Source organism: Perognathus longimembris, chromosome 13 (assembly GCF_023159225.1).
Source record: "Perognathus longimembris pacificus isolate PPM17 chromosome 13, ASM2315922v1, whole genome shotgun sequence".
NCBI classification, from domain to species: Eukaryota; Metazoa; Chordata; class Mammalia; order Rodentia; family Heteromyidae; genus Perognathus; species Perognathus longimembris.
In genome coordinates this window covers 5,984,193-6,128,371 of record NC_063173.1, presented here as the reverse complement: position 1 = coordinate 6,128,371, position 144,179 = coordinate 5,984,193, and the positions used below count along the sequence as shown (strand labels likewise).

Sequence of the window (144,179 nt, the reverse complement as noted above, 5' to 3'; positions counted from 1 at the left end):
ACCACCTACAAATATTACCCCCCTCCCAATTCATTGTTCCACTTCTCCCTCTTTGCTCGTATTCATTTTTCCTTTTCTATTTAAAAATAAGCTTTGGTGACCTTTAGGAACAACCTTGAAGGACAAAGAAAAATTCACTAAAAGCAACACTTACCTGGAACTGAAGGTGAGAAAAGCAGAGAAGGAGAATGGAATTTATGTGTATTCAATCCTTCTCTATGTCGACAAATACGTATTATATTTATTAAGTACCTATGGTGATCAAGCTGCATTTCTACTGCTGCTAATCTATCAGATGTTCACCCCACTATTGCACAATGAGGACCCAGCAGAGCCTTAGAGAAGTTGAGTAATTTCCTCGAAGTCACATGACTGGCTGTTGACACAACCTGGCTTCAAACTCAGGTCAGTCTGCTCTCAGTCTATGCGAGTTCCAGTATAGCTTTCTGCTTTGCTCAGGTGATGCTGGGAAAGGAATTCTTGAGGATTCTCAGCTGATAAGCCAAGGGCGAAGTCCAAATGGATACACTCGCTGTCTGTCCCTTGTTCTTGAAAATTGGTTGACTCTCGAGAGTTTGGGAAACCAACAAAAAGTTGTCTTTCTTCTCCATTCAAGAAACCAGGCCTTGATTCTGGAAAAATCTCAGTAGTTTCAAAAAATACGTTTTACACATTGCTGCTTGTTTTGGAAAATGCTAAGTAACAGCGTTTTCTCAAGTGGAGGCTCGGTAGTTTGTAGTGTCCATCCATCTGGGAGGCATGTCACTGGAAAAGGTGGGGGCCAAGCTTCTTTGACAAGGGATGCAGGACGGACGGGAAGCAACTCCTGCTCAGAGCAGTCTAAACAGAGTCAGAACGAGGAGGTGTTTAGGAGGAGCTTTCCCACCAGAAATCACAGGTTTACGATCACATTTTCCTGGGTGAGCTAGGTGTGGAAGCAGGTACTCTTGTGTCTGTTTGTTTACTTCTGTGGTCCTGGGGATTCAACTCAGGGCTTTGAATTTACTAGGCAGATGTTCTAATGCTTGCCAAGGTTACCCAAACTGGCCTTAAACTTTCCATTCTCCCAAGTAGCTGGGATTAGAGATGTGCGCCATTAAGCCCGGTCGCAAATATTTTTAGAATGTTCTGAATTGTTCTCTGGTACACTGGAAAGCCAAACAACATCAAAGAAAACAGCTTGCTCTTGAATTCCATGGCCATTGCTCTTTCCATGGCCATCAGCTTTGTGCTCAACTTGCTTTACACAATGTCACAATTAAATGGTCTACTACTAAGAAAAGATGACAGGCTCTAGCACTTACATCTCAAATATCTAGTCTCTTAAAGAAAATACTCTAACTGTTGAGGTCTATGAACTTTACCAAACATTCATCATGTACTAGCCACTTTGATAGTGGATGGCGGCAAAGGACGACCCTGCCTTGGAGTTTGAAGTCTAGTAGGGAACTGGTACAGACACAGTGATTTCAGTGTAATGGGGTACGTTTACTACTGAGATACTTTCAAGGCAGGTTGCAGGAGAGCTGGGAACAGGCAGGATCTCAGCCCAGGCGTGCAAGCTCATCGAGCCTCAGTTTATCCCATCATGATAAACAATGCCACCTTGTAGGATCATTTTGAGATATGTCACAGGATGAGACTCATATCAAGAGGAGAGGCCAGAATTTTCTGGGTCAATTATTGCCTTCTGTTTTTATCAGTATTGAGTTTTCAACTCAGGGTCTCATACTTGCTAGGCAAGTGTTCGATCATGGGACCGTACATCTAGCTACTTTATTTATTTGAAAAATAATACATGTGGGGGCAATGATATAGCTCAGGGGTAGGGTGCTTGCCTAGGATGTACAGAGACCTGGGTTTGATTACCCAGAATTTTTATAATAATCAACAACAACCTTATAAGTACTCGGTGGGAAACAAACCAAAACAAACAAAACAAACTCTCCGGTTGCCAGGCACCAGTGACTTCACGCCTGTTATCCTAGCCACTCAGGAAGCGGAGATGTGAGGATCTCAGAACATGACAGAAGCGGAGCTGTGGCCTTGAGCAAAAACCACTCACGGACAGCACCCAGGCCCCGAGTTCAAGCCCCAGGACCCGTACAAACAAACAACTCTCCAACAATACTAAAGAGTGTAAGTCTCTCTACCAATGTATCACCTTGTCCCTGGTTTACCTCCTAAGAAGCAGTTATTCTTTTCAACCCCTCATATATCACTGCAGAGATATTTTCACATTTAGCATATATGTGCATACATCTCTAAGTTTTATGAAAATGATAGCATACTACACATACTGCTCTGTCCTTTGCTTTTTAACGTTATTTTTTGGTGATATTTTTATATCAATATAGATGACATCACCCATTTGTGTGTGTGTGTGTGTGTGTGTGTGTGTGTGTGTGTGTGTACACGTATTCCTGGGCTTGAACTCAAGGCCTAAGTGCTGTCCTTGAGCTTTTTTTTGCTTAAAGCTAGCACTATATTACTCAAGCCACCACCTCAGGCTTCTTTTGGTGCTTGGTTGTTTTTCCAGTCCTGGGGCTTGAACTCAGGGCCTGAGTATTGTCCCTGACCTTCTGCTCAAGGTTAGCACTCTACCACTTGAGCCACAGTGCCGCTTCTAACTATTTCTGTGTATGTGGTACTAAGGAATCAAACCCAGGACTTCATGCATGCAAGGCAAGAACTCTATCACTAAGCCACATTCCCAACCCTTGGTGGTTAATTGGAGATAAGAGTTTCATGGACTTCCTTGCCTGGGTTAGATTTGAACCTTGATCCTCAGATCCCAGCCTCCTGAGTAATTAGGATTACAGGTGTGAGCAACTAGTGTCTGGCTACATCATCTTTATTTTCTTCATTTCTTTATTGTCAGAGTGATGTACAGAGAGGGTTACAGCTTCATACATAGGGCAGTGTGTACATTTCTTTTTTTTGGCCAGTCCTGTGGGGCTTGGACTCAGGGCCTGAGCACTGTCCCTGGCTTCTTCTTGCTCAAGGCTAGCACTCTGCCACTTGAGTCACAGCGCCACTTCTGGCCATTTTCTGTATATGTGGTGCTGGGGAATCGAACCCAGGGCCTCATGTATATGAGGCAAGCACTCTTGCCACTAGTGTGTACATTTCTTATCCAACTTGTTACCTCCTCCCTCACTTCCCCCCTTCCCCCTCCCCATTCCCCTCCCCCCCCTTGAGTTGTGCAGTTGATTTACACCATAGAGTTTTGCAAGTATTGCTGTTTCCTTGGTTTGTCTTTTTAATCCTTTGTTTCTTGATTTGGGTATTCCCTTTTGCCTCCCTAGTTGCAATACACATATACACGACATTCAGAGTACCAAAATCAGTTACAGTGACATCAGGGGTTAAATCTAGGGAAAGAAAGACAAAAGAAAAAGAGCAAAATTCCACATGGCATGTTGAAAATAACAACAGTGTTAAACCACTTGATTCCATAACTTGGATTAATTGCACTTAGCATCATCTTATGTGTTCATATGTACATAGCTATTGAGATATTGTGTTCTTGTGCTAGGATAATACTAGCCGTGTGCTAATTATTACCAATGAGGGAGACCATAGAGTCCATGTTTCTTTGGGTCTGGCTCACTTCACTTAGTATAATTTTTTTCCAAGTCCTTCCATTTCCTTACGAATGGGGCAATATCATTCTTTCTGATAGAGGCATAGAATTCCATTGTGTATATGGACCACATTTTCTTGATCCACTCATCTACTGAGGGCCATCTGGGTTGGTTCCGTATTTTAGTGATGATGAATTGTGCTGCGATGAACACCGTTGTGCTGGTGATTTTGGTGTGGTCTTGCTTGTGATCTTTTGGGTAGATGCCCCAAAGTGCGCCTGGGTCATAGGGGAGCTCTATGTTTAGCTTTTTACGGAGACCCTACAAGTCTAACTGGCAGATACTTCAGTTATTCATCATCTTTGCTATTACAATGATGCAATGAATATTCTTTTCACATACATTTGAATACATATTTTTGTAAGATAAGTGAAACTACTGGAACAGTTATGATCATTTCTGATGAGCATTACCAGTTTTCCTAGAGCATTGTACAATGTAAACTCTCATCAACATTATTCGAGAAAGTTTCCCCACACCCTAGCCAACAGAACATATTGTCAAATTTTGACTTTGGCCAAATTGATGAAAAACAATATTTTACTTAGTTTTAATTTCAAGATTTTATTTTTAATTTTTAAATTGTTATGATAAAGGTTATGTACAGGGGGTTAAAATTACAGAAGTCAGATAAAGAGTACATTTGGGAGAGGACAATGTCACTTCTTCCCTTGCTCTCTCCCAGTTTTGCCCTACCATCCTTACCCACAAGTTGTATAGTTCATTTTCAAAAGATTTCTTTCTTTCTTTTTTTTTTGCCAGTCCTGGGGCTTAAACTTAGGGCCTGGGCACTCTCCATGAGCTTCTTTTGCTCAAGACTAGAGCTCTACCACTTGAGCCACACTACCACGTCTGGCTTTTTCTGTGTATGTGGTACTGAGGAATCAAACCTAGGGCTTCATGCAAGCTAGGCAAGCACTCTACCACTAAGCCACATTCTGAGCCCAAAGAGCTTTTGTTTTTTAAAGTAGGATCTCCCCGTGTAGCATAGCCTGGCTTCAAATGCTCCTACTTCAGCCTCCTGAATGCTAGGATTCCAGGTGTGTACCACCATACTTGGTTTCTATATTTAAAAGTTACTTTGGCTGGGAATATGGCCTAGTGGTAAAGTGCTTCACATACATGTAGCTATGGGTTCGATTCATCAGCACCACATTAAACAGAATAAAGCCAGAAGTGGTGCTGTGGCTCAAGAGGGAGAGAAGAGTGCTAGCCTGAGAAAAAAGAAGCCAGGGACAATGCTCAGGCCCTGAGTCTAAGCCCCAGAACCGGGAAAAAAAAAAAGTCACTGATGGATCATTTTGTTTAGAAATTTGCCATAACCTAACCTATTGTCAGAAAGTTAAAGAAACTAACAGAAGAAAGTAGTTAGCAGGTAACAACCTGGTGAGACATAGCATAGACACAATCCCTATAATAAACAGGAATGTTTAAAAATATTCAAGCAAGCCAAGTTAATTCATAATCTGTGTTTGGAGAAGCTCTGGAAAGTGTGGGAGATAAGTTGGAAATGGCAGAGCTATATGGAGGAAAACACAATTAGTTGCAAGGTTGTTGCAATCCTGAACAAAACTATTGCCAGATAGAGTGAAGATGATGAAACCAATCTGAAAGACATTTCATAATGAGAATCAGAAGCACTTCCTAGTTAGGCATGGTGGTGCAGATCTGTATTTCCCCCACTTGGGAGGCCAAGGCTATAGAGCATTCAAGGCCAGCCTGGGCTCCACTGTGAGGCTGAGACCAACCTGCACCGCAAGACCATGCCTCAAAAAACAAACAACTCAAATGGAAACAAGGTTTTTCCTCTTTGGTTGTTTTTCTTTGCTTTTTGTTTTATTTGCTCACCTCTTTATGGGAGGGCATGGGGGCACAGAAATGGAGGAGAAAAGAGTGAGGAAATGTAGCCCTGGTATTCATGAGACACATGTTGAAAAATGAACAATCCAACTTGAGGGTGGAAGGGAAAAACTGGCAGGAAGTGAAGGAAGAGGCGGGCAATGTTGTTCAAAAGGAAATGTGCTTGTCACCTGACTTATGTAACCTCTCTGTACATCACCTTTATCATAACAAGAAACAATTAAATAAAATTTGTTTTCAAAGATACTAAGCTAATGGCCAGGAATGTGGCTTAGTGGTAGAGTGCTTGCCTCACATGCACAAAGCACTGGGTTCGAGCCCTCAGCACCACATACACAGAAAAAGCCGGAAGTAGCGCTGTGGCTCAAGAGGTGGAGTGCCAGCCCTGAGCATCGAGACCTTAGGGACAAAGCCCAGGCTCAGAGTTCAAGCCCAGGACTGACAATAAATAAATAAATAAAAAGATGCTAAGTTATAACTATAATATCACTTGTCTCTGCAACTAATATGTTAGTTTGATAAACACTGGAAGAGAACCATGAAAAGGAATGACTAAATTAGAACTATTCCTCAGAGATGCAGTTTGTGTGAGTAACTGTTTGCTGCTCCTAGATACTTGGCAAATACCTTCTATAATCAGAAAATCAGAAATAAACACCCTGTGAAGACCCCCAAAATTAAAAAAAACAACAAGAAGCAAGCAAAGCAAGCAAGCAAAGGAACTTGATGACACAATAGATGTCATATCTAAGGAAAGAAAGACTTACTTTGTCAGAAAATGTGGTATCTGACATTACTAAGTCCTATTAAGTAAATGCATATATACATATTGTATTTGTTCAGCTTTTACAGAGTCCTTAATAGAGAAAGATTACAATAAATTTAAGTATTAAACAGGTACTGTCTGCTCACACCTGTAATCCTAGTTACTCAGGAGGCTGAGATATGAGGATCAAGGTTTGAAGCCAGCCTGGGCAGAAAAGTCCATGAGACTGTAACCTCCAATTAAACAGCAAAAAGTAAGAAGTGGAGCTGTTGCTCCATGCTAGAGCTCTAGCCTTGAGCCATAAAGCTAAGCCAGAGCATAAGGCCTTGAGTTCAAGCACTGGTGCGCGCGCGTGCGCGCGCGTGCACACACACACACACACACTCAAATATTTAAAAAAAAAAAAAAAAAGAACGAGGGCTGGGGATATGGCCTAGTGGCAAGAGTGCTTGCCTTGTATACATGAGGCCCTGGGTTCAATTCGCACATATACAGAAAATGGCCAGAAGTGGCGCTGTGGCTCAAGTGGCAGAGTGCTAGCCTTGAGCGGGAAGAAGCCAGGGACAGTGCTCAGGCCCTGAGTCCAAGGCCCAGGACTGGCAAAAAAAAAAAAAAAAAAAAAAAAAAAAAGAACAAATTAGGAAAGTGCCATGTACAAAACTAAAAATAAAAACTATTGCACTCCTCAGAAGGATTTATACTTGAATTTAGAGTTTGACACATAGGAGAACAAAACTCTTTACACTAGTCTAAACTACCTAGGCTTAAAGAAAACATTAAAGGGAGGGCTGGGGATATGGCCTAGTGGCAAGAGAGCTTGCCTCATATACATGAGGCCCTGGGTTCGGTTCCCCAGCACCACATATACAGAAAATGGGCAGAAGTGGCGCTGTGGCTCAAGTGGCAGAGTGCTTGCCTTGAGCAAGAAGAAGCCAGGGACAGTGCTCAGGCCCTGAGTCCAAGCCCCAGGACTGGCCAAAAAAAAAAAAAGAAAACATTCAAGGGAGAAAAATTGACTTTACATCATGCAAGGAAGCAAATTACCCATGTCACTTGCAAAGCACCAGGGATTTTCCCTGAGCTATCATGTCATCATTACAGTTTAAATATAACAATTCTCCAGAGATGCTCTTCTAATTCACAGTTCTCTCCATTCTACATCAACCAGAGTCACCTCTTTACAGTAAAGAAAACCCACAATGCCCAAAGAAAAATTCCACTGTTCTCTTTCTTCCTGTCTCTCATCTCCCCCTTTTCATTACACAGTAACTCATTTGGAAAAATCATGTCAAAATGACTTAAGACTTTTGATAAATATAGTGATATTCAAATATTGCCTAAAAGGTCTCACCAAAAAGATAACATCTTCATTAAATGTCTGGTGTTAAGTAGGATGGGGATTGTGAACATATATTAGCATACGGATTTTAAAAAGGTAACAGACTGGTGATAGAAGAAAAGTCTGATTATTTGGAACTGTAAAAGTAGACTGTATCATTGAGTATTTTGACGAATTCATATATTTTATATAACACTCTTCACACTTATTAACTTGCTACCTTCCTTTTATATATGTTGTTGGTTTTATTCGTAGCTTTTGAGTAGATAAATTCCTCCATTGTTGTAACTGGCTTGTGTTTGCTGAGCTTAACAAGATAATTATTTGCACGGCTGCTTACTATTTTGTTCCCAAAGCTAATTATTTACTTGATATTCCAATTCCCTAAAGAAGACAGGTCAAAAAAACCCCCACTAAATCAGAATGTAAATATTAACAAGAATATCTAACTATAAACAAAAATTAATTCTCCAGGAAGTGACTTACAATGTAAAGGCACAGAAGTGACAAAATAACTCTTTAGGAAAATAACACAGAGCTATAGTTTCAAGTTTGCCAAACTAGGATGAAGACAAGAGGGAACGTGAATAGAATGTAGTGGCATATTCCTATAATCCCAACGCTCAAGAGTACAGAAGCAGGAGAATCATAATGTGCACAGAGGCTGGGGCTTGATTTGAAGCCAGATCATATAAGCAAACAAGAAAGAAGGGATCAGAGTCCCGAAAGGCTCTTTCACCTCACGTGAAAACACCTGAGGAGTGAGGAGAAGATGAACGGAGAACAGATTTGTTCTATAAAAGAATCCAGACAGCTGGGAATGTGGCTTAGCGGTCCAGGGCTTGCCTAGAATGCATGAAGCCCTGGGTTCGATTCCCCAGCACCACATATATAGAAAATGGCCAGAAGTGGCACTGTGGCTCAAGTGGCAGAGTGCTAGCCTTGAGCACAAAGAAGCCAGGGACAGTGCTCAGGCCCTGCGTTCATGCCCCAGGACTGGCCAAAAAAAAAAAAAAAAGAAACCAGACAAAAGTCTAGAGTCTACCAGGAAAGAGACTTTCTAGGAGAGTTGTCTCTTGGTTTGAGCTCCCCCAGAGGTGTGGCTCTTAATTATGCATGTTTCCTAGAGCCTCTCACAGTACCTGACTGTAACGGGGTCCCAGGGGGATCCCAAGAGTCCACCACTCAGAGACAGTCTCAAGCAAAAAGATGGATTTATTTGGGGAAGCAAAAGTAAGCTGACTGGCCGGCCAGGGTCACGGCCCAGACTCGGAGCTGGGACCCCGCGCCCTGGGGCCACGCTTGGGGTCGGGTTATAAAGGCAAACACAGCATAGTCAGTGAGGTTGCAACACTTAGAGAGCATGCCAGGTCCCACGCAGGTGGCCAATGGAGTCACAGTCTGCCTCATAGCAACTGTTTGAACCAACCTATCATGTCAGTGAGGCTTGGCGCATGGATTTGGCGGGGCTCACATGATGCAGGTGGATTCGCCTACTCACGGGAGGGCACGGGTTTAACCTTGAACCTTCCACAACTCAGGTGGTCAAGCCGCTTACACAATCTTATCACAGCCAAGGGGAACTTCCCTGGGTAGGGCGGGGAGATTTTAGTGAAGATGGAGTCGGCTTCTGCTCTCTTTAATGTGACAGGGAGTCAATCTGTCACCCCTCCACAGCCAGTGATGGCCCTGGCCGGATCTGACCTCCGTATTACACGGCCCAAGAACAAGTTTTATGAAATGAGCTGAATAAATACAATAGGCTGTCCTGGCAGGTGTGAGTTTTCTGCCACTGACGGTACTTTGGAATTGGAGTTAGTTGACCTGGTAGAACATGAGTTCAAGTAGACAGTTAATTATTCTATTCTAAGATCTCCAAGAAGTTTTCAACCTGTCACCATAAGATCAGCCTGCTCTCAAATGTAATGGCATTCTGGGGGTGGGGGATCCCCCATCCCTCCAAGAGTCCACCACTCAGAGACAGTCTCAAGTAAAACGATGGATTTATTGGGGAAGTTCCAGATGGACCGGTCCCAGGTTTCAGAAAAACATAGAACACAGAACAGGACAGCGGCACAGAGACTTACTTCTGGAAGATTTCTAAGTACCAACAAGCCAGTTCAGCTGAACTGGGACACTGAATTGGGACGCCATGGAGATGAGACACCAGACTTGAACATGTGGCATGGCGTCATGGCGCCTGAGCTGGCCTGCCCCTAAATAGGGTCAGGTCAGGGGGCAGGGTCACAGGAAGCTCCCAGTCCCAAGCACTGGTCAGGTTCAGTAACCTATAGGCCGTGTGCCCGCCAGTCTCTTGGGATTTAGGAACACCCATTACCTGGGGATGGGACTTCCTTTCCTGTAGGAATCCAGGCCCTCATTTATAAAAATATACTGTACTTATAAATTGATACTGTGTGTTGAAACTCCTTTGAGTAGCTTAAAGATAATTAAAATAATAAAAAAAGAAAAAATAGAAGAATGAGAGAGAGAGAGAGAAAGAAAGAAAGAAAGAAAGAAAGAAGGAAGGAAGAAAGAACAGAAGGAAGGAAAAATAAGGGGCCAGGAGAGAGAATACATGCTTGCAATCTTAGCACTCATTTTTTAAAAGTCTAAAAAGAGTAGAAAACCAGCTTGGGCTACACAGCAAGACTGTCTTCAAACAAAACAGTGGAGGCGTGGCTCAAGTGATAGATGACAGTTTGGCAAGCAAGCTGGGTCTGACTCAAAGTACTGAGCTCAAATCCTAGTGCACCTGCTTCCTCCTCCTCTTCCTCCCTCCTCCTCCTCTTCCTCCTCCTCCTCCTCCTTTTCTTCCTCCTCCTCCTCCTTCATCTTGCTATATAGTCCTAGCTTCCAAGCCCTGGCTTGGAACAAATTATTTGTATGTCTCTCTCTCTGTCTGTCTGTCTCTATCTCTCTCTTTCTATAATAATACCTGGGTTTGTACTTACCATGCAGATGCTCTACCATTTGAGCCATGAGGTCAGCAAACCTGGCCTAAAACTCTCAATTCTCCTACCTCCGCCTCCCCAATTCTGGAATTCTATAGAGGAGCGTGTCACCACACCATTTTCCTGTGTATTTCCTTTATAGGACTTATCACAATTTACTTGCTTATTTATTTGGTGAAATGTTTTCTTGTCATCTTCTGTAAAATATAAACTTCTTGGGGGCAGGGGTTTAAGTGTATCCTTCTCACTGATATAGCCCCCAAGATCTAGCAAAGGCTTGGTCCATGTGTATTTCTTAATAACTGCTTTTTGAATATGCAAACACATACGGAATAAGTAAACAAAAAGAAAAGCAACTGTCTATATTAAGAGCAGGGTTCAAATATAGACAAAGAACCAATGGCATCCTTATCTGGAAGTTAAAAAGGGTATTTATCTTTGTGTATTAAGAACCTAAGAGGGCTGGGGATATAGCCTAGTGGCAAGAGTGCCTGCCTCGGATACACGAGGCCCTAGGTTCGATTCCCCAGCACCACATATACAGAAAATGGCCAGAAGCGGCGCTGTGGCTCAAGTAGCAGAGTGCTAGCCTTGAGCGGGAAGAAGCCAGGGACAGTGCTCAGGCCCTAAGTACAAGGCCCAGGACTGGCCAAAAAAAAAAAAAAGAAGAACCTAAGAATTGGGCTGGGGATATGGCCTAGTGGCAAGAGAGCTTGCCTCGTATACATGAGGCCCTGGGTTCAATTCCCCAGCACCACATATACAGAAAACGGCCAGAAGTGGCACTGTGGCTCAAGTGGCAGAGTGCTAGCCTTGAGCAAAAGGAAGCCAGGGACAGTGCTCAGGACCTGAGTTCAAGGCCCAGGACTGGCCAAAAAAAAATAGAAGAACCTAAGAATTGGGTTGGGAATATGGCCTAGTGGCAAGAGTGCTTGCCTCCTATACATGAAGCCCTGGGTTTGATTCCTCAGCACTACATACATAGAAAAAGCCAGTAGTGGTACTGTGGCTCAAGTGGCAGAGTGCTAGCCTTGAGCACAAAGAAGCCAGGGACAGTGCTCAGGCCCTGAGTTCAAGGCCCAGGACTGGCAAAACAACAACAACAACCACAAGTATAATAATAAAAAAGAACCTAAGAATGCAATATTCAGCATTCGGGTGTACCTTCACATCTACTTCCTTACAGTATCCTTTTTCTTTCCTGGGTAGTCTGACCAGTTACTGAAGAAAACAAGAGACAGGTGAAGGGCTGGGAATATGGCCTAGTGGTAGAGCACTCGCCTCGTATACATGAAGCCCTGGGTTCGATTCCCCAGCACCACATATATAGAAAACGGCCAGAAGTGGCGCTGTGGCTCAAGTGGTAGAGTGCTAGACTTGAGCAAAAAGAAGCCAGGGACAGTGCTCAGGCCCTGAGTTCAAGCCTCAGGACTGGCCAAAAAAAAAAAGAGAGACGTATGAAAATGGTCCACCTGCACCGAGTGTCATTCCTTTGATGTCCTAACCAGAGATGGCCTGAAGTGCCTGGGTAAGGGACATTCAGGATGCTTGACTTTTGAAACCCATCGTTGGAACCTGAAATCGTTCCAGCCATGTGGGAAGAGGAGTGATTGAGCAGCTTCCTCAGGGCAAAGCGAGCCATGTGTCCAACCCACATGTCCATTTACTTTATTATTATTAATAGCTATGTGGAAGCAGGTTTTACAGTAAAATAAGGTCAGGAGAGAATAAAAATACATATGCAGAACTTGGAAGTGAAGAACTTAATGAGGCAGAGGGCCATAAGTACCATGTACTTCAAATGTCCCTGAAGATTCTGCATCAAAGCATTGCCATTTCAGGGATGAGGGGAGGGAGGTGTGGCGGGACTGACTGGGCCCCCCTCCCCTCCCCCCCACCTCCTCACCCTCCCCCACCCCACCCCCGTGCTGGGGCCGGGCTCCTGGAGCACTTCCCACTGATGTCTGGAAAGCTCTGGGAACCAGGATGCATACCTTTCCTATTTTATCCAAACAACATTTATATATTGGTTTGTAGGTTGCTTCATGCAATCTTGAGCTAATATGGATAATAATTTTTTTTTTTTTTTTTGGCCAGTCCTGGGGCTGGGACTCAGGGCCTGAGCATTGTCCCTGGCTTCTTTTGTGCTCAAGGCTAGCACTCTGCCACTTGAGCCACAGCGCCACTTCTGGCCGTTTTCTGTATATGCGGTGCTGGGAAATTGAACCCAGGGCCTCATGTACATGAGGCAAGCACTCTTGCCACTAGGCCATATCCCCAGCCCTGGATAATAATTTTTTACTGTACATTAGGTGGTGATATCTGATCTAAACTACTGATCAGAGAACAATAACTATGCAGTAAACAACTCCTACAGCTCACCGACATAAGGCAGGAAGCGTTAACATCGACAGACGTCATGGGAGAGCAGGTTGGAGGGAGGCTGAGGAAGTGAGAGAACTTGAATAGTTCTGCTGCATCTTCTAGAAGATGAGGGAAAAGTGCGAGCATGGTGCAAAGGAATGTAAGTCAGACCTGGAGGCCCTGTGGCTCCCTGTGTCTAACTACAAGGGGAGGCTAGCAAATGCAGTCTTTTCATGTGGCTAAGGAAAAGGAAAATGTTTTGGTAAACTAGTTGATACCTGCCCACTGGTATTATTAACTACACAAGGCTTTGCTGGTTGCTGAGTCAATGTATGGAGAGAGTTTATTAAAAGAGCTTCTTAACAAAGTGGCACAGTGGAAGACGGTAGATACTTCTATTCGCAACCATCTTTACCCCTTGTCCTCTAGGAGAGTCATTTATGTGATTATTTAATGTGGATCCCAGACAGGTGAAAGCCTCAGTTGTCTACTTTTCAAGAAGTAGATTCGAGCCAGGTGCCAGGGGCACCTGTAATCCTAGCCAGTCAGGAAGCTGAGGTCTGAGGATCGCCATTTGAAGTTAGCGCAGGCAAAAAAGTCTTATCTCGAATTACACACACACACACACACACACACACACACACACACACACACATACACACACACCCAGGAAGTGGATCTGTAGCTCAAGTGGTAGGGTACTAGCCTTGAGTGAATGAGCTCAGGGACAGTGCCAAGGACCTGGTCTCAAGCTTCAGGACTGGCACACGCACACGAAAGTAGCCTGTCCGGAGTGTGGGCTGTGGACATCTTATCTCACTCTCTTAAGGAAGTGAGAGGCCATACAGAAATGATAGGATTCTGGGGCTGGGATGTAACTAAGTGCCTAGCAAGTGCAATGTCCTATGTTTGATCCCCAGTACCAAGAAATAAAAAGAAAAGACCAAAAAAAAAAAGGAGTGTATAAATGGTAGGATTCTACGTTGACTCCAGGAACTTGTGTCTGTTGTTTGTTGTGGCAAGCACTCTTCCAAGTGCGAGCTTCGAAATGTCTGACTAGGGAGTGTACGGGAAGGGAGTGTCTGTGTATTCCTCACTAACTTTAGTGGAGAGTTTATCTGTAACAGACAGACTCCAGTGGGCAACTAGTAAGAGAGCTGGCGGAGGAGAATCTTCTGAGAGGCAAGTTTTGAGGGTGTGTGTGTTCAGTACATTGAAGTGTTGTACTGAGTTCCTAAGTTTTATTTAGCTCAGCACCTCTATGCAAGTAGAAAGGGGTTGACATGGCCGCATTATAGTGTTCTCAGGGAGGTGGTTAGAGTATTAATCCTTCTCGTGTTGTAAGAAGTTGTTGGTTTCCCAGAGTTGCATAGCAAGCATTGGGATGAAATCTAAATCCACTTTATTAAAATACTAGAATACATTTCATTGAAGCACTTGACAAATGTGGGTTTTGCCATTATACAGACAGGTCCTAACTTTTCTCCTTTTCTTATTGGAATATTTTCATTTGTCAGTTATTTCTCAGGCTAGGAATAGTTATCCCCACTTTGTGGCTGCAGGTCCTGTCGCTTAGACTACTGATCTCCAAAGTGAAGTGTGCATGACAGCCCACAGAGGTGTGATAGGAATTTTATAACATCGACTTGTACTGTTATTCATTAAAAATAAAACAAATTCTGCTCTCACGTGGGCGCTGGTGGTGCATGTCTGCTCAGGAGGTAACCATCGCAGGAGGATCACAGCTGGAGGCTAGCCAGGCCAAAACGTTTTTGCGATCCCCATCTCAACAGAAAAAGCTGTTTGTGACGGAGTGTCGGTTACCCTAGCAGTGGCAGGAAGTGTAAGCAGGAGGAATGAGAGGCTAGCCTAGGTAAAAATTGTAACCAATTTCAGAAATAACCAGAGCCTCAATGGCTGGAAGTGTGGTACAAGGGGTAGCTGATCTCTCTAGCAAGTGTGAAGTCCTCAAACCTCAGGACTGCCAACGCACAAAGCACTTCAGTTCCATTAGCATGGGTGTGGGGTGGGTATCTTCGCACTCTCCTTTATTGGGTGCTCAGTCAAATGAAATATAGATAGAGGCTTTTTCTCTTTCAACATTTAGCTGTATGTTGCAATTCTGAAAGAGATGTAGGAGTTTTAAAAATGCAATTGGGCTGAATTAAAGTTCATAAAGTGAATAATTATTTAAAGCAATTGCTGGGAAAGACGCATAAATTAAAAGTAATATATGGTATAAAAGTATGGCAAAAGGGGGCTGGGGATATAGCCTAGTGGCAAGAGTGCCTGCCTCGGATACACGAGGCCCTAGGTTCGATTCCCCAGCACCACATATACAGAAAACGGCCAGAAGCGGCACTGTGGCTCAAGTGGCAGAGTGCTAGCCTTGAGCGGGAAGAAGCCAGGGACAGTGCTCAGGCCCTGAGTCCAAGGCCCAGGACTGGCCAAAAAAAAAAAAAAAAAAGTATGGCAAAAGGGACACTTGTACTTTCTATGACCTTCTTATCAATCATATTCAGAAGTTAAACACAATGATTAGGCCAGGTGTGGTGGTTCACACCTGTAATCCCAGCAGTCAAAGGTTAAGGCCAATAAGACACAGCAAGATACTATCACAAAACCCACCACAGCTGGGTGTCCGTGGCTCACACCTGTAATTTTAACGACTTGGGAGGCTGAAATCTGAAGACTGCAGTTCAAAGCCAGCCCAGGCCAGAAAGTCCACTGAGACTTTCCTCCAAATAATAACAGAAAAAGCCAGAAGTTCAATCCTCAGCACCACAGAAACAGAAAAAGCTGGAAGTGGCGCTGTGGCTCAAGTGGCAGAGTGCTAGCCTTGAGCAAAAAGAAGCCAGGGACAGTGCTCAGGCCCTGACAAACAAAACAAAACAACAAAAACAAACCATTGGAGCTGGGCGCTGGTGGCTCACGCCTGTAATCCTAGATATTCAGGAGGTTGAAATCTGAGAATCAGGTTTGAAAGTCAGCCCAGGCAGGAAAAGCCAGAGAGATCCCCATTCCAATTAACCACAAAAAGCTAGAAGTGAAGCTGTGGCCTCAGTGGTAGAATGCTAGCCGTTAGCAAAAGAGCTCAGGGACAGCGCTCAGGCCCCAAGTTCAAGCCCCAGGACTGGCACCAAAAAAACAAGCAAAGAAACAAACAAACAAACAAACAAACAAAAACAACCCACTGCAGCAACAAGAAGAACAAATAAGCTGGGTGCTGGTGGCTCATGCCTGTAATCCTAGCTACTCAGAAGGCTGAGGTCTGAGGATTTTGGTTCAAAGCCAGCCAGGGCAAGAAAGTCTGTTTGACTCTTATGCTGTGGCTCAAAGTGAAGGAGCATTAGCCTTAAGAAAAGCGCTCAGGGACCGCACCCAGGCTCCAAGACCAACAAAAACCAAAAACGATGGAGCAAATCTGATGGGATGACCAAAAACATTTAAAAATCACTAAAAAGTCTGCGTGAAATATGAATTTATATCAACGATTTCACAAAGTAGAAAAACCAAAGTATGATTTTCCATGGAATAAAATAACTTCAGTTTCACTCTACCTTTTCAAATTTTATGTCTACATTTCATTATGCATATCTTGGGCTCTTATAATACTGTTTATGTATAACTTGCAATGTAATGTACATATAGAGAACATGCTCAAATTAGATATATTTTGAGATTCTTGATTTAGAAAAGTTTATAATGTAGTCGAGTGGGTTGCTATAATTAATATCAGGCTCAGTTCCAATGTCCTAGGATGTACATATGATTCTGATGCAGTCCTCTCTCTCTTTCTCCTTTCTCCCCCACCCCATTACATATATATCCTAGTATTTTATCTCAAGTAACCAATATAATCTGGTCTCTCTAGACACAGTTTTATTGCTTGCAATTGATAAAATCTGCTGCAATTTTCTGCTAGCTTTAAAAGGCAGTTGCATCGACTTGCGGAACTCCAGAAGAGCCTCCTTCGTGTCTTTCCCTTTTAGTGTAACCTGGAGAAACCCAGAAGGAACTCCTTTAACGCCTCGTAAGGGCCTTCTCAACCGGAGCCACACTATGAGTCTAGTTCCCATGAAGATCACCTTCGGGACACCCTAGGGCCCACCTTTCCTCCCGGCTCCCAAGCACACAGTAAAGACCTCAGCAATGATGCTTTCAACATGGTTTTCTGTGTCTGGGGTCTGCTGGGTAACAGGCTCCAATGGAGACTAAGGCTACTCTATTTATAGGCTTTGGAGCTAGACATTGCTTCTATATGACCTTAGCCTTCAACTTCATCTATAAAGTGGAGAAATAACTTCCTAGGGCTGTTTTAAACACTTCATTAGTATAGCTTTTGAAAAATACTTAACTCATTGTAGTGCTCAAAGAAAGCTACTGCCATTTTCTTCCCTCCCCCCAACAGTACACTCTATAGCTGTTTGAATGTCTGCTGAGACAATGACGGTCCAATCATTTTAAGATGTAAGATGCTCTTATAAAACAGTTTTCAGCTGGACGCTGGAGGCTCACACTAGTAATCCTCGCTACGCAGGAGGCTGAGATCTGAGGATCCTGATTCAAAGTCAGCCAGGACAGGAAAGGCCATGAGACTCTTATCTCCAACTAATCACCAGGAAAACGGATGTGGTACTGTGTTTCAAGTGACAGAGCCACTAGCCTTGAGCTGAAGAGCTCAGGGACAAAGCCCAAGCCCCAAGGCAAAGAAAAACAAAAACATAGTTTTCATTGAATGGCAACTAACTTTTTTTTTTTGGCCAGTCCTGGGGTCTGAACTTAGGGCCTGGGTCCTGTCCCTGAGCTTCTTTTGGTCAAGGTGAGCACTCTACCACTTGAGCCACAGCTCCACTTCTGGCTTTTTTTTTTTTTTTTTTTGGCAGTTTATCAGGGATAAGTCTCACAGACTTAACTGCGTGGGCTAGCTTTCAACAGTGTTCCTCAGAGCTCAGCTTCCTGAGTAGCTGGGTTACAGGTGGGAGTCACTGGCGTGGGTTAATAAGTACTAAATGTTTAATGTGTCGAGCACCATGGTAAATGCTTTCCACTCACTTTTGTTTAGTTCTCACTGCCTCCTTATGAAGAGAGTAGTACCTCTAGGATCCCAAGTTCACACGTGAGGAGAGGCCTAATTGACCCATGGTTGAATAGTGAAAACAAGATTGGAAGTGGAACTTGGTAACTCTAGGACCAATATACTTTACTGAAGAATACTTAAGCTTAAATAAAAAACCGATTTTCTGCCTTGCTTAGAGCAGGCCCTGTTAGTTTTATTAACCAAACCTAGAACAAGCTATATATATTCAGACCTAATGCTTCCATAGGTTGTAACTACCTCATGGAGGCCCTCCTTTACCTCCCCCAACAAGCTGTGTTCTCTAAAAGGAATGTGTATGGCAGTGCCAGAAATCAGACCCTTTGAAGTATACAGCCCATGAAATGAACCTGCCCGGCCTCTGGTCCTTCTGAGTCAATGGCAGACAAGAGGTCAGAGGCTCAGACTCAATCAGTTCCTAAACAGGTCTAACCACAACACCCTCCACCCTCTTTAGTCTCTCTGATCCTTCCAATCCAATTTCACCACAAGAAACCTATAAGGGAATGTGTCACACAGCTCAAAATTAGCATCCTGATTCCCTCTAGTGCCTTCCTCAATGATTACACAAGGTCAGCAACGCTTCACAAGTGACCACAGAGATTACCAGTAATGCAAGAAGCTTAGGCAGGATATTAGAATGGAATGCACATTTTGGATCTGAATCAGCCAGGGTTCAAAGTCTCAGCTTTGCAACATTGCTACACTCATTAGCTGATCTCTTTAAGTTTCAGTTTTCGTGTTTAGAGATTTAGCATGACAATATTAACCAAATCTTATAGAGCTGTAAGATTAAACAGAAATCATGAATGCAGGAAATGCTATTAGAATAATGTCTTTGCTCACAGTGAACATTCATATATTAGCCATACTGTGTACTCTGGGGCAAGGGAACCAGAGATTTTCCTATGCTCTATCCAGAGAGTTTATGTGGAAATTTAAAAGCCCCTGGCTGATGGGTGCTGGTAGCTCATGCCTGTAATCCTAGTTACTTAGGAAGCTGAGATCTGAGGAACAGATCTCAGCCAACTGGAACAGGAAAGTCCATGATACTCTTATTTCCAATTAACCACCAGATAACTGTAAGTGGTCCTGTGGCTCAAAGTGGTAAGCAAGAACTCAGGGACAGCACCCTAGCTCTGAGTTCAAGCAAGAAAGAAATACTTCTACAAAGTATGAAAAAACAATCCCATTTTATCCACCAAATGCTACATACAGGCCATGTGCTGTTAGTGATTTTGTGGTGGAAAATGACCTGAAAAAACAAATGTCTGCATTTTTCTAATGATTTATGACATAAAAATTTTTTTCTCTTGGTTATCAACAAAGGCCAGTTGTGTCCCCTTTGAGAGTATCACTTCCTGTTCACTTCAATGACCTAAAGAAGATACCATGTGTATGGCCTCCTGTATAGGAGGCCGGCCATTGTTAATGTCTTACCCTTCACATGTCAGTTCAGTGCCACATATGTCTTCCCTGCTTCTTAGGTTCTCTAAGCCTTTTTGTGCTCCTCAGTGAAATGAGATCTTGCTGTCAGAATACGTTACTTAGGATTAGAATAGAAAGTATGACGTAATTTCCCCATGTTTGCACACCCATAAGGTATGCCAGCACTCTATAAATTTCTTAAATAATGTAAGTTAAATTCCAAAGTTGTTGCACATATAACAGGCACCGAGTGAATAGAAGTGAATAAAAATAAACAACAAAAATATCAAATCGGCAGAATAACAGCTTCAGACCTACAGGAAGTGAGAATAAATGGAACATTATCAAATTTTAATAGGTTCTATGAACTTCATAAACATGCTAACTATAAGGATCCATGCATTCCATACGCCGGAAGACTGTGGCTTTTTTTTTTTTTGGCTGGTCCTGGGCCTTGAACTCTGGGCTGGGGCACTGTCCCGGAGTTTCTTTTGCTCAAGGCTAGCACTCTACCACTTGACCTACAGCACTGCTTGTGGATGTTTCTGTGATTAACTGTAAATAAGAGTCTGGGTGCTAGAAAAAAAGGACTGGCTTTGAACTGTGACCCTGAGATTTCAGCCTCCTGAGCAGCTAGGATTACAAGTGTGAGCCATGGCACCCAGCAACTGTAGCTCTTTTTGACAGAAGCTACATTCCCTTAACTCAGTTCAGATCAGCCTTCACTTTGCTATACTGTTTCTGACATCAAACTACAGATAATTATTATAATGGTTTTATTGAATCTACAGATGTGTCTCTCCAGTTGAACGCAGAGGATGAAACATTAGAAAAGAAACGTACACACACCAGGCTTGTCTCTGGCTGAACACTAACATGGACCTTAGAAAAGCTTCACTTACAGATGAAATTGGGGGCCCACGAGGAAGTGACTTTTTCTTTTTTTTTTTGTTTGTTTTGGTTTTCTGCCACTCCTGGGCCTTGGACTCAGGGCCTGAGCACTCTTTCTGCTCAAGGCTAGCACTCTGCCACTTGAGCCACAGCGCCCCTTCTGGCCATTTTCTATATATGTGGTGCTGGGGAATTGAACCCAGGGCTTCATGTATAAGAGGCAAGCACTCTTGCCACTAGGCCATATTCCCAGCCCGGAAGTGACTTAAAAAAAAAAAAATTATTGGCATCCCATGTCTATACCTCCAGATTAAGACAGATGAAACTTTACACAAAGTCCATTCCTGTTTGTGACATTTTTTTTTCAGTAGTGCACCATATATTTGGGATTCAGGATTCTTCTATTACTAGAATTACACACCCACATCTATTTTTCCAGCCACACTGTTCCAGGCAGGCTGTAATCTCCTCCCCAACTCCGTGACTCTTATCCTCTAGCTGATCAAATACATATATACGTTATCAGCCCTTATTCTTACAGCTTAAATTACAAAGTTGCTGGCGACTAATAATGGTGGAATAATTTGCCTTTATCCTTGTATATATTTCCACAGAAAAGGCATTGTTGTCTTGCTAGACTGGCCTTGAACTCTTAATTTTCCTGCCTCAGCGTCCTCAGTGTTGGGATTACAGTTATATACCATCACACTTGGCTATACTTTTTGAAAAATGAAAGAATTGTTTTTAATTTAAAAAAAAACTATAAATGGAGTGGCACAAGAGATTTGGAGTAATGGAACTATTTTGTGTCTCATATATTGTCATATTTATATTCTTTTTTTTGTTTTGTTTTGTTTTTTTTTTTGGCCAGTCCTGGGCCTTGGACTCAGGGCCTGAGCACTGTCCCTGGCTTCTTCCCACTCAAGGCTAGCACTCTGCCACTTGAGCCACAGCGCCGCTTCTGGCCGTTTTCTGTATATGTGGTGCTGGGGAATCGAACCTAGGGCCTCGTGTATCCGAGGCAGGCACTCTTGCCACTAGGCTATATCCCCAGCCCGTTATATTTATATTCTTAAGCATCATATAACATATAACTTCTGGAAAGAAACTAACTACAAAGGCTGAGAATGTGGCTCAGTGGCAGAGTACTTGCCTAGCATGCAAGAAGCCCTGGGTTCAATTCCTCAGTACCACACATATAAAAAGCCAGAAGTGGCCCTGTGGCTCAAGTGGTAGAGTGCTAGCCTTGAGCAAAGGAAGCTCAGGGACAGTGCTCAGGCCCTGAGTTCAAGCCTCATGACTAGCAAAAAACAAAAACACACACCAAGAAACTGTAATCCCTTGGGACCCGATATAATCCTGAACTCGAGCCCAAAATGTCAATGAGGTACACCCATGGTGTTATTAAATGGCCCGGGGGGGGGGGGAGGAGTGGGTCTAGGCAGTGCACTGAGATCAGTTGCTGCCACAGAATGCCTAAAACCTGCTCTGGTGCTCTTTACTTTTGTTAGCATTCTTTTTTTTTTTTCTTTTGCCAGTCTTGGGCCTTGGACTCAGGGCCTGAGCACTGTCCCTGGCTTCTTTTTGCTTAAGGCTAGCACTCTACCACTTGAGCCACAGCGCCACTTCTGGCCATTTTCTACATATGTAGTGCTGGGGAATCAAACCCAGGACTTCATGTACACGAGGCAAGCACTCTTGCCACTAGGCCATATTCCCAGCCCTCGTTAGCATTCTTTTCAGTCCAGACAATATTTTTGTGTAAACTACATTCTTTTTTAAAGTTTCATTGGTACTCATTTATTTTATTTATGCTAGTCCTGGGCCTTGGACTCAGGGCCTGAGCACTGTCCCTGGCTTCTTTTTGCTCAAGGCTAGCACTCTACCACCTGAGCCACAGCACCACTTCTGGCCGTTTTCTATATATGGGGTGCTGGAGCATCAAACCCAGGGCTTCATGTATAGCAGGCAAGCACTCTTGCCACTAGGCCATATTCCCAGCCCTTGAACTATTTTTCTTGGACGGTAGAAGAGTTAAAAAAAAAAAAAGATGCTCACTACACTGCAAGACTAACAAAATATCATTGCAGTACAAACTGCATTGTAAATACAGGATTGGGACTTGAACCCAAGCCTTTGAGCTTGTGAGGTAGATCCACTACCACTTGAACCACACCACACCACACCTTATTACTTTGTATTTCAAATAAAGTCTTGGTTTTTATGCCCTAGCTATGCTTCCGGCATAGTTAACAGGTGTGCCCCTCAAAGCCCAGCTTTTGTTACTTGTAGGGTCTGAACTCAGGGCCTGGGCACTGTCTGAGCTCTATTGCTCATGGCTTGCGCTCTATCACTTTGAGGCATGGCACCACCTCCCATTTTTGAGTGTTTTCTGCCCAGGCTAGTTTTGAACTGGGGTCCCCAGATCTCAGCCTCCCAGGTTACAGGCATGAGTCACTGGGGCCCAGCCTTTTATTGGTTTTGATGGGGGTCTTACAAACCTGAGCTTCTCTGTGATCCTCCCCAAATAGCTACTATCACAGGTGAGCCATCAAGCTGGCTTATGTGTTTTTTTTTAAGGTTTTAAAGATGTGTTTCAATTTTTTTTTTGGCCAGTCCTGGGCATTGGACTCAGGGCCTGATCACCGTCCCTGGCTTCTTCCTGCTCAAGGCTAGCACTCTGCCACCTGAGCCACAGTGCCCCTTCTGGCCGTTTTCCATATATGTGGTGCTGGGGAATCGAACCGAGAGCTTCACGTGTAGGAGGCAAGCACTCCTGCCACTAGGCCATATTCTCAGCCCTGTTTCAATTATAGTTTTTCCATCAGGTGTTATTTGATGGTCCTGGGCCTTGAACTGGGAGCGTAGGCACTGTCCCTGAGCCTGTCTGTACTTAAGGGTAGCACTCTACTTGAGCCACGGCTCCACTTTCAACTTTTTTAAGTAACCTATTGGAGATGAGTCTCACAGGCTTTCCTGCATGGGCTGTCTTCTAACCGTGATCCTCAGATCTCAGCCTCCTGAGCAGTTAGGAAGACAAGAGTAAGCCACCATCATCCCAACTAAGTCTGAAAGTGTAGCTCCCATGGTGGATCAGCTGTGAAGAGAAAAAGTTGAACAAAGATATAAAGCCTCTTCAGGCCCCAATACCAGCATACACACATTTGTAGTCTTGGCTAAATGAAACTTTTCTTTTGTGTAAACAGAAAACAAACAGGTTAGAAAAAGTTTTTTCCTTTTTGTTTCCCTACTAGTAGCAGGTTTTGCTTAGTGATTTCTTTCCTTTGGTGGTACTGAGGTTTGAACTCAGGACATTATGCTCATTAAGCTGGCTCTCTACCACCTGAGCCATATCCCCAACCCTACCTTTTGCCAATTAGAATCTGGCAAACTTTTCTTCTGAGGCTGGTCTCACAAGTGTCTAGATCTTGGTCTCATGAGTGACTAGGACTGTGAGCCACCAGTGCCTGGCCATCTTGGTGAACTTTGTGGGCCAGTACAGGGGCATTAACTCAGGGCCTGTGCATTGTTCCTGATCTTTTTGCTCAAGGCTAATAATGCTCTATAATTTGAGCTGCAGCTTCACTTCTGGAGTATTTTGGTAGTGATATGGAGATAAGAGCCTCATAGACTAGCTTTGAAAATCCAGTTCTCAGATATCAGCCACCTGAGTAACCAGAATTCACACGTGAGGTGCTGGCATTAGGCTTGGCAACTTTAAACTTTAGCAAACCTGGATTTTACTATCAATTCGTCAGGATTTGTGCTTTAATGAAAATAAAATACCCTTCCTTGTTCACAGATTGAATGTCTATTAGAAAAAGCAATTTTAATTTTGACACGTGGAGGTAGATTAATGCTGAAATGTTGAGTACTCGGAAAGATCACCCTCAACTTGAGGCTGGCTAGATGAGGATTGACTAACTTCCTACTAGGCACTTGCCCAAACTTTTGGATTAAACAGACAAAAATTCCTTGTGCCATTAATTTATATCTACAATGGTTATCACTTGGGTTACAAATGACCTCTCCATTCTGGGAGCATTGCTCCATTTAACAAGCAGAGCATTGCTCTAAGTTATTCCATTTTTATGTTGTCCTTTGGTGACTTTAGTGCTTCTCTAATCTTCACTCTTTATTATTATAAAAGTAGCATACAGAAGAGCCAGTTATGTAAGTCACATAGATTTTTTTTCGCAATCATGGGGCACTGTCCTTGAGCTTTTTGCTCAAGGCTAGCATCTTGCCACTTGAGCCATCTCTGACCTTTTTTGTGGTACTGAGAAATCAAACCCAGGGCTTCATGCATGCTAGGCAAGCACTCTGCCACTAAACCACATCCATGGTCCAAAATTACTGTTTTCTGGCCAGTCCTGGGGCTTGAACTCAGGGCCTGGGCATTGTCCCTGAGCTTCTTTTGCTCAAGGCTGCATACATTTCTTTTGGGATAGGTCGCCCCTTAGTGTTCAAAATTTTTTTGGTGGTAGTTTTAATTCAAAGCCTCACACTTGTGAGGCTGGTTAATACCACTTAAGCCATGCCTCCAGCCCACATTTAATATATATTTTTTTCAGTCCTGGGGCTTGGACTCAGGGCCTCAGCACTGTTCCTGGCTTCTTTTTTGCTCAAAGCTAGCACTCTTCTATCACTTGAGCTGCAGCGCCACTTCTGGCCTTTTGTTTATGTAGTGCTGAGGAATTGAACCCAGGGCTTCATGCATGCTAGGCAAGCACTCTACCACTAAGCCATATTTCCAGCCCCACATTCAATATTTTCTAAAATCAGTGTTATTTCCTGATTCTTCTATTAAGTTCTTATTTAGTAGGTGCATACAGTCAAGCTTGGGTACACACAGAGTTGGTGTTAATTGCTAAATAATACCAGCAAGTGGGTTTTAAATGTTCATCTGCCTGAGCTGATATCATAGGTGCCGTGAGAAGGAATCAAGACTAGTGCTAACTCTAAAGCATGTTTCTCCCTCCAGCCCAATTCTTTAGTGATATTTTGGATTCAAATTTAAATTTGCTAGAAAGAGGCACTAACCTCTAGACATAAAATCAGGTTTTAGCTTAAGATTTAGGAAGTTACCATTTGTATAGGGTCTAGTCCCAATCATCATAGTTCAAATGTGTTAATTTATGTGTCATATTTACATTTTCTGCCCCTTCTGGAAAAACCTTATTCTTTATGGTTTATGCATCAAGTATAAACTAAACATCAGAACATACTGGGTAACAGTAATCTATAATCTCCTTGGAAGCACACTGACCCCTACTTGTCTTAGCTGCCTCTTCTTTTACCAAATAGTTTGTTTTTCTAGTTAAATTACTAGAGAAAAAGTACTTCATTTTAAGGGATCAGACTTACCTCAAATGATGGAAATTTTAGTTCCTACTAGAATTAAGACTTCTAAGTTTGGGCTGGGAATATGGCCTAGTGGCAAGAGTGCTTGCCTAGTATACATGAAGCCCTGGGTTCAATTCCTAGCACCACATATATAGAAAATGGCCAGAAGTGGCGCTGTGGCTCAAGAGGTAGAGTGCTAGCCTTGAGCAAAAAGAAGCCAGGGACAGTGCTCAGGCCCTGAGTCTAAGGCCCAGGACCGGGGGGGGGGGGGGGGGGGAGGCTTCTAAGTTTATGTAGAGGACCTTGTTGCTGTTTTTTTCTTTGTGTATTTTTGTATTTGCACAATTTTACAACCCTCATAATCTAGTGAACTCAACAACTCAGATTTTTCCTTCTGTACGTATTGATCTATGCCTACATCCAAATCAGGAGCAGATGAATAAGGAACACCAACTACTTCCTCCAACAGTGGCTGTGATAATCCATTTGGTTTGACACAATGATAATACTTGTGAAGAACAATCACCTTTTAGAATAAAATTAATTTCTTAAAACAATGAAGCTTATGGTCACTGCTATGGGCTTTGCTTTCTTTTGGAGGGAGAGTAGAATCATTTAATAATGCACTAAGTAAAAGTTTGGTTCAATATGCAGCCATGGAAGACCTGCAAAATGGAAACTATAAGAATCAAATACCAGGCTGGGAATGTGGCTGAGTGGTAGAGTGCTTGCTTTGCATGCATGGTGGCCTCTCACTGCTGTCTTTTTTCTTTTTTGCCAATTCTGGGGCTTGAACTCAAGGCCTGGGCACTGTCCCCAACTTTTTTTTGCTCAAGGGTAACACTCTACCACTTGAGCCACAGCACCACTTCCAGCCTTTTCTGTTTATGTGGTGCTGAGGAATCAAACCCAGGGCTTCATGCAGGCTAAGCAAGCACTCTACCACTAAGCCACATATCCCAGCCCCATCACTACTGTACTTTTTGCATCTGGAAAATGAGAAAGTCTACTAAATCCTTCACAGGGAAACACAATGAAAATTGTAAAGGTTCTCACAAACTGTCTCAAGAGCAGCAGGAAATAAGTCTGGTGTGGTGGCTCACTGCAGTCTGAGATTGGGAAGATTTCAGTTCCAAGCTAGCCCAGTGCAAAATGTCTGAGATCCCACCTCAAGAAAACAAAAGTTGAGTGTGGTGGTCACTCCAGTCTTCCCAGTTATGGTGGTAAACATACATAGGAGGATCTTGGTCCTGGCCATCCCAGCAAAAAGCAGGACCTTCTCTCAGCAAGTAACTATTGCAAAAAGGGTTGAGGACCTGGCCCAACATAGAAGCCTAGCAAGCATAAAGCCAAGTTTAAACCCCCACTCTTGCCAAAATACAACAAAATAGCAAGCAATAAAAAACAGCAAAATAAGGGCTGGGGATATGGCCTAGTGGCAAGAGTGCTTGCCTCGTATACATGAGGCCCTGGGTTCGATTCCCCAGCACCACATATACAGAAAATGGCCAGAAGGGGCACTGTGGCTCAAGTGGCAGAGTGCTAACCTTGAGCAAGAAGGCAGGGACAGTGCTCAGACCCTGAGTCCAAGCCCCAGGACTGGCCAAAACAAAACAACAAAAAAAAAAACCCAGCAAATTAATTTTAGAAAGACATTTGAGTACAAAAACCAGAAGTCATGGGATTGAAATTCAAGCACCACAATGTCCAACATATGGAGTACCGTAGAAATGTAGATACCTAAATTTAGATTGTCAAACGTAAAAAAATGTAGGCAATGCATTTTTAATACAGCCTAACTTTTGGATAAATGTACCAGATAACTCTTAGCAAAGGTTTTGCTAGTTCTGAGTAAGAGCCATTACATATATGGAGCATGCTCACCCCCCATACTCGTTGGGGGTACTGGGGACTGAACTCAGGGTCTTATGTTCTAGACTCATGACTCAAATTACTTGAGGCACACATCCACTTCCAGCACACTGCAGGCTATTAAGAGGTAAGAATCTTGGGAGGCTTCATGGGTTGGCTTTGAACCAAGATCCTCAGATCTCAACTGAGTAGCTGTAAATATGAGCTATTGGCTAGGACATGCTTCCAACTGCAGTATTACAATTCTAATGCAACTACTGTCAACATGAGCTACAACTGTATACTTAGGCTGGCTCTGAACCTAGGATCTTCCTGCTCCTTCCTATGCCTCTCTTGAGCTGCTTTTACTGTGGTCTGTCATGCCACCATACCCAGCAGAGGACAAATTCATACACACAGAATCCTTGAATTTCCTATTAAATTAAGACTTATGTATTAATTAAGATTACTTATATTGGACATCTGTTTGAAATTCTTTAAATGGCTGTATTCGTGAACACATGCCACTAATCTGCACATATTTTCGCAAAGTAAATATTTTCTATTGTACCTTCCATTATCAAAGCTTGGAAAAGAAAATCATGAAGATTGCTCACTTGTTAATCATTAACTATGTGTGAGCATTCATATTTTAAATTGTGACCTTAGTTACCAATGGCAATATATTAAGTTCAACAGCTAAACTGTACCAACTTGTTAAAACAATTAGATCACTAATCAAGACTAGAAAACACTTTTGCCTCTTGAATATCAACTCGAAGTAAAAATACAAGTATGAAGAACTATGTGGCTCACACCTGTAATTCTAGCTATTTAGGAGGCTATAATTTGAGGATCACAGTTCAAAGTCAGCCCTTTATTCTAGCAGGAAAGTTTCTGAGATTCTTATCCCCAATAACCAAAAAACCTGGAAGTGGTGGAAGTGGAGGGCTGGGAATATGACCTAGTGGTAAAGTGCTCGCCTGTATACATGAAGCCCCAGGTTCGATTCCTCAGCACCACATATATAGAAAAAGCCAGAAGTGGCTCAAGTGGTAGAGTGCTAGCCTTGAGCAAAAAAAAAAGGAAGGCAGGGACAGTGCTCAGGCTGAGTTCAAGGACTGGCAAAAAACAAAACAAAAACCTGGAAGTGGAGCTGTGGCTCAAGGCCTTGAGTACATGAACTCAGGGACAACACCCAGGCCCTGAGTTCAAGCACCAGGACAGCACACAGCTTTCTTGCTGGGTACATGTGACTCACACCTATAATCCTAGCTAGGAAGGAGATGAGCTCTAAGGACTACAGTTTGAAACCACTCCCACAGGAAAGTCTCTGAGATTCTCATCTCCTACCCCCCAAAGCTTGAGATGGGAGCTGTGGCACCAGTGGCAGAGTACCAGCCTTGAGCAAAAATGCTCAGGGACAACACCAAGGCCCTGTGTTCAAGACCCAGGACTGGCACACATACAAAAGTTTTCTTACTATCCGGAATAAAGATCTTCCCTTGATAAATTCCAGTTGCTAGACTCAAATGGTATGGTCAATCAAGTCCACTTATGGAAACAGACTATAAATAACATCTAACTCATTCTAGAGAGAGGTCTAAAAAGAATTCTGTTCACTTGTTTTTCTGCTTTATTGTCTCAACTATACGATCTCCTTTGGTTGCTGGTATTTCATTTTGGGGACTATTAAGAACATAGATTTTAGACTGGAGATACAGAAAGGAATATAAAGGATTATACTACCCCTCTGTAATGTACAAAACACTTTCCCACAAATTAGACAATCTTACCTGTTTCTTTTAGGTAACAAGTGACTCAACAAAAACAGGGTCTGCTTTTCAAAACCATCTATGGGCCTTTTTCAAGGTGTACAGGTACCTTGACAAAATCTTTTCGGAATTATTGATGTCGCAGCCAACCCAGGCATTATACCTTTATATACTCTTAGTAATACGATTCAGTAAAAAGCACACCTCTTCATGTGGTATGGGCTGAAGACTATTGTTTCCCTGTATCACCACTGTTTTGAAGGAACAGAACTGTACATTTTCTACAAACTTAAGGTGAAATACTTTCGAAGGTAATTTAGTCGGTCTTGCAGGCCCCGACCAAAAAAGCAAATCCTTTACACACATTCTCACCACCACTCCTACTAGAAAGTTGCGATTATCACTGAGGCTCAGCATGCTCTGAATTTTTGTGATATCAAGTAAACCTTTCAAAATAGACTTCAAAGGGTAGCAATAGGAATACAGGGTACTGACACTAATCAAAACATCAGACATCAGGTCAGTTTTGAGATAGAACTTTCCTAAGAGGGCCTCTTTCTTGTAAAGAAAGATCCATTAAATGTTTGAATTTTGGCTTAATAATTTCAGTTCCTTGTTCTCTTGGTTCTTATTCTCCAGCAGATAAAGACAGAATGGGATAGGGCTTTTAATAGACTAAAGAATTTGCAGGAGCCAGGAACAGAGCCTGCAGTCCCAAACTTGGGAAGCTGAGGCGGCATTGACCGAGCACAGGAGATTGAAGTCAGCCCGGGCAACAGTTATACTTCACCCAAACAAGATGGAGGCTGAGATCCAGATTGTGTTTCTGAGCCATCCTGGGTAGAATTGTTGAGACCTTTTTTTTGCCAGCTCTGGGGCTTGAACTCAGGGCATAGGCACCGTGCCCGAGCGTCTTTTTGCTCAAGGCTAGCACTCTACCACTTTTGGCCTTTTCTGTTTATGAGGTACTAAGGAACTGAATGAACCCAGGGCTTCATGTATGCCAGGCAAGCACTCTTCTACTAAGCCACATTCCCAGCCTGAGACTCTTATTTCTAGTTAATCAGCAAAAATGCAGAGTTGGAGGCTTGGAAAAGTGAGCAAGAGCTCAAGGCTAAGTTTAAATCCCAGTACCAGCATCCAAACCAACCAACCAAATAAAAAGTCAAAATAAATCTTAAAATACAAAGCATGTTTCTTGTGTATTTTTCCTGTGGAATTCCAAATTAAAATTAAGGAGAATGAATTCAATAATACAAAGAATTAAAACCTGAGTGGAAAGAAAGAGGGAAATAAAGCGAGTCTGGGGAAAGGGGTGAATGGCATGGAAGAAGGAAATCAAGAAGCACTGGACACATAAATGGACACCTTAAATTCTAACCCCATGGTATAATCATTTGACGTTTAAAAGCAAAACACAAACAGAAACCCAGATTATGAGGGAAAAAAAAATCCAAAGCTTAAATAGGGAAAGACTCAACTTGAAGAGGAATAATTTCCAGTCTTCGCGTTCCTTTTACTAATGTGTAGTGTGAGCACTAGAAAATTTTAATTATATTGTGTTTTTCTCCTTATATGAAAAAGACGAGATGATTTATACAATTTCTCAGTCCTGAAAAGGAGTATGTATACACGACTCAAAATGAGGTCTCTATGCATACATGACTCAAATGATGTCTCAAATATAAGATTAGTATCCATGACCCAAAACAAGATTTAAGGCAAGAAATAGAGTTATTAAAAACATTTTTTAAATCCCCAAAATATCACATAGCCTCTTTTGAGATACATTTCTTTCAATATGTGTGTGTGTATATATATTAGTCCTGGGGCTTGAACTCAGGCACAGTACCAGGCTTCCTTTTGCTCAAGGCTAGCACTCTACCACTTGAGGCACAGCACCACTTCTGACTTTTTCTGTTTATGTGGTGTGGAGGAATCCAACCCAGGGCTTCATGCATGCTAGGCAAGCACTCTACTGCTAAGCCACATACCCAGTCCCTCAAATTTTTGTACAATAACTTTAGTACTGCACTGCACTGAACTCTTATTGAGTCCCTCTTATTAGACTTCCCTCAGAAATATCCAGGTAATTCAGGATATAGGAACTCTTTAAGGTGATTTCTTTTCCCTACCTTCAACCAACCCTGCTCCCTATGTCATGTCTAAAATTGATGACCAAGGGAATTCCTCTAAACATTGTTAGAGTTCAATGGGTAAAATTAACAATAAATCTAGAATCTTTGGTCAAACCTTTTTTACTACTTGCACTACACATTAATAAAAACAAATATAAGAGGGAGATGACTCACTCATCCTCTGAAGATGCACATATAGCTTTAAAAAATACATAGTACTGATAGTTCAATTGATCTGTGGGAAACAATTACATAATTCTTAACCTTTATAGGCAGTCCTGACACTTATCCTTGTGGAAAATTCTTACTGCAACAGCAATTGACTATACTTTAGTAAGCTACCTATGACTGTAGTACAAATCAACTTTCTACTATATTTAAAAAATAATCTTGCTTTTTCTAAGGCATTTCTAATTGCATTTTAGAAATATTTTCTTAGGACTTGGGAATGTGGTTTGGTGGTACAGAGAAGCCCACTCTTCCTAAGGATCTATGATTGATCCTCCATACTGAAAAACAAAAAAAGTATTTCCCTAACCAGTATTTCTCCTGCAACACAGGTTTATTTCAGAAGTGGGCATCATCAACTTTGCAAATACTAATTTGTAAAGAGTACAGGATAGTTTTCTAAAAATTAAGAGTATGCACAAAATAAGCCAATCTCACACCTGTAATCCCAGCTACTCTTAAAGGTGGAGATTGGGAGGATAAAGGTTCAAGGTCAGTTTGGGCAAAAACTTAAAAGAGATTTTATCCCAACAGTACACAGAAAGGTAGTGTAAACACAGCTACAAAGGAAATCTAGTTAGGAGGATTATGACTTAAAAAAAAGTAACTGAATGCTGGGTAGCAGGGGCTCACATCTCTAATCTTAGCTACTCAGGAGGCTGAGATCTGAGGGATGTGGTTCATACCAACACCAGGCAGAAAAGTCTCTAGACTCTTATCTAAAATTAACAAGCAAAAGGCTTGAGGGTAGAGTGCTAAAAATAACTGAGACAGTACCCAGGTCCAGAGTTCAAGGCCCAGGCTCTGCATCTCTCTCTCTCTCTCTCTCACACACACACACACACACTCACACACACACTCTCTCTCACACACACATACACCTGAAAGCATAAAAATAAACATGTATTAAATAATGTCCCATGTATTATAGTATTGCTAAAAGGGATGTAAGACTAAAAAACCTGTTATTAAACACACGCTAAATTATAGAAAACATTACATTACAGAGGTCTCATTTTTTACATGTAAGATTTCTGGGCAATCTGTTAACTTTTTCCCTAGCTACATTTACCTTCCACACGTCAAAATGGTCATTGCTTAAAGAAATATAAAATGGATACTATTTGTTAGCTTGGAACATCTCTATAATTAAAGATAAAAAAACATTAGAAAATATTATACACATTGTCCCCTTTCTCAATACTTACCAATGTTACATGCAAAAGTGTTTCCGAATAATGAAAATATTTCTATGAGCCTTTCAAACGCTGAACTCGTAGGCAAAAGACACCGACACATGCCACCTTTCCCTTTTCCCTACGGACTAAATACAGTCATTCATCTTGTGGTGTGCTCCCAGAAACAAGCGACAGGTGACATCCACCTCATTTTTAAATCAGTCTGCCTGGCTGTCCTTGGAGAAGAGAATCTCTTAGTTGTAACTTCGAACAGAGATATATAGTGAACCACTTTTACCGGCTCAAAGATACCAGTTAATTTTTAAGAATAAGGTGCAGAAGGCGGGAGGGACAACATTAAAAAAAAAAAAAACACAAAACACAAAAACCCACATATAGATAGCGTCGTTTCTAACCCGCTGGGCACCCTCGGGAGGAAATGGAATTTCTCATCTATCCACAGTGTGGCCAGAATCTGAAAAAGAACACACGGGCGCCGATTTAGTCAAACAACTGGGAACGAGAAACTGGTCTGAAACACTGGACGGAATGACTTGAAAGCTCTTCTTAGGAGTAATCGTACTCTACAGAGTACCCCCAAACGAAACCCTTAGGTACACATTTCTACCATTAACCGGTGACGGGGAGGAGGGTAACGAGGCCCGTTTGGATGATACGGGTCGTAAAGCGCACGCGCGGGGATGCCACCAAGGAGCCCATTATGGTGCATCATCCCTCTCGGCGAACGCGAGTCATCTCAGAATCGAGGCGATCCCGCTCGTTTAAGTCTTTAGGGGTACCCGAGAACCGGGGCCGCCGGTCCTATCGCGAACCGCAGCTCCTTCCGGGGATCCCGGGGCTGGCTTTCCCCGGTGGGCGGGCGGCGAGCGTGTCGGCGGCCGCTCCGCGTCCGTCCCATTGGCGGGGCCCCAGGCCGCGTCCGCAAACCCCCCCCCCCCCCCCCGCAGCTCCAGGCGCCCCTCAGCCGAGACCACCCAGTCGCAGCGAGGCGAGGATTCCCGCCGCCAGGCCCGGTGGGGCGAGGGGACCCTGCGCGCCTCCCTCCCCCCCGCGCGGGACCCTCACGGAGGCCCAGGCCCGCCGGACGCCACCTCCACTCGGAACCACCCGGCCGGCGTCAGTCTCCCGCGATACCGCCACCCGGCCCCACGCGGGTGCCCAGAGTTCTCTCCGGCTGCCTCGTCCTCCACCTCACCGTCCCCACCGCACCCTCGTTCCGTTCCTCGGACCCCTGAAAAAAAAAAAACCTCCGCCAGCTCCGCGAGGCGTGCTCCCGGAGCTCCTAACATGGCGGCCTAGCGCTCCGCGGCTTGGCCCGGGGCGCCGGGCGCGCCCGGCCGCGGTGCATCTTGGGAATTGTAGTTCGGTGGTGGCTTGGGGCTGCTCCCTTTCCTCCCTTCCCGGATGGGAAAGGACTACGCTTCCCAGAATGCACGTCCCTCGAGCATGGTTATTGGGGCCGCTGGAGCCGAGGGATGATGTCATTGCAAAACCCCACTGCATTCATTGTGCTACGGTTAATCCGCCCCCCTCCTCCTCCTCCTCCCCTTCCCCTCCCCTGCTGCTGCCGCTGCCGCCGCCGCTGCCGCTGCTGCTGTGGGGCCGGCGCTTGCCGCTCGCTCGCTCGCTCGCTCCAAGCTGAGCTCGGAGTCGCAGCCGCCAACCCGGGGGGCCGGGCCAGCGGGCTGCCAGCCGTGGACTCGGGGCGCCCCCCGCGGCACCTTCCCTGGCGCGCGCGGCTCGGTTCCCCCACGTCGTTTACGGTGCATGCCCGGGGCGGGGAGACGCATCCCGAACCAGGTGAGTGCGAGGCATCCCTCCCTCCCTCCCTCCCTCCCTCCATCCTCGGGGCTCCGCCGAGTGCCCCGCGCGCCGACGACTTCTCCCGCCGGGCTTTCTTTGCAGGACACGGGGAGCCCGGGGGGTGGGGTGGGGAGGGAGGGAGGGACGGTGATGGAGTGTGTGTTGGGGGGGTCCCCGCAGGCTCCTCCGGTGCCGTGTGGGTCACTGCGAGGAACGACCCGCCCGCGGACGGGGCGCTCGCCGGGGTCCCCCTCATCGCGACTCCCTGCCGCCTTTTAGAACGTATTTGTTATATTGATCTGGAGGGGGCTGGGCCGGGGAGGGTGGGAAGGGAGCAGGGGGCGCGCGTCCGTCCGTCTGACCGTCTGTGGGGGGTGGGTGGGTGGGGGGGACGACGAAGGGGACGACGCCTGCGGTCCACGGCCCGGGAGCGGAGGTCGCCGTGGGAAGCGAGGGGGGGGGGTGGCGCGCGGGCGTCGGGGGGCGGGGGGGAAGAAAGGGAGACGGGGATTTAATGGGGTCGCGCTCCTTCCAAACAGTCCCGCGTGGCGTGGCGTGGCGTGGCGTGGCGCGGCGTGGACGCGCACGGGCTGGTTTATTTTCTCCAAGATGAGCACGGCGCCCTGTGAGCAGCTCAAGTTTCGCAGGTGTTTATGGCGCGCGCGTGTGCGCGCGTGTCGTGTGTCTGGCCTTTTCTGCTAATTGGAGGTGACAGTGTCCTTTGATGAAGCCCTGGGTGTCCCGTCCTCCCCCCCCCCCCCGTCCTCCCCCGGTCAGAAACATCCCACGTGTCCGGGAGAGAAGGATCTCCTAGGCGGCTGCGGCTGCTGGAAGCATCCTTTTCAGTTCGCGTTTTCGGACTGCGGGGATTCAGGATTGTTTGCCAAGGTGAGGGGGGGTGGTGGTGGGGGGGGAGGGGGCCGCCCACAGATCGGTGCTTGGGTGAAGCGTTGTGAATTGCAGTGGCCGCCGACGATGGTTCCCCCCCCCCCCCCCGGGTTCCCCCTCACGGATGTAACGGTTTGCACACAGGATGGATCAGGGGACCTGGGTTCCTTGGAACACACCCCGGGGTGGGGGGGGGAAGGGAAAGTTACCAGGGTTATCAACCTTTCCCGGGCCATCATTGAAAAGGGTACCCAGGAAAAAAAAAAAAAAGAGTGATCCCGCCTGGCCTAGGAAACCAAGGAGCATCGTAATGCGTCTTTTAAAATAAATAAATAAATAACGTACTGACATTTTTAATAGGGCACAAAACATTTTGGCTTGTGTGATGCTGGCTGTCCTTTTGAATACAAGTCACGGGGATGACCAGTGCAGCAACTATGTTACTTTGAGATAAACAGCTGACCCAATCCAGAACAGATGGGCCCCGTCTTCCCTGGGAGATCTACAACCTTGGAAATGAATAGATCTGGGGTCAACCACACCCCCTCTTGGAATGTCAAAAGGAGGGGAAAATGCCAGAGTATTTGCTTAACTTTAAAATGCTAAAAAAAAAAAAAAACACCAAAAAAAAAAAAAAAACCACTCTTTTCCTTAGCTGAGTCAGGCTTTGGGAGAAAGTCTTTACCAGCGGCCTCAGCTGCTGTAGAATCGATGGGGTTGGTTTTGAGTTCAGATGTTTAGGTCTTCAGCGTTACAGCTGGGTGAAACTTTGTTAATTGGGGCTTTTACCGAATACAAAGGGTGGTTCCCCTGTAAGGGCTTTGGGGTTGAGTGATTTATTGGGGTGCAAAGAGCAGCTTTTGGATTTGGGAAAAGACCAACTGTGGGCCCTTGCCTCTTGCTACATCTCTGTTTTGATTACTTTCCACTCTTCTAGATCCTCTCGACTTCTGCTTTATACCTTCCTTTCTTGCCCTACCTCACCACCCACATCTCTTGAAATTCTGTTTCTTTCCCTGTCTCTTCACTTACAGTTTACATGTTTCTTCTTTTAGGATCTCCCCATTACTAGCATATCACATCTCCCTTTTCTAAGTCTCTTTCCATCCTCTGGCTACTAACCCCGCCAGTCTCCCTTCCCTCACTTTTGAACCCCGGGGATGGAGGCTGTGTGAATGTTTATTGGGAGTCCGTGCGTGCGCGCGCATCTTTTGGAGACAGGATCTTGCTGTGTAGCCTTGAGCGTGCCATTCTTCTGCCTCTACCTTGCTGTACTTGCATGTGCACACCACCATGTCTCTCTGACTCAGTGCTCTTTGAAGAGGTTTTGTTTTTGCTTTGCCTTGGAGTCTGTGTTTGGCAGTATAAGCAGCAAGGAGTCTGTCTCTCAGCCCAGTGTGCAATTTGTGTGACAGACATAATCTGGCCTCAGCAGCACGAGAACAACTAGATGTTTTAGTTGAGCTCATGTCACTTTTCCTTTTGATGGGCACCTGTGAAGAACTTGCCAGTGGGTTAGCAAGGTTTTAAATGCTTTATATGAAATGTTCTCACAATTCCCAAAGAATAATTCCTCTTCGAATAGTTTCCGCATCATTTAATTCTTTTTTCCCCTTACTCTGCTCCTGGGAGTAGTGGGAAGAATACCTTTCTCCCTCACTTAGTGTATTCTGTTGATTGCTAAAGAGTTCAGATGCCCAAACTGTCCCCTTGTTTCTCTTCTTCTCTGTGGTGGTTGAATGGCTTTGCTTAGCAGCAGCACTCCTTCAGGCATGGCAGGTCTACCTGCTGTTGAGTGATGGGACAGGCAAATTCAAAAGCGGTCACCAAGACCTTCTGATTGTTAGTTTTCTTTGGAATACTTTGTTACACATCAAGAAATGTCATAGAGAGGAGAAACAAGCTGACGAGAGGGTTAGATTTGGCTCTATCATTGCTTTCCCTGTGATCATGAATAACTATGCAACACTTCTTTAGGCATATTGGCTTTTGGGAATTTTCTGAAGCGAGGAAGACAAACATAAACAACCATGTATGCAGAGCTATAACTGGAGCAGTAACTGGAGCCTAGCCCCATGGAAGAACTTTATACTTAGGTGATGGGGATGTCCAAAGTGTCAGGAAGGGGCTGGGACTATGGCCTAGTGGCCCAGTGCGTGCCTTGTATACTTGGAGCCCTGGGTTCGATTCCTCAGCATCACGTATATTAAAAAAAAAAAAAAAGCCAGAAGTGGTGCTGTGGCTCCAGTGGTAGAGTACTAGCCTTCAACAGAAAGAAGCCAGGGACAGTGCTCAGGCCCTGAGTTCAAGCCCCAGGATTGGCAAAACAAAACAAAACAAAAAAAAACACAAAAAAACAAACAAATAAAAAAAGAGTCAGGAGACTTGTGAGCCGAGACATGAAGGCAAAAACAGCTTTCATGGGTGGCTGTGATCCCAGGCAGCTAACAGTGCCTCACACAAATAGAGACTCTCAATTCGTGTTGAACTCACTAAACTAATGGAATTGTCTAAGGATCCATTGCAAAGCAGGAAGTACTAGGACAATGGGAAGAGGTAATTAGCAATAATGCTAATGTCAGACAAAAAAAAATCCACAAATCTATTCCTGAGACCTGTGATCTTTATGATATTTTGTAGATAACTTTTAGGGAAGTTCAAAAATATTTCAGTTCTGGTTTCTTTTGGGTTCTACTTCCTTGATTCTAATTGTATAGAGTTCCCCAAGTCATTGGGTCTCAGACTTTTGGATTTTTTAATAGAATAAAGTTGGGTGAGTTTTTGACAATAGTTATTATTCTATAGTAAAGTAATGCTTAAAAGTATCACCTCTCTCACTTTTATCTCACAGGATTATATTTAACTTGATGAGGAATTTTTACCCTGTTTTTGTTTTTCTTATTTTGTTGCATCAGAGGAAAATATAAGGTAACAAATAAAACATCACAATGTTGCAACAATTTTAGGGAATCATCTTATTATTTGCTTGGCTGTGGTACAAATGTGGCTTGTCTCCAAATAAGAACAAATGCTTCCAATTACAGAGGATTTTATATGACCTTCAGATAGATCACTTATTTGTAGTTCTTCTCCATAGGAATTCCAACTGTAAAGGCTTTCTCAAGATTAGTGTAGGTTTGGGAATGTGGCTTGGTGGTAGTGCTTGCCTAGCATGCATGAAGCCCGGTTTAGATTCCACAGTACCACATAAACAGAAAAAGCCAGAAGTGGTGCTGTGGCTCAAGTGGTAGTGTGCTAGCTTTGAGCATGAAGAGGTGCAGAGACAGTACCCAAACCCTGAGTTCAAGCCCCAGGACAGTTGAGGGAAATTTGAATGGTAACTGCATATTAGGTAATAGTAAAGATGTTGGAAATTTTGGAATGATAGTGCCCCTAACCCTTTATCTTGACATCTAATTTAGTGTGTCAAACAGTTGATATCTTCATATGTTGTCACCTCAAAGCCAGAAAAACATCTGTCCTTCTGTTTTTGTTGTTGTTGTTTGTTTGTTTGGTTTTATTTTTGTTGCCAGTCCTGGGCCTTAAACTCAGAGCCTGAGCACTGTCCCTGGCTTCTTTTTGCTCAAGGCTAGCACTCTACCACTTGAGCCACAGCGCCGCTTCCGGCTTTTTTTAATATATATGTGGTGCTGAGGAATCGAACCCAGGGCTTCGTGTATGCTAGGCAAGCACTCTACCACAAAGCCACATTCCCAGCCCAATACTGCTTTTTCTTTTCTTTTCTTTTTACTAGTAGTGTATGTCCCTTTTGTATCTTTCTGAACATAGTCTTGTCATTCTCCTATGAGAATGCACACATGCTATGGCTAGTGCTCTAACCTTGATATTGTTAATAGTAGTAATTCTGGTGGGACATAGTTATTTCCCCAGCCTGGACTCAACCTATGATCTTCCTCCTCTCATCCTCCTATGTAGTATGAGCTGCTGGCACTAGGCTTGCATTACCCCCCCCCCTTTTTTTTTGTGTGTGTGTGTGTACTGATACTGGCTGGGGCTTGAATTCAGTGCTTTGCCTTTTTTTTTTTTTTTTTTTTTTTTTGCTTTGTGTCACTCAAACTGGTATTCTATCACTTGAACCACACCTTCACCTTTAGCTTCTTGCTGGACTTTCTGCCCTGGCTGGTTTCAAACTACAACCCTCAGATCTCAGCCTCCTAAAAAGCTAGAATTACAACCATAAGCTCACCAGTGCATGGCTTACATTTTTGCTATTTTTTTCTATAGTTTTAAAAGTTTGGGGCTGGGAATGTGCCTTAGCGGTACAGTGCTTGCTTAGCATTCATGAAGCCCTGAGTTTGATTCCTCAATACCACATAAACAGAAAAAGCCAGAAGTAGCACTATGGCTCAAGTGGCAGAGTGCTAGACTTGAGCAAAAGGAAGCCAGGCCCTGAGTTCAAGCCCCAGGACTGGCAAAAAAAAGCACACCAAAAAACAAGTTTTCAGGGGGGTACCATGTTTGACAAGAAATCTACTCACTGCCTTATGTATGCAACTGTTACCCCTCTGTGTATCACCTTGACAATAAAATTAAATTAAAAAAAGAAAATGCTTTCTAAATAAGTTGAGAAAAAATCAAATAAAGCATATAAATTGACACCTGTTTGATTCCCAGTTGATGCTATAATTGAGTGTTTATCTATCTAACTAGGTCTACAGAAAAATCTCTTTGTGTGCTTGAAAATTAACACTATCAGTCAGTCCTGTCTTCAGGGGGCTCAGTATAGTTTTGGTTCCAGATAATAGGATCTACCAGCTGCATCTTTCCTTTTTTTTTTTTTTTTTGCGGGGAGGGGGGTTAGGTAGGAGACATTTAGGGGAAAGATAACTTCAAAAAAAAACAAGTTTCTTAGCCTTCTTGAGAATTGTTTCCTCAAATCTAAAAGGTGAAGCTTACTGCTCAGGATTAAGAGCATGAGATAGCATTCACAATATATCTTTGTAGAGAATCTTGTATTGAAGGCCAACAGAAACTCTGATTCCATTTTGCCCACATTTTGTGTACTCTTCATCCTCCTTCCCTTAGAGTTGTAGCCCGAGTGGCTAAGGATTTGGCAAAGGTATACAAAGCTAGAACTCTCAAATACTGCCGAGAAGAATTTAGATCAGGAGGAAATGAAAGGGAAAGTTTGTGCCCTTTGGCTCACAAGAAGAAAGTAACATGGCTCCAGCCTTTTTTCCACTTTCATTTCATTTCATTTCATTTTACTTTTTAAAATCAGTATCCTCAGTATAGAACATTGTATTTAACTTATGCATGCACACACTGGCTGAAGCAATAACTATAAGACCTGAGAGAGTTCCTAAACAAAACAAAACACCCAGAACAGCCTGTCTACAAATGCTGTAGAACACTCAGTGAGAGGGAGCAGTATATTAACAACAGCATATGCTTATGTGCACATACAATAGTTAAAGCTATTCCATACACATTGAGCCTCATGATAAAGCCTGTGTTACAGATAAAGAAACTGAGGGTTGGAATGGTAAGTTGCCCCAGTAAGGAGCAACCCAAATTCTCAGGCACAATGGAGAACAAGACAGAAAAAATAAATGACTGATGAACCTCAGGGTTTCTTTCCCAGAACCCCTGTTAGGGTAGAGCCAATCCTAACCTCATAACTGCTTTTCTACAGAAAAAGCCAGAACTCTTACCCTGCGATTCCTCGTATTGAAATTCAGCAGATAACTATTCAGCCAGTGTTCCAGTTTGTAAGTGGAGCTTGAATTCTTCCCACTTATTATTGCCATTATTCCTATCAGCTTATATTAGTAGTACAAGGAATGAGGTTTCATTGTGATAATTACACACACACACACACACACACACAAACACACACAGAGTGTTGTGAGAGCCCAACTAGTCAAGCTGTGAGACTGGAAAGTAAAAACTCTCAGAATGCTGAGAAGTTTTCCTGGAAAGGTCAATCAGTCTTGGCTTAACCGGAATTCAGATTTTTCTTTTCTTTTCTTTTTGCCTGGGGCTTGAACTCAGGGCCTGAGCACTGTCCCTGAGCTTCTTTTGCTCAAGTCTAGCACTCTACCACTTGAGTCACAGCGCCTCTTCCATTTTTTTCTGTGTATGTAGTTCTAAGGAATGGAACCCAGGGCTTCACGCATGCTGGGCAAGCGCTCTACCACTAAGCCACATTCCCAGCCCCATGGAATTCAGATTTCTATCTTGGGTGTAGGCGAATTGGATGGACCCTAAACTGGCTGGGGCCAGGGGGTGGGGGGGGGGTGGAGATTCATACAAATTGTAAACTGTTTAGCTCTAGTTCCCAAGATATGGAAGTCATCTACCCCTTGTACATGCTTGTCACATGTTGATGTTTATACCTTACTTTCTGCACATACTTCCCTATACAAAACGCAATGAAAACCTTGGGATCTGAGGCTGATGGAAGTCTACAGGTCCCCTGGTACCCCAAAACTTCAGTGCAGTCTGGCCTCCCTTACTGCCTTGTCTTGGATTGTATCCCCTCCAGCCTCACCCCCTTCATCAATCGTTCTCCTTTATCCCATGCCTCCTTCTTAAAACAATTTGAACAGGTTTCACTTCTATTTTCATACATGCAAATAAACTACATTTTCCATATTCATCCGTATTTACCTTCGTTCGCCTCCCTTTCCTCCATCCACACCTGCTGGTGCCAATCTAACCTGTAGAGCCTGTTACACTTTTCTGTCATTCGGTGTTTCTTAGTGTGTATTAATTATACTAAGGAGTTTCCCTAGGTTATTTCAAACATGCGTATATTGTATTTTGATCAGAGTAACTCTTGCTTTGTCTTTCCTTGCCTCCCTCCTATTGCTATGCAGCTTTCATGGAGATTCCTTATAGTGTCTTCATACAAAGTTGCAGTGAATTAAGTGCCCTCTTTCCGGTGGGCACTGAAATGCACAGGAAGAGGGCAGGACAAAGTTATTCTCATTTCAAGTTTAATGATGTCCGTATTTTAGTGCAGTTAACCATAACTCAAAAATTAAAAAGTCTTCACAGTTTTTGGAGAAAACTCTTAGCTGCCTCACTGTTTTGGCTTACTTTTTAAACAGCATGCAAGCAAGGACTATTTTACTTACCACTTTCATAGATTTCCATGTTAATTCACATATCAATTTTTAGCACAGCCTCACAGAACCCAGCAGAACTCAGAGTCATTTTTTGCCCATGTGTTGTGCACCCTTCCCAACTTCTCTCCTCTTAGTTAATGTAGCCTAAGAGCCTAAGACTTGGTGAAGGTACACAGAAATAGAATTCTTTAAAACTACTGAGGATTGAAATCAAGGGGTGATCAAACTTTATGCCCTTTGGCTTGAAAAGAGCATCATACAGAAGTATTTCCATGGGCTGGGAATTTGTTTAGTGGTAGATTTCTTGCCTAGCATGCATGAGGCCCTGGGTTTGATCCCTCAGTACCACATTAAAAACAACACAAAAAAGCAGAAGTGACACTGTGGCTCAAGTGCTAGAGTGCTAACCTTGAGTAGAAGAAACTCAGGGACAGGGCCCCGTCCCTGAGTTCAAGCTCCAGGACTGGCAAAAAAACTATTTCCACAACTTTATAACAAAATGATGTGCCTTCAGAGGTTCAGTATGACAGTTTCCAATAGTTATTAAAACAGATAAACATAAACTAGGGTAACTTGTAAACACAGAGGAAAAAGACTCCTCAAATGCTCAAAATACATCAAACAGAATAATACATACTTTAATTTTATTACTATATGCAGATAGGAAATGACTGAATGACACATCAAAATCTGAGTGTTGATTACCTTTATGGGATGGAATTAGAAAAGATTTTCCCTATGTAGTTCATTTGGGTATTTTTGTTTGTTTGTTTTTGGTTTTTTTGTTTGTTTGTTTTTGGTTTTTTTTGCCAGTCCTGGGGCTTGAACTCAGAGCCTGAGCACTATCCCTGGCTTCTTTTTGCTCAAGGCTAGCACTCTGCCACTTGAGCCACAGCGCCCCTTCTGGCCATTTTCTGTATATGTGGTGCTGGAGAATTGAACCCAGGGCCTCATGTATAGGAGGCAAGCACTCTTGCCACTAGGCCATATCCCCAGCCCCTCATTTGGGTATTTTTGTACTAAATAGGTTAGTCTCATATTATTTCTATAATAAAAAAATAGCACACCATCATTACTACTATTATGATTTCACAGTCAGAGTGCTAGATGTAGTCATTTATATTTTCCTAGTAGAATGACAAGATTGTGTTCAGAAGGGACATATAATTTAAAATATAGTATTCTAACTGACAGAGAAAGATAATGAAAATGTTAAAATATTAATATTTTGGCAATGCAGATGAAGGGCATAAACTCTCAGTAACTGTGGCATTTTTTCAGTCTGAAATTAATAGAGATAAAAATGATAAAGTTGGGCTGGGGATATGGCCTAGTGGCAAGAGAGCTTGCCTCGTATACATGAGGCCCTGGGTTCAATTCCCCAGCACCACATATACAGAAAACGGCCAGAAGTGGCGCTGTGGCTCAAGTGGCAGAGTGCTAGCCTTGAGCAAAAGGAAGCCAGGGACAGTGCTCAGGCCCTGAGTCCAAGGCCCAGGACTGGCCAAAAAAAAAAAAAAAGATAAAGTTGGGGCTAGGAATATGGCCTAGTGGTAGAGTGCTTGCCTCGTATACATGAAGCCCTGGGTTCGATTCCTCAGCACCACATATATAGAAAAAGCCATAAGTGGTGCTTGGCTCAAGTGGCAGAGTACTAGCCTTGAACAAAAAGAAGCCAGGAAGAGTGCTCAGGCCCTGAGTTCAAGCCCCAGGACTGGCAAAGAAAAAAAAAGATAAAATTGCAGGGAGTAGAGATGCCAATACTTAGAGCATAGGGTGGTTGTGAATATTGAACAATGCTCAGGTCTCGGTGTGGTGTCCATTATCTGAAACATTTTCTGATGTCATCAGATGATGGTGAGTCTGACAACAGCTTTTTTTCCCATTATTTAGATGTCAAATTAAAAGCAGCTAGTGGCAGATTATGGCAGTATTGTTCTGAATCCAAAATTAGAACTCTTGGCCTGACAAAAGATTTTCTCCTTCATTTGGAAATTCATTTAGTTGCAAAGCCCTACAAAAGTACGTATATCAAATCATATTTAATTTTCCATTTAAGAAGTTATTTTGCTATAATGTTAAATTTACATGTGGTTATGATATTCCTAGGAAAGCTAAGGGTAATGGTGTCTTTCCATTTGGACAGTACTAGCATTTGAACAACTCCCTCTTATCCCCCTACCTCCAAGTCTTTGATGTTGTCTTACAAAGTGGTTTTGGTTAGCCATGCCAAATTTTGATGGTTTTGGCAGACAAAGAACTTCAGTAGTCTTTTCCTTTCAAGATTCAAGAATTTTGCTTTCGAAGAGCCAGCTTTGGAAAGAATGCCTGTAGCTTGGAAAATTTAGGTAGTAACCTCAAAAGAATATATATGTCCTAGAGGAACTCTGAATAGGATGGGAACTCACTTCTTTTGAGAGGGACTGAAAGAAACACTTCTCGAAATATAATACAGATCGCACTCATTTTTTCATCTTTTTGTTAAAAGTCTCAGTAATGGAATAAGTAAACCCCAAATAGATTAAGCCAAAGCAGGGAAGGAAGGAAGGGAGGGAGGGAGGGAGAGAGAGAGGAACGAAGGAAAGGAAGAGAAGGGAAAGGGAAAGGAGGAGGGGGAGGGGAAGGGAGAGAGAGGGAGGGAAGGGAATTCTTTAAATCATCCTGATTAAAATGTATGGCGGGGGGTGGGTTTGCCGGCTGGGAATGTAGCTTAGCTGTAGAGTGCTTGCCAGTGGCTCACACTTGTAACCCATAGCTACTCAGGAGGCTGTGATCTGAGAATCATGGTTTGGAGCCAGCCTGGGCAGACAAATTCTAGGGCTCTTATCTCCAATATCTAGCAAATGGCCGTGAGTGGACTTGTGGCTCAAGGGGACTGAGTGCCAGCTATAATCAGAAAAAGCTGAGCAAGAGCCTCAGGCTCTGAGTCCAAACCCCAGTACTGGCACTCGCACGGGCGTGCATACACTCACACACGCGCGCGTGCTACTTTGCTTACATAATTTTTACTGTAGCATTTAAGCTTGCTTGCTTTGAAGTGACAAGATTTCCGGGCTGGGAATGTGGCTTAGTGGTAGAGTGCTTGCCTAGCATGCATGAAGCTCTGGGTTCGATTCCTCAGTACCACATAGACAGAAAAAGTTAGAAGTGGCGCTGTGGCTCAAGTGGTAGAGTGCTGGCCTTGAGCAGAAGGTAAGGGAACAGTGCTCAGGCCCTGAGTTCAAACTCCAGGTCTGGCAAACTAACAAATACCAATATTTGTAATTCCCGGAGCTACAGATTTAAAACTCTAAAGTTTATATTGAGTAACACCAACTTGGATTTGTTGTTACTGCTACAGGACAATCCTTTTGTTTTGACGGTTACCTGACATAAATTGATTGATCTTAGAATTCTACGCTTTTTTTTCTTTTCTTCTTCTTTTTTTTTTTTGCCAGTCCTGGGGATTGAACTCAGAGCCTGAGCACTGTCTCTGGTTTCCTTTTTGCTCAAGGCTAGCACTCTACCCCTTGAGCCATAATGTCACTTCCGGCTTTTTCTGTCTATGTGGTACTGAGGAATGGAACCCAGGGCTTCATGCATGCTAGGCAAGCACTGTACCACTAAGCCCCATTCCCAGCCCCCTACATTTTTTTTTTTTTTTTTGCAGTACCAGGGTTTGACCTCATGTTTTCACACTGGCTCGACTGGTGCTCTACCAAGTGAGCACTCTTCAAGTCTTACTTTCTGCTGGTTGTTTTGGAGATGGAGTCTAGTGAATTTTTTTGCATGGGCTGGCCTGGAACTACTATGCTCTAAATTTCAGCCACTTCAGTAGCTCGTGTTATAGACTTGAGGCACCTGGCTCACTTTTTGCTTTTAAAATTATGGATAAGATGTAAAGTGACAGTGTGTAGCTTTATGCTAGTCACATAGCCAACATTAAACAAAAGATATCCTAGGTACTCTTGACTGCTTTGCATAAATTATATCATTAATGGTTACAAAAAAAGATGGAACTAAATCTCTGACATTTTAAGTCACATTCCTCACATCAGTTGACTAGTACGAGTCAAGAGTGCTGCCTGGGTTTTCTGTCATGCATTTTACAACTGTGTGTCAAAGAGGCTGAGCATTTTACTCCATCATTGATGTGAGTCCTGTCTTTACTGAGTAGGTATTTGTCGTGTGCCCCTCATATGTCAAGTACCTTGAGAGTTATACAGATGTTTGAGGCCGACATAGTCTTTATCTTTAAGGAGTTCAAACTCCATTAGAAGAGATAAAAAAGGTATACTCCTGTATCTCTATGCTCATAATAAGATCATCACTGTAGTCAAAAGGGTGGAAGCACCCAAATGCCTGTTGATGGATAAATAGATAAGCGAATGTGATATATGCATCCAATAGAATACCACTCAGTCTTCCAAAGGAAGGTAGTTCTGATGTAATTTCTAATAAAGATGACCCTTGACGATACTAAGCTAGCTGAAATAATAAGCCCATCACAAGAGGATAAAAACGGTATGATTCTACTCCTTTGACGTATCCTGAGTAGTCAAACTAACAGAGTCAGAAAGTATAATGGAGGTTGTTGGTGGCTGGGGGGGGTGGGGAGGAAGAAATGGAAGATTAATGGGTACAGAATTTCATTTCTGCAAGATGATTGATTTCTAGAGATTGTATAAATTATTAAGATGATAAATATTATGTTCTGTATATTTTGCCATAATTTAAAAAATCAAGCAGATAAACCCTTTGCCATTTGTGCTGCCATAACAAAATACCTCAGCTTGGGTATTTTATAAACAATAAAGTTTTGTTCCATGCAGTTCTGCAGAGTGGGAAGTCCAAATTCAAGGTGGTGACAGACTCAGTGCATGTATGAACGACTCTGTCCCCAGACTCTGTCCCTTTGTTCTCACACCCTCAAGTAGTGATCTTGCCTTTTCAAGTACTTTTTTTAATTAATTTTTTTTTTTTTTTTTGCCATTCCTGAGGCTTGAACTCAGGGCCTGGGTGCTGTCCTTCAGCTTTTTTTCCACTGGAGTCTTGAGCTCTACTACCTTGAGCCCGTTACGGGGTTCGAGGGAGGGGATTGATTCCACGTCCCTCCAAGAGTCCACCACTCAGAGACAGTCTCAAGCAAAAAGATGGATTTATTGGGGAAGCAAAAAGTGAACTGATCGGCCAGGGACAGAGTGCAGACTCGGGAGCTGACACTGTGACCCTGAGCAGTCCTCAAATAGGGGTAAAAGCGTAGCACAGATGTAGGGGGTTGACGCAGGGGGTAGAGCAAGCCACAAACAAGTTAAGCAAGCCATGTACAGAAGAATTTTGGAGTCAGGTTGACCTAATATTTAACTTCATCTTCAAGATGGAGTCAGCTCTACTCCCCCCAACATTTACTACCTACAGCAGAGCCACAGTGCCACTTCCAGATTTTTCTGAGTAGTTTATTGGAGATAAGAGTTCAAGGACTTTCCGGCCCAGGCTGGCTTGGAACAGATTTCAGTCTCCTGAGTAGCTAGAATGACAGGCATGAACTCCAGGCGCCTGCTGTCAAGTGCTTTTGTAAGACACTGATGCGTTCATTCATGAGTACAGAGACCTCACCGGGAGTGGGGGGCCTTTCAGGTCCTTTAGATACTTATAATCCATGGGCCATCCAAAATTAATAATACAGCCATTGAGAAGCATACTTGCCTATCCGATACTGTACCAAAAGATAAAGCCCAAGGCCCATATCTTCCTTGTTCCTGACTCACATCTTAATAATCTATGTATCGAAATCTCCGAAAGGATGGCTCTATAGTTATGGGTAACCCAGTGACCTCCTAGGCTGGCAGAGACTTGAAAGCAGAGTCTGAACCAAGTTTCTGAAGTTGTGGTATGCCGACCAGGGACTCATTCATGATTCATTCAGTACACATTTATTTAGCACACACAGCTAGGTGCCATCCCAGGCATTTTCTATATGTTGGCAGGATTATTAATGCCAGCAACTCTGGAGTTATTCATAGCTCAGTTACCAGATGCACAAATTGTGACTCAGAGAGATGAAGTAACCTGACCAAAGTCACATGACTGGTAGATGACAGAGCAATACTTTACCTCGAGCCCGTGCAATATCCATTAAGCAGCACTGCCTCCCCTTGGGGGTGTGAAGTGATACTGCTTTGGAGCACCACTTGTCTTGCTGCTTTGTGAAGGTGGCTTGGCTGAGTGTTTGATCTTGGCTAATTGTCTCTTAAAAAATGGCTCATAAAAATTATTTGAGAGGCTGGGGATATGGCCTAGTGGCAAGAGTGCTTGCCTCGTATACATGAGGCCCTGGGTTCAATTCCCCAGCACCACATATACCGAAAATGGCCAGAAGTGGTGCTGTGGCTCAAGTGGCAGAGTGCTAGCCTTGAGCAAAAGGAAGCCAGGGACAGTGCTCAGGCCCTGAGTCCAAGCCCCAGGACTGGCCAAACAAACAAACAAAAAAACAAACAAACAAACAAAAATTATTTGAGATATTGCTGATAGAGGCTAGCTATTTAATCCTATCTCTCTTCCCAACAAAGAATAACTTCAGCTTGTCTCTGCAGATTCTGTTTTTGGGGCCCTGAGAGTCCTTGTCATCTGGTCCTCAGATGCCCAGACTCTTGGGATTTAGCCTGGATCGAAAGGGGTCTTGGCGGTGTTTCTAATCCTCTGCCTCAGGCTTCTTCAACCTTGCCCTCCCTCCTGCCCCCGCTGGTGCACAGGATTTCTTGTCAGGGAATGTTTTCTTAGCTGGCCTAGGAGGCAGGCAATTCATTTGTCGCAGACCTTTTAACCTTCTAGTAAGTTCCTCCCCACGGAGTTGTATGAAATGTGGAAAATTAACCTCTAAACATAGGTTGAATTAGGGGGCGGGGGGAGTCTTCTTCAAGTCTTTCTCTGCCCTGGCGTTCCATAGTTTGGGGTAAATAGGTAGACTATCAGAGTTGAGGAGATTGGAGCTTAGGTCCTGGTGCCGTTCACAAGTCTTGGGTTTGTGAGCGTTGCCCTGCCTGCTTGAGCCTGTTTCCCTAGCTGTAAATAAAGGGCTGATGACAGCCCATTCTGTTGTCCTGAGAGTCAGGGAACTCAGTGTGCAGTGCGAAAGGGCTTTCTAGCAAGCCTGTAGCGTGCACTATGTTGTATTACAAGGCTTGTTGTTACTGACCAAATTGGCTCCAGGAGGAACCTTTCTGGATATGGTTGCCCTGCTGGTTCTGCCGTCACTGGCTTTGGTTGCTGGAGAAGCTGTCATGGCGCAGGGAGGCTTTCGTAGCATCCCTCTCTCGTTTATTTCTGTAATCTTTCCTTTATGGTCTTGTAAATGCACCCAGAAGCTTTGATGATTATTGGGTACTCATCTTTGAAAACTCTAGCTGGGCTTGTATCCTCATACCCCAAACTATTTACCCTAGAATAATTATCTGAATTCTTGAAGCTGCGTGTGGATTCGTTCCAGTAACTTCAGGGCTAGGAGAGCAGACTGTTTAGGAGGACTGAAGTTTAGCTTTCTTGTTAGAATTCTGGATGATTAAGGACTCTTGAGGGGGTTTTAGTAGGTAGACTCTAAGGCAAGGCTGTTACAACTTCACACAGTCTGGAAGGAAAGGAAGGGGAAGACAGTAGCTTACTGTAAGTGGTGTATGCACTTAAAGCCCCTGGAAACTGGAAAGGGTCTTTGTGTCTTGTCATCAGTTTGAGAAATTTTTGAGGTGTTCCCTAGACACGTGGGGATTGTTGCATGTTTGCAGCTTCCTGGAGCCTCAAATGATTGCTGTTTATTCTTCCTGGCTGTTAATGAGAACTCGTTTACGTTTTAAATGAAAGAAATCCACCCCTCATTTGAGTCCAGAGAGAATCTGTGGGAAGAATCCTGATGTATTTTATGTAACCATGAGAAGACTCAAACTGGAGCAAGGTGGTATTAGAGCAGATCATTGCCCAACTAGCACCCCAAGTTTCAGTGGTTAAATACAAATGGTTTGTTTCTGCTCTCTCTCTCCCTCTTTCCCTCTCTTCCTCTCCTGTCCTTTTTGGTTTTACTGGCCTTGTACTTGCTAGTTAGATAGCCTATCATTGAGCCATGCCTCCAGTCCTTTTTTGCTTTTTTTTTTTTGCCATTCCTGGGGCTGGAACTCAGGGCCTGAGCACCGTCCCTGAGCTTCTTTTTTTTTTTTTTTTTTTTTTTTGGGCCAGTCCTGGGGCTTGGACTCAGGGCCTGAGCACTGTCCCTGGCTTCTTCCCGCTCAAGGCCAGCACTCTGCCACTTGAGCCACAGCGCCACTTCTGGCCATTTTCTGTATATGTGGTGCTGGGGAATCGAACCCAGGGCCTCATGTATATGAGGCAGGCACTCTTGCCACTAGGCCATATCCCCAGCCCCCCTGAGCTTCTTTTTGCTCAAGGCTAGTACTCTACCACTTGAGCCACAGCGCCACTCTGGCTGTTTTCTACATATGTGGTGCTGGGGAATCGAACCCAGGGCTTCATGTATATGAGGCAAGCACTCTTGCCAGTAGGCCATATTCCCAGCCTCTGCTTTCTTTTTTCTTTTTTAAAATTATTTTCTTTTGGAGGCACTGGGGTTTGAACTCAGAGCCTTATACTTGTTCATTTGGCTAGTGCTCTTCCACTTGAGCCAAACCACTAGTCCTTTTTCCCCCTTCCCTTCCCTTTGTTGTAGGGAGTACAGCTGACTCCATCTTGACTAGGGAAACATGGTAAGAAATCTTGGGGGGAGTAGATTAGGTCAATCTGACCCCAAAATTCTGCTTCTGTAAATGGCTTGCTTAACTTGTTTGTGGCTTGCTCTACCCCCTGTATCAGCCCCCTATATTTGTGCTACGCTTTTACCTTTATAAACCCAGCTCGAGGACTGACTGTTAGTTGTCACAGTGTCAAAGCCCGAGTCTGCACTGTGTCCCTGGCCGGTCAGCCAGCCTTTCACTGTCGCAGTTTCAGCTCCCTAATCAGTGCTGCATCCCTAGCCGGTCAGTTCACTTTTTGCTTCCCCAATAAATCTATCTTTGTGCTTGAGACTGTCTCTGAGTGGTGGACTCTCGGAGGGACCCTCGAACCCCGTAACAATACTTTCTGCATAGTTGGAATGACAGGCATATATCACCACACTCTGCTTTTTATTGATTGAAGTGGGATTTCATGAACTTTCTGCTCAGGCTGGCCTACAACCACAATTCTTCTAATGCCCTAGTCTGAAGTAGTTCAACATAGTTGTTCTGATAAGCCAGGATTCAGGCTGCTTCTGTCTTGTAGCTCCTTATTGTGAGTTTTCCCTTGCAACCTGGAGTTGGAGCAGAGATTGGAGGATAGAATATGGGAAGTTCCCCTGAGCTAGGCCTGAAAGTAGCTTAACCATAACAGTATTGGCCCCAACCTAACAACTACACAGAGTCTCAAAAACTAATAAAAGATTACCTTTGCATCTGTATTGTATGGCAAAGATCATGGCCACTGATTATTCCTGAACTCTTTTTTTTTTTTTTCCTTTGTGGCATTATTTCCAGATTTATTGACTCCATAGCCTAAGAGTTATATAGCCTTAACATGCATCCCCAAAATGAAGACAACAAAGATTCTGGAACAGCTTGCCCATTAGCTGGGCAGTGCAGATGAGCCCTGAGTCCCCTTCTGGGTGGGCTTGGCCAGTGGGCTCATTTGGCTGAGCCATGGCACACCTTGTCTAACAGTCATTTTGGCACTCACTGGCTAATGTGCTGATTTACAGTGCTCCTTTTATGTTCGCAATTTGGAGACCATGACTCTTTTGTGTGACTGGCTTTTCATTCATTAGATTCTTCAGGATTGCTAGTGAGAGTGGGAGAAAGGCTTTTGAATTACAACAGCTCAGCCTGTTTTCTGAGGGTATTCCTGAACTCTTAATCTCACTATACTTAACACTGGGGAAGAACTAACTTACACTCTAACTTACACTCTGTTTTTGTTTTTGTTTTTTGCCAGTCCTGGGGCTTGGGCTCAGGGCCTGAGCACTGTCTCTGGCTTCTTTTTGCTGTAACACTCTGCCACTTGAGCCACAGCGCCACTTCCAGTCTTTTATGTGGTGCTGAGGAATCGAACCCAGGGCTTCAGGCATGCAAGGCAAGCACTTAACCGCTCAGCCATATTCCCAGCCCTAACCTACACTCTTGACTAGCTAAGACATCTCAAGATAGATAAGACATCTCAGATAGTGAGGTTTCTGTTCGGGCCATGTGACCACCTGTGAACTAATCACTGGTGATTAGAAGGACAAAGTGATTTTGCATAGATAGAGTCACTTGCAGTGTATCTCAGCTACTCTTAGAGAAAGGGAATTAATGTGAGCTAAAAACTGTCACTGCTTTTGCCAGCCCACTAAAAAGATCTAAGCTCTTTCATTATTTCTATTCTTGTAGAAAATTCATGGCATTCTATTTTATTTGTGCCTGGCCTGGGCCTGGAACGCAGAGCCAGGACACTGTCTCTGTGCTTTTGTGCTCAAGACTAGTGCTCTAGCACTTTAACAACAGAACCATTTCTGGCTTTTTGGTGGGCGGGCTGGCTTTGAACTATGAGCCTCAGATCTCAGCCTCCTGGGTACCTAGGATCACAAGTGAGAGACACCAGCTTTCAGTGCAATTTTAGTCATCTTTCTAACCCTTTCTGCCATAACCACACCAAATGATTGTATTTTATTGTATTTCATTCTTTTATGTCACCATTCTAATATGTACATATATATATTTTCTATACCACTGAGAAAGAAAAGGTGAATCAGGTATCAAAGAAACTATAACATAATGTTAAGATATCATCCACTGTAAAAATGCATCCTAATTTCCAAGCTGTCAAAATGTAAGAAAAAATGCTTTTAGAACTGATGAAAGATGTATTACTTTATAACAAAACTCTATATTTTTATGCCTTGCTCTTCCTACTGATTTCATTTCTTCTGTGAATCCATTAAACCAAAAACCATCTATAGATCAGGTAACCACAAGGAAGATTTAACTTCCTCCTTACACTCTTAACTTCTTAGCCACATTTTAATCACTGTAGTGAGTGATCACCTTCTTGAGTCAGGTTACTTGTGGTGGATTAAAGGTTTATATAGCTCACAGTTCTGGAGGCCGAGAGTTGGTGTAGATGCTTGCTAGGTTGTTCCAAGGTTTACAGTGGGACACATGTTTGTAGGAAGAGATCACACATTGAGGCAGGTAGCCAGAGAGACTCAGGAGTTAGGTTCAGGCTTTTACAACTAGTAGCTCTTGGGCTGGGAATGTGGCCTAGTGGTAGAGTGCTTGCCTAGCATACATGAAGTCCTGGCTTAGATTCCTCAGTACCACATACACAGAAAAAGCCAGAAGTGGCGCTATGGCTCAAGTGGTAGAGTGCTAGCCTTGAGCAAAAAGAAGCCAGGGACAGTGCTCAGGCCCTGAGTCCAAGCCCCAGGACTGGCAAAAAAAATCCACAAAACAAACAAACAGACCCCAACTACTAGCTCTTGTGAGAGTTCACTCCAGGAGATCAGCTTTTCCTTCTGAGGACAGCAGTCTGGTTAATTAAGATACACACCACCTCCTAACACTATCAGCCTGGGACTAAGCCTCCAGTATAAGGGCCTTTAGGGGATGGACAAAGCAACATCTATAAATGGTAGCAGTCACCTATTCTCTCCTTCCCTTTTCTATCAGAAGTGTGTATCTGTGTGTTGGGAAATTTGCTGGGCACTGAGGGCTCAAGAAGGAATATGAAGGATCCGTGTGCTCAAGGGACTTACAGTGTTGGGTAGTAAGGATAGCTGGTATGGGAGACACTCATATAAACAGAGGGATCGATGAAGGTGTGTGGCTCTTGTTATTAAAGTCTATAGGGTACCTGGGGTCCCTAAAATGGGAAAAGTCAATTTTGCCTTGAGGAGTGAGAATGGACGGTGTATGGTTACTCTGTAAGAGAGGAAGCTATAGTTCTCTTTTGAGTGTTCTTATTTTCAGAGGTTGAATTTGGAGCCTTTATTGGAGTGCCGGTGGTCTGCAGACAGACTCCTGTCACAAAGATCTGCAGCCCAGCAAACACACTTCACACTGTTAGAAAACGGAGCCATGAGAGCCAGAGAGGAAGGAAAGAGCAGAAAACAACACAACAAATGAGATCAGCTTCAATGGAGAGCTGAAGTGGGACGCCATGGTGACCCGGAGGAGTGCCAGGAGACACAGAGACACGAACCCAGAGACAGGAGGCATAGAGTAATGGTGCCTGAGCCGGTATGACCCTAAAATAGAGTCAGGTTAGGGGACAGGGTCACAGGAAACTTGAGAGTCTCCCATGTTCAAAGCACAGGACAGGTCCAATAACCTATCATCCAAGTCCCTGCCCCTGTCTCCAGTTATTCAGGCACGCCCATCACCTGGGAGGTGGGACTTCCCCCTTCTTCCACCATGAAGACAAGATGGCGCCAGCTAAACCCAATTCCCTATCCACCATGTGGCCAAGATGGTGCTGGTTAGAGCCAGCTTCCCCATTTCACTTACGGAATTATTTCCATAGGTATCTGATAATAATCACTAAGGAGGCCACAGTGCTTTCTAAAGCCTATTTGAATCACCTCGGATTTTCTGTTGAGCTTCACCTCTGAGAGGCACATACGGTCTCCTTTCTTTGTGCAAACATTAACAAGTCTTTTATGGAGACAAGTGGAGATAATCAGGTATGTTTTTATTATGGAGACAGCCTGCATTTTTTTTTTACATTAATTACCCACCTTAAAAATGATTCTTTTTAACCTTGTGATTATCTTTCCAGCCCTCGTCAGTGCTACACATCCCATGTTCTAGCAGGCCAGAGGGAAGAAGCAGCCGGGAAGGGCTGTGATTTAGGGCTGTGCAGTGGGGATTATGGGAGGAAATCTGGAGAACATGTAGGTGAGGCTATTTGGGCCTGGGGATCAGGAAACAAAAATGCCATGGCAAAACCTCTCCTCAAACAGGGCCCAAACTCAGACATGGCGGGAGACTCACCTAAGCAAGGATATCAGCTAAGGTTGAACTCACTTTTTTTTTTTTTGTCAGTCCTGGCACTTGGACTCAGGGCCTGAGCACTGTCCCTGGTTTCTTTTTGCTCAAGGCTAGCACTCTGCCACTTGAGCCACAGCGCCACTTCTGGCCATTTTCTATATATGTGGTGCTGGGGAATCGAACCCAGGGCTTCATGTATTTGAGGCAAGCACTCTTGCCACTAGGCCATATTCCCAGCCCCTGAACTCAATTTTATTGGCTAAAAAAACCAACAAAAGCCTGTGTGCTGATGCGTGCTTATAACCCCAGCTATGAAGAAGAAATGGAAGGCTGCAGTTTCAGGCCAGCTTGGGCAACAAAAGTTAGCCACAGACCCTATCTTAATGACATGCTGGGCATGGTACTACTATAATCCCAGCTGCCTGGAGGGTGGAAATGGGGGGGAGGGGGAGGCTGGAGGATGGTTCCAAGACTAGCCCTGGAGAAAACCAAAAAAGATCTGGGAGCTTTCCTTGAAAGCATAAGGCCCTGAGTTCCTACTCCAGTGATGCAAAAGCAAAAAAAACCCAAAAAACAAAAAAACAAGGTAAAGAATCCCCAACACCCTCCAAACTACCACCCCCATAACAACAATAACAACAACAACAAAGGGACCCTCCCCCCCCCAAAAAAAGCCCAATATGATGGCAAATGCCCGTAATCCCAGTTGTTCCCGGTAGAGAGAGGAAGGGATCTGGAGTCTGAGGCCAGCTCTGTTAAAGTTATTAACACCTTCTTTCAAAACAAAAATGCAGGGGCTGGGGATATAGCCTAGTGGCAAGAGTGCCTGCCTCGGATACACGAGGCCCTAGGTTCGATTCCCCAGCACCACATATACAGAAAACGGCCAGAAGCGGCGCTGTGGCTCAAGTGGCAGAGTGCTAGCCTTGAGCGGAAAGAAGCCAGGGACAGTGCTCAGGCCCTGAGTCCAAGGCCCAGGACTGGCCAAAAAAAAAAACCAAAAATGCAGACAACAGGGCTCAGGTGGTAGAGTGAGCAGCTCACATATTTGAAGCCCTGGGTTCCGTCCCCAGTACTGAAAACAAACACAAAACACACACACAAACGAAACAACACTCTGGGGGAGGAAAGCGATTTATTTTTTGGAGGTTGATTGGGAGTCGTCACAGAGCGCCAATGTCCATCTGTTTGTCTGGTTATTAGAAAGAGCTTATCTTCCTAGTGAGACGGGGAAAAACCCAAATTGCAGTTATTCTCTCTTCTCTCTTCTGGTCTGTGATGAGCCCTGAGATCTTCAGGACTCCCCCCCCCCCCCCCCCCCGCCACCATGTTGTCCAGAGCAGGGCTCTTGACATCAGTTCTGGCTGGAGGGTGGGGGAGGAATGGAAATCTGTCTCATCCGTAAGCTGTGGGGAGACCGGAACTTCTCCCCGGGCTTCGAGCTGCATTAGAGGCAAAGAGAAAGGCAGAATGTGGGGTCGCTTCATGACTTGTATGTAACAGTGCGACGGTGGGCCCTGTGGTCATAGCTATCACACTGCTAGAAGGAAAAACTTAACTGAGCAGCACTGGGAATGCCCACCAGCCTTCTTCAGATCTCACTGTACGCATGCACAGGAATAGGAAGAGGAACAGGAGACAAAGCCATCCGTGGACTCCGCACACTTTCGTGCCTCGCTGTGATTTATCGGCATGCAGAGGAGGAACATTAAAAGAATAATTGTTGGCTGTTTATTTTGGAAAAGTATGTGTAGTATGACTCGAGGCGCAGAGGTTTATTTTCTCTTTTACCTTGCTCTCGCTTCCATTAATGTTAATAGGATCATATATTCTAGGCTCTCCTTGGCTTGCTGCCCCGACATAAATGTTTGAATTCCTGTTTAGTATTATGTATATATAACCTTAACAACATCGGGGAAAGAGAGACAGCATGTTATGAGCTAAATTATTCTCTGTGCTTTATTGTGGATACAATTTATTCTCTGGGGTCCATAACTATTAAGATTATCTGTTTGGATGATCTGTGTTTCTGATAGCCTCTACTAGATAGCTTTTTTTTTTTTTTTTTTGCCAGTCCTGGGGCTTGGACTCAGGGCCTGGCACTGTCCCTGGCTTCTTTTTGCTCAAGGCTAGCACTCTGCCACTTGAGCCACAGCACCACTTTTGGCCGTTTTCTATATATGTGGTGCTGGGGGATCGAACCCAGGGCGTCATGTATGAGAGGCAAGCACTCTACCACTAGGCCATATTCCCAGCCCCTACTAGATAGCTTTATAATGTACAGGAGAGGGTTGTTTGGGGAGGTGGTTATGGGTGCCTTTTATCTGGTGAAACAGGTGAGCCTTGACCTTATCTGAGCTCTAGTCCCTTACTTGTGTCCATGTCATCCCCGGAGCCAACAGAGTTGCATCTTCTTATTGTGGCATCTTACCAGGCAACCATTTGGTAGACATTGACCCAGTTTAGTGCCTTGATGAGGGATTTCGTTTTTAAGTGTTGCTACTGCAAAACCCAGTCAGTCAATTAAACAAACAGCAGCTGAGCTCCTGCAGTGTCTCGGTTCATGTCAAACTTGGGAATACTCAGAATCAGACTGTGATTCAAGGAAACCCAGCAGAATTTGAATGTTAAAATGGCAGGATTTGAAGTGATTTTAGAAATCATGGAATCTAGGAGTCAGTAGGCTTTTTCTGTAAAAGGCCAAGAAGTGGAATATACTAGGTGTTGAGGGTCCGATGTGGTCTCAGATGGGTATTATTTTCTGTTTGCTTGTGTCACAAATGTACAAATCCAGCTAGTCCTGAAGGCATAGGCTGGTTTGGGTTCATGAGCCTTATTTGCTCATCTCTTGGAGTCCCTTCATTTTATCAATTACGAAACTGAAGGGCCAAAAGAATAACAAGCTCCTGCTTCTCCACTTTCCCTAACCACATGGCTAGTTCTTAACATATCTGGATTGGAGACCCATGGTAAAGTATCCTGGAGTCAGTTCTCTGCCTCAAATAGCCTGGGCCTCCTGCAAATATATAGCTTATGGAAGTAGGAATCCTTTTGTTCCCCTTGCCCATCCTGGAGCTATAACTCAGGGCCTGGGTGCTGGTCCCTGAGCCTCTTTGTGCTCTAGGCTAGCACTCTACCACTTGAGCCACAGCTCCTTTTCTGAGTAGTTTTTTTGGTGATAAGAGTCTCACAGACTTTCCTGCTAGGCTGGCTTTGATCTGCGATCCTCAGATCTCAGCCTCCTGAGTAGCTAGGATTACAGGTGTGAGCCACTGGCACCTAGCCTGGAAGTATGACTCCTAATCAATTATTGAGTTGGAGTATATCCACCACATTTCCAGGCATTGTGTTTAGGATCAAGGATGAAGAGTTAAGTACAACAATGTTCCAATCTGCTCTGTAGTTGTCTCCCAATCGGCTTAGTGTTGGTGTAAACAGGCAAGATGACTTTGTGGTAAGTGTCATACACAGACAAGTAGAGTCCCAATAAGACACTCCTCACTCAGGAAGTTGTGAATGAATGAATCTACTTCCACTGCACTTAGAAACTACTGAGCTAGGAGTCCAGCTTTCTCTGCAGTTGCTTGTTTCTTTGAAGGCTGACCTGATGTACATTCACAGAACATGGGTAAGGTGATAAGGTTAAAGGAAGAGAAATGAAAGATTCAGGATGGGCACAGTGGCTCAAGCTTGTAACACTAGCTACTTTGTGGTTTAAGACTTGCATCTCACTCAATGTCTGCTCAAGGTGGCATGCCCCTGGTATTCCAGCTGCAGGGGAAGACACAGTGGTTGACTCAGTACCTCTCATCTCTACAGAAACAGACCCACCTGGGCATAAAGTGAGACCCTCCCTCAGAAATCATCCAAGGCCCAAAAGAGGCTTTAAAACCATGCAATAACCACCATAGAGCCTTTTTATTTCTTTCTTTTTTTTTTTTTTTTTTTGCCAGTCCTGGGGTTTGAACTCAGGGCTTGGGCACTGTCCCTGAGCTGCTTTTGCTCAAGGATAACACTCTACAACTTGAGCCACAGCTCCTCTTCTGGCTTTTTCTGTTTATGTGGTACTGAGGAATCAGACCCAGGGCTTCATACATGCTAGGCAAGCCCCATAGAGCCTTCTAATATCACAGACCTTGGAGGGTTTTAGGTTTTTTAAGCTTTAACCTCTCACTTAACAGATAAGGAACATTACCCAGAGATGTTTAGTTACTTACTCTGGATTACACAGATCATAAAATCTCAGGATATTTTTTTCATTCTACATCTCAAAAGATACACAGTATCTTTTTATACCCAGATAATAATGCAGATTAATTATTACAGGCAACATTTAGCTAAAGTTTATAATGATAAAATACTGATATATTATCTCATTTAAGTCTTATAATAACTCAATATAATAGATATGATTACTATCCTGATTTTATAACTATGAGAGATTAAGTAAAATCTGCCCACAGTCACTCAGCCAATTAGTGATCAAGTTAGGAATCAAGCCCAGTGCTTCAACATGTACTTTCTCAGCCCCTTGTATTCCAGCCTGGCTAAGTTCCTGAAATATGCATCGGATTTTGTGAGCTTCTGTGAACCAGGACCATAGCTCTGTCACGTGTTTCCCCACTGAGATGCTTGGCATATAAAACTGGCTCAATAACTGTTTGCAGAATGAATGGACTTCAGGGCTGGGAGTATGGCCTAGTGGCAAGAGTGCTTGCCTCCTGCACATGAAGCTCTCGGTTCGATTCCCCAGCACCACATATATGGAAAACGGCCAGAGGGGGCGCTGTGGCTCAAGTGGCAGAGTGCTAGCCTTGAGCAAGAAGAAGCCAGGGACAGTGCTCAGGCCCTGAGTCCAAGGCCCAGGACTGGCCAAAAAAAAAGAATGAATGGACTTCATTTTGCCAATACTGGGATTTGAACTCAGGGCACTGTGTTTGCGTGTCTTGCTTGCTCAGCTGGTACTCTACTGCCTGAGCCATACCTTCAGCCTTGATTTTTGTTGGTTACATTAAGATGGATTTTCATGGACTTTTCTGTCTAGGCTGGCTTTGAACCATGATCTTGTGGATCCTACCCTCCTAGTAGACAGGATTATAGGCAAGAGACAGTGACACCTGGCTTGTGACACTCTTAGTGTGAATGGGAACTCAGAGATTTAGCCAGTCTATGTCCAAGTCAGCTGATACCTAGTCCTTTCATGAGGCAGAGGCTAATATGCAGATATTCCTGGGAAGCCTATTGCTTTGCAGCTGTCTTTACTGTGTCTCTGAACACTTTTGAGAGTTAATACGTACAGCAGAATTCTCTTTGAACATTAAAAATTCCTTGAAGACATGACAGCCTGGTTGGTGGCTCTGAGTCGGATGAGGTTTGTGTAGGCAACGGGATGGTTTTCTCTGCATGTGGTAACTTCTACCTGCTGCACAATCATTTCAGTGTTTTGGTTTTAGATTATATTGTGAGGCCTGGGGTTTGTGGGCCAGAGAATTGAAGACTTCTGTAAGAGAACTTGGGCATAGATTTGGCTTTCCACAAAATAGTACCTGAAACAAATATCCTTGCTGCATTAATTTTTAGTTCTGACCTATGAGAACAACTGGCTCATTAAATGTACAATGCCTTGTGACTCAGCCCCCTCCACAATGGAAGGGCATTGGGTTGGGTTTTTTTTTTTTTAATTAAAGACTTTTAAAAAACAAGTTTGTAGGTATTGTTCTAAAAAGCAAACAAACAAAAGAACACCAGTCTTTCTTTTCTTTTTTTTTTGCCAGTCATGGAACTTGAACTTAGGGCCTGAGCACTGTCCCTGGCTTCTTCTTCTTTTTTTTTTTTTTTTTTTTTTGGCCAGTCCTGGGCCTTGGACTCAGGGCCTGAGCACTGTCCCTGGCTTCCTTTTGCTCAAGGCTAGCACTCTGCCACTTGAGCCACAGCGCCACTTCTGGCCATATTCTGTATATGTGGTGCTGGGGAATCGAACCCAGGGCCTCATGTATACGAGGCAAGCTCTCTTGCCACTAGGCCATATCCCCAGCCCCCTGGCTTCTTTTTGCTCAAGGCTAGCACTCTACCACTTGAACCACAGCACCACTTCTGGCTTTTTCCATATATGTGGTACTGAAGAATTGAAGCCAGGGCTTTGTGCATGCTAGGCAAGAACTCTACTGCTAAGTCACATTCCCAGCCCAGATGACTTGTTTTTGTATAAAGAATGGTGTGAGCTTTCTTTGTTATTCATTGTAGGCAGTTTCTCCATATGGCATTAGAAAGGCAAGGCTTGTGGATTTGAGTGTAGAAAGTGGTATCCTTTGATCTTAGGCCTATGGGCTTGTTCATAGAAGCCGGTACACAGCATTAATAATTGCTGCATATCACTTGGAGGGATCCAAATTAAATAAAGGAGGCTCTCACTATGCTGTGAAAATAGACTTGGGTTCTATTGGTAAGATTCTTCAGGGATTTTCGGGGGGGGGGCAGAGATACACGTCTCATTTGTAGGCATTTGAAAAATCCCTTACAATAGAAAACAAAGGGATATTTGTTTTCTAATATAAAACAGTTCAAAGACCTGCCTATATTTCTTGTTAGGTCTTTTTTTCCCCCCATCAAGTCCAGCCCTACACAAGCTTCCCATATCAGGAGGACAACCTCACTTAGGAATTGCTTGCTATGATTACCTACTTTTGAACATTCCTTAATTATTCATGAGTCCTATAACTGTATCAAGGTTCAGTCTGCTTTACTGCAGTGTATTATATTATATTCACTCATCTCTCCCTTCCGCAGCAGCAGTGTAGTTGCCACTAGGAAGAAAGCAGGGGAGCTGTCTAGGAAGAATGAGAAGGGTCTGTTCTTTATATGATAGCTTCCTATGTTGCCAGATAAAGAAAGATTTGGATGGGATTATTTTTGTTTAGCCCTTTTATTTGGCAAATTTTCCAACAGATATTGTGAAGAACCCTTAACATCCTTTTAGTAAGACTTGCTAATTGTTAACATTTGTCCACATTTGCATTATATTGCTCTACGCCTGCATGTAAACCAGGTAAACCTGGGTGGGAGACACCATGGCGCTCTCTTCTACAGTGTAACTTCAATATCATTTACAATGGTCTAGAACTTTAACATTGATTTTGTGATATTGTCTAATACACCAACTGGTCTGTATTTTACCTTCAGTCACTTAGATTTCCTGTGCAGCACATTATGCAAAAACTTAGTGGCTTAGAATGATTTACATGTATTGGTGCCTCTAATGTCGTGAGTCATTTGGGTGGTCTGACTAATGCAGGTCAGGGTCCTTGCTTGACAGGTCCTGGTCTGTCTTCAGTCAGCTGCTAGACACACTGAAGGATCTGGTCCTAATTGGCCTGTCTGGGTGACTTGGTATGTTAGAGTCCTGTCGTTCCATCACAGGGTAGGGTGGCTTATTCCAGGGCTAAGTGCCTGTTTCAGGGAAGAGGGGGCAAATGGAGGCCTCGTGGCACAGCATCACTTGCATTGCAGTCTTTTGGCCAAAGCAAGTCACAAGGTCCTTTAGATGAGATGAACTCCCAAGTCATTGCTCAGGGGCGTGGATTCAGTCATAGCCACAGCCATATACTTATAATCCAAATAATATTGATAATAGTGTTAATGTTAATAATTTAACTCTGGATACTATCAAGGATTACACGTGAAGCCAGGCGCCAGTGACTCACACCTATAATCCTAGCTACTCAGGAAACTGAGATCTGAGGATCTCTGTTCAAAGCCAGCCTGGGTGGGAAAAGTCCGTGAGACTCTTATCTCCAATTAACTACCAGAAAACTGGAAGTAATGCTGTGGCTCAAAGTGGTAGAGCGCTAGCCTTGAACTGAGGAGCTCAGGGACAGCGCCAGGCCCAGAGTTCAAGCCCCAGGACTGACAAAAAGAATTACACATTAAATTTATCTTAGCTTCTTAGCTTCCCCCGCCCCTCCCAGTTTTGGGGCTTGAACTCAGGGCCTGGTCACCATCCCTGAGATTCTTTTGCTCAAGGCTAGCATTCTACCTACCACTTGAGCCACAGTGACACTTCTGGCTTTTTCTGTGTATGTGGCACTGAGGAATTGAACCTCTGTGCATGCTACGCAAGCACCCTACCGCTAAGCCACGTTCCCAGCCCCAGCACTTCCCTTTTCTTTATGTCTACCTCCTCCTGTGGCTTCGGTTCCTGGTGTGCTCTTGGTTCTCTGCCTGGTCCTCTGGATTACTCTAGCGGTTTTGACTTCCTAGAGAGAGGACAATGGCAATTCGAGCTTCTCTTGGTTTGCATATGAGAATGGCATGTCTTAGAACCTTTTATCTTGGCAGTTTGTCCACATTTTGAAGATTGTAGTTTAATAGAAAACTCTCAAATTACTGTAAATTCTCTGTAACACTAGTATATTGATGCCGTGCCTGTTGGAACTCCATAAGTCCGTGTTGGAATCATTCACTTATTTAATTACTCATTTATATTTTCAATGAACATTAAATTTCTAGTCAATGACTTGCGTTTACTAAATTTAACAGTTGGTTGCTTTTCCCCTCAAATTATCTTAATATGTTTTTCTCTGGCCTTTTCTTTCAACCTTTGTTGAAGTTTGTTTGTCTCTACTTCGGGGAGTTGCTAGTTGTATGGCTTGTTAATCTCTAGCAATAATTCTAGCAGTTTTCCCAAGCAGGTACAATACTAATGGCGACCTTCTGTATGGTTGAAAGGATTTGAAGAAAATTATTGCACATAACTGACATCTACCATACAACTATAGATCTATAGGAATAGATGTTAACTATAATTATTTTTCCTAATAGAATGAGTCAGACATGAGGCTTTGGTCCTCACAGTGAACATCCTGAATTAGGTATTATTTCCCTCATGGTTCAAAGAGAGAAACCAACACTCAGAGGACTTAAATAGTTTGTCAGAGGATGTAGAGCTAATTTCACATCTGGAGTTTTCCGTTCCATCACTGCCTGCACCAAAATAACTTGAAGCACCTTGTATGCCACTTAGAAATGGACCCCTTCACTATTCACATATAATCTGTCATCAAGTCTTTTCAGTCTTATCCCAGAATGCAGAATCCATTTCTTTTTTTTTTTTTTTTTGGCCATTTTTTTGGCCAGTCCTGGGCCTTGAACTCAGGGTCCTGAGCACTGTCCCTGGCTTCCTTTTTTTGCTCAAGGCTAGCACTCTGCCACTTGAGCCACAGCGCCACTTCTGGCCATTTTCTATATATGTGGTGCTGGGGAATCGAACCCAGGGCTTCATGTACACAAGGTAAGCACTCTTGCCACTAGGCCATATTCCCAGCCGCAGAATCCATTTCTACTAACATCAAGGCATCATCATCGCTCCCCTGATCCTGAACTCATTTTCTTCCTACAGTCCCTCCTCCACACAGCAACCAGAATTATCCCTTGAAAGCACGAATCAGGTCATGTAATTTTCCTGATGAAAACTCGCTGCTTTCTTATGTTCAGAAGAACCAACTCCTGCCCATGGCCAGCATGGCTTTGCCTCATCCGAGCTGTTCTGTCCTCTTCCATGTTCCCTCAGCCCTACTCCTTGGCCTCCTTGCTGGTTCCTGGACATGCCAGGCCTTCACCTACAGCCAGCCCATGCCTTTCTGTTCTTTCTGCCCACATTTTTCTTTTCCGAGCTGTCTAAATGGCTGACTCATTTTGGCTTTTCAGGTCTCAGCTCCAATCCTACATCCTCAGAGAGGACTGCTATCATCACCCATCCCTGGCTCAAGCTCTTCATCCTGGAGAAAGTCTTCACATTTGTATAGCTGTATTTTGTTATCATGACTATATATATATGTATATAGCGACTGTACTCTATTGTTGCTAGCTAGGAAGAGATGATCAATCAATATCTGACGAATAAATGAACAAACTCCTAATTGACAGAATAAAAACATTGGAATCATATTGAAAAAAAAAGATTTGAATGTGAGCTTTGTAACTTGCTGTGTAATTTCTGGCAAATTTTCATTATCTTTAGTCTTCAGATGAGCATCTTCCTGCTAGCAAATGATCTACTTCATAGAATGGTGTGAAGGTTAAGATATCAGCTTTGGGGTTAATTAAAATATCAGCCATGGGGGCTGAAAATATGGCTTAGTGGTAGAGTGCTTGCCTAGCATGCATGAAGCCCTGGGTTTGATTCCTCAGTACCACATGCACAGAAAAAGCTGGAAGTGGCATTGTGACTCAAGGGATAGAGTGTTATCCTTGAGCGAAAGAAGCTCAGGGACAGTGCCCAGGCCCTGAGTCCAAGCTCCAGGGCTGTTATATATCAGCTATGGGCTGGAGGTGTGGTTTCAGTGGTAGAGCTCCTACCTACCAAATGTGAAGCCCTGGGTTCAAACCTCAGTCTACTAAAAGAAAAAAAAAGGCATCAGATGTGAAGGTGCTGTCACACTATCAGACAACTTTTAGGTGCTTTGTCTCCCTCAAGGACTGGCGCTTAATTCTGAACATGCCTAGAAAAAGTCTGTCAAGCTTCAGCCTGATGAATGGAACTGCTTTTTGTGTGTGTGTGTGTGTGTGTGTGTGTGTGTGTGTGTGTGTGTGTGTGTGTGTGTGTATAACATAAGCCTGGTGTAAGATACCTGTGATGCCCTTCAGGAAACATTTGCCTGGCTGGCTTCTAGACCAGAGTGTCAACTGTTACTGTGGGGCACGCTCAGTCTGATAATCCAGAGTCTTTACTGGGATGCAGAGTACAGACCTGTAGATCTATAGTTGTATGGTAGATGTAGGCTACGTGCAGTTATTTTCTTCAAATCCTTTCAACCATACAGAAGGTTGCCATTAGTACTGTACCTGCTTGGGAAAACTGCTAAAATTATTGCTAGAGATTAACAAGGCATACAGCTAGCAAACCTGACACTGTGTGGATTGGGATGTTCTGTCTAGACAGCCATCTCCCTTGAGAAATCACCGTTGCTCTAGGAGGAGGCACGTGGGCTCCTGTTGAGAATCCGAGATGGGCCTGTGGGCTGTTGGAGTGGGGGCTTGCTGTGAAGCGGGGTGGGCCCATGGATTGGAGTCTTGCAGAAAGCGCTTTCTGCCTTTAGGTTGTAAAGCACAGTGCTCTTCTACAGAGAGGTAATGGAGGCAGAGCTCAAGGAATATGGCAATGAGCTATCAGCCTTGCTAGGGCTGGTCGTTCGGTGCTCTGACTGAAGGGCGTAGGAACAACTGAAAGGTAAGCCTGGAGGGTGGGTCTCCTGCTAGAGAGGGGCAGAAACCTTTGCACAACTTAACTGCTTGGCACGATGGCCTGACTGGTTCGGCTCTGTGGGCTACGAGAGAGTTTTTTTTTTTTTTTTGGCCAGTCCTGGGCCTTGGACTCAGGGCCTGAGCACTGTCCCTGGCTTCTTCCCGCTCAAGGCTAGCACTCTGCCACCTGAGCCACAGCGCCCCTTCTGGCCGTTTTTTCTGTATATGTGGTGCTGGGGAATCGAACTTAGGGCCTCGTGTATCCGAGGCAGGCACTCTTGCCACTAGGCCATATCCCCAGCCCCTACGAGAGAGTTTTTAATCAAACATTCTAGACTTTGGTAGTTCTGGGTTCAGATCCCCAACTCAGTACCTGCCTTGGCTTTGGTCCATCCACTTCATGTCTAAGCTGTAGTTTGCTGAGGGTGAAGTGGGGATAAAAATAACTCCTATCTCAGCGGAAGCTGAAATGGCACGGCACATACGGAGCTGGGGATATGGCCTAGTGGCAAGAGTGCTTGCCTCGTATACATGAAACCCTGGGTTCGATTCCCCAGCACCACATATATAGAAAACGGAGTGCTTAGCTTAGTGACTGACACACACCAGGGACCCAGAAAATGCTTACTCTTTTTATTTTTTTGCCAGCCCTGAGGCTTGAACTGTGGGCCTGGGCACTGCCCCTGAGCTCCTATTTCTCAAGGCTAGCATCCTACCATTTGAGCTACAATGCCACTTCTGGCTTTTTCTGTGATTTAACTGGAGAAAAGAGTCTTCTGGGCTTTCTTGCCCCAGCTGGCTTTGAACTGCTATCCTGAGTAGCTAGGATTACAAGTATGAGCCACTGGCTCCTGACTTATGCTTATTCTTTTTTTAGGCAAGGCAAATCAGGGTTGTTTTTACTATTATTAACTGCTGGTACTGCGGTTTGAACTCTGGACCTGGGTGCTGTTCCTTGGCTTTTTTGCTTAAGGCCAGCATTAGACCATGTGAGCCCCACCTCTACTTCTGGCTTTTTTTTTTTTTTTTCTTCTTTTTTTTTTTGGGTACTGGGGATTGAACTCAGGACGTTGCACTTGCTAGGCAAGCGCTTTGCCACTGAGCTACATCCCAGCCCATATTTCTGGCTTTTTTGGTGATTAATTAGAGTCTCATGGACTTTCCTTTCTGGGATGGCTTCAAACTGTGATTCTCAGATCTCTGAGATCTCTGAATTGTTAGGATTTAAAGGTCAGCCACGTGCCCAGTGGTCAGGGTTTTTGTTGTTACTTTTATTTTTTTATTTTGGTTGTCCTGGGACTTAAATTCAGGGCATAGGCACTATTTCTGAGCTGCTTTTGCTCAAAGCTAGCACTCTACCACTTGAGCCATAGTGTTGTTGTTGTTGTTGTTTTTGTAATTTATTGCAGATAAGAGTCTTGTGGACTTTCCTACCCAGACTGGCTTGGAACAGTGATCTTGCGACCTCAGCCTCCTGAGTAGCTAGAATTATAGATGTGAGCCACCAGCGCCTGTCCTGTTATCTTTGCTGAGCTTCACTCATACTGAACTTTGAGTCTCACCTCTTCACTTTCAGAAGCAGTGCTGTTTTGGACAAGGTATCTAGCCTCTGTGAGTGAGCGTTATTACTTAGTTGCCCTTGGCAGTTCCCACCTCATGAAGGTCAAATGAGATCTGAGTGCTTGGTAACGTAGCAAGTGCTGGAAATGCTCACTTCTTCCCCCTTTGCCCCTCCCGTATTTGAAACACGGTCTCTTTAAGCTTGTTAAGATTCCCCACTAGCCCGCGTGCAGCTGTGGGTAGACAGTTTGGCAGAAGGCAAGGCTCTTTAAAAAAGAAATTTTAAAAGGCTGTTTCATAATGTGTTGGCGCGGCTCTGCGGCCGCACCCGGCGCTTCTCGGAGGCCCAGGGCTGGGGTAGTTAGCGTGTGCCTTGCTGTCACCTAAATAACCTTGGAAAGGGGCTGCGGGGAGAGGCGTGGCTGAATACAAAATTGATTTTCTTTCCTGCTCTTTGGGAGGAAGCGAGCTCGGGGATTCTTGGCTGCACAGGGAAGGGTTGGCAGGCCTGGACTGCACTTAGCAGCCAGGGGTTTTCTGGTTTTCATTAAAATTCTGTGGCCGTCTTTCCAGATTGTTCCATGGGATATGACTGTGCAGTGAAGCTGTTTATGCTGTTCTCTCAGGCACATGCCCTCACCAAATAACAGAGGTCAGAAAATGAAAGCTAAACAGCCTGACTGATGGGTTTTGTGAAGCCGTCTTTGTGACGAGGGACCCCCAAATATAACTGCAGAGCTCGACTTTGGCTAGGTCTTAAATACAGATGAAGAGGCAGACGAGGCTGAGCTGGAAATAGGTAGCAGAGAGAATCTGGTTACAGCTTGCTCTTGAGGATGGACAGCTCTTGACAGCAGAGAGTTTTCCTGGCAGCTACCATAGTGTTTATAAATGTTCCATGAAAGAAAATTGTCTGTCTCCATCATTTGGGGGGTAGATGCTGATACTTTGTATGCCCAGGTTTTCTTGACAGTGACAAACTGAAGTAAAGACAGTTCAGCTATAGTGTTAATTTCCGGTTCAGATTGAAACTTGAGTTGCAATCGGGATTCTACTATTAGCTTGCTTTATGACCTTAGACAAGTTAGATTCCTGGGCCTTGCCTTTGCAGTATGGTTGCAAGGACTACATGAGATAAATTATGTAAAGCTCTTTGGCATATCATATGTTCTCAACAAATGGTGGATGTTATTACGAATTAGGCTAGATTTGACCTGTCACTACAGCTTGCCTAGATTTATCCCAGTTCTGTCATCAAAAACATTTGTTCTTCATCCACCCAGCTTTGTATCACTTAAAGCTTGAGGAAAATCTATTCTCTGGGGCAAGCTAGAACTCCTCGCACTGAAAAATGATAACTATAGGGTTTCCCAGTGATAAGCCGAAGACGTCAGAAATTCCATCAGTAGGTTACTTAGTAGAAAGAAAGGATTTTCTCTGTCATTATTTTTTATTTTTATTTTTATTTTTTTTGCCAGTCCTGGGGCTTGGACTCAGGGCCTGAGCACTGTCCCTGGCTTCTTCCTGCTCAAGGCTAGTGCTCTGCCACTTGAGTCACAGCGCCACTTCTGGCCATTTTCTATATAGGGTGCTGAGGAATTGAACCCAGGGCCTCATGTATAGGAGACAAGCACTCTTGCCACTAGGCCATATCCCCAGCCCTCTCTGTCATTATTGATAGATAGATTGTGAGAAAGCATCTTAGTTGGTCCTAAGTTAAAGTCCCTTGATAATAATCCCAAGATGGCATTGTAGAAGCAGGATAGTTTAGTCCTATTTGGCTTTGAAGCAAACTCCATTCCTAGCCATTCTTGCCCTCACTGTCCTAGCTCCAATGAACTGCTCACAGAAAACAATGAACGCAAAATGTTTCATGCACACCAAGGAGTGACTGGCATATACATTTCCAGTTTGAGGAAGGATATTAGAATGAAAATTACCTATCTACCATCTAATTTGTTAAATTGAACATGATTGGTACTTTAGAAGTGGCTTGTGAACCCTCCTCCTGGGAGATGGTAATTATCCTGACTTGTGTTTATCATTCTCTTACTCTTCTTTATGGTTTACTCACCCATATTAATATTACTGAAATATATGTTGTTTGTTTATGTTTGTTTGGAGGTACTGGCCTTTGAACTCAGAGCCTCCTGCTTGCTAGGCTGGCACTCTATGGTTGAGCCATACTTTCAGTCCTCCCTGTGTTGTTTTTTAAAAACAGGAAGCAAGTACAATCTAGCAAGCTTTGTAAGAACAGGGCAACAGCATCTCTAACAGACGTAAACTGTGGATCATCGTCTAGCTTTCTTCCTGGGAGTCCAAAAGGCTCTAATGAAGAAGTGGGGTGTCAGGATTGTGATCCAGTCCAAGGAGATGTGTTTCATCACTGCTGGGGTGTCTGGTGGGGCTACAGTGTGAGCATGCGCTAGGCATCCTGTTGGAATAGGGTTAGAGTAGACTGCTCCAGTGTGTCTGCCTCTAGCCTCTCTCTGCCCTACCACGAGCTCTCAGGAAGTCGATCAAAGTGTCAGTTCTTGCAGACAGGCAGTAAGGAGGACGCAAGCACACTTGGGCAGCATGTGAGAAGACAAATGCAGTCAGAAGACAGTCTGGAGGGCTTACCTGTGCATTCTCGGTTAGATTAGATAATGACTGGGTTGTGCCACAGGTGGAATCGATTTACCTAAAACCTCACCTCTAAATCTAATCGTGCCAGTAGAGATCACTGATTTACTGTAAATACTGGGAAAAGAAGGAAGCAAACAGGTAAGTTCAGATTATAAAACATTCTATTCGGCAACTGATTTGGCGTCTGTAATAAATTAATGGCATGAAAAATAACAGAATGGTTTAAGAATTAAAATCTGGGATAATCACAGTATGTTCTGTCTGCGATCCCCAGTACTCAGAAGGCTGAGGCAGGAGCAGAGCCCAGGAGTTTGAGGCCAGCTTGGGCAACATAGTGAGACTCCATTTTTAAACATAAATTTATTTATTTATTAATGTACTCTGTTGTTGTTGTTGTTGTTGCTATTATTATTTCTTTTTTGCCAGTCCTAGGGCTTGAACTCAGGGCCTGGGCATTGTCCCTGAACTTCTTTTGCTCAAGGCTAACGCTCTACCACTTGAGCCACAGCGCCACTTCGAGCTTTTTCTGTGTGTATGTTTCTCTGTCTGCGTTTTCCATGAACGCTAGGCAAGCACTCTAACACTAAGCCACATTCCCAGCCAGAGACTCCATTTTTTTTTTTAAAAGACTATCTCACATGTAGTTACCTTGTTTTCACTTGGATAGTCTATGCGTTAGTTGTGGCAGCCGTCACTAAATACCACAGGCTGTGTAGCTTAAACACTGAAACTTTTCTCACAGTTCTGGAAGCCAGAGTTCCCAGGTCAGGTGCCAGTTTGGTTGATTTCTTCTGAGGCTTCTCTGTGTGGCTTGCCTATGGCTGTCCTTTCACGGTCTCTTCACCAGCATGAGTTCCTGGTGTCTGTGTCCCAATCTCCCCTTCACAGATATCCATCAGATTAGATCAAGGCCAGCCATCTTAATGGCCTCATTTAACACTGTTACTCCTGTAGCCTCCAAATATAGTCACATTATAAGATACTGGGAATTTGTTAGGACTGCAACGGGAGTGTTTTTGTGTTTGCTAACACTAGGACTTAAACTCAGGGCCCAAGTTCTGTCCCTTAGCTTTTCCCCTCAAGGCTGGCACTTTGCCATTTGAGCCACAGCCCCACTTCTGGCTTTTTGGTGGTTAATTGAAGATAATTTCATGGACTTTCCTGCTTGGCTTGACTTCAAACGACTATCTTCAGACCTCAGCCTCTTAAGTAGCTAGGATTACAGGCGTGACTTATCAGCTCCTGGCCCAAAATGAATTTTTTTTTTTTTTGGCCAGTCCTGGGCCTTGGACTCAGGGCCTGAGCACTGTCCCTGGCTTCTTCCCGCTCAAGGCTAGCACTCTGCCACTTGAGCCACAGCGCCGCTTCTGGCAGTTTTCTGTATATGTGGTGCTGGGGAATCAAACCGAGGGCCTCGTGTATCCGAGGCAGGCACTCTTGCCACTAGGCTATATCCCCAGCCCCCCAAAATGAATTTTTGATGGTTATTTTGGAGTTGGAGTCTCAGACTTTTCTTCTTCGGATGCTTTGGACCACAGTCCTCTAAATCTCATCCTCCTGAGTAGGGTCACAAATGAGAACCACTAGCTCCTGGCTGAATTTCTGAGATGCTGTGGATTGGAAAATGCCTTTAGTCTGTTCTCAGACTTGATTTACAATTTGCCTAGGTATTGCATTCTAGTTTGGAGATCATTTTCCTTTGCCTTTAGAGGGATTGCTTCATTGCTGTAGAGTTGAGAGGTTCTGCTTTCTTTATAGCTTGTTTGCCTTATTTCTCCTCGCTGACAGTTGATAGAATTCTCTTTTTGGCTTCGATTTTTTTTTCAAGTTTTATACAAATTCTATCCTGTGCTTGGTGTGCTGGTTCATCTCAACCTGGAAACTTGCACCCTTCAGTTATGATTTTTCTTTCATTTTTCTGTTTTCTCCCATTGGGAATTTATGTTATTCATATATAAGTCCCCTGTTGTAACTCTACAAGAATGTTCTTAACCACTCCTTTTTGTTTCCTACATTTTTGTTGTTTGACTTTATTCTCTAGAATAGCCATCAGTGTTATCTTTCTGTTCTTTCATTGAGTTTTTCTAGTTTTTACTATTACGTTGTCAATTTCTAAAAGCTCTTTTTGCTTTCAGAGTGTTTCCTTTTTGCAGTATCCTATTTCTGTTTCATGGATAGTTTTATTTTGTGAGAATGATACTTCCCACCCTGCATGGTATCTGTTCCTCCAAGTTGCTTGCTTGCATTTTAGTCTTTACCATAGTCTGTAACGCCAAATCTTTCCCAAGATGCCACTGAATGTGATACTTGGCTGTGTTGCTCTTGATTAAAAGAGGGAGGAAGCTTGGCCTGTTATTCTAACTACTCAGGAGACTAAGATCCGGATCGAGGTTCAAAGCTAAGCCCAGGCAGGAAAGTCCATGAGACTCCATCTCCAATTAACGACAAGAAAACTGGAAGTGGCACTGTAGCTTAAAATGGTAGAGCACTAGCCTTGAGCAAAAGGACTCAGGGGCAGCACCCAGACCCAGAGTTCAAGTTCCTTGACCGGCAAAAAAAAAAAAAAAGAAAAAATGGGAGGAAAAAGGCTGCTAAGACTTTGCTAGTCACTAGAGACCATATAGAGAATGATTTCATGTCTCTGAAATGTCCAGAATAGGCAAATCCACAGCCCCAGAAAGGTGCCAGGGGAATGGAATAAAAGCAAAATGACCGAGTATGTGAGAGGAGTTTTATTTATAGATGGAAAGACATGAGAGTATTATAAAAATTGATAACGATAATACGTATAATCCAACTCTTAGTATCCTGAACACATTGAACTGTGCTTTTAAAAGGGCAGTTAGTTGTATGTTGTGTGAATTATATTGCAGTAGTGCTCTCCCTCAATGCCGGCAGGAAATTCCGAATGCGGGAGGTGGCTGGTTAGCTTGGAGCCGGGAGCCGGGACGTCAGCCCCTTCACGTTTCTCTCAGTTGCACCCACTGAGCAGAGTTGGATTCGACCTGGCGAGGCTGTGGGGCTCCAGAAGGAGAGGGATCTGTGCGCTGCCTCTCCAGGGTTTGCTGTTTCTCTCCAGCCTTGCCGGGCTGCGCCTCCAGAATTCTGCCGGGGAGGTGGAGGACTGGAGGGAGCCGACTTCCTGCACAGCTTCCCCCCCCCCTTCTTCCTCCTCTGTCCCATGCTCTGCCCAGGGGGTACAAGGCACTGCCAGTTCCTGTGCTTTTGAAAGGGGTTCTGTTGTTCCAGTCAGCTGAGTTCTCAGCTTGCCGTGCATTTGGGTTAGGACTCCGATTTCTTGTCGGCTAAGTCATGGATTTGTTCATCTGCTTCTCAGCTTCCGGATTTTGACACCGCTCTCTCCTTTCATCTGTCTCTGTACTTGCCATGTTTCACTAGCGGGGCGAGGAAGCGGAGCGAAGAAGCGCTTCACTGAATTTTTATGAGATATTGAAATATGGGAAATTAAATGTACTTCTGTGTGCCGCCTTCTCCAGAAGTTTCTTAAAAAACCCTCACCTTATTCTATTCTATTTAGCCCTGTCTTATTTATCTATATATGTGTTTATTTGCTTAGGAGACTCTTTTTGGGGAGTGTGTGCCAATACTGGAGCTTGAACTTAGAGCCTAGGTGCTGTCCCATAGCTTTTTTGCTCAAGGCTGTTGCTCTTTTTTTTTTTTTTTTTTTTGCCAGTCCTGGGCCTTGGACTCAGGGCCTGAGCACTGTCCCTGGCTTCTTCCCGCTCAAGGCTAGCACTCTGCCACCTGAGCCACAGCGCCCCTTCTGGCCGTTTTCTGTATATGTGGTGCTGGGCAATCGAACCCAGGGCCTCATGTATACAAGGCAAGCACTCTTGTCACTAGGCCATATCCCCAGCCCCCTGTTGCTCTATTAGTTGAGCCTTTGGGTGGCAACTTGGAGATGAGTCTCACAGACTTTCCTGCCTTATCTGGCTTTGAAGCAGGATCCTGAGCTCTCTCTTCATCAGCCAAGCACAAAGAGGAATCTTAATTTTAACATATATGCCTCTTCTGAACTTAAACCCTGGCAAGAAGGAGTCTCTGCTTTTGTGCCTACCGGGCATTTTCTACCCACCTCCTCTTCTAGGATCATTTTCTTGCACTTGGCTGGGCACAGTGTGGGCTGTCGGGCTACCTCCGTGCCCCTTCACTGTGAGGAGCCGGGCTTGGGAGGACTGTGCGCTTGTTCTCTGTATCACAGTGCCTTGCTCTCGGTAAACACGGTTAACTCACAGACACGGGATAATTCAGTATTGTGCTTCCAGGGGTGGGGACAGATAACCTTCCAATGCCCCTTTCCTCCCAGTCTTTTAAAGGCATGACTGGTAACTGTTAAAGAGGAAAATATGCTGGGAGTCTTGTTGTTATGCAGTGCCGTTCCCTTTGCTTTCAAGCCTGTGCTTTTTACCTAGGTTGGAGAGGGAGTGGTGGCTACGTGAATGTAAACATCCTCACAAAGAAGACACAAACCCCATCAGACATGCATCCTTTCACTCCTCTGGTAGGGAGGCTGTTTGTCTACATTCTGCTTCACACTAGAGAAGGGAGAATGTCTTCTGTCTTGGCAGATACTTAGTTCCTCTTCTCTTTCCTTTTGGACAAAATGTCAGGAGAACTTCAGAAATTGCTGATTACATTCTTGAAAACTCTGTTACAGAAGTTTCCCTGGGGGCTGGGGCATGACCTAGCGGTAGAGTGCTTGCCTTGCATACATGAAGCCCTGGGTTCGATTCCTCAGCACCACATACACAGGAAAAGCCGGAAGGGGCGCTGTAGCTCGAGTAATAGAGTGTTAGCCTTGAGCAAAAAGGAGCTAGGGACAGTGTTCAGGCCTGAGTCCAAGCCCCAGGACAGGCCAAAAACAAAACAAAACAAAACAACAACAACTGTATTCCTGATGAAAGAAATCACGGTAGCATAGATACCACTTCAGATTCTAGTTAAAATGTTTTTTTTAATATTAAATAAAGCATACTTATATAAATCATTTAAACAGTACAAAAGAATATATAGGAGGTTGGGAATATGGTCTAGTGGTAGAGTGCTTGCCTCGTATACATGAAGCCCTGGGTTTAATTCCTCAGCACCACATACACAGAAAATGGCCAGAGGTGGTGCTGTGGCTCAAGTGGTAGAGTGCTAGCCTTGAGCGGGAAGAAGCCAGGGACAGTGCTCAGGCCCTGAGTCCAAGGCCCAGGACTGGCACACACAAAAAAGAATATATAGAAAAACATCCAAGTAGAAATTGAAAGCCTTTTCTCAGTGGACATTAGTGAAACACATTCTTAGTCAGAATATTTAGGAAAGGAATCTAGCAACCTTAATTTAATGAAACTCTTTGGATGAGTTTTAAGTAGTTTACCTGGAGCCAGCATTTTAGAAGTCCTTGTCTACCGCAAGGCCTACAGCTATTATTTTTACTTGAGCTCAAACAACATGATTTGTGATTAACTAATGCACAGTGTATTGAGCTGTGTGTCAGAGAGTGTGGACAATCTCATGAAATATGTAAAATATGAGGTATATCTTCTAGAACATCCTAATGGAGAAAGAAAAAGCTGATTTTCACCAAGTCATTAGGAGGGGAGGAATTAACATTTATGGAACTTTTACTATATGTAAGATGCAATGGTGGGTTCTTTATAAAAGTATCTCATTTGCATCTGAGCAGCTGTTGAGGTAAGTAATCTTATTTCCATTTTCTAGATTGGGAACCAAGGCTCGGAGAGTCACTTGCCCGAGGTCATTTAGCTTGTAAAAAGGTGAAACACAGACACATGTATCCTTCTGGATTTTTCTATTATTAGGCCCTTCCTTCCTTCCTTCCTTCCTTCCTTCCTTCCTTCCTTCCTTCCTTCCTTCCTTCCTTCCTTCCTTCCTTCCTTCCTCCCTCCCTCCCTCCCTCCCTCCCTCCCTCCCTCCCTCCCTCCCTCCCTCCCTGTGGGGCTTGAACTCCAGGCCTAGGCACTGTCCTTGAGCTCATCAGTTCAAGGCTAGCACTCTACTAGTCGAAGCCACAGCGCCACTTCTGGTTTTCTGGTGGTTAATTGGAGATAAGCATCTCACAGGCTTTCCTGCCCCAGATGGCTTTGAATGGCAATTCTCAGATGTCAGCCTCCTGAGTAGCTAGGAGTACAGGTGTGAGCCACCTGCCCGTGGCAAGAGTACATTTCTTTTTGGACAGTCTCACCCCTTCCCTCCTTTTCTCTCAGTTTTTCTGGCCCATATCTACCAACAAATTGTATAGTTCATTTTCAACGTAGCGTCCAATGAGTTCCACCACTGCATTTGTTCTCCAGTTCTGTGCCCTCCCTTACCTTCCCAAAGACAGATAAACACAACAAAAAGAAAAACAACAAAGAAAAAACCCCTCTTATTTTCATTTCCCAGAGTGCATGCTGATAAATATTATTTTATAAGATCAGATGCACATAGGCATTGTACCTTTGTCTCCCTCTCCTAAGAGTATCCGCCTTTGGTCTCACCCAGTGTGAATGCCTGGAGTCTTATTTACTTTATCATGTCCCAGTGTGTTCCAAATCTTCCCAGTCTCTTTATACTTGTAGCCATACCACAACACCTCCCACTGTAGGGACCAGAGAAATCTTTTTAAAATGTTCACTGTGTCACAATCCTAAACTGTCTGGCCAGATGGCCTCTTAATGCACGTCGAATGAAATATAAACTTCTTGCCCTGGCCTTCTCTGATCGGTGTGGTCTGCCCACCATTAGCTTCTCGGCCCTCATAACCCAAGGTAATGTCCTTGGCTTCACCGTTTCTTCTGTTTTCACAAATGTACCAAGCTGATTTTCCATGTAGGCGCCTTAGTGTTAGCTGATCTTTCAGCCAAAATGCTCTTCTTCTGATCTTTGGCTGTGTGGCTTGCTCTTATTCAAATCTCATCTACAGTATTTTAGCAAGGCCTTCTTTGACAGCTCAGACTAAACTACTCCCTTCAGTTCATTTTAATTCTCTGTCAGTAACTATCATGTATACTTATATGTATATACATATGTGTACATAATAAATCTATGCATTGTTCTGTTGTCCTTCTCTTCACTCTATCCCCTGTTCCAGCTCTGTGGTTGCATATAGTATGTGGTCAATCAAAAGACAAGGGATGACGGAGTGCGTTCTTCTCATCTGCAAAATAGAAAGGTTAACACTTAAATTTCGTGATTGTTGAAGACTTAGTTCATTTTGTTTTGTTTTGTTTTTTGGCCAGTCCTAGAGCTTGGACTCAGGGCCTGAGCACTGTCCCTGGCTTCTTTTGCTCAAGGCTAGCACTCTACCACTTGAGCCACAGCGCCACTTCTGGCCATTTTCTATATATGTGGTGCTGAGGAATCGAACCCAGGGCTTCATGTACACAAGGCAAGCACTTTACCACTAGGCCATATTCCCAGCCCCTGACTTAGTTCATTTTGAACATGTGCAAAATGCGAGTGTGTGTTTAGGTCTGTGTCTGTGTAGGTCATGGGATTGAACTCAGGGCTTGGGCACTATCCCTGGCTTCCTTTTGCTCAAAGTTAGCACTCTGCCACTTGAGTCACAGTGCTACTTCTGGCTTTTTCTGTGTATGTGGTGCTGAGGAATCGAACCCAGGGTTTCATACATGCAAGGCAAGCACTCTACCACTAAGCCACATTCCCAGCCCAAGGTTTTGTTTTTATTGGTCAGTTTTTTCTTTGCATTTATTTAGTAAACATTAGAATCAGATATGACAGCAGTAATTCAGGAGCCTGTCCCTGTATGGCCTAAGGAGAAAAACAAGATACAAAAACCAAGGGACATAGAGATTCGAGGGTGCCAGTGACATGCTCGGGTTTGTTTGCTGGAGTCCCTTTGCATCCTTGTACGGGGCTCATTTCTAAAAGCATTGAAGGCAGCAATGGCTGTATTCTGTTTCTTCTCAGCTCTAAGGGAGACTCTTCCTTAACGTCTCAGCCAGTCCAGTGAGACAGCTTTTTTCACAGAGGGCGGTACTCTTTAACAGACAAGCATTACCGACTGGGGGGAAGGGGGTCCCTATTGTTGAAAGCACAAAAGGTTCACTCCCAGCAAAAACTGAGCATCTCTGCGCATTCTCACTGTCACACTCAGAAGAGCTAGTGCATTGAGAAAAACCGTTAGGTCAGTGTGTGATGACCTACAGCGCCCAGGCTGCAGGAGGGAGGACCGCCTGCACCTTGGGAAACAGGAAGAGGCGGGACACAGCAGCTGCTGTCCAATAGGAGAGCTCGGCCTCAGTGAAGGCCAGAGCAGATGAGCAGCAGAATCAAGAGAGATTTGAAGGAGCTTCAATGATCTGCACCTAAGGACCAACTGGATTTGTTCCCTAACAGCCTTTTCTGATCTGAAAACTTAGCACATCACCATACCTTTCTGTTTTCAAAGACTAGTAAAGTCCCTCCTGATGTTCAGTGACATCAGCTTTTGTAACATCATACTTTCTAGCCTCTTGGCTTATGGTTATTGACATAGGAACTTAACATTAGTATAATGATCCATCTATTTTGTCACAATGATATTTCTTTGCTGAAAAACACATTCTATGGGGTCTTTCGGTAGATCTTCAACAAAATCAGCAGTGTGTTTTCACTTAGGACTCATGGGTAAAGTTCTGGGTTCTAACCATGGGAATGATTTTTATAATAACTTTTAAAAACTGACTTGATAACAGTGATGATTAAAAACAAGGCAAAACTACTCAATATGTAGGCAAATGAGTGATGCAGCACTCCAAAAACTGAAAGCCATGGAATCTCTATTGGCAATTTAATTTCTTCTCTTGTTCAGATTTTTTTAAAAAGTATAGTATATATAAAATGTTAAATTTAAAAAACTTAAAATATACAAGCTCTGTGGAATTCCCTAAATCCTAACATGGTTTTCCTTTTGAAATTCTTCTTCCCATACATGTTGATTTTTTTTTTTTAACTGCAGCAGTCCTAACAAATACAGTTTTGTTTGTTTGTTTTGGTTTGGTTTTAGCCAGTCCTGAGGGCTTGGAACTCAGGGCCTGAGTACTGTCCCTGGCTTCTTTTTGCTCAAGGCTAACACTCTACCTCTTGAGCCATAGCGCCACTTCTGGCTTTTTCTGTTTATGTGGTGCTGAGGAATCGAACCCAGGCCTTCATGCATGCTAGGCAAGCACTCTACCGCTAAGCCACACTTTCAGCCCATGAATACAGTTTTGTATATTCATTTCATGTTACGACTCATTGTCAACATTATTTCATATTTCTACATCGTTTTCACACTTGGCATTTCTAATGGCTGCCCTGCTGTGTAGATGTTCTACACCGAGCTATCCTTCTTTGGACACTGAATTCTTTTCATTTCTCTGCTGTTTTAGAGAAGATGTAGTAAGCATTTTGCTTGTTAGCACTTTGTTTTTTTCAGTTCTATCCTTAAAGTGTATTTCCAGCACTGAACTCATTGCGTACAAAGTCCAAACTTTGTCAGTGGCAATTGGTGAGATCAAGACAGAATTTCTAGAAAAGCCTCTTGGATGTGGACAGCTATCAGCACTGTACATGTGCACCCGGCCCTAGGATTCTTTCACCAATTCTTGTCCAGTCCCTTTGATACTTTAATCATAAAGTGAATTGTTTCTAGATAAGTCATGTTTATTGAAGAAGTCATGTGATTGGAGAAGACTTAGGAAAGATAAAAATGTATAAACAATAATCTATCCATAATCTCACCACCCAGAGGTAAGGATTTTAAAAATGTATGCCATCCCAAGTCCTCAGGGCAGAATGTTGCGTCAGGCGGCTGGATGAGAGTGTAACTTGTTCTCTGTTGGTACACAGATACTTTATGCCTCTGGACCTTTGGGGTCTAGTGTGATACTGAAATCAACTTTCTCATGAATAAATTAGTGGACATTGTTTTTTGAGAGAATTTGTAAAAGCAGAATCACTGAGTATGGGCCTTGTGAATGCTTTGGATGAATGTTGAAAACTGGTTATTAAGGGAAGCTGTGGTCTTTGTGCCTCACTTACTAACGTGTGGATCTCATTCCTGCCTTGGCTATTTACCTGTCTAACTTAAAATGGACTTGGATCTTACTTCTGGTCATTGGGCATGTTGTTCCTGAGATTAAAAACAAAACAAAAACAACGGCTTTTTATTTCAGATTTTCCTTGTTGATTCTTACTCACTTTCATCTTTCATCCAGCTCTTAAACTTATGCTGTTTATGTGAATTTTTTTTTTTTTTTTTTGCCAGTCCTGGGGCTTGAACTCTGGGCCATATTCCCAGCCCTTATGTGAATTCTTGATTTCCTAGGCTTTCCGAAATCTAGGAAAGGATCTTTGAAAGATCTTGCTTATTTTAGCTTAAAGATGTCTCCCAGGGCTGGGAATATGGCCTAGTGGCAAGAGTGTTTGCCTCGTATACATGAAGTCCTGGGTTCGATTCCCCAACACCACATATATAGAAAACGGCCAGAAGTGGCGCTGTGGCTCAAGTGGTAGAGTGCTAACCTTGAGCAAAAAGCCAGGGACAGTGCTCAGGCCCTGAGTCCAAGCCCCAGGACTGGCAAGAAAAAAAAAAAAGTCTTCTTTGGTAAATGCTTATTGAATTCTAGCCGGAGGAACTCAGAGTTTAAATAAGATGAATCATTACAATGTAACACTCACAAGTTCTGTGTTTTACTATTTATTATCATGTAACACTCACAAGTGCTGGGTCTTACTATTTACATAGGGCTTTGGGGAGGATAGGGAAAGATGACATTCATTCTCCGCGTGGGGTTTGGGAAGAAATTATAGATGAGGGGGCATCTGAGCTGCTTCTTGAAAGACAAGAAGGAATTCTTCAGTAGGAGAAAGGACATGCTAGGGAGGAAGAAGAATCCATGTGATGGCAAAACCGAAAAGGACATGCAGTGTTTGGAGAAGAGAAAAAAAACAAATCTAAGTTTTGGATTTTAACGTGTGCACGGTTTGTGTGGGTGTTGGGGGCGGGTTGAGAGGTGAATTCTGTTCTGATTATAAAGAGTCCTGTTACGCTCACCTAAGCAATTCAAACATCGTCATCAAGGTTGAGTGTTACCAGGCACTTTGGGGAAATACTTGGTAGACTGGCCACAAGCAAGCTGGCTGGAAGGCTGCCGTCGTCTGCTGGTGAGCGCCGACCAGGGCCTGAGCCCTGTTGGTAGATGGGGGACAAAAACGGAACAGAGGAGGCACTCACGTTACAGTTCTCACCAGATCTGCCGGCCTTGCTGACAGAGGGCATAGGGCATTCTCTCTCCGTCTCTCTCTCTCTCTCTTTCTCTCTCTCTCTCTCTCTCTCTCTCTGCTGTGGAATGTCGAGGGAGAACATATAGATAAGACGTGGAAAGCATGTCTGGACAGGCACTGCAGATGTCTCTGAAGTCCTGCCCGACAGGACCATTCCTGGATGAACCTGGCGGGTGTGGAACCCAGCTGTGCTCTGGGCACTGAGAGTCCTTTGAGGGAGACAAAGTTAGGATTGAGCTTATCCTCATACCATATTTTCTTTGGGTCCCAGAGTACACAGATTCCCACTTTCCTTTTACAATTTGTCCTTCCTCCAGCAAGCAGGGAAGTCTTGGCACCAGCCTGCCATCAAGGAAGGACATGCTGTCCTTGTGAGTCACAGAACTCTCAGGGGAACCCAGGAGCGCAGCCCTGGGCCTTGGCCCTGACCTCTGGCCTCGTGGCCTGCTTTGCATTGTCCTTGGCTCCTGGGGAGGAGCCTGGAGAGGCCGATAAGGAGGCGCTTCCCGTCCAGCCGCACAGACACAGGAAAGCCTCTGCAGAGGCGAGATTAGCCACGGGCCCTGATTCACAGAGCTGCAGGGCCCTGGGGCCAAACCCCAGAGCTCCCTGCCATGGTATTCATTGGTCCTTGTTGAAGGAGGATGGCAGACGGAGCTTGCCTGCTTGTGCCAAAGGTGGAAACAGCAAGTTGGGTCTGGATGGGCCTTTTTAGATCTGATCAACAAACTTGCTTTGCAGACAGAATCTCCCCATCCTAGGAGGGGATGAATGGAGGGATGGCGTCTTCTTTTCTTTCCCCAGGAAACAAAATAGCAGTAGACGCGCACCTGCTCCCAAGGCCTGCAGTTCAAAACTAGTGAGCTCTGCCCGGGGAGTTGGTGGAGTGGGAGCCTTTGTATCCCAAGCCGCGGCCCCTCCCTTCTCTTCCCTGCGGAAGGTGGAAAAGCACATCTGCCCACAGGGTGGGGTGCTTGGGACCGGTCCCCCAGGATGGCGGGCGAATCACCGAGAGAGAATTTCACTAATGTGAAACACTGTTTTGTGGACCCACGTTCTTCTTTTTGACACGTTGGGAATCTCAAATTGATTTTCTATTGCTAGGAAGTAGGAAAACAGAAAATGCAGTGTGTAAGGGATAACAATGAGTTGTCCTGATTTTTAAAAATAGTATTGTGGAGATCTCAGGCTTGCTTTTAGATTCTTACTTCTTTGCATTTCTGAAAAGCGAAACCATTTCTGGCAGCTCAAGCCTGTGCCCCTAGGTGTTATGGAGGCAGAGACCAGAGGTTACAGCCCCAGGCCAGCCTGGGAAAAACGAAGTTGGGGGACACCCCATCTCACCCAGTGGTTGGGGACAGCCGTGCTGGGCACAGGGCCACCTCCCTCACCCCCAGCACAATTAGAAGTATCCGGATCCAGGGCCAGCGTGAGCAATGCAGAAAGGAACTGGAGATGAGGTTCAGGTGGTAGAACGCCTGCCTAGCAAGCCCAAGGCCCTGAGTTCAATTCCCATTACTGCTGAAACCACCCAGTCGGCCATTGGAAGGGCTGCCTTTGAGGCGTCCTCCTTATCCCTCCTCTGAGCTGTGCATGAACTCATGCCAGCCGCCCTGGTGGGGACCCCCGTGGCCTTGGCCAGCAGGGATTTAGCTCACAGACCCCATTCGTCCTGGATTTACACAGGAGGCCTGTGTATTGTGGCTTACACGCTTGCTTATTTGCCTGTAACTTCTCGGTTTCAGATCTCATCTCTGTCAAGTGAGGAGGTAAATACTGGTTCTTCTGGAAGATTCTGTGTCAGTGCAGTGAGATTAATTTCTAAGCTATCCAAATGTGCGAGAATTTTGTTTTATATTGCCACACACAACCTGTTTTGGACCCACTGGTTTGGGCTTTCCTACAGCGGATACTTGGTGTTGGAGGATGTTGGTCTAAAGGAAGGGAAGCTTCCTCGCAAGGACTGGCGGGCGGCCGCATGGCTTGGCAGAGAACGCAACGCAACCGCGTGCCCCGTGACCTGCAAAAGGCAGCTGCTGTGTCTCTCAGCACGCCCTGCCTTTCTTCCTTGGATCCTGGTTCACGAAGGCACACCGCAGGGCGTGCTGAGAGACACAGCACAACAAACAGAGTGTTTTGGAAGCGGTCTTCTCATTGCAGTTGGAAAACTATGCATTTCCAGCCCTACTGGGGCTTGAAAGGGAAGGCAGAGTCGAGGCCATGTTCTTTCCTGCAAAGAGCCAGACCTCCCAGGCCCTGTGGGGCTGCCAGCTGCCGCCGACCCTTCTCCATCCTTCTCAGTGCGTTATGCACGTACAGACGCAGAACCATCCGCCCGCCCACCCTTCTCAAGTGCTATCCTCCATTCTCTACATGCTTCTTTCACCTCCTACATCTTGCAGATGCCTTTCGCAGCTGGGCGCTCTATTTGTATGCAGTTGCTGTAACCTATATAACTGGTTTTCTGCTGGTGGACTTTAAGTTTTTTTTTTTAATAACTGCTCTCATAAATATAGTATTGTTGTTATGAATATCCTATTACATGTGCCATTTTAGTGGGCCCAGTGTAAATTTATTACATGGATTCCTAAGAATACAGAGGGTTTGTAATAGTATTTAAAGTTTTAAATCAGTATTGTTTCTCTTAAAACCATTACTTAGACTTCCACTCAAAGCCATACTGTACTGTCTCTGATACAGGTGAACTGTGCCAATCTGCATTGACAAAAGTAACTCTCCGGGCTGGGAATATGGCCTAGTGGTAAACTGCTCGCCTCGTACACATGAAGCCCTGGGTTCGATTCCTCAGCACCACATAGATAGAAAACGGCCAGAAGTGGCACTGTGGCTCAAGTGGCAGAGTGCTAGCCTTGAGCAAAAAGAAGCCAGGGACGGTGCTCAAGCCCTGAGTTCAAGCCCCACGACTGGCAACAAAAAAAACAAATAAAAAAAGTGACTCTCTGTTACATATTTGATATAGTTTTACTTATTATTATAATTTACTTACAAATTATCATGAGTTTAAAATGTACTTTATTTTATTTCTTTTTTTTTTTTTGCTATTTTTATTTCCTTACTTTATTTTCTTGTTTGCTCATGTCCGTAGTCCATTTTTAAAATTTGGGCTGTTAGATTTCTTACTTATCTATAGGAATTCCTTTTTTGTTATTATTTTTAGAAGGAGGTCTTGCCTATATAGCCTAAGCTGGACTTGAACTTGCAGTCTCTTCAGTACTGGGCTTTCAAGGGTGTGTCTTATCACACCTGGCTTTTAGGAGTTCTTCATGCATCCAATGAAATTAGACTTTACTACTTGTATTGCATATGGATCTTCATTTTTATTTCAGCAGCGAGAATTTTTAAAGTAGTCAAATTTGTTTCTTTTTATTTTATAATGTAGCCTTGAATAATTCTTTTTTTTTTTTGGCCAGTCCTGGGCCTTGGACTCAGGGCCTGAGCACTGTCCCTGGCTTCTTCCCGCTCAAGGCTAGCACTCTGCCACTTGAGCCACAGCGCCGCTTCTGGCCGTTTTCTGTATATGTGGTGCTGGGGAATCGAACCTAGGGCCTCATGTATCCGAGGCAGGCACTCTTGCCACTAGGCTATATCCCCAGCCCTTGAATAATTCTTAAAGCTTACCTATTTAAGATTTTTCATATATACATACATATGTGCATACACACATATGTAATGCTTTTTAAAAATATTTTCTTGCTTAAAAAAATTCAAACCTTGAGGGGCTGGGACTATGGCCTAGTGGCAAGAGTGCTTGCATAGTATACATGAAGCCCTGGGTTTGATTCCCCCGCACCACATATACAGAAAATGGCCAGAAGTGGCGCTGTGGCTCAAGTGGCAGAGTGCTAGCCTTGAGCAAAAAGAAGCCAGGGACAGTGCTCAGGCCCTGAGTTCAAGCCCCAGGACTGGCACACATACAATTCAAACCTTGAATCCAGCTAGAATTTAGTGTATGGAGTTAAGACACAGTTCCAACAGAATTTCTGTCCAGGAAGACCTAGGTGTTATAAGTCAGGTGTGAATAACTCATGTTGTAACCCTAGCTACTCAGGAGGTTGAGATCTGAAGGATGACAGTGCATGGCCAGCCCAGGCAGCAGAGTTTGCTAGACATCCATCTCCAAATATAACCAGTAAGAAGCCCAGCTTAGTTGTGGCAAAGCCCTGGGTTCCGACTCCAGTAGTGTCCCCTTCACCCCTCTCCCTCCCCAAAAAAAGGAAAATGAAAAAGAAAGATCTATACTTGGAAGCCAGACACTTTTTCACTCATTACTTGATAATGAACAAGTTAGCCTCTCAGAGCCTCCACGTCCTTATCTGTGAAATGGAAATCATAGTCCCCATTGAATGGGCTCCTAAAAATGAAGATTACATATGGAAAACATTGAGCACCATTCCCCGCATACCGTGTGCTTAGATCATGATCCAGATACCGAGAAATCGGAGAAAACAAGAGTGTCCTCTGGCAAAGAGCACGTCTACGTGGCCACCATAGCCAGCCTACGAGTCATCGGCGTGTGACTGAGCGTGAGTCACTCGGTGACCTCGGCCTCGCCACCTGCACGGCAAACGACAGGAACTCCATCTTGAAGATGTTGGGAGGTCAAGATGACATCACTTGTGAAGTCATTTTTTATCAACTACAAATGGCCGTAGAACAAAGTTCTGCAGTTTATGTCCTGGTGAGTGAGGAGTAGCTCGGGCACAGGTGGGTGTGTGACATCCATGGCCAAGCGCAGTAATGAACTTGCAATAACGTGAGATGAGCGGCTGATGTAAAGCAAGCCGGCGTGCAGCAGTTGATTATAGTAATGGTTAGTCATTGCCTCTTAGTAATTAAGCGATAATGAGCTTCCTGGGACAGAGCCTTGTTAGAGTGAAAGATGGATCCAGAGCTTTCAAGTCAATGTAAACTAATTGAACGCAGCAGGGGGCTGGACGGAGAGGGGTGCGTTGTGGACGCGTGCTTAAGGAGAGTGGGGGGCCGCCACTGGGCATGGAGCGTGCAGCTGACGCACAAGAGGGAGGTAACTCGAGGAGGATCCCCAGTGCTCCAGGATTACTGAAGAACACAGCCTTGCCTGCCAAGCCTGGTCGCCAGCTTGACCTTGGCCCCTGGAGTCTGGCACAGAGTCTAAAGACCCACCCCACCCCACCCACCCCCCAAAAAAACAACCTAAAAACTGTCTTGAAATTTTAGTGTGGAACTTGTTAGCCCTCTCTTTGCCCCCCATTTTTAAAAGCCCCCCATTTTTAAAAATCAGAAGCCTTGCCTGGGACGCCCTCACCCAGCCTCCACATCTCGAAGAGGGCGTGTTTGTCTCGCTTCCTTATTCAGACCTAGGTAGAGAACACATTCGATTGTCAATTGACTTTGAATTGCAGATAGACATCAGATCATGTGTGTGTGTGTGTGTGTGTGTGTGTGTGTGTGATGTGGAGTACTTTTATTGACTATCCAAAGATTTCAAATACTTTTTTCTTTGTAGCAGGCAGTAGTTTTTATTTGCATTTCCTTTATGGCCGGGGATGTTGAGCATTTCCTCATGTGTTTCTTTGCCGTTTTTGTTTCTTCTTCTGAGAAGTGTCTATTTAGTTCCTTGGCTCATTTAGAGATGGGTTTACTAGGTTTGGAAGGGATTAGTTACTTGAGCTTTCTGTAGATGATGGATATTAGGCCTTTGTCTGTTGCCTTGCTGGTCAATATCTTTTCCAATTGGTTGGCTGTCTTTCTACTTTAGTATCTGTGTCTTTAGCTGTGCAGAGACTTTTTATTTTAATATAGTCCCATTTGTTGAGCCTCTCTCCAATCTGTTGTGCCCCTGGGACTCTGTTCAGGAAGTTCTTGTCTGTGCCTATAAGCTCTAGTGTCTCTCCTACTCTTTCCTGTAGTAGTTTCAGAGTTTCAGGCCTGATGTTGAGGTCTTTTAATCCATCTTGAGCTGATGTTAGTGCTTGGTGACAGGCTGGGATCCACTTTTAGTTTTCTGCATGTGGCTATCCAGTTCTCCCAGCACCAGTAGTCAAAGAGGTTATGCTTTTTCCACTGTATGTCTGTGGCTTCTTTGTCAAAAATCAGTTCACTGTAAGTATGCGCTTTTATTTCCGGGTCTTCCAATCTATCCCATTGATCTTTGGGTCTATTTTTGTGCCAATACCAGGCTGTTTTTGTTACGATGGCTCTGTAGTAGATCTTGAAATCTGGTATTGTGATACCGTCTGCATTGGTTCTTTTGCCTAGAATTGCTTTGGCTATTCTGGGTCTTTTGTTGTTCCATATGAATTTTTGGACTGTTTTCTCTAATTCGGTAAAGAATGTCATGGAGATTTTGATGGGGATTGTGTTGAATTTGTATATCATTTTTGGCAGTATGGCCATTTTTACAATATTGATTCTGCCTATCCATGAGGAATGTCTTTCCATTTCCTGGTGTCCTCTTTGATTTCTGTCTTTAGATTTTTATAGTTTTCACTAAATAGGTCCTTTACATCTTTGGTTAGGTTAATTCCTCAATATTTTATTCTTTTCGAGGTTACTGCAAATGGGGTTGTTTTCATGATTTCCCTTTCTGCTTGTACATCATCAAATAATTTTTAAGTATAAGTATGCCCATATGCTATTTAGGTCATATATACATTGAAATATTATTCATATTGGTGACCTGGATATAACTCAGAAACAGAATACTTGCCTAGCATGTATGAAGACACAAAAATATTCATTTGTCTCATGCAGGATTTGAAACAAAATTAAAATTTATTTCTTGTTATCTGAAATTGGACCATTGTGTCCAGTGGAACAAAGTTCCCCCCTTCCTCTCCTCCTCCTCCTCTTCTTTCATATCTGGCCATCCTACCTGGTCAGTTTTGACTTCAAAACCTATAAAATAGCATTGAGAACATGAATGTTACATGTAACTCCAGCAGTGAGGGAAGAAAGAATTGACAGCTACCGTCATGTTTGCTAAATTCTGGCTTCAACAGAGTTACCCAGATTTTGATCATTGGAATTTTTGGAACATTTTCGATCTCTAGGAATGGGTTGTAATAGTATTTCTCAAAGTCATCCTTTGCACATACTGTCCTCTCTTGAGTATTGAGATATTGGGAGCGAATATTACCGGTTTGTAGTAGCTGCCTCTATTTGAATAGTATGAGCTCTGATTTGAGGTTTTGGTAAAATACCACTCTAGAAAACAAAACAAATGAAAACAACTATGTAATGCTGCTGCTGTTTTAAAATTCATACATTTATAATAAAATATACACAGATATAATTGACTAGAAAGATGTTTTCCAGAATGTAAACTGTAATTATATCCAGGAGGAGGTGGGGGCCAGGAAAATGACTAGAGATGATGTTTTGTTTTCTTTTTTCTCTGTACTGCCTGCATTTGGCATATATAACTTGTCAAAATGATTTGAAATTTTCCATTTGATTATTATATTTTTAAAAGGCATACTTTACCACTTATTTACCTCTTAAACAACTCAGTGTAGATGTTCCAAAGTGACCCAATTTTATTGTTTAGGAAACTTTACACAGCTTTTCGCTTGAACTTAGGGCCTGGTCACTGTCCCTGAGCTTCTTTTGCTCAAGGCTAGTGCTCTGCAACTTGAGCTACAGCACCACTCCAACTTTTTCTATGTATTGTGGAATCAAATCTAGGGCTTCACGCATGCTAGGCAAGCACTGGACCACTGGACCACATTCCCAGTCCCTACCAGCTTTTTAACAGATGCAGGTCTTGACCTCATGACCTTGTACCACATGTTCCTTTGAGATGGGCCCTTGGCACTTACTCACCAACCTTCTCATTTACAAAGACGAGGCCCTGTGACAGAAAAGGACTCAAGACACAGTCCTACACAAGGACAAATATTTTTGGGCCAGAGCTGGAAGTCAAAGTAGAGGTAAGGATTTGTCTCTGGCTTTATCTATTAGACTGAGAAGGCTAGGGAAGTGAAGATAGTTGTTTATTTGTTTGTTTTTTAAGGCTACTTAAAATTATTTATATGCCAGGAGCCTGGTACCTCACACCTATCATCTTGACGACTCGGGAGTCTGAAGTCGGGAAGATCCTGACGTCAGGCGAGCCCGGGCAGAGGAGTGGGTTTGCACTGTGGGCGTGGCATCAAGGGATGGGGAGGGCTGAGTCTAGCTTTCAGAGGGAGGGGCTGCTTGTCACCGCATGACAAGTGATGTCTCACCCGGAATCAGTGTGTGGCGCCATGGCTGCGCTGTGGTATTTCACGTTATCACGGGCCCGGGATCCATTCACCCCCGGCCCTCGTGATGGACGCAGTGGCGCTGCCAGTCCTAAGACACGAAGCAGCGACTTTCCTTGTCCGAGGTAGTCTCGCTTTCAAGCCACAGGGAAGGGGGGTGTACCTTTCGTCTGAAGCCTAGCTCTTAGGACTTTAGGATGTATCTCCCTGTGCCTCGGTTTCCTCTTCCGTAAGTTAGGGATGAATAGTACAAGTACATCCGGGGCAGTGTGGGTAGTCAAGAAGTAGGTTCAAGTGAAGGAGAAGGTGGTACACGAACAGCTTGAAAGAGTGCCAGCTTTTGTTATTCCTGTGAATAACAGAATGGAGAAGCTCCCGAAGTGCTTGGCCCATACTGTACCTTTCAACATGGTTGTGTCACAGACAAGGGATAACTTTGGGACAGGCAGGGAGGACTTTTGGCCTCTGAATGGGTTTCCCTTTCCCGGGATACCTCCTTATCACACAGCAGTTGGTAAGATGTGGGCTCTTACACTATGGACCAAGCGGAAGGGCTTCCTCAAAGTGTGGTTTGCAGAGAATCCTGTGAGCTTCTCTGTCAGTAATGTGTTTTCTATTAGAAACAGAACAGAAACCACCGCAGATAACCCGGAGCTCACAGTCCCAGCCTTAGCCACAGAAAGCCTGCAGTTTTAAAGAGAACAGACACATTTTCCTCTGCAGGTCCATTTGCAAAGTACTCAGGGCTGAAAGGTGTTGCTTAGCGAGAGAGCAGGTACTTACCGTGAGGCCCTGGGTTCAGTTGGCACCAAAAAGAAATAAACTAAATAGAAACAGCAAAGCATTCAAGTAAATATTTTTTATTTTTATTTATTTATTGTGACTTTTCTCTTTTTTTTTATACTTTTTATTATCTTTAAGTAGGTGTACAGCAGAGTTGGCATTCAACAGTTTATGAATACAGTGCATCTTGGCCAGGGTTGCTCCTTACAACCTTGCAAGTGAATGTTCTGTAGAAAGAGGAGGAAGTGTCTTTTCTTCTGTGGCTGCTGCGGGTGGCGGCCACGCAAGACAGTGGTCCCCATGACAGAGACTCCCCAGTACTCCCCGGTACTCCCCACGACAGACTCCCTTTTCCTTTCTTTGAGAAAGGTACCTCCGTTGCGTGTTGATACCCTCCTCTTGGAGGCCTGAATCTCAGGCTGTTCTGTCAATTTACCTCCAGCTTTCTTGCTTTGAAACCTTGGCACCTGGCAAAGATGTTGAAATCAATGTGTCTGGCGTCGTCCAAGCCCCGGGGGACATGCGGCCCAGCCCTGCATTGCTGTTGTACCTGGCTCCTGAGAGGCCTCAGGCCCCATCCTCACCGCGGTCCTGCAGCCCGCCCTGGATTTCCTTTGCACATGGAGCCGGAAGTGTTGTCATACTGCGTCCCCGAGATTTACTAGGGGTCTGCCTTGAGTCCTACGTCCATTACTACAGATAGTATACTCAGATTTTGTCTCTGGAGGCAGAGGGAAGGCAAGTGAGGCGTCGCCTTTATCGAGCACACGCCCCTCCTTGATCCTGTCTTTCTTGTGCCCTCCCCAGTTACGTCTGGACAGTGATAGCTCAGGGCCCTGCGTGCAGGAGTCGGGGGCCTGGGTTTGAATCTCAGCTCCACTCGGGATGAGTGGTGGGACCGTCTCATTGAACTTGGCTTGGGTTTCAATATCCGCATTGCTCAAGTCAGGAACGCCCACAGTCTCCACCCCACATGGTTCTGCTGAGATTCCACCATTCGCTAACCTACCGTGAGAGGATGACGAGGGAGGGCTGGGGTCGGGGTTCACCTGTCTCCCTCCTGTGATGGGTGTGTGTGTGTGTGTGTGTGTGTGTGTGTGTGTGTGTGTGTGTAAAGGGTGTGGAGATGCAGAGGTGAGGCGGAGACAGGTATGAACCGGTTTAGGAATGCGTGTGGGTCTTGCTGAAGGAGAGGAGGGAGAGGAGGAGGAGGAGGGGGAAGGGGGGAGGGGGGAGGAGGAGGAAGAGGAGGAGGGGGAAGGGAGGAGGAGGAGGAGGGGGAAGGGGGGGAGAAGGAGGGGGAAGGGGGGAGGAGGAGGAGGGGGGAGGGGAAGGGGGGAGGAGGAGGAGGAGGAAGAGGGGGGAGGGAAGGGGAGGGGGAGGGGGGAAGAGGAGGAGGAGGAGGAGGAGGAGGAGGAGGAGGAGGAGGAGGAGGAGATGATGATTGTGGGAACACATATCCGAGGGGACCAAGCTCCGTTCTCAGGTCACATCCTAGAGCGCGTGCTGCTCTCGCCGAGGTGGAAAGGAGAAGCGAAAGCGGGCCGGGGTGGCGAGGGGAAGGGCCGGCCGTGTGCACGTGAATCGTTTCACGAACACAACCGTCTCGTGATGCTGAAGTAAACCAAGAGAACCAGTGGGGCTGGTGTGGGGGTGAGGGGGCGGAGAGCTATGATGTGGTCACTGGGCCGTCGGCTGGCGGGCTCCTTGTGATGTGAAGCAAGCGGGTCAGGTCATTAGGAGTCCGAGCACAAGCCGGGCGCCGGCGGCTCAGGAGGCTGAGACCTGAGGATCCCAGTTCAAAGCCAGCCCTGGCAGCAAAGTCTGCGAGACTCTCGTCTCCAATGAGCTGCTCAGAAAAAGCTTGCACTGGCACTGTAGCTCAAGTGGCAGAGTGCTAGCTTGGAGCACAAAGAAGCTCAGCGACCAGAGTTCAAACCCCAGGATGGACCAAAAAAAAAAAAAAAAAGTCTGCATGCTGCCCTCAAAGTTTCCGTGAAATTTTCAAGCATCACAATTCTGGGATAAAGTTGAGCCCCTTAAAAAGTCCTACCCGCCCAAAGGCACAGACTTAGAATGCAGACAGCCAGGATTGACACCTTGATCTCGTTGACTCTAAGGTTAGAGTTATTTATTTGTCTGTTTGTGCCAGATCATGAGTTTGAACTGTAGGCCTTGTGTTCTTGCTTACTCATAGCTGGTGATCTCCCACTTGAGTCATTGCTAACCCTGCTCTTTTGCTGATCAGTGGGAAACAGAATCTCACACACAGACTTTTCTGCCGTGGGTGCCTTTGAACCATGGTCTTCCCGATTCCATGTAAGAGTAACTGGCACCTGGCTATTAGAGTTCTTTTGATAAAATGTGTACTTTTTTTTTTGCCAGTCCTGGGACTTGAACTCAGGGCCTGAGCACTGTCCCTGGCTTCTTTTTGCTCAAGGCTAGCACTCTACCCCTTGAGCCTCAGTGCCACTTCTGGCTTTTTCTGTGAATGTGGTGCTGAGGAATCGAACCCAGGGCTTCCTGCATGCTAGGCAAGCCTCTACCGCTAAGCCACCTTCCCAGCCCTATAAAATGTATACTTTTAGAATTTGGAGCCTGGCTGTTTGCTTTTGGGCCACCTTGGTTTCCTTTAACTTCACTTTGCTTAGATAATACACGATATTAATAAGTACCAGCTTCACAGATGGTTGGAAACAAGTGGAAATAGATGAAAAGCACCAAATGTAGTACAGGACACATGGCCAACAGAACTGCCGTTCATGGACCCCATTCCTGCACAGAGAAATATTTCTGATATTGCCCGTGATCCACGACAGAAGCCCAGGAGCTGCTTGCTGCCTGCGTTGGCTTGACTGCCGGTCATCTCTCCAAGGGTCACTGGAATCCTTTCCACACAGCCTGACCCCGAGACAGGACAAGTTCCGAGCGCTGGGCTCTCCGCTCACAAGCCGGTGGCCGGTGAGCACCAGGTCTCTGTGGGGTGAGCTTCTCCCCCCGGCTCAGGGTCCTTTCCGTCTCCCTCCAGCGACGAATGCCTCCCATCTGTCCAAGACTCAGAAAGCACAGCTGCTGGCAAGGGCGGTTTTTGACGCTTTTTGCGGCTGTTTCCCTTGACTTGGCTCCTGTCGGTAGTAGGAGCCCATGGTGTCTCTAGGTGACGGGATACGGCGGCAGGCTCTCAGGCAAGGACTGCGAGTTTATATGGGTACCAGAACTATTGGGACGTTTTATTAAGAAATAGAATAGCTGGGCACTGGTGACCCGCGCCTGTAATACCGGCAACTCAGAAGGCTCAGAGATGAGGATGGTGTCTCAAGGCCAGCCTGGGTCGTAACGTCCAGGAGACTCTTGTCTCCAAAACAACCCACAGAAAGCTGGTGTGGGCTAGGCACTGGCTGCTGGGTCACGCCTGTCGTCCTAGCTATGCGGAGGCTGAGATCTGAGGATCACAGCGGGAAGCCAGCCCGGGCAGGGAGCACTGTGGGACTGTCATCTCCAATGAATCACCTCCCACCACAAGTGCTGCTGTGGCTCAGTGTGGTAGAGCAAAAACAAACAAAAACAAAGCTCAGAGGAGCTCAGGAGCCGGCCTTGAGGTCAAGTCCTATGAGCCCGGGGGTCGGGAGGAAGCTGGGCCAGCTGAGAGCCAGCCAGCTGAGGGAGCCCCCACCGCGGCCCCAGCAAAACAAACAAACAAACAAACCCTTAACCAGTCCTCCAAGGTAAACAGCATGTAGTATTCTCAGCACCACCGGGGAAAGGAGGCAAGTGTGCCCTAGTTTCTCTTCCTGCTGCAGAGTCGACATTTCCCGCGTGTAACTCTGCCCTAGAGTTTAGAAAAATAGAGGTGGAAGACGATCCCCTCCTCAGGGCTGAGGCAGACGCCCGCACAAATACCTCTGCATTGTAAGTGAAGTTAGGACACAGGAGTGGTGAACGCTTATCACTTTATTTGTGGAAGAACGGCGGGGGGAGGGAGGAAGGGGAGATAGAGTAAGAGAATGAAGGAGGGAGACGGAGGGAGGGAATGAGAGAGAGAAATAGAGGAAGGGCGGGGGGGTAGAGAGAAGGAAGAAGAGAAAAGGAACGCTAGAGGAGAGAGGGAATGAGGGAGAGAGAAATAGAGGAAGGGTGGGGGGGAGAGAGAAGGAAGAAGAGAGAAGGAAGGCTAGAGGAGAGAGGGAATGAGGGAGAGAGAAATAGAGGAAGGGTGGGGGGGAGAGAGAAGGAAGAAGAGAGAAGGAAGGCTAGAGGAGGGAGGGAATGAGGGAGAGAGAAACGTTGAGGGAGGGAAGGGAGGAGGGAGACAGCGAAGGCAGCCTTGAATTGGGGCTTGAAGAAAACGTGGGGAGGGGGCACCCCAGGTAGGGTCACACACATGCCGAGAGGCGGCCCTTGGGGCACCCTGTAGAATGGGGGTGCAGCGTGTGGTGGGAGAGGGCTGGGTGTGGAGGGCCGGGGCTTGGAGGAGGTGGGGGGGCTCAGCGGCCTTCCTCCCCTCCACAGCCCAGCCCCGGCTGCCCGGCGCCCCCAGCTGGGAAGGTGGGACTCGGGGCTTATCGCTGGAGGCGGGTGTCCTGGTGGCTTGGAGGGACAAAGGTTACTGGGGGAAAGGGACCTGTGTCATTTGCCGTTGGTGGCATGCAGCATCTGGAGGAGTAAAGTCCGTGGTGACCAGACACATGTGTGTCCCTTCCCCGCCAGCAGCGTCATTCGCGGGGACCCGGCGCCTCTCACTGTGGTCTGTGTTTGCTTTGCAGCTGTGTAAATGAGTATGGAAGATTATGACTTCCTGTTCAAAATTGTTTTAATTGGCAACGCCGGCGTGGGGAAGACGTGCCTGGTCCGCCGATTCACTCAGGTAAGGGAACGCGAGGCGGCTGCCTACGCCGGGGCGTCTGCTGTCTGCCCGCCTGCTTGCTGCAGGTGCTTTTCACATGGAGTCTTGTGCTTTCGTCAGGGGCTAGCCTCAGACTGCAGTCCTCTTACTTCTGGGGCTTGGGGTATCCACTACTGTGGCTGGCTTGAGTTTTGGGATGAGGTCTTGCTAAGTTTTTGTCTAAACTTGTCTAGAACTGCGGTACTTGTATCGCCACCCTCTGAGTGACTGGGGTTATAAGCGCAAGCTACTGCCCCGGTCCACTGGTGGCGCTGGGGTTTAAACTCAGGGCCTTGTGCTTGCTAGGCAGTGCTCTGTCATTAAGCCATGCCTCCGGTTCATCCCTCCTTTGATGGTGCAGGTATTTTTTTTTCTCTGCCAGTCCTGGGCCTTGGACTCAGGGCCTGAGCACTGTCCCTGGCTTCTTTTTGCTCAAGGCTAGCACTCTGCCACTTGAGCCACAGTGCTACGTCCAGGTTTTTCTATGTATGTGGTGCTGAGGAATGGAACCCAGGGCTTCATGCATGCTAGGCAAGCACTCTACCGCTAAGCCACACTCCCAGCCCCAGTGCTGGTCATTTTTGAGGTAGGGTCTCATTTCTTTTTTTTTGCCTGAGCCCCATTGGACCATGATCCTTTTTATGCTTTTCTCTGTAACTGGGCTGGTAGGTGGGGGCCACCGAACCTGGCCTTCTCTCTTGAGATAGTCGCTTATGCGCTTTATTGCCTCGGCTGGCTTGGGATTTCAGTTCTGATTCAGCTCCGTATGGAGCTGCCACAAAGCACAGCCCCTAGCCATTGTTTGACATGGGCTTTTGCACACTTTCTGCACAGGCTTGCCTGGAATTGTGGTCCTCTGATCGTCACCTCTTGAGTAGTTAGGATTACAGACGTGAGCCATTGTGCCTGGTAACGGTGGCTCCTCATGCCCTTTAAAAGCTGCATTGTCTGTGACCTAGGGTTTGTCGAAATCACCTAAAGGAACCCTAGCTCTGGGGATCACCCCAACTTCCCATGTCTCGTTTTTGCCCTCTTTTTATTAAAAGAACATGCCATTTTACTTTCAGTGTGCAGAATCAAAAATAAACTACTGGCCAGGTGGAGTGGCTGCCACCTATAATCAGGAGGCAGAGATGGGGGCAACCCTTGTTTGAGGCCGGTCTGAGCAAAATGCTCATGGCCCCACCTCAACTAATAGGAACCTGGACATCGTGGTGTTCTCGCCATCTCGCTTCAGAGGAGACTGCGATCGGCCCAGGCGGGCACGGGCAGAAACTTGAGACTCTATTCAAACAGTAACGAATGCAAAAAGGACCAGGGGCATGGCTCAATGGTAGAGCACCTAAAGGTAATAATAGTACCCTGGTGCCACCAGTGCATGCACTCGTGTGTGTGTGTGGATTAGTAAGTTCCAAAACTAGATTCATAGTTCATAATGATCCAAAAGGAGAAGCAGATGAAGTTGGACCTCAAGCTAAACCTAGTCATAAACAAATGAATACAAGTGAAGCCTCAACCCCCCTCCCCCCCGGCCTTTGCCCTCTCCCATCCGCCCAGCAAGCTGAGAGGATTGTTTTGGTATAGAACCAAATACACTTATTTTTTTTAAGTCTTCTACATATAAACAAAATGTGAAGATTGTAAAGGAAGACCTGCACTGGAGCCAGTGTCTTTTTATTGGCTTGAAACCTTATCGTAGGACCTAGGTTCAAGTCCCCTGTGGGGCTGCCCGCTTGAGGCTCACCGACAGGACTGCGAAGTCCTTCCAAGGCCGTGTGTCCCCTGAAAAATGAACGGTGCCCTTGTGTGGACCATCATGCCTCGCTTGTGCCTTCCTAACGAGCTCTCGGGGAGAGCTGGGACCGCCTCTTCCTCCCTCTCCTCCTCTGCGGTGTTTTTGTCTTTCTGGTGCTGGGCTTGAACTTAGGCTATTCATTCTTTTTTTTTTTTTTTTTTTTTTTTTTTTTTTGCCAGTCCTGGGCCTTGGACTCAGGGCCTGAGCACCGTCCCTGGGTTCTTCTCGCTCAGGGCAAGCACTCTGCCGCTTAAGCCACAGAACCGCTTCTGGCGGTTTTCTGTATATGTGGTGCTGGGGAATCGAACCTAGGGCCTCGTGTATCCGAGGCAGGCACTCTTGCCACTAGGCCATATCCCCAGCCCATAGGCTATTCATTCTTGCTAGGAAGGTCCTCTACCACTTGAACCATGCCTCCAGTTCCTTTTTGGTCTGGTTATTTTTGAGCTAGGGTTTTGCTCTTTTCTTGGACTGGTCTGGACTGCGATTCTCCTATTTCTGCTTCCCAACATAGCTGCTATGACGGTGTGTGATACCAAGCGCAGGTTTTCCTGTGGAGATGGGTCTCATAAACTGTTTTTTCAAGGCTGGTCTTGTACTGTAATCCTCACATTTCCAGTCTCTCAAGTAGCTTCAAGGATAGCTATAAGGCAGTGTGCCCAGTTGAGACAGGCCTTTCTAAGTCTGTGGCTCATCTGCCTGTGTTGCTAATTTTGTGTGGCCTGCGAATGATGTTATTTATTAATACACAAATGGTCTTTGGCAGAAACCAGGTTTCCATCCCTGGTACGGCTGCCAGTGTGGGAGAAAGAGCACTGGTTCAGGAGTCTTGGGTCCCCGTTGTGGTCCTGCCCCTGGCTTTCCCTGCGAGCCTGGGGGGGGGAGCCTCCCTGCCCTCCCCAGCCCTCCCCACAGTGCAGGAGCAGCCTGATGAGTTCCAAGGCCTGTCAGTGTGTGGGGTTGAAGCAGACTGAAGAGGCAGACTGGGTAACACAAGCAGCTTTAGGGCCCACAGTCGCGTCCCCATGGGAGGTGAGCGCACAAAGAACCCACGCGCTATAGGAAGTCTGCGGAAGCTGAGGATAAAGAGCCGTCAGGCATCAGGCTCTCCACCACTGGGCGGAGGGATACTGGAAATTCCAGTGGGCTTTACATCCACCCAGGGGCACTGATCCTCCCTGCTTTTGCCAGAAGGACCGGACTCAGAACTGTAGAGAAGTAAGGAAATTGGTGTCATTACCAAAAGGTCACTTGGAGAGTGTTCAGTGTTCTCTTGTTTTTCACCTGAAAAAACCGCCAGTGTTCAGGGGCTAAATGACGGGCGTGTGGTCTCGTACTGCGTCAGGGTCAGGCCGGGGATTCCAGCCCAGGTTCCTCGGCTGATAATTTCCCTCTCTCCTACGTTTGAACCTCTGACTCCACTCTGTAAAAGCCCAAACCCCGTCATTTAAGATGAAAATACTTCCTTTTTTCAACAGCATTGTTTGCCAAGGAGTAGATTCTACTTCTTCTTTTCCTTTGCTGTCTGCCTTTTATCCTTCTAGCTCAGTTCCCCACCCCAAATTCCTAGTTCCTAGACAGGATTATGTTTGTTTTTATTCACCAGTAAGCAGTTAAAATGGGTAGGATTCAAGTGTTTTTGAGGCACAAATGGCTGGGAAACAAAATAGTGAGGGACGAGGGAGGAGAACATTGGGAAGGATTTGTGTTCGATTTTGGCATTTGGTAGACTACAAAACAGCTGGAGCTATAGACTTGAAATTTGGCAGCCTGTGTTGGAGCCAAGTCAAAACAGAAGAACCTTGGTTCAATATTTGTAAGGAAAGTTATGAATGTTTATATTTACATTTTTTGCAGGCTTTTGGTGTCAAGTTCAGCCTTTCAGTTCAAACTTGAAGGAATTCTCTTGTCAGGGGTTGGACTCAATTGAAGATGCCCCGTTTCTTGGCTTCCAGAGCTAATGAGGGCCATTGTAGTGGAATTTCTGAAATAGGAGAGAAAAGGGAAGGGAGACTTGATAGAGTCCTTTCTTGGTAGAACTTCTTGCTACCATCAACTTCCTCCTGAAGCTTAAAGGAAATAAACATATAATTTTGCTAATATTCTATCTTTTTGGAAATGGCTATGTCTCCAGCTTATAAAAAGTTCTTTCCCCTCCGCCCCCTTCCCTCCTCCTTCACCCACCCCCTTCATCCTCGCCCTCCGTGCAGTGTTCATTTCCACATCACACCTGTTGGCCTGGGAGGGAGGTGCGGAGGGAAGATGGTGTTCTGAGACCACCAGAAATCTGGAGCCTTCTGCTTCCTGGTTGATTGCTGCTTCTCCTCCATGGTCTCCCTGAGCCATCGACCCAGTCAGTGATGGTGTTGTACCAGCCCAGCCCCAGGGTGGAGACAATCCCCGTCGTCATCTCTTGTGCTCATTGGCCGGCTCGGGTCTTGTTCGCTCCTTCGGATTGGCTGTTCACCCTGGTGGCTGACACCTTCAGCGTAACCAACTTGAAGCTTCCTTAGTTTGACCTCTGTAGAGAACCTCTCCATTTCCCTCACCCCAACTATCCTGCTCTCATTTCTGGGGCCCTCTGCTCCTCAATCTTACTACTCTGTGTCTGATTTTTGTTTCCCTAACCCTCTGGTTTTCTTTGTCCCCATTTCTGTGTTTGTTTTTTACAACAATCTCTCCCTTTCTGCGCATCCTGTCTTCTCCTCAAAACATGCCGCTTGCGTTCCACAGTGCCCCGCGACATCAAGCGGAGTTGTCTTTCCAGTCAGCTCAGCTGGGGGAAGGTGGGCAGTGGATGGCGGGCAGGGAAGTTTCATCTAATGGAAAGAGGCGCCTAACTATGATTTGCCATTATTTCCTCTCTAGGGTCTTTTTCCCCCAGGTCAAGGAGCTACAATTGGAGTTGATTTTATGATCAAGACAGTGGAGATCAATGGTGAAAAAGTAAAGGTAAGACATTTCATTGTCCACTAAGGCTTTCTTGTGCCCTGTGAGAGTTGAGATGAAACAGTGGGATCATATCTGCATCATATTTGTTAATTGTGTCTACGGAGCTCTATTCGGAGCCCAGTGTCAGTGGCTCATCCCTGGAATCCTAGCTACTCAGGAGGCTACTATCTGAGGATCAGGGTTCAAAGCCAGCCCAGGCAGGAGAGTCTGTAGGACTCTGATCTTCAATTAACCATGAAAAGTTGGAGGTGGAGCTTTGGCTTCAGTGATAGTGCCAGTCTTAAGTGACAAAAGCTCGGGTCAGAGCCCAGGCCCTGAATTCAAGCCCCAGTACTAGCACACATGAAGGAAGGGAGGGAGGAAGGGAGGACCGAAGGAAGGAAGGAAGGAAAGTCCACACTGGAATGCATACGCTCTGCTGTGATAGTTTCCTTCCAGTGCCTTTGTAGAGCAGGAAGGGATTGTGAATAACAACGCTTATATACTGGGAGACAGAAAGGAGGGCTAAATAGATTATCCTGTCTTCTGTCGTGTTTGATGATGTAAAACCAAGGAAGAAATTTCTTTTGGGATTTCCTGAGTTGACCCCGTAAACAATGCTATTTCCTCTAAACTGTCCCTAACTTGGTGGCTCCCCGATGGCTTGGTACCTGGAAGAGGTGGGGGTGTTTCCAGCACCCAGAGAGGGTACAGCATTCACCGAGTGCTGGCTGTGGTCAGGGCGGCTGCCAGGAGCTCTTACAGGTGGGTTTGGTTTATGGATTTGTTTGTTTTGTTTTCGTGCTTGTACTAGGGCTTGTATTCCGAGCCCGGGCTGTCCCTTAGCTTCTTTGCTCAAGGCTAGCATTCTACCATTGGAGGCACAGCTCCACTTCGGGCTTTTTTCTGGTTGATTGGAGGCAAGAGTCTCATGAACATTTCTGCCCAGGAGTGGCTTTGAACCGTGATCCTCAGACCTCAGCCTCCCGTGTAGCTAGGATTACAGGTGTGTGCCCAGCACCTGTGTTACTATAGTAGTAACCTTCACCCTCAGTATAAATCCAGGTGGCAGGTGGAGTGCCCCTCTTTTCCAGGCATCAGAAAGGTTGACTCGCTTATCCATGGCACTACAGCCAGCAAGGGAGATAGATAGGATCTGAACCACCTGTCCACTTCTGCGGGCTTTCCCCACTAGAGACAAGCGTGGAGTAGAGGAGACACCACAGGCCTGTCACCTTGTGGCAGGGGTGGGAGGAAAGGTGGAGCGGCAGGACACTGCATGGAAGGAGGGAAAGGCACTGATCCCGGTACTGTGTTCTGCCTGCCACTCCGTTCTTGATTTCCAGTCAGGTGCTTCAGAGCCAGTTCCCATGCAGAGAAGTGCTAATAAGGGCTGGGATGTAGCTCAGTGGCAAAGTGCTTGTAGTGCAAGTGCAATGTCCTGGGTTCGATCCCCAGTACCAAAAAAGAAAAGACCAAACAAACAAACGAACAAAAAAACCAGTGCTAATAACCCAGCCATCGGCCACATAGCAGAAATGAGCTTCAGATCCCGACAGCAGCATTCCACATGTGGTTGTTGATAGCTTCTTGTGTGTACCTGCACTCCTTTTTTGAATGCCCCGAGGCTTGGGACTCAGGGCCTGAGCACTGTCTCTGGCTTCCTTTTGGCTCAAGGCTAGCACTCTACCACTTGAGCCACAGCGCCATTTCTGGCTTTTGCTGTTTATGTGGTGCTAAGGAATTGAACCTGGGGCTGAAGCATGCTAGGCAAGCCCTCTACCACTAAGCCACATGCCCAGCCCCTCACATACTTTGCTGCACAGGCTGGCTTTGAACAATGATCTTCCAAATCTCCGCTTCCTGGGTATCTACGACTATAGGTGTGAGCTACTAGCGACTGGATAATGCGCTCACCTCTTTAAGGGACCTGCAGTATGAAAATGAGCTTAGGCAGAAAATATAATGAAACCATGTAGCCCACTGACTTGTATACTTAAAAATTGGTAAACGATGATACATTTTTTGTTATATGTATTTTAGCACAATAACATATCAGAAAAAGGCAGAATCTTTTCTAGATACTCACCCCCGGCCCCAGCTTCCTTGTTAAGATAGGGTCTCACTAACTTTTGTTGCTTGGGTTGGTCTGGAACGCTGACCTTCCCAATGATCACCTCCTGAATAGCTGGGGTTCTAGGTGTCTACTGCTGAGCCCCTGCTATCCATTGATGGTTAAATTTATCACCAGTTAATGAATAGTAAGCAAAGCTCTAAGACCAGTCTAACATTTTAATCAGAATTACAATACAGTTTACTGTTGTTTTTTTCTTACATGCCAGTACTGGGGCTTGAACTCCAGGCTCTTGCTCTATTTCTGCTGGCACTCTACCACGTGAGTCAATACCTCTACCTCTGGCCTTTTGCTGATTGATTGGAGATAAAGTGTCTCCAGGATTGTCTGCCAGGCTGGCATTGGATTCCCATTCTCAGATCTCAGCTTCCTGAGTAGCTTATAGGTGTGAGCCACTGGCACCTGGCTGTATTTTCTCTTTAGCCAGGTTTATGTTGCATGGATAGGCAAGTTATGAAAATAGGTACAAATATTTATTCCTTTGGCCATTTGCCCCTTCAGTCTGTATTGTAGCTGATGCTTTGTGCCAAGCCCAGTGGCAGGTAAAGCATCGTTTTCCCCTAGGAGCCCACTGTTACCTAGCTCTAATGACATTTTACCTGTGAAGCCTTTTACACTGTTACACTAATCTCTTTTTTTTTTTTTTTTTTTTTTGGCCAGTCCTGGGCCTTGGACTCAGGGCCTGAGCACTGTCCCTGGCTTCTTCCCGCTCAAGGCTAGCACTCTGCCACTTGAGCCACAGCGCCGCTTCTGGCCGTTTTCTGTATATGTGGTGCTGGGGAATCGAACCTAGGGCCTCGTGTATCCAAGGCAGGCACTCTTGCCACTAGGCTATATCCCCAGCCCCACTGTTACACTAATCTCTTAAGGCTAATGAATCTCTCTCTACTTTAGGATTCCACAATTTTGTGTCCTTTAATCATAATTCCAATGTGTCTACCACACACGGAGTGAGGCACTGAGGGTATGAGGAGGTCAAAGAGAACCAGGCCGCTCAGAATGTGGGCCAGCACACTGGAGACATTGTTGACATTGTTGCCAATAGCAACAATACATTGTAGTGAGAAGGCGGCTCAAGTGATTAAGTATTGGTGCAATCAAAGAGTGGTATCTCCATGTTGTAGGCAAGAGGCTAGAAAATTCATGGCTGCAGTTCTGAAAATATATATAATGACAGTCATGAGACTTAACCTTAGGAGACATACTGTCCTTTAAAAAAATTGTTTGTGGTTTTAGGTGGGGTCTTGCTATGTAACACAGGTTAGTCTCAAACTTGGGATTATCCTGCCTCTGCCTCCCAAATGCTGGGATTGTAGCAGTGGCCCTCTTGATGGAACGTTTCATGTTGTGCTGTAGTTACTTCCTGATGGATTTGAGTCTCACAGCCTTGGTCTTAGACAAGGGCCATGTTGTGTGCATCGTCCTCCCCGTGCCTTCTATAAATGCTGAGAAGAGGCAAAGAGATTGCAGAGAAAAGCGATGCCAAGCGGGCGACAAAGGCAGTAGAATGTCACCATCTTTAATAACCGGCCGTCAGGCGAAAGTCAGGCGGCTTCCTCAGGCAGAGCAGCGTCCATCCCGTCCAGGCTGTCGAATGCGCAGGGCAGCTGCTGACATGTGCTCGTCCCGAGCACACGGCATTCGAAAGGCCTGCAGCAGACCCCTGTGTTCCTCGGTTCGAAGCAGAGCTTTGAGTTCCAGCCCGAGCTGTGCCTCTGCATGTGTGCATTTTGCACACTTAGAGAGGGTGTGGCATGTAGGGTGGCAGGGGCCACCCTCAGTGACCCGCTAGGCTGGCACGAGCAGAGCGCAGAGCACTGACCGCCTCTGTCGACCCCACGGCCCCGTGAACGCGTCCTCAGTGGCAGAGGCGGCCGAGGAGCGAGGCCTCCCGGCCGCTCCGACGCCTGGAGTCCGATCGGCGGCTTCGTGAGGGACGGGGCAGGGGACAGCGTCTCCTCGGGCTCCAGGGACACTGGCAGTAAGCACCGCAGCATCTTCTCCTGGACAGAAACGGCATTTTGTGATGGAAACAGACGCTGCCCCCTCACCTTGAGGCCTTGAGCAAGCAGGGAACACAGCTCTTCCCAACACAGCCCAGGCGGGGCATCGAGTAGCATGACGCAAATGACACGAGCCCCCAGGCCCAGAGTTCAAGCCCCACGACACACACACACACACATGCACGCACACACACGCACACACACACACGGGAAGAGTTAGGTTTCTTTGGGCGGGTCCTGGGACCGAGCTCCCGCTGCTTTGTCTAGGGTCCCCTGAGCATGCGCCTCAGCGGCTCTGTGCCGTGGTCTCCTCACATGAGAAGCGGGTATCGCAGCACCTAACTCGTGCAGGTGTGCTGGGGATTCGCTCACTGCCTACAAGGCACCTGCTCCACTGCGTGTCAGCTTCTGGAGGGTTTTGGTTTTTTGGTGCTGGCCCTGGGGCTTGAACTTAGCACCCGGGTGCTGTCCCTTAGCTTGTCCCCTCAAGGCTGATGCTGTACCGCTTGAGTCACGTTTCCGCTTCCGGTTTTTGGTGGTTCATTGGGGATGAGAGTCTTGGACTTTTCTGCCTGAGCTGAAGCATTATTCTCAGGTCGCAGCCTCTTAAGTAGCACGTGTGAGCCACTGGCGCCCACCATAGCTTCTTAATACAACTTGAGACACAGTAAATGTACAGGAGGCAGCATTTTATTTTATTTTAAGAAAGAAGAAGGAATTCTTTTTCTTTGTTTTTTGGGGGGCTGGGGTCGGTCACAGGGCTTGAACCCTGGACCTGGGCGCTGTCCCTGGGCTCTTCAGCTCAAAGCGAGCGCTTCACCACTTGAGCCACAGCAAGCACCACTTCTGGTTTCTGATGGTTAATTGGAGATAAGAGTCTCATGGACTTTTCCTGCCCGGACTGGCTTTGAACCTCTATCCTCAGATCTCAGCCTCCTGAGTAGCTAGGATGAGAAGTGTGAGCCACTAGTGCCCAGCTAAGAAGGAATTCTTAAATAACCAAAGAGAAAAAAACAAACCCAAACCCCCCAAGTTTTCTTGATCCGAATACCGAACAACAAAATATCCTAAATGGCTCCAGGGAAGAACATAAGCATGAAATTGTTTGGGTGTAGGTATTCTCATTTCTAGGCTACAGCAAGGCATGCTCTCGGAATTTCCTGCTTCTCCAAGCTGACCCTGCTCTTCCACCCGTTCAGCTACAGATCTGGGACACTGCAGGGCAGGAGAGATTTCGCTCCATCACACAGAGCTACTACCGCAGCGCCAATGCCCTGATCCTCACCTACGACATTACCTGCGAGGAATCCTTCCGCTGCCTGCCCGAGTGGCTGCGGGAGATAGAGCAGTATGCCAGCAACAAGGTCATCACCGTGCTAGTGGGTGAGTGAGGGCCGAGGGGCAGGGCGGTGGGTGCGTGGACGTCAGAGCAGTCATCACCCAACACTTAGGCTTTGATACCTTGTAAGTCATGCGGTCAGCCTCCAGGTCTCCAACTGAAGACTCAATGAAGACGGCTCTGTCTCATGGCGATCATTTAGGGAAATAAACCGGAAGACATCACGCATTGATGTTTCTCTTACTGTTGGCTATCCATGAAAGTTAGGTGGGCAGCTCTATACAGTTTTTTAAAATTGAGTTAGAAGATGGCGGAAACTGCTGGTTGTGACAGGGAATTCATTATTTGAGCAATGTTCATTCCTTAAGAAATAGACTTCGTTTAATTTTTTTCAATTTGTAAATGCATGCTGATTTTGGGACACTGTGTTTCGGAAATAATCCATTAAGGAAATGCTGCCCTTTGTTTCATCTCCATATGTATGGAGGGGAGGGAACAAAAAACAACCCTGAGAAAAACACCCATTAAAAATGGAATTACAAGCTGGGTGCTGGTGGCTCCTGCCTGTCATCCTAGCTACTCAGGAAGCTGAGGTCTGAGGATCCCGGTTCAAAGCCAGCCCAGGCAGGAGGTCTGTGAGAGTTTTATCTCCAATGAACCACCAGAAAACCAGAAGTGGCGCTGTGGCTCAAAGTGCTAGGGTGATAGCCTTGAGCAGAAAAGCTCAGGAATAGCACCCAGGACCTGAGTTCAAGCCCCACGACTGACAAAAATAAATAAATCAGTAAATGAAAAATGGAATAACAGGGCTGGGATGTAGCTCCATGGCAAAGCGCTTGCCTAGCAATTGCAATATTCTAGTTTTGATGTCCTAGGTTTCAAAGTCCTTGGAATTGGGCTCCACCCCTTGTACCAAAAAAGAAAAGACAAAAGATAATATAGTTTTTAAAAAATCCCAAAATGACAATGAAAAGAGAGTAAAGTGTACCAAAGCATTAACAACTCCTCTAGTCAGATAGAAAAATACTAATAATGATTAACTTCTTAGAATATTTCCTTCTAGAAAGGAATTTTATTAATCTAGCAAGACGTATGTTTTGGAGAACCTCATAAACGTGGTTGAGTTATAAATTAAAGCTCATCGTAAGCTAAGTAAACATTTCATTGTAAGCATTACAAGTGGCGTATCAGAATTCATACTAAAAACTTTACGTCACCATCCCTGATTGACACTTGAGAGGCCACGCTCAGTAAACGTCTTGGCGCTCACACCATATATAAGATCAGCGTTCTATAGTTGTGTACCTTTAATGTGTTGCTATGGAAAAAAATTCTAGATTTTCCACTTTATGGGCTAAATCTGCCTTGTTAGGAGCTAGTGCCCAGGCCTGGTCTGGAACCCCCGTGCTTGGTGGTGAACTTGTGCTGTGAAGTGTCTGAAAGCCGACAGCTCTGGACTTAGGCTTTCTTTTTTTTTTTTTTTTTTTTTTTTTTTTGCCAGTCCTGGGCCTTGGACTCAGGGCCTGAGCACTGTCCCTGGCTTCTTTTTGCTCAAGGCTAGCACTCTGCCACTTGAGCCACAGCGCCACTTCTGGCCGTTTTCTATATATGTGGTACTGGGGAATCGAACCCAGGGCCTCATGTATGCGAGGCAAGCACTCTTGCCACTAGGCCATATTCCCAGCCCCTTTGCTGGTTAATTTTGAGATGAGACTCTCACCTCCTGCCTGGCTCTTTGCCTGGGGAGCTATCCTGTTTTTCACTTCTAACCATCTGGGGTGATAGGTATGCATCATCACACCCAAGTTCTCCCACGGGGATAACGTCTTACCTGAACCCCGAGTCCTCCTCTCGAGCTCAGCTCCGGGCAGCCAGGCTCAGGAAGCCGCCACGTGCACCCAAGTGTTGGCTGAGAAGGCGTCTTAGGATATGTTCTGCCTGGACAGACATTGTTCTGTGATTCTTTCCTGATCACAGCCTCCTAGCAGCTAGGATTACGGGCATCTGGAGAATCGTCACCTCCCCCATTTACCTGCAATACTTGTGAGCGGTGTTGCTACTGTATGATGGGCGTGTGCATTTCATTTTGCTTTTAGGGATTTCTTTTCAAATTTAATTTTGTATGCAATTCAAATGATAAGTTTTGAAGCCAAAACTATTAAAGTATATTCAGAGAAGTATGCTTCCTACTCTTACCCCCTTGATGTCTTTTTTCCCATAGGTAACTATTCTATTTTTTTGTTTGTTTTTTTGTTCAACAAAAAATTATTCAGATTCCCCCCCCCCCACCCTTTTTTTTGGTCAGTCATGGGGCTTGAACTCAGGGCCTGGGTGCTTGCTGTCTTTGAGTTTTGGTGCTCAAGGGTAGTTTTCTCCTATTTTAAGCCACAGCTCCATTTCTGGTTTTTTGGCGGTTAATTAGAACTGAGTCTCACGAAGACTTTCCTACCTAGAATGGCTTTGAACTGGGATCCTCACATCTCAGCCTCCCGAGTCACTAAGATTACAGTACAGGCGAGAGTCACCAGCATCCACATCAGACTTAAAAAAATAATAGTCCCCACATGGAAACGTTTCCAATCCAGTCATATAAACAGGTAAACAAATTGTAATATATCTATGCATTCTTAAGTAAATAGATTACCCATCAAAAATTCATGCAACTATTATATTTTAAATTAGACTTTAGGTTATTCTTTTCTTAAAAAGTAAATAAAATACAGAATATGTGCATATATATGCATGTATACATCTTTTTCACATAATGCCCTCTACCTTAGAGGGAATAGTTGTTAATTATATAAACTTCTGCTTTTTTTTTTCCCTGTCCTGGGCCTTGAACTCAGGGCCTGGTGGTGCCACTGGCACCTGGCTTCTGCTTGCTTCAATCTTAGTTTTCTTATTTCACGGTAGTATATAGAATAGTCTTACCTGTGGTTTTTTTCCCCACAGATACGGTATTGTGCACATGCGCTGTTGTGTCTTCAACCAGCGCCTGACTGATGGGTATCTGGGTTGTTTCTAGTTCAGTGCTCTTCGAAATAGCATTGGTATTATAAAACCCCCATTTCTGTCCTCTGTGAGGACATACGTGCTTTGTGTGACTAACCATGTGTGTAACCGTGTGTGGCGTGACTCCCGACGTGGGTTTTGATGCTTCGGATGCTGTGCCGAGTCGTGGTGACTCTTTGCTTTGGTGCTTCCCCCCGGTGCAGGCAACAAGATCGACCTGGCTGACCGGAGGGAGGTGTCCCAGCAGCGAGCCGAGGAGTTCTCGGAGGCGCAGGACATGTATTATCTGGAGACCTCGGCCAAGGAGTCCGACAACGTGGAGAAGCTCTTCCTCGACCTCGCGTGCCGCCTCATCAGCGAAGCCAGACAGAACACGCTGGTGAACAGCGTGTCCTCCCCGCTGCCCGGAGAAGGGAAAAGCATCAGCTATTTGACTTGTTGTAACTTCAACTAAAGGCTGAAAGGCAAAGAGAAGCCCCAGGAATCCGCAGCTGCCCTCGAGGGGCCGTGAGTGGCCCGGGGACCCTGGCGACCTTCAGCGCCTGCAGGCCGAGGGCTGTGCCCGTGGGCCGCCCTCAGCAGGACCGTCCTCCCATCTTCTCGCAGCGTGGAGCAAGGAGCACACGGCCCCACGCGCTCTGTGACCTGCAGGGCGCGTTGTTGCTTTTGCTTTTCCGAAAAGCAAGTCAAAGTGCATTCCTGAACCAAGTCCAGGGGGAAACAGACTGTAGGATTCCCTCCTGCACGTCGGTGGGTGCATGCGGGGGGGGGGGGGGGGGCTGCTCTTTAGGGCTTCGGTGGTAATCTCCTGGTGGCCCTGGTTGTCTTGTCCACCAGGGCCACCCAACTGGGGAGGCCGAGTGCTGTCTCCGTGGTGGGTATCAATGACCCCCCGGCCCCCGCATCCACACACACCATGGAGAGTTTGAAAAGTGTTATTTCTTTCATCCACAGGCACTTTCAGAAACTTTGGGGATGTAAAAATGAAATGAAACCTTTGCCCATGACCAACAGTAACACTTCTTGTTTTAATAATATATACAAGCTCCATGACTCCTTTGGTGCTAATGACTCTGCTCTATTACAGACCAAACATATTTAGTACTTTGATGTCCTTAATTGTATTACTGAGAAATAAAAAACAAATGGGGGAAGTCTGTGAATCAGCACTCTTTTTCAAAGTCTCATTACTACCTAGACTAGATGTGTTGGAAAAGAGAATCCTTTTTTTTCCTGACATGCTCCCCTTTAAATCTCTTCTTGCAATTTTCTTCTATTATTTCAGTTTCCCTGCCCTTTAAGCAAATGAAGATTGGAAACCTAAGAATGGTTAATGCTATTTCAATATCAACGATTAGTTGTAAGACTTTTAAAGTAGTATGAAAAAACTGAACAGATATGACCAAAATACTGTGGATTAATGGACTGCCCAGCAAGGTTGCAGGTAGAGCTCAGTCCTTAATAACAGATCACACTCTTCGCTTCCTGGTACTATCCTTGGACAGACCAAGGCTTAAGACTTTGTAGATATCTTAGTGTGGTAAGTGAGGATAACAACAGATGAAGTCTCACAAGCCAGTTTTGTATCTTCAGCCACCTTAGAAAAATCCTGTAATGGAAGTAGGATGAGCTGTCACTTATCATCTCCTCATAACAACATTGCTCTCAGATTCATGACAAGACAGTCGAGACATTCTTGGTTCTTTCTCTTCTGTTTCCCAGTTCCTCACTCCCTTTCACCCTCACGTGCATGGGGTGCTGCAAATCTCCAGCTCAGGTGGGCGGGGCTCTGTCTCTGCGTAGCCAGTAGGAACACAGGACTCAAACGGGAAGAAGCGCTGTTGAGTGCCGTACGCTCAGACCTTCCCACGTGTTCACTGATAGGCACGCACCGCGGGGACATCCTTCCGCCTGCATGCTGTGGCGCTGTCGGGTGTGTGGGCAGCTCGCTGCAGAGCATGCCTGGGGAGACGGCACGGTGACAGACCCCGCCCTGCGGTGTTGATGCTTGAAAGCTATTTCATTGGGAAGGACTGAGTCGCGCCAGGCCCCAGGCTGAGGAAGCATTTGTGGTGCTTCTCTACCAGGTTCCAGAATAACCAAGCGTTTGCACATGAGGTTACACGTGCGGAAATTGTGAGGGGACTTGTACTTCTGGTTGGCTCCACTGTGTTTTCTTGATTCTGCAGAACTGGACCCCAAAATTTGAATTAGTCTTTAATGTCTCTATAGAAACCAAAATAATTTATAACGATTACTTTTCTCTCCTCACTTTCTGCTCTAAGGCAGTAACTAAAGATATCCGAAGAGATTAATCGAGCTAGGCAGTTCAGTTTGTCTTTTGTAAATGGTGAGAAAAATGTCCCAGAATTTATATTTACTGTCTTTTTTTAGAGACACAAATCTAATGCCCCTAATATGTGATGACCCAACTTTGTCTCAGAGTAGCCAATGTGTTAAAAAAAAAATCGCTGATTTGTACATGTAAAGGGTTTTGTTACATCAGATCAACTTAGTCCTAGCATAACAGCTTCTAGGAACACAGACTTCTTGCATGTGTGTTGGGACTCGAATTCAGGATCTAGGCACTCACTGTCCCTTAGCTTTTTTGCTCATGGCTGGCGTTCTACCATTTCAGCCACAGATCTACTTCAGCTCTTTGGCAGTTAATTGAAGGTGAGGGTCTCACAGACTTCCCTTCTGAGCTGGCTTTGAACTGTGACTTCCACCTCCTGGGAAGCTAGGGTTCCAGGCGTGCGTGGTAGAATTCTTATACCTTAGGGCTTAGCTTCCTTCCAGACACAGTACAATGGTAAGCTCAGTTCTTGGCCTCTTTCCTTTCTTCCCTTGAACTCCTGATCTTTTCTCTCTGGCTGACCGCCACCTGTCCATGCGTGGCCCATCAGTAGAGACTCGAGAGTATGTGGAGCTTTTGTTAAAGTTCAGTAACTTTCAGATTAGGCCTTATGGACTTTTGTCCACTGATGTGTATATTTCAAGTTTGAGAACAATCACTAACAAGCGTGCAATAAACAGTTGGATATACAATTTAGTGCCAAGAAGAATCTTTTTTCCTTGATAAGTAGAAACTCAAGTTGAACTTCACAATAGATGTTAACCCATTATAATCCAGATCAGGACCTAAACATTGGTTCGTCTCATCATTCTTATTGTCAGGGTAATGTGTGTTGAAATGAGCCTTCTTTTTAGATGGTGGATAGAAAAGCATTGTTTGATCATAATTTAGTTTGGTTTAACCTGACAACATTGGAGTCCATGTCTGCTTCCACTTTTGGTGTGATCTTTTTCTTCTTTTATTACACCTATTGAATGGGTGGCCTTTTTCTTTCAGTTTCTAATGAAACTACATACTCATGCTTGGAAAAAAAATCTATGAAATGATGTAATTTTCTAATACTAGTGGTATTATTTCTGTATGTAGATTGTATTTCACATAGATATTTGTGCTTTCTCCTTTACTTGTACAGAGCTGTTGCTTTTTGTATACTGTTATTAGCTTTTTTTTAAATTATAAAGTGCCAGTTTTCTATAGATTATTATGTTAAGCCACTGGCTTTTCCTGGCCTTTCCTTTTTTTCTCCTTAGCTTTTAGTCATGTTAGCATCTCTCCCTGAGTAAAGTGCCAAGAAATAGCTAAAAACGAAACACAAATGAACTGACTTGACCATATATCACATTCTACTTTAGAGTTTAGTTTAAAAAAAGTTGTAAAAACTACTGGTCAAGGGGCTAGGAATATAGCCTAGTGGTAAAGTGCTTGCTTTGTATACATGAAGCCCTGGGTTCGATTCCTCAGCACCACATATATAGAAAAAGCCAGAAGTGGCGCTGTGGCTCAGGTGGCAGAGTGCTAGCCTTGAGCAGAAAGAAGCCAGGGACAGTGCTCAGGCCCTGAGTCCAAGCCCCAGGACTGGCAAAAACAAACAAACAAAACTACTGGTCAAAATATGATGATTTCCTTAGGGTTATCTAAAGTCATTTTATCTGAGGAAGGGAGGAGATTCAGGGCGGAACTGGCCGGGTCCGCTCCCTTCTCCGTGGCGTGGGTGTGATTGGGGAGAGCACTTGATCAGTGATTCGCCTCACCTGTCTGTGAAATGGTCCCACAGTCCCTCCAGATCCAGCGGCAAGCTTCTGTCGGTGGCTCATTTAGAGTATCAGTTGCAAATGATTCTGAACTGGGCTTCTAATTAAAGTGAAACATCTTTTTTTCCCCCATGACATCCCACAGAATGAGATGTCATAATCAGAAAACTCTTTTTACATGTATGTCATACCAGTGGCCTTAAAGATAGACATTTTCTTACTCTTCTAGACGCTGCACTTAATATCATAAATACTTAGAGATCACATCTCCATTAGCTCTTAGGAGTTTCCTTCCTTTTTCTTCCTAATGTGTTTTCTTTTCATTTTTGTTTTAATTATAGCTGGTTATTTTCTTTCTTCAACCATAGCCTTGAGAGGTGTGTCTTAATGTAACCATAAAAATACTTTGGAGACTTAACTACAGGCAAAGCACTAAAAAATACATTTGCATTTCATCCTTTTGAAAAAAAAAAAGTTCCATTCCACATAATTAGTAGTTAACACCATTTGAAGATAAAGGAAGTGTGTCTTTTCTTTTGGGACTTTGTTTTTGTGACATGAGCTTATCTGTTTTTCAGAAGTAGACTGCCTTCCCTTATGTTGTCCACACCGATCATTTCATCACATTAAGAGATTGTCTCCCAAGACCACTAGTTAGTAATAATGTTAGCATATGGGAGATGACACTTCCTTTCCTAAAACCATCAGGTGGGAATATCACCATACATCCTGGGGGCCATACTTTGAATTTTAAAACAAATTGAGGCATTCAGGACCAGCCTAGTAAAGGAATTTTTTAAAAAGTAAGGCATTTGAAAAATACTTGATGGATTTTGTGAGATTTATTCTGGAAGAACTGAATATAATTAGTGCATCACAGTGGATGGTTTGTAATTACAAGATGTGGAACCAGACTCACTGAATAGAGGCCAGAGGACCACAGGTTTGGACTCTGGGTAGGGACAAACGGTTCACTATGAAGGGCCTACCTAAGGCAATGGCTCTGTGATGCAGAAGATAAAAACTGAGCAAAGATGATCTGGATAGGGGATTGAACTAGATAACTTGAAATTCTGTATTTAAATACTTCGCCTGTGAAAACACATTCAACTTAGTATCTTTACCCACACAGCAGTATTTTTTTAGAGATTTTAGAAAACTTGAATGGCATTGGATGGCTTTCCTTGAGCTGAGGCCAAATTGCTTTGTGCAGAAAGTAACAAACCATAGGTCTTTGATTTGAGGTTTCAATTGATCCTAACTTTGAATAATTATAAGCAATATTTGATAATCAAAGCTAATGAACCAAATTATTTCACTTGCAAAAGAACTTGTATCCATGCTAGGCTGATGGATGACTCTTCATGGGTCTTTGGAAATAAGTCATTGGCCTTACATCAGTGTGGGGACAAATATTTTTTTTCATTTGAGTGAAACTTTGCCTCCTCTGAATACGGGATCTGAGCACAGGCTAGTCAGTTCTCCATTCGCCTTCCTGAAGTGCGCGAGTCAAAGTTTTACCGGCCCACTGACTTCAAGCAGAAACAGACATTCTGTGCTCTAGGTCTTGAAGAAATCTGTGGTAGGTGGTCTCTTGGAGATACACAGAAGGGAGACACTAGTTTAGGCCCGAGAAGCCCCAGAAAAAGTTACCTGTGACTTCAGGCGAACCACACTATCTGGAGCCTAGGTTTTCTTCCATAGGAGGCAGACCCGTCAGGAGTATTGTGAAAATTAGATAACTTGAAGCTGCAGTGCTCAGTGAACAGCACTCAAATATTAGTTATTTTCTCCCTGGTAAAGAGACTTGGCCTCAAAGACAGGAGTCTGTGCTCGCAAGCCACTTGGGAGGCTACGGTGGGAGGACTGCTTTGAAACTGGCTAAGAGCACAAGATCTGAAATGGCTAACAGAACAAAGCAAGCTGTTGCCTTTAAGAAGGGAATTCCGTTTCTGGAAAGGAAATCACTTCTTGGACTTGCTTTTAGACATGACTGTCACCAGTTGGTTTCCTTACATAGTTCTTGAAAGACATTGTCTCCACCACTCCTCTCTCAATGGTAATTCCAGGGTTACAAACTCCTAATTTCAGGAAACTCAGTCCTAGAGCTGAAATACCTCACAATGCAGTCGGGACCTCTTTCTTCTCGATCTCATTCTCCATGGGAAGAAAAATGGGCTCATCCGTATCTTTTGAAGGAGCCATACGTGGCATTTATTCTGTTTCTCTTCTGGCTAATATTTAAGGTGAATGTCAGAATAGGTATTTACTAATCCTTAGCTTCTTATCGGAGTCGCATTGAGATCATAAGCTTACTGTTGTTTACCTCTTCAATTACACATGTATTATTCTTTGGTTATAATCGATAGCAATGCTTAATAATTGGATGCTTCAGTATTGAAGACCGAATCTGGTTGTATGGCTCTTTTATTTCAATCTCTTGGTAAAAATGGAATAACAGAACCCAGTTCTGCAGGCTACTTTTAGAATTTATTTTCATATGTGGACTGTGCACATTATATTTGTGCACTGTGTTCTAAAATAAAAATTGGAGTGCCAAATACCTAATAAAACAAAAAATCGTTTACAGAATAACAAAATAAATCGGTCTATTAGAATACTTTACCAGGTGGTTGAACAGTACACAGTTTCTTGTTTAAGGCTTACACAGTGATGCATGGATCAAACAACAGTAGTAAACATGACAAGCCCTCTGGAAAACCAAGCTGCTAAACAATGGCTTCTGAAATGTAACCATTAGGATAAAGATTCTCTCATTCTACACAAAGCAAGATATTAGTGGAATTTTCTCATAGGCTATTTGATAAAGAATGTCAATTGATTTACCAATATTTAAAAAAAACTTTTTTCTTATTTCTGTAACGTCATTTGGGGCTTTCATGACATGTTGTAGGACATTTCAAATGACTGGCATGCTGGCTTTAATTTTTACTCATTGACATCTTCTACACATACCAGATGGGTGGAAATCCTTTGATGATATGAAAAGAAGCTCCACAAACCTGGTTGAACTAGTGCATGAATAAAACCACTGTTTTCAGGGGGGAAAAAACACAAAAATCTGCTCAAAATTTAAACTAGTAAGAACCTAAGAAAAAAGTTTTGGTTAAAAAGAAGTGTGCCATGTATACATACATATATACATATATATGTGTATATATATTATTGCACACATTTTAATGCATGACTTTTAGTATAGGGATGAAATAAAATGCAGAATATATAATTCTTGGATGTTAGCGGCTAATTAAATATTTAGCGAGGCTGCTTTATAACAAATTAGAAAATCCTTGCTTTCTCTCCTTTTCCTAGCTCTCCTTTAAAATGAGTGTCTAACATACACAGTTTCAGCAAACAGGTGGACCATTGAGTTCTATGAGCTCAATTTTTACTATTTGGCTATTGGTTTATGCATAAGATCTCAGAAAAATCCATATACATTTTATATATATAACCTAATGGTCAGCCTCCATATAAACACAGTACTTAATTTTACATGTTGATGTGCAAATGTTAGAATGTATGCTTTGTCTATGTATTATTTTTACTTAACAAAAAGCCCTTCGGAAATATAAAACACCGATAACCTGTGTACATTAGCTTGAAAACACTCTGTTGAACCATTCTGTGATTAATGGAAAATTCAACATAAAAATATGGACTGAAAGGGAACAGGAACTTGAAAAAAGTATTTTAAAACAAAATTATATACCTCTTTTTAAATAAGATGTAATTCATACACCATGGAAAGTCACCAGTTTAAAGTGTAAAATGCACTGTTTTATTTTACTATGGTCACCTCTTGTGTAATGTCACTACTAACTTCAGATCATTTCGGTACTCCTTCCTCCCCAGTGTTGGTGACGACTCATCTGCTTTCTGTCTCTCTAGGTTTGCCTATTCTGGACATTTCATGTAAATATAATCCTCTAATAGGTGGCCCTTGCACCTGGCTTCTCATGCTTTGTGTTTTTGAGACTCATCTGTATTGCAGTATGAATCCTAATATGGTTCATGACTAAGTCATTTTCTATTGTATGTACATACCACATTTTATTTCCCCAGTCATGAGCTAATAGGCATTTGGGTTGTTTCTACCTTTAGGGTAAGAAATGCTGCTATGAACAATTATGTAAATTTCTTTGTGTGTGTGAGCAAATGTTTCCACATTTCTCCTAAAAGCAATGAACCTAACAGATCCAGTCATTTGAATTTATTCAAATAGAGCCTCTTAAGACCTACTTGGAAAATGCAAGGTCTGATCTTAGTTAAACAGATCAATTAGGAGACCCCTGAGTTGTTGTTAATTCTCTAATACATACAAAAGAATTTTTCTGAGTCTGCCATTTAGATAGGATAATTTCATGAAAGCTCTGCAGGCTTGTACAAATTGCACTGTTATCAGAGAATTTCTCAAGTCCTCTGCAGTCTTTGAAAGGACAGCTGTAAGTCATGCTGGAGAGAACTAATCTTTTGGGATTCAACAAAGGAACATTTTTAAACGTACATTTTCTTTTGTATGTTGACTATCTTTTAAAGTTTGGAAAAAGGTAATCAAATCACCAAACCACCTGACTGTTCACTGTAGCTTGTTTTTATTATTAAGAAATAATTCATACTAAGAGCAAAAGTAAAAAGAATGTATTTTGTGTGCCAAGAATGAATGTATTTAAAGAAACCTTTTTATTTGTAACAATTTTCTAAAAAGCTAATAGAAATTGCTTTCCCATGTACTTGTATGTAAATAAACATTTCCTGTTGCCCACATTTGCAACTGGCTACTCTAATGGGCTAACCGTGGGCATTCAGCGTCTTGCACCATGTTTTCCTCCTCTCTGAAGTAGATCACCTTTAAGGCCTTTAATGACCTTTACTGAGACTAATTCTACTATATTGTGTGCTAATTTTAGTGATGAGAGAGATGCTTTATCCTATGACAAATCAGAAGGAGTATTACACTAGGAACCAAGAATATAAACTGTAATCCCAGTTCTGACACTAAGAGCCAAACTAAAAAAAAAAAACACAAAAAAACCCTGCAATTTATATGGAAGCTCAAAATAACCCAATCTTGAGCATAAAGAGATGAGCTGGAGGCATCAAAATAACTAATTTCAAGACATATACGACAGAAGATGGGAGATGGCTCAAGGGCAGCACATCTGCTTAACAAGTATATGGCCCTGAGCCCAATCCTCAACACTGCCCAAACAGAAACAAACAAAGAGCACACCGTAGAGAACATACAGCCAAAAGAGTGTTACGCTGACATAAAAATAGGCCAGTGTACCAAGAGCTGTTGGCTCATGTCTAGTCCTAACTACTCAGGAGGCTGACATTTTAGGATTGTGGTTCAAAGCCAGCTTGGGCAGGAAAGTCCAGAAATGAACCCACACACCTACAACCATCTGGTTGGCGAAAGTGCTAAAATGCAATGGAGAAAAGCTATCCTTTCTCTAATGTATATATTTTTTTGTTTTGTTTTGAAACCCCACCAAACATGCAGAAGACTGAAATGATTTTTGTAGAGATCATTTCAGCCCAACAACTGACCAAAAAAAGCACATCAAGGGGTGTAGCTAGGTGGTATAACACGTGCTTAAGATACACAGGGCCCTGGATTCAATAGTCAACACCAAAGCAAAGAGATGGTGCATTACATTTACGTTCTGATTCTGCACATGATCTGGCATTTAAGAATTTTCTTGTTCAAATTCGAACTACATGACATGTTTCTATAGGCCAAAGCATGTCATATATTGGCAATTTCATATGTGCTAGTATGGCAAGTTGTTGGAGGAAAAACCTTGATTCTTTTTTTTTTTTGGCCAGTCCTGGGCCTTGGACTCAGGGCCTAAGCACTGTCCCTGGCTTCTTCCCGCTCAAGGCTAGCACTCCGCCACTTGAGCCACAGCGCCGCTTCTGGCCGTTTTCTGTATATGTGGTGCTGGGGAATCGAACCTAGGGCCTCGGTATCCGAGGCAGGCACTCTTGCCACTAGGCTATATCCCCAGCCCAAACCTTGATTCTTAATTTTTTCATTTTGCTTCATTTTTCATACAGATTAATTCACCTAGGAATTGGTTTTCATTAGGTGAATGGGACAAATTGCAAACTTGCATCAAATTTTTGAAAGCTCATCTATATATTCCTTATTATAGATGACTGGAAGATAGGTATAAATATAATTTGTTCCCTGAAGATCTAAATATTTAGGTTTTTGTGTTTCTCATCTCAGTATTGTAATGCTCCAAGTATATACTTCTTTGGCAAATAGGAGAATAGTGTTATGAAAAACAGGAGGATCATTATTGTCTGTTGATTCAATTCTTTCTGGTCTGCTAACTGACTGGCAGACTGTAGCTGATCTATGCTATTTACATACTGCTGAGTACACCTGCAGCAGAGAGATGAAACCTGGAGCTATATTTAAACCATAACCTCATGGGTTTTGGCCAGGTGCTCACATTTGAATATTTCCAAAACTGTAGTACAATTAAGGAACTGAAACATTCTATTTCCATTACTTGCAAGAAACCACATTACTATCTTAACACCTTAAAATGATTACAGTAAAACATCATGAGAACACTTGAGTGTAGAGTCATAAGCAATGGCTTTCTGAATAGATCTCCAAGTACTCAGGAAATAAGAACAAAACCTGACAGCTGGGCCGGGCACTGGTGGCTCATGTCTGTAATCCTAGCTCTTAGAAGGCTGAGATCTGAGGATTGCAGTTCAAAACCAGCCTGAGCTGGAAAGCCATGAGATGGTTATCTCCAATAAACTCCAAATAACTTGGAAGTAGCTCAAGTGGTAGAGTGCTAGCCTTGACCAAAATAAGCTCAGGGACAGTTCCCAGGCCCTGAGTTCAAGCCCCAGGACTGGCATTAAAAAAACAACAACACCTGACAGATGCATTGGTGTTAAATTACAAACCTTTTGCACCGCAAAAGAGAGAGCAGAATAAAAAGATAACCCACAGAATGGGGGGGGGGGGACCTTTGCAAGCCATTCATTGGATTAGTGATTCATACCAAAATATCTAAAAGCTAAAAATATTAAATACCAAAAATAGTTAATCTAATAAATGTGAAAATGAACTGAGTAGGCAGGTTTCAAAAGAAGTACAAAAGGGAAACATAGATAGAAATATTCAGCATCCCTGCTCCTAAGAACATGCAAATGAAGATAACAGTGGGATTACATCACCCCCTAATCCGAATGGCTATCATGAAGAAAACGAACTCGCCGCGGAGGATGGGGAGGTTGGTGTGAGCAGGAGCCCTTCTACACTGTTGACGGAGTGCACATTAGGATGGGCCCTAGGAAAAGCTTTACAGCGGTTTACCAAAAGCTTAAAATCAGAACTATTTGGTGATCCTGTTATAGCACTCTTGAGAATGCATCTGAAGGAATACAAATCAACGTACAGTAGGGACACCTGCGCAACCGTTTTGTAATAACAACACTATATATAATAGTCAAGCTATGGATTCAGCTTACATGGCCCCAAACTGAGGAACAGATAAAGAAAATATAGCCCATCTATAACAATGGAGCGTTACATAGCCATAAATAAGAGCAAAGTTGTGGCTGGGCCGCGGGTGGCTCGTGCATGTAATTCTAGCTGCTCAGGAGGTGGAGAGCTGAAGACCAAGGTTTGAAGCCAACACCGGGCAGGAAAATCCATGAGGCTCTTATCTCCAATTAACCACCAGAAACTACACGTGGCTCTGTGGTTCAAAGTGACAGAGCACCAGCACTGAGCAAAAACACTCAGTGATAGCACCCAGGTCCTGAGTTCAAACCCCACAACCAAGAAAACAAAACAAAACAAAAAACCCTGGCGATTATCATATTGAATGGGATAAACCTGGCTCAGAAGATAAAATCACATGCTTTCTCTCCTACGTGGGATCTAGATCCAAAATAACACAAGATTACAAAAGGTGGACTGTTGTTGGTAGTAGTGGGGACAAATGGAAGAGGGGAGAGGATAAAGAGGGGGTAATGGGGGGGAAGAACAACCAAAATACATTATGTACATGTCTAATAATAGCAGAATGAAGTCTATTGAAAACAAAACAGTAGCAGGGAGGGAAAGAGGAGATACAGACTGAAGGAGGGGGTTGAATGTGGTCAAAGTACATTGGGTTTGATCTCCAACTAAAAAGAAAAAAACAAAAAAGAAAGAGAAGAGGGCATGTGTCCTTTCCTCCCATGAGGCGTGTCGAGGTGGGCAGCTTGGGGGAATTCCGGGCTCTCACAGTGATGCCAGGGCTTTGCTTGTCTCTATTCTACTTTGAAGCGTTACGGAACACGTTTTACTATCCAAGGCCATTTGGGTATTTATAACATCATCTGAAGGCCACACAAAATGATCAGCGCAGCCAGCTGGGCAGCTGGCGTAAATGAGAAGCATAGGGGAAACATACCCGTCTGTCCTGGGATTTACCAAATGAGTTTGTGGACCTTTTCCCCCCATCAGCCTCAGTGTTCCCCACCCTGGTCAGGACAGCGAGAGCCCTACCTACTGAGTGCGTGACTTAATACCAGTGTAGCAGCGAGAAAGAAGAGCCTGATTCTTTCGTTTTAAGACTTCTTAGCAGTTCCGTGCAACATTTCCACTTATATTTCTCTTGACAGAACTGGGGGTGAGGTAGGAGGAGGCTGGAAAATAAAGTTGCTTTAGTGGGAAATATTATTTCCAGAATAAAATAAACTTTTGTTTTCGATGAAGAAGAAAACAGAACGTATATTTATATTAGAGTAGGTAGTTAGCAACCTTTGCCTTTTTATGGGAAGAGCATGGCTTTACAAACAAGACTGAATTCTAACTTTATCTTATACCAACTGTGACTATCAACAAGTTATTTTACCTCTGTGCATCAGTTTTTCTTCTCTAAAATGGAGCTAATACTACCTACTACAGTGTTGTTCTGAGAATTACTTGAAATACTACAGGCAAAATGCCATAGTGTTTGGAATATAAAAGACACAGAATGAATAATAACTAATACTACATATATAAAATAAATTAGGGGATAGGAATGTGGCTTAGTTGTAGAGTGCTTGTCTAGTGTGTGTGAAACCCTGGGTTCGATTCCTTAGTACCACATAAACAGAAAAAGATGGAAGTGGTAATTTGGCTCAAGTGGTAGAATGCTAGCTAGCCTTGAGCAAAAGAAGCTCAGGGACAGCACCCAGATCCTGAGTTCAAGTCCCAGGACTAGTAAAACAAAAACAAAAAAAATAGATTAAATCATCTAGTAAGCTATTGAGTCTATAGTATTTAGTTAGATAACCAGGCCGACTGGTTAATCAGGCTTCTTTATAGATTCAGTATCATTCAGCATGTCCACGTGCCCCTGTGTTAAGAAAGATAAACCTCAAGATTAAGATCAAAGCGTTATAGCATATTGTTCATGGCACTGGCTACAGTTAATCACGTACTTTCAGTTTTTTCAAAGTAATGTTTGCTCAAATGTTTTCAGTCAATCTTCCCTCATCTGTGCCAGCCAGACTGAAATCCCTGAGAAAGATAATCTTCTTAGGGTTTAACGAAATACAGCCATTTTGCCAAATACACACAGCTTGTGCTCATGTTTTCCAAGGGGGGAAATTTTTCTTAAGCCACTTCTGGTTTGTGCAGCTTTATTTTAGTTTGCTTAGATAGTATCCATCTTCACAATGTTTTTGATTGACTTGTACTTAACTGGAGTCATAATCAACAGCAAACACCTATTGTACCTGGATGTGAGTACAATTATATTTGCCAACCTGGCCAAGAGCCCTTTGCAGTAAGTGAATACAAAATGAAAGGCTGCTCGTAAGTCCTGGGTTTCATGATGTCATGACTTACCATTTCCTTCTCAAAGCAGCCAAGGAATGCATGAACACCTGCCTCTTGGCTGAGCGGGCGCCTCTAGCCAGTCGGCAGAAAACGCCTCAGCTTGGGAAGACGGGCAGGCCAAAAGCTCATGCATTTCAGCTCAGCACCTAGAGGGAACTACAAGACTGTTCCTACTAGAGGGAAAACCACAGCGAGGTAATTCATTCCTTCCCACGAGAGACAAATTTTCTCTCGTTACATTACACATCACTTCAGGTTGAAAGGCGAGTGTGTCATCAGAGAAAAACGATTGCAGAATATGTAATCTATGTTTGATCTTAAATGAGTCAGGTAGCTACAGCCATGAGGCAGCCAAAAGGAACAAGGCATTTCACAGAGACACGGCCACCCTGAGAAGCGGGGGTGTGTGCAGAGCCTCCTCTTTCGTGTAGGACAGGAGAGTATACCCAGCCTGCCCCGCCGTAGTGATAGGACCTTGACCTTCAGTCAATTACTGGAATATCACACGGGGGTCTCTCTCAACCTGATTATTTAAGAGATGAATGACGAAATACCCGACATGTCGCAGAGAGATATTTGTCATGTCAGTGCCCTGAAGTCTTTTCTTAAAACGAATTTGCAAACCTATTTAATATAAATGAAAATACAGAAAACATAGTTTGAGAACTATTGTGAGATTGAAATCAAGAAATAAGTTTGTCCAGTCACTTCAGAATCTCTTCTCAAGTAAAGGCTACTTTGACTTTAAGACACGTATAATTTGGAATGTTTGATAAGAGATCTTCCGTTAATCTACTTATAAGATTCTTGTAAGGAAATAAAATTCAGATTGAAAAGAAAGAACCATGCCTGGCTTCAACTTTCTTGTCAGTGTAAAAGAACAAACTAGAACTCAATATCTGTTAAAAAAAAAAAAGGTAGTCAATATCATTCCAATTATCAGAATATATTAGCTAAGCATAAAGTTACATGAGAACATAAGTTTTTTTTTTTCTTTTGCCAGTCCTAGGCCGTGAACTCAGGGCCTGAGCACTGTCCCTGGCTTCTTTTTTGCTCAAGGCTAGCACTCTTCCACTTGAGCCACAGCGCCCCTTCTGGCCATTTTCTGTATATGTGGTGCTGAGGAATCGAACCCAGGGCCTCATGTATACGAGGCAAGCACTCTTGCCACTAGGCCATATTCCCAGCCCCGAGAACATAAGTTTTAATGAGAAATCATTTTTTTTAAATTAAATTTAATTAAATTTAAATTAAATTTTAAAACCTCCTCTGAATTAAATTACCTCATGCTGAATTCCAAATAAATTTTATGGGACCTCATGTATAGATAAAACACACTAGACAGTGAGTCCAACAACTTAAAGGAAAAATTGCAACTAAACATATGTTCTTCCTTGCTTCTTTTATCGGTGTGTATTAATTTTACAAAGGTGTACAAGTTGCACACTATTAATCTTCTCTACATCTAAATAATCCTTCTACTTTCCCATTGTTCCAACCTCAGGTTTCCACAGTGCCTACCTTCCTACTCAGTGCCAAGCACACGGAAAACATCTGAATTCAAAGCAAAAAGGTGTTGCCAACCTTTGTTCAACATGTTGTAATAAGAAAGAAGGCAGAATGGGTAACAGAATTTTGGATTAAGAAGGTAAGGTTAGAGCTGGGCACTTGTGGCTCATGCCTATAATCCTAGCGATTCAGGAAGCTGAGATCCAAGACTGCAGTTCCAAGCCAGCCAGGCAGGGCAGAAAAGTCCCCGTGGAAGTCTTAGCTCCAATTAGCCACTCAAAAACTGGAAGTGGAGCTGTGTGGTTCAGAGTGGTAGAGTGCTAACCTTGAGCAAAAGAGCTCAGGGACAGTGCCCAGGCCCCGAGTTCAAGCTCCATGACCAACAAAAGGAAAAGACGTAAGGTTAAGGCGAGGATATACCTTAGTGGAAAAGTACCTTACCTATAGCATGCCCAGCTCGGGGTTTTGTACCAGGAAAAGAAAAAGTGGCTCAGCCCGGTGTGGTGTCAACATGCCAGCCACGCCCAGGACTCAGGAGGTGCAGGGAGGATTTTAATTTCTAGGCCATCCTGAGCTTCTTATCTATAGATCTTGTCTCAAAACAAAGCAAGAGATTTTCTTACTAACATTCCCCTTACACAAGTATTAATGTGATCTTTAACACCCATGTTTCCTTACCTATGAATGAGGCTTAGGTCAACGTTGTTTTGCCACATTGGAATCACCTAGACAGTTTTAAAGAAATATCAATATACGAGATCTATCCTACGAAATTCTGATCAACTTGGTCTGCAATAGAACCTGTGTTGTTATGTATTACTGTGTTTAGTTTTGTTTCTGGTCCTAGGGATGGAGCCTAGGAGTTTAAGCATTTAGTGTTCAAATACTGAGGTATACTTCCTGTCCCACTGGTTAAAAAACATCTCCGTGGGATTTGAATGGTTAAGAGCCATCAGTTTAGATTATTTCCAAGATGCTCTGTAGTTCTAAATTGTTAAAAGTGATTTCTGATATTTAGAAGTTAACCATTGCATGGGGGAGATTTTAACATCTCTTTTAGTAACTGATAGTGTAGGGAAAAATCAGTAGAGATATAGATAATTTGAACAATGACTATTGTACCTATTTGCACTCATTTGAAGTACTCTAGACAGAATAAGTATCATTCTCAAAGAGATAATCAGAAAAAGTCCCTCATGTTTTGGGAATCAAATACAAATAATTCATGGATTAAAGAAAGCAGAATGAAGTTGTAAAAATACTTTCAATTGAATGAAGACAAAAAACAAGTTTGGTGTCTGGATTCTACAGATATGATAGACATTTTGAATTATGTAGTTATGCGTAGTAACTATAGGTAAATGGATACAATTTAGTCATAAAGGAGGCAATAACGCATAATGAGGATGATAAGAAATCACCTCCAAGACCTGTTAAGGTCTCCATACTTGAGTGTCTTGTTTTGGAGTGAAGTCCTCAAGATTAAAAAAAAAAAAAAAAGAATCTCATCTGCTTCCTGAGACCAAGGAAAACCATACTTGGACTCCCGGAGAGCCAGGTTGCCACAAATGTCTTAGACCTTTTCTAAGCCTTCCTTTTGTAGCTGGGACAGTGCAGTTGCAGTTTCCCCCATGTGAGGCAATCCCTAAACCTCTATGCGGTTGGTATGTACCACATGTGCCTAAAAGCTCTGAGATTTGTGCCTAGGATCCTCACTGCCTAAAGCATTATGTCTTTCAATATGGTCAAAGTTTAGGATTGCTAGAACGGTGTTGACACATTTCCGGTGACTTTCACATTAGACACAAGGTGCTTTGAGGATACCAGAACAGAAATTCACTATTGATCCTTAGGACTGAGTTATACGGGGGCCTGTTTATGGGTTCTCTTTGCTCTATGAGAATGGTAACATCTCTTTACCTTGTCTGCCTCCCCAAACTACAATCAGGGAAGTCATCCTCCTTTTGCCTGCGGATTCTACATCGCCTGTCAGATGACGTGCACCTTCTCTGAGGTGGTGGGTCCCCTGCTCAATGTCCTCGCATTGTGCTTTATAGGTCTGGGCTTAAGCCAAACTGACAGGATAGATCTTCCTTGCACAACTGAAACCACTTGTCTTGCTCCACCCATGGCTTTTTTTTTTTTTTTTTGCTGTCCTTCCTGGGTGTGGCCAACATCTGGAGATCAGTGTCTAAGGAAGTCTGCCTTATTAGCTGCTTTGTTACATGCAGTTTTGACCAAGCAGTCCAAATAGAAAGAGAATCAAAAGTGCAAAACTAAAGATGTTCAATTCTCACACGTGCACTAAGCGGCTCACTTGGCACAGAGAAGCTCCCAGGCAAGCCCCCCATCATCGCTCACTGTGCTCAAACTGTGTGATCTGCTGCTTCCCTGTCCTTAATTTTGTTAAAAACATGTCTCCAAAAAGCATGTGGTGTCTAAAAAGGCAAAAGTTACGGTCATTCCCCTAAGCCAAAAGGGCATACTGTGTAATTAATATTGGCGCTAAAGTAAAAAACTTAAATTTGTTGAAAGGCAGCCTTATGGGGAAAATAAATCAAGCACCCACATTACAGTACTGAACTGTGCGCACCTGAGCACTTGCGGTTTTGCAGCAGTAGTATCCCTGGAATCATACACTTATGGTACCAAGAGTCTATTGTATCGTAGCTTAAGAAATTTGAGAGGATAGGGTTGGCCTACATGTTCAATGTTGTGCTACATAAGTCTAAATATCATTATGGATGATGTAATAAGCATTATAGAAATGGTGTAAGGAAAATGCAGTGACAAAATTTATGCAGTCCTTGGGCTGGGAATATGGCCTAGTGGTAAAGAGATTGCCTTGCATACACGAAGCCTGGATTTGATTCTTCAGCACCACATGAAGTGTCGCTGTGGCTCAATTAATAGAGTGCTAGCCTTGGGCAAAAAGAAGCCAGGACAGTGCTCAGGCCCTGCGTTTCAAGCTCCAGGATTGGCAAAACAAAAACAAATAACTTATGCAGTCCAATTACCAATAGGTTCTGAAAAACCACAGCGCTGTGAATACTAGCAGCGTTGCTAGCTACCCTTATTGCAGTGAGAGATGTACCACCTCCCACAATGGCTCATGTAAAGGCTTGATCCCCACTGCAAGGTTTGGAGATGAACTTTTTGAAGCAACTGGATCATGAGGGTTATAGCTTAATCAATGGATTAGTCCACTGATGGCCTTGGGAGGCGATAGAAAGTAGGAGGGAGAGTCTAGTGGAGGAAGTGGGTCACTGAGGCTATGCCTTTGAAGGATGTAACTCATCCCAGACTCCTGCCTCTCTAATTTCCTTGGTGCTTCCTGGATGCCATGAGGTAAACTGCTTTCCTTTGCTACAATGTTTTGCCTTGCCATAGGCATAAAAGCAATGGAGCAACCTGACTATTGACTGACCCTTTTAAAACAGTGAGCAAGCCTCTTCCCTTAAAGTTGTTTTGTGAGATATTCTGTCTTTGGTGAAAAATTAACACAAGAACAGAGTATTTCCCAAGATGATGCTTGCTCATCAAGAGGCCTTGCATATACAATCTGGGCAATAAACACGTATATTTATACCATTCTACCTCACATGGATTTGGGATTTGGGGGGGGGGGGGAGTGCTGGTTTTAGGGCTTGAACTTGAACTCAGGGCCTGGGTATTGTCCCTGAGCTTCTCTGCTCAAGGCTAGTGCTCTACCACTTGAACCACAGATCCACTTCTGGGTTGTTTTTTTTTTTAAAGTTTATTGGAGGTAAGTCTCAAAGACTTTCTTGCCTGCACTAGCTTTGAACCAAGATCCTCAGATTTTAGGCTCCTTAGTAGCTGGGATTACAGGCATGAGCCCCTTCAGTGACTGGCTGTAACACATTTTTTAACAAATATTTTAGAGAAGGGTACTGCAGAAACATTTGACCTATAGAGAGTCTGATTACAAAAAGAGCAAATTCTAGGAGAAACTAGAAGCTATGAAAGTGTTCCGAAAAGGTTTTATTTCTATATGTACTTGTGATTTTCAAGCTATAGTCAACAGTAAATGATAAAGTGCAGAGGAAACAATGTGTTTACGTTTTTAAAGGATCAGTATTACCCCATAAGTTTCTCTTTACTTCTCCCAAGAGGTCAAAATGTAAGTAATTACCTCCTATGCCACTGGAGGCAAAAAGTTCCCAAACATTGTGTTCAATGACTTTTTATGAAAACAACTCAGGGGACCAGGTACTCTCAGCCATGAAAGGTGGGCAGTTTTCTGAAAATGGAAGGCGACATCTGACTTCTGAAAAAGAACCAAGTCCAAGAACTGACTCTTTGGAATTCCAGACTGACCTCTTAGAGTTATATTTAGGAGTTTTCTGTTTTGCATCTGTTGCTTTAGTCCTATTCTTAAGTTCCTTCTTCACTGAACACATCTCAGCTCTTTGTTTGACATGTTTCCATTTCTTCCTTGGTAACTCGTTTTGGTCAGAGGGATTATTGGCATGGCGGCACCTCCTCAGAGCCACGTCTTGGAAACCAAGCATGTCAGAAAGTAACGCTTTTTGTGTGGTAGGAGGCACCCATTCACCACTATCAGTCTCAAGGTACTCAGGGACTGGAGAGTGACTGAAATCCTCTGGAGGTGTAATACCAGACATAATGTGACTTCTGGATTTCTGGGTAGGTGTTTTAAACTTTTTTGGACAGCCTGGAATTATTTGCTGCTTGTCATTTTCAGGAGGAACCTTTATTTTTTTATAGTTAGCATCAAAGTTGCAGTAAAATGCAGTTAAATTTCTGAAAGTTCCATTTATCCCATGGATTCTTGTTCGGTGGAATCCTGCAACCGGTGTTGACTGCGAACAAGGAACAAAGTCTTGGCTATCTTCAACATCATTGTCTGAATCTGACTGCAAGTGTGGTGGAGGCGAGCACGTTCCTGGATACCTAGAGGCCGGCGGCCTTTGCACGAAGACTGTTTGTGAAGACTGGCTGGAGTTTGCAGAAAGTGATCTTGGTAAAAAGTCAGACTCTGCAGGATAATTTCCACCCAGAGATGTTTCCCACGGTAACAAAGCATCCTGTGGTCTCTCTGTAATTTCTGTTGTAGCATCCATATTCTTGGCAATATTATCAAAGAGATCGGCAGAGGCATCGTAGCTACCGTTCAGATCAGCAGAAGAGCTTTGTGTGACGGTCGTATCAGTATGTACACAAGGCATTTCTTTCAATGTATTTGTACTTCTCTTTGGACTACTACAAAGAGTTTCTAAAGGATATGTAAGTCTTTTGCAGACTGTAAAACTGTCACCTTGGTTGTCTGACCACCTGTAATACTGCTTCTTTTCTAATTCGCAAAGACCAGAAACTTCATTGTACTTCTTGGGACGCAATGCAGCCAACCTTTCATTCCTTTCTAAGTGTGATTCTTCACATCCATTGAGGTATCCGGCACTGATGTAGGAATGGTCACTCTCTGAAGTACGGGGCCTGAGAGAAACTTCATCCCTATGTGACAGAATCCTGAAAGACTTTTTAAGAATAACTGTTGTTTCTAAATCTTGTGAAGGTGGAGACTGAGCTGATAGGTAAGTCTTTGATAGAAAATATTTTGAAATATCGCTTTCATTACTGTTTAAAGAAACAGGGTCTGCTGTGTTATGTTGGTATAAATCTTTTTGAATACTAGCACTTGGTGCACAGTTGGAAAAGTGGTTGTCTTTGTTGGAGCTTTTTTTGACATTTGTGTCTAATGATGAAGACACAGGTGGTGTTGCTCCGGTAGGAATCTGCAAAGTCACAGACGATCCACTGTGGTCTGCATAACACTTATGGGTGCTGCCTACTACAGCACGCTTCCTGCTTTTGGCATCTGTCGAGGTTACAGTAATCTCACTTTCGATAACAGCCAGAAACTTGTTCAGGCTTTCCGACAATGGCAGGTCATCCCAGATCATGGAATCACAGTCCTGACAGTAGCCAGCTGTCTCCTCAGGCCTGGGTGATGAAGGTGGACAGCATGTCGATTTCTTGCGAAGGCTGCTGGTGGTATCTACATCAAAATGCTGGTGATGTGGCTGATCGTATGGGGAATGACTACTTTTAAACTGTACTGCACTGAGGAAGGATTCTGTATTACTTGGCTCAAGGTACTCTTGGATGGGGGGTAAAGTAGAGTCCGTAACTCCAATGTTGGGATAACCCCTGTGAACTGCATTCGGTGGGTCAGCTTTCAAGTCAAGTTCCTCGCTCATCTTTCCTGCTGTGTTGTTTTTATCCATATGGGAAACAAAGCTCCATGAACCCTGGATGGGATCATGGCCGCTGTGGGCCCCGGCGATCTCTGCAAAGGAGGTACACTTGCTATTTTGGGGAAGCGTCCCAATGGCCATGCTTTGTTCCGAAATGGAAAATTCACCATTTTCTGCTAGTTGTGAGACAAAGGAAGTGAGTTCAAGTGATGGCTGCCAGAATCTTGAAAAATTATTACTGTTATGGGACTCCAAAAGATAGGAAGTGCTGTCAGAGCCAGGTATGCTGCTGAGAGCACTACTGGAGTGATTTACAGCAAGTAAGTGGCCTTTGGGTTCGTTTAAATGGGAAGTCTGCAAAAGACGCTGGAAGTAGTCGATCACAGTGAAGCCCGAAACACGGGTGTCTGGCTGAACAAGCTGGCTCGCTACCAGTGCTTGGACTTCTCTTCTGTGGTCATGGCACTGCTGTAGGAAGTTACCAGAACCCAAACCATGTCCACATTGCTTTTCAAAATTCTACAAAAGAGTAGGAATTTAAATGAGAATAACGTCTTCCTTTGATTCAAATTGAGAAACAAGGATTTAAAAGGTTTAACAAACTATAACCATAATGCTTCTAATTTCCTTTAGTGTTTTAAGCAAAATAGCATATGTAAAAGAATGCAAACCTTGGAATAAAGAGACATCTTCAAGTCCTACTTCCAGCACTTTGGGCGCTGGGCAGGTTATTTAACCATTTTGAGCTTTTGTATTTCTCATTTAGAAAATGAAGACTGTTTAACAACAATAAAATCAAACAGTTCTCAGTAAACAGCAGTGTTAAATGGCAACTACCCCTGTATTTGAGAGACAAGAAAACCACCGAAAAGCAAACCTAAGATTCAAGACAAGTAAAGCTCTAAAACTTTTTCATCCTCTTGACTTTCTCATAATATTCAGTGTGGATTGCTTTATTCTTTTTTTAACCTCGATTTTTACAATGGATATCTCCATTTCCCCCTGCAGTTGAAACTATTACTCCTTGAGATTCAGTACAGTCTGTACATAACTCTTCCTATGGGCCCTTTTATAATTAAGACCATGACAAGACCCGTCAACTTAGTCTCTTCTTAATATTTTTATCAATACTCAAGGATATTTAGTCTGTAATGTTTCTCCCCTTTTCTTTTCACACTTTATTGAATTAAAAGCTAGAGAGCCAGTACTTTGAAGAAAATTTTAGAGAGAGAACTACAAACCAAACAACACTTTTCTGGATTTATAAAAAATTTGTATTTTTAAAGTTCTGAAAACATTTGGCCTGGGTTTCTTGACTTTTTAACAGTAAGTTAAGATAGATCGCCCATAGGATATTTTTAGAGTTTAAAGTACTTCTGTACACATTCAAATTTATACGAAACCTTAAAATGACTTTGGAAATTCAAGTTATTTCATTACAAGCACACTAACAATGCAAAAAAGAAAGCTAGTCTTAATTACCATCACTCCAAAAACAAAGCTTTGTCCAAGAAAGCATGTTTCAACTGCTTCAGTTAACAGGTTCTGAGTTGTATCATTATCCAGTATCTTTGGAACTGTACTAAGGTGTTGCATATACCTTGGAAAGAAAATAAAAATAGTGAAAAGGGAAGCTTTGAAATTTTCGTTATAATAAAAGTAAGAAAACAAACTTAGTTTGAAAAATGCAGCATGAATCTTCCGAGTTACATACAGAGGAAAATGATTTTTTAGCCAGGTGCTGGTTGCTCACGCTTGTAATCCTAGCTACTCAGGAGGCTGAGATCTGAGGATTGTGGTTTGAAGCCAGCCCAGGGCTGGGAATGTGGCTTAGTGGTACATTGTTTGCCTAGCAGTATGTATGAAGCCCTGGGTTCGACTCCTTAGGACCACAGAAACAGAAAAAGCCACATGTGGTACTGTGGCTCAAGTGGTATAGAGTGCTAGTTTTGAGCAAAAAGAAGCTCTGGGACACTGCGTAGGCCTGAATTCCCGGTCTAGGACCGAAACGTATATACATACGCATGATTTTATAAGCTATGCATTTTGTGTTCATAGTTCCTCAGAGCACAGAAAGACAAAAAAATTACAAGTCCACCAAAACGAATTCAATCAAGTGTGAATGAGACAGATGATGCCTCAGGTTCACAATTACACCAGAAAAAAAATTAAAGCAGCATAGTTAATGGTCTTCCTTCTTTTCTGGCATCTCTGTATCCCTTCCTTCAAATCAGTTTGCCCTCAGTCACAAAGACACGAACATAGATTTTTATCTGCTAAGTGATGAGGGAAGAAGGCAGAAGATAAAGGGGAGAAAAAGTTTAGTTACTTATGCAGATTCTTACATTGTCAGGATGCCTGGACTGCTTTATTAGGTCAAACTGTGTGGATAAAATGTAAGTGAAAGAAATGACATAATTTTGACTTCTGATATGCAAATACTCCCTCAAGAAACTAACTTTCCGTGGGGACCATAGCACTTATAAATATTAACTTCATTTTAAATACTTCTTCAGTTCATAATGATCTCATACCTAGCTAATCAGGAGACTGAATTCTGAGGATCACAGTTCAAAGCTAACCCAGGCACACAAATCTAAGTGATTATTTCCAATTGACCAGCAAAAAAAAAAAAAAAAGGAACTAGAGGCATGGCTCAAGTGGTAGAGTACCAGCTACAAGAGCCAAGTTAAAGTGTAAGGCCTTGCGTTCAAGCTCCTGGTATGTACACACACACACACACACACACACACACACACACACACACGGCACATTGACTTTACCTTGTTAGTTAAATTTCTCTAAGTTGAAGTTTTGTAATACTTCCTGAATAACAGAAGCCTGGTGTAAGAGCAACATGGCATGCATCAGAAGATAAACATAGTTTCCTTTCCAATTATCTTTTTTTTTTTTTTCAGTACTAGGTATGAATTTAAGATTTCATTCTAGCTAGAATGGGACTCTTACCACTTGAACCATGCCCCAAGCCCTTTTTGCTTTAGCTGTTTTTCAAATAGGGTTTTTATGCTTGGATCCTCCAATGTAGATATTCCTCATAGCAGGTATAGCATTACCACATTCAGTCTTTGTGGTTGACACGGTGGGTCTCATGATCTTTTTTTCAGGAATGGCCCTGATGTTAGCTTCTCAGGTAGCTAAGATTACAAGTATGAGCCACCAGGCAGGGCTCACTTGATTATCTTTTAAGGGAATTAATGACCCTGGATAAAAAAGATTATCTTACTGAATTCACATTCTATTCACAATTCACAATTCTATTGATATAGTAGGGGAAAAAGAATGTTTTAAATATTCTTACCTGTGCAAAGCAGTGGCAGTAAGACCAAAAAAGGTATCTAAGCAGCTCCCAAATACAGTGATGACAAACAATTTGTTTGATTCTGCAACTTTCAAAGAAAGTTTGTATCTGTAACTGGCATTTTCAGCTTCACCAGTAGAGCCACATTTTGGGCAGTTAAACCTAGAAAAGTGGGGAGAAGAAAGCGGTGATCATTAAGATTCTTTTTCATTTGATGAAAAGTTGAGTCCCAAGCCCCAGCACTGGCAAGAAGAAAAAAGAAAAGAAAGAATATTTTTTACACAAATACTTTTGGTAACATTCTTCTTAAATTATGACCAATACCTTTGGAATTTCTCCATTCATAACATCTGACCGTTGATTCAAATTATTCATACTGAATTGATAGGAAGCTAATGGGCTGGGGTGTGGCTTTAGTAGAGGACCTGCCTAGCAAGTGTGAAGTCCTAAGTTCAAACCCAAGTACTGAAAAAACAGTATGTGCCAAGTGTAAGTTTGTCATGTATTGTAATTATTGCCATTTTTTCATTATTTGCAGTAACACAGACTCAACTGTGGGTGTCAAGCTCACTTAAGCTATGATCGCAGCCATTTTTTTTTTCCCTGAGCATTTCTCCAGCACTACAGGAGCTGGCCTTGAACTCACGATCCTCTTGCCTCTTGGAATATAGTCATGGGCCACTACACCCCACTTGACCCTTCTACTTTTGGCCTTGTGCATGCTAGGCAAGTGCTCTACCACTGAGTTACATCCATTTCCTCTCTTTCTAGTTCTTAATACCTTATAATTCTGATTTCCATTTTTAGGTTCCTTATCTAGCAAGCTGCTTAAAACATATTATGGCAGTCACTAATACTAAAACTTTGTTTTTTCACATTGCTAATAATCTGACCTAAAACAGAATGTCAAAGACAAACAGAAAGCAATGTTAAAAACAGATGTATAAATTTCCTTAAATTGATTTGAGATTGCTGCCAGCTACCCCACTAGAGGGAGTAGCTCTCAAAATGACTGTTTTCAATAAGGCCTTCATGTAAGATGTTACTGGTACACCATCATAAGCCTGTGTTGTTTACGTCTGTTTTGCCATACTGTGGATAAAGCTTTACCAATTCCTTCATAGACATTCATAGAATGAAGTGACTCACTTCCTTTTAGGGGATACAGCCACTTCTCATTAGTACTCAGCTTGAATGAAATTAAGTGCTCTAAGTATGTATTAGAATAAAAGTTGAGTGTTCCAACATATATTAGAATTTTTAAAGGTTATGTGTAATTATGTCTAATATAAAATTTTTAGAAATCTTAGAACAATATGCGTTGTAATATAGTGTGTGGTAATACAGAAATGTTTTCAACACACTTTGTCACATTCTCTATTTACCACATTTACAAATGAGATCGGTCTGAAGTTTTGCCCAAGGAGACAAAATTAGTAAATTCTATGAACCAAATCGAAGGCTCTGTATTCCTAAACCACAAGTTCCTAAATGATAACTATGAGAACAATACGGTTAATAAGTAGCTATTTTGCAAACAGGGTACTGAAAACCCAACTAAATGCACACATATACTATACACATTTATTAGTAAAGCTCACATGTACACTAAAGACATTTATTTATATAGTCTGTTCATCCCTTTGGGAATGAAGATGGATTGAAATAAACATTAGTATGGTGGAATGAAGATTAGTCTCTCTTAAACTTTAATGGAATTACAAATTACCTATGAATACTGTTAAAGTTCTTATTCAGAAAGTTTGGGACTAGGCCCAGACTTCTGAATTTCTATTAAGCTCTCAGTTGTAGTGAGATGACCTAAAAGTTCGATAGCTCACATTGTTGATAAGCAACCCATTCAAATCATGTACAGACCAAAGCCATCTGTGTGTGTGTGCATGTGTGCATGCACACGCGAGTGTGTTTGCGGTGGGACTTGAACTCGGGGCCTAGGTGCTGTCCTTGAGCTTCTTTTGCTCAAGGCTAGTGTACAAAGCCATCTTCAACAAACTAGAAAAGACATTTATCTCTGTAATTAATCAGCTAAAAAACGTGGTAGAGTGCCAGCCAAGAAAACTTGTAGTGCCAACCTAGCACCAACCTCTTCTAAAACACAAAATACTTGCTATGGCTGTCCTTAATAAGGATTTGGAGTTCAAATAAAGCTCTCTTTCTCGCCACTGTCCCCCATTTTAGCCAATGTAACAAGTTTCATTATTATATTTACATACATGCATACTTGCTAGGCAGGCATTTTACCACAGAGTCACACAGCAAAATCTGTTTTTTTTTTTTTTTTTGGCCAGTCCTGGGCTTGAACTCAGGGCTTGAACTTCTTTTGCTCAAGGCTAGCACTCCAACCACTTGAGCCACAGCACCACTTTTGGCTTTTTGTTTATGTGGTACTGAGGAATTGAACCCAGGGCTTCATGCATGTTAGGCGGGCACTCTACCACTAAGCCACATTCCCAGCCCCAAAGTCTTTTTTTTTTTGGCTGGGAGGATTATTAAGGTTTAGATTCTGGGCTGTGTACTTGCTATTCAGGTGCTAGTCACTTAAGCTATACCTCCAACCATCATAAATGTTATATATTGGCATGATGCTTCAACCTAAGTTTTTGTTAAACATTATCCTTAACAACGTGAAAAGAATCCCAGAGTTAAAGTGTTATACCTACAATATTACATATAAATTACTAACTCTATATCACACAAGTATTCTAAGCATGTTGTGTATAGTAATTTACTTGATCCTTTACAACAACCCTATGAGTCAGGTAATATTACTTTCTCCACTTATGGCTTAATGCTACAAAGCTGTGAGAGGCAGAGCTAGGATCTGAATCTAGGCAATCTGACTCCACAGACTAATGCTTTTAATCTTCACAATAGACTGCATGGATGAAGTATGTTTATAAAATATTTTTAATAAAAATGACTATCATTTGGAAATTCTAACATGTTACGGTACTATACCAAGAGATTTCTGTGTGTTTTCTTTGTAATTATTCCATATTGTAGGTAGTACTATTCATTTTACAAATGAATGATTAGACGCTCAGAAGTTAAATACAATTAGTAAGTATCAGAGCTTATCTGCAACTTGTGGTTTCTGAAGCTTGAAACTGAACAATTATACTGCATTACTTCTAAGAATAGATTCTAGTAGGATAAATAGCCCATGATTTTCAGTCATTTCCAATGATGGGCAGGAACACAAAAATGTGTGAACCTAACACAGTCGAGATGTTATCAAGCTGTCACTTATTCATTTATTTAGCAAACATTTGTTAAACATTTTCTATGAATCAAGCCCTAGGCCGGACGCCAAAGATTAAATGATGGATAACACAAAGTCTTCTTTCTCTCAGAGCTTATGAATAAGAACTTGAGTGGATTAATACAGGAACAGTGAGAACCACTTGGAGGATGACTAGATGTGAGACAGAAATGCTAATCCCTCTTCCACTCACATTTAGTCATTTTGCGGGGGACGGGACAGTACTGGGGCTTGAACTTAGGGTTTCGCTCTACTGCTTGGCTTTTTGCTCAGCTAGTGCTCTACCTCTTGAGCCTTTCTTTCCTCCACTTCTGGCTTTTTGCTGGTTAATGAGGTAGGAGACACAGACTTTTCTGCCTAGGTTGGCTTTGAACTTTGATTCTCAGATCTCAGCCTCCTGAGTAGCTGGGATGACAGCACAAACCACCAGTGCCCAGCTTGACAATCAGTTCTAAGTAGACAAAAAGGCCAGTTAGGAGTAGCTGGCTCATCACTCTTATATACCGTTAGGTACTTAGACATGTTTATCCTATCTCCAGAGAGAAAATGGTGGTAAGGAACTCCAGACCTAACCCCTTCTTCTCTCTCAAGATCAGAGACAGAGCCTAAGCTCTCGGCTATACATGGCCTTTCACTCAACACCCTAACAAAGAATCATGTGTCAAATCGCTCCTGAAAGAGATTAATACATGCTGAGTATCCTGAATCTAAAATCTGAAATTCAAAATGCTTCCAATTCTGAAATGTTTTGGAACATCTTGATTTTGTATTTTTAGATTTGGAATACTCAACCAGGAAAGTGTATGGAAATATTTGTAAATTCGGGAAAATTCTGAAATCCAAGAACACTTCTGGTCTCGAGCATTTCAGATAATGCACCCTTAACATCAATAACGTAGTTCCTGCTCTTAAGGAGTTGACTTCACTGACAGTAAAACATATTTGAGGATCATGCAAAAATGAAGAAGAAAAACATCTTTACTTCCAGAGATATAGTATAAAAGTGGGCTAGGAGCCAGGTGCCAGCGGCTCACGCCTGTCATCCTAGCTACTCAGGAGGCTGAGATCTGAGGATCATGGTTTGAAATGAGGCTTATCTCCAATAAACTACTTAGAAAAAGCTGGAAGTAGTGCTGTGGCTCAAGTGGTAGAGTGCTAGCCTTGAACACAAAAAGGCTCAGGGACAGTGCCCAGGCTCTGAGTTCAGGTTGCAGGAGTGGCCAAAAAAAAAAAAAGTGGGCTATGACTTCACATCAAGACTGGGATTTGGTCTCTTGAGTAATTTTTTTCTCTGAGGTAGGTATTGGGCAAAGTGTTGGCAGTAACCTGAAACTCCCCTCTAGAAAGTGGATTACTGGCCAATTCTATTCTGGGATTTACAGAAGAACTGAGAACCCTGAGAGAAGCCTGTATGGGTACAGGGATTTTAGTCCTCAGTTGCCCTTGAGCCCCGGGAAGTCTGTAGTGAATACTTTTCTTTATTCTCCCAGTGTTTACTTTTACCTTTTGGAGACCAGGATTATCCGAGAGTAGCACTTCTGACATGATGGATATACAAAACTTGAATTCTGGAGATCAAGTACTGAGGCAAGAAGAAATTTTCTTCTTCTATTCATGTGTTTATACTGTGACCTACAACACAAAATAACCATGAGAATGAACAGTAAATTTCTAATCATAGTTGCATTTCTATTCTAAGGAAAACCACTAAAAACAACTTCAGCTAAGTTTCTTTTGTTGTACTTCCAAAGTGAAGGTAGCAATTGTCTGAAGGGCAACAAGTGTAATTGGAAAACTAAACTTTTCCTGCTTAACTGAAAATTCAGTTAAAAAAGAGTGGCTCAAGCAAATACTAATTCTGAGCAAATGCTCCATTACAGTATTTTAGTAACAATATCACATCCTTTACACCTTTTCAGGAGGATGTTACATTAATCTGATTTCTCCCTCCCCCAGAATTACCTATGTTCTCCAAGGCTGGCCGAGAACTCATAGTCTCAAGCAGTCCTTTTGACCCAGACTTGGAAGTAGTTGGGACTACAGGTGTATACCACTATGCACAGCTCTCCCAAATCTAAGTCTCTCTCATGTGTGCCCACGGATGCTTGAACTCCAGCGATCTGAATTCTCACTCAGCTTTTCTTCCTCATGGCTGTCCCTCTAACACTTGTGTCACACATCCCATCCAGTTATTTTTGCTGGCTAATTTGAAACACAGTAGTTCTGCCATTATCATTTTAGATCTATACTCTATGGATGAGAACATGCTATAATATCTGGCTTATCCTGCTCAATATGATGACCTTTAGTTTCATTTTTTTTCTTGCAAATAACGTAATTTCCTTTTTATGGCCAATAAGTATATGCCATTATTTTCTTTATTATTGGTTACTGGGTATCTGAGATGATTCTTGTTTAGCTATGGTGAAAAGCTGCAATAAACATGGTTATGCAGGCATATTTCTTGTATACTGATTTTTTTCTGATATATGCCATGAACAGTATGGCAAAGTCATAAGGTAGATCTATTTTTAGGTTTTTGAGAAACCTTTATACTGATTTCATAGTTGTTGCACGAGTATACATTTCCACCGTGTGTTCTGAGTATTTCTCATCCTCACAGGTGTTTGCTGCTTCTTAATTGCCATTCTGACTTGTACGAGATTGAAAACATCTTAGCATAGTTTTGATTTATATTTCCTTCATGGCTCAGAATGGTGACAATTTTTCATGCATTTATTAGCCACTGTGTGTGTGTATATGAGTGTGTGTGCGCGCGCGTGCCAGCCAGCCCTGGGGCTTGAACTCAGGACCTAGGAGCTCTCCTTGAGCTTTTGTGTTCAAGGCTAGAGCTCTACCACTTGAGCCACAATTCCATTTGTGGCTTTTTGGTGTTTCACTGGAAATAAGAATCTCATGGACTTTGCTGTTGGGGCTGGCTTTGACAACCTCAGATATCAGCCTCCTGTGTAGCTAGAATTACACGTGTACATGGCACTTGTACTTCCCACTCTGAGAATGGCTCAATTTGTTTGCCCACTTATGAACTGGATAATTCTTTTGGTGTTCTGAGCTCTTCATGTATTTTGGACATTAATCCTTTATTCACTCAGTATTTGGGAAGATTATCTCCAACTCTGCAGCTCTTGGTTCTGATCACTATTTGCTTTTTTAAAAGTTTATTGTCAAGGTGATGTACAGAGGGGTTACAGTTACACACGTGAGGTAGTGAGTACATTTCTTGTCAAACTTGTTGCCCCCTCCCTCATTTTTCTCCCACTTTCCCTCCCCCACCCCCCCAAGCAGTACAGTTAATTTCCAACATATTGTCCTGTGAATTTCACTGTTGCATTGCTTCACCCTTTGTCCTTTCTCTTACCATTTTGATGGCCTCTTCCCTTCCCTAATTTGGTACCAAAATCAAATACAGTGACAACAGGGGATAACCCAAAGGAAAGAAAAACAACAACAAAAAAGAAACAATTTCACATAGTACATTAAAAATAAAACAATGAAAAACCTGTTGCAATATCTTGGAGTTCACTTCATCTATCATCATCTTATATGATCATATGTACACAACTATTGAGCTATTGTGATCCTCTGCTAGGACTATCCTAGAAATATACTAATTATTACCAATGAGGGAAACCACGGACTCTTGTGTTTCCTTGGGTCCGGCTTATGTACTTAGTATGATTTTTCCCCCCAAGTTTTTCCATTTCCTTTAGAATGAGGCAATGCCATTCTTTCTTAGGAAAGCATAGTGTGTAGATATACCACATTTCCTTGATCCATTCATCTATTGAGGGGCATCTGAGTTAGTTCCACTGATAACTGTTTCTTTTGCTGTATAAAATGTTAATTTGATACAGTCTGATTTGTCAATTCTTGTTCTTATTTCCTGGACAATTGGAGTCCTATTCAGAAAATCAACTATGTCTTTTGTCTAGAGTTTTCCCTATTTTTGTATACTAGTTTCAAAGTTTCATGTCTTACACTAAGATCTTTAGTTCACTTGAACTGGTTCTTGGACAATATGAAAGATAGGTCTAGGTTCAGTCTTCCACACCAGGTAACCAGTTTTCCCAGCACCACTTGTTGAAGAGGTTATCTTTCTTCTATATGAAGTTAATCTCTCTCTGCTCCTCACATACATGAAATGACTTTTCTTCTCAGGCGTTTGTGCTCATACTTCCTTTGAATTCCTAGGATGTTCCCCCTAGGCCTAACATTACCCAGTCAGAGAGCCCCACTCTATATAAGTAGACACTCCTTTCCTTAGCTTTCATGGTATCACACCATTTATCTAAACACACTCTATTAACAATCCTTTATATGAACTTACTCTTGTTTGTTCTATTCCACACTAATCCCTAAGCTTTCATAAAGACAGCGAATGGACTATCTTGTACTATACTGTATTCCTAGTGCATACCGCATAAGTACAATGAATATTCTCTGAATGACAATAAGCAGAATCTCATAATTTAATTTTTAGCCCAGTGTGGTCTTTATCATTTCTTTAACTTTCAAATGCCTTAGCTAGTTTTTCTATATACTATTGGCTCTGCAATAAAACTTTACAAAAATCACAAAATAATCTTACATTTACATGTGGCATATACAGTGTAGCTCCATATACAGTGCTTAACACTTATAACAACTAATTGCATATGCCTAATTTTTTTCATAATAGTGGTTGTATTGTGAGGATAGACTATTTTCTTTAGGGCTTTAAAAAGTAATTCTATATTTCTCTACAAGTATTCTTTTTTTTTTTTTTCCTAGCCCTGGACTTTGAACTCAGGGCCTGGGTACTGTCCCTAAACTTCTTTTGCTCAAGGCTAGCAATCTACCACTTGAGCTACAGTGCACTTCTGTTTTTTTCTCTGATTAATTGGAGAGTCTCATGGACTTTTTTTTTTTTTGCCAGTCCTGGGCCTTCGACTCAGGGCCTGAGCACTGTCCCTGGCTTCTTTTAGCTCAAGGCTAGCACTCTGCCACTTGAGCCACAGCGCCACTTCTGGCCGTTTTCTGTATATGTGGTGCTGGGGAATCGAACCCAGGGCTTCATGTATATGATGCAAGCACTCTTGCCACTAGGACATATTCCCAGCCCTCTCATGGACTTTCATGCTAGAAAAAAGGACTGGCTCTGAACTGTGATCCTCATATCTCGGCCTCCTCAGTAGCTAGGATTACAGGGGTGAGCCACCAGTGCCCGGCTCTCCAACTATTCCTTTCTTTACATGACTGTTATCAAATGCTAGCTTTAGGAAATGGATTAAAACTAATTTAAATGGACATTTCATATCTTAAAATGTTTCCTGCATAATTGGACACACAAGTTACTAACTCATGAAAATAAACAAGCATGAGAGGTTGGGATTGTTTGTAAATCAATTAGGCAAGCACTAATTGCTGTATTTTGAAGGCTGGCTAAATTGTCTCAATGTTTAAGGATTTACTGCCCTCTAGTGGACCAGCAAATTATGTGTGAAAACTGGTAAATTCAGGAACAGAAAAGGCCATTATTACTAGTTTGCTGTTTTTATTTTACCTGATGAACTTGAGCAAAACAACAAAACCTCAAAAAAGAAACAAAACTAGTCTCTAATGTTCAAGGAATTTGTGATTTATGGGGCTCAGACAATGTTTAACTGCCAGCGAGGAGAAACAAATGAAACAACAAAAAACCCAAACAGTAGCAACATCCCCACAACTCCCTCCCACAGAAAAATTATGTGCAAACTTTAGACTCCTATATTACAACTACTTATCCAAGAGCCAACTTTATCTCACTGATTCTACAAGGTGTAAAAGGTTATAAAACCCGAGTTAAGTTTCCTCTCAAATCTTTCTATAAAATGTTCTCCATTTCAGCAAATGGTACTATTTCCTAACCAGTCACAAGGCCAGATATGTGGGATCTCACCCTTCATTCCTCCTTTTTTCTCACATCACATCCATCAGTCTTTGAGTCCATTGCTACATTTGAAACCACCACTGTGCCAGTGGCTTATGCCTGTAATTCTAGCTACTTCCGAGGCTGAGGTCTGGAGGACCGCAGTTTGAGGCCAGCCAAAGCAGAAAATTTTATGAAAGTCCAGCATGGCTCCAATGGTAGTGTGCCAGCCAAGAGAGCAAGCCAAGTTCGTGCAAAGCTGAATTCAAATACTAGTTCCAGAAAAAAGACCTCATTGATTCACTCTTGCACATGCTACCATCACCTTAACACAAATCATTGCATCTCCTGTTCATGATGCTACATGAGGCTCCTAACTGTATGATCTCTAGTGCCTACCTCTCTAGATGTATCTCCTACAACT

At 43.9% G+C, this 144,179-nt stretch overlaps 2 protein-coding genes across 5 annotated transcripts; one reads left to right on the top strand and one right to left on the bottom strand.

Annotated features, from left to right (window-relative positions):
* Positions 1–34,581: 34,581 nt before the first annotated feature.
* Rab30 (RAB30, member RAS oncogene family) lies at positions 34,582–111,274 on the top strand. Of its 4 annotated transcripts, XM_048359897.1 has the most exons (6): positions 80,729–80,739; positions 91,405–91,409; positions 96,181–96,281; positions 100,963–101,046; positions 106,362–106,545; positions 109,717–111,274. In XM_048359897.1, exons 3-6 carry the CDS (start codon positions 96,189–96,191, stop codon positions 109,965–109,967), a joined length of 612 nt encoding a protein of 203 aa, XP_048215854.1. In that variant the 5' UTR covers positions 80,729–80,739; positions 91,405–91,409; positions 96,181–96,188; the 3' UTR covers positions 109,968–111,274. The 4 variants fall into 4 exon arrangements, with proteins under 4 accessions (XP_048215852.1, XP_048215853.1, XP_048215855.1 ...); XM_048359895.1 differs by lacking the exons at positions 80,729–80,739; positions 91,405–91,409 and adding an exon at positions 34,582–34,684; XM_048359896.1 differs by lacking the exons at positions 80,729–80,739; positions 91,405–91,409 and adding an exon at positions 54,335–54,475.
* Positions 111,275–129,087: 17,813 nt separating this feature from the next.
* On the bottom strand, positions 129,088–139,610 carry Ddias (DNA damage induced apoptosis suppressor). The gene is made up of 4 exons (XM_048360878.1): positions 139,351–139,610; positions 134,565–134,726; positions 132,728–132,845; positions 129,088–131,764 (listed from the first exon to the last, which is right to left on the bottom strand). The coding sequence occupies exons 1-4, from the start codon at positions 139,524–139,526 to the stop codon at positions 129,212–129,214; spliced, it is 3,009 nt and encodes a 1,002-aa protein (XP_048216835.1). The 5' UTR covers positions 139,527–139,610; the 3' UTR covers positions 129,088–129,211.
* Between the last annotated feature and the right edge of the window lie 4,569 nt (positions 139,611–144,179).

What these genes read in the sequence shown, in the direction of transcription:
- Ddias (XM_048360878.1), bottom strand. Translation starts at nt 139,526, where the DNA reads ATGATTAGAAATTTACTGTTCATTCTCATGGTTATTTTGTGTTGTAGG. An exon ending in ATAATCCTGGTCTCCAAAAG is followed by an intron (nt 134,727 to 139,350) that starts GTAAAAGTAAAC and finishes CCACTTTTCTAG; the next exon opens with GTTTAACTGCCCAAAATGTG. An exon ending in GCTTTGTTTTTGGAGTGATG is followed by an intron (nt 131,765 to 132,727) that starts GTAATTAAGACT and finishes ACTCTTTTGTAG; the next exon opens with AATTTTGAAAAGCAATGTGG.
- Rab30 (XM_048359895.1), top strand. Translation starts at nt 96,189, where the DNA reads ATGAGTATGGAAGATTATGACTTCCTGTTCAAAATTGTTTTAATTGGC. An exon ending in TGGTCCGCCGATTCACTCAG is followed by an intron (nt 96,282 to 100,962) that starts GTAAGGGAACGC and finishes TTTCCTCTCTAG; the next exon opens with GGTCTTTTTCCCCCAGGTCA. An exon ending in GGTCATCACCGTGCTAGTGG is followed by an intron (nt 106,546 to 109,716) that starts GTGAGTGAGGGC and finishes CCCCCGGTGCAG; the next exon opens with GCAACAAGATCGACCTGGCT.